This window comes from Equus quagga, chromosome 2, assembly GCF_021613505.1.
Source record: "Equus quagga isolate Etosha38 chromosome 2, UCLA_HA_Equagga_1.0, whole genome shotgun sequence".
Classification (NCBI taxonomy): domain Eukaryota; kingdom Metazoa; phylum Chordata; class Mammalia; order Perissodactyla; family Equidae; genus Equus; species Equus quagga.
In genome coordinates, this window is record NC_060268.1 from 93,062,337 (window position 1) to 93,206,515 (window position 144,179).

At 42.8% G+C, this 144,179-nt stretch overlaps 2 protein-coding genes and 1 non-coding gene across 3 annotated transcripts; all 3 read right to left on the minus strand.

The window, feature by feature from the left end:
• Positions 1-9,195: 9,195 nt before the first annotated feature.
• On the minus strand, positions 9,196-103,271 carry IQGAP1 (IQ motif containing GTPase activating protein 1). Its single transcript, XM_046654524.1, has 38 exons — positions 103,117-103,271; positions 101,069-101,168; positions 72,601-72,757; positions 71,070-71,147; positions 66,750-66,826; positions 62,059-62,126; positions 60,835-60,948; positions 60,077-60,255; positions 59,279-59,363; positions 54,907-55,070; positions 54,025-54,109; positions 53,072-53,235; positions 52,705-52,865; positions 50,988-51,112; positions 49,224-49,387; positions 40,140-40,230; positions 39,788-39,955; positions 38,920-39,062; positions 36,929-37,099; positions 36,156-36,239; positions 35,987-36,058; positions 35,822-35,891; positions 35,251-35,459; positions 34,382-34,537; positions 33,981-34,144; positions 33,292-33,516; positions 29,196-29,336; positions 29,018-29,102; positions 27,683-27,915; positions 26,959-27,091; positions 25,809-25,911; positions 24,925-25,060; positions 24,450-24,537; positions 21,839-22,051; positions 20,929-21,095; positions 18,353-18,475; positions 13,919-14,027; positions 9,196-11,467 (listed from the first exon to the last, which is right to left on the minus strand). The coding sequence occupies exons 1-38, from the start codon at positions 103,169-103,171 to the stop codon at positions 11,354-11,356; spliced, it is 4,974 nt and encodes a 1,657-aa protein (XP_046510480.1). The 5' UTR covers positions 103,172-103,271; the 3' UTR covers positions 9,196-11,353.
• Positions 103,272-123,712: 20,441 nt separating this feature from the next.
• On the minus strand, positions 123,713-128,865 carry ZNF774 (zinc finger protein 774). Its single transcript, XM_046654087.1, has 4 exons — positions 128,744-128,865; positions 127,118-127,240; positions 125,525-125,631; positions 123,713-125,051 (listed from the first exon to the last, which is right to left on the minus strand). Exons 2-4 carry the CDS (start codon positions 127,222-127,224, stop codon positions 123,811-123,813), a joined length of 1,455 nt encoding a protein of 484 aa, XP_046510043.1. The 5' UTR covers positions 127,225-127,240; positions 128,744-128,865; the 3' UTR covers positions 123,713-123,810.
• Positions 128,866-139,275: 10,410 nt separating this feature from the next.
• Positions 139,276-139,382, minus strand: LOC124236560 (U6 spliceosomal RNA). Its single transcript, XR_006887791.1, has one exon. It is a non-coding gene; the product is annotated as a U6 spliceosomal RNA (small nuclear RNA).
• Between the last annotated feature and the right edge of the window lie 4,797 nt (positions 139,383-144,179).

Below are 144,179 nucleotides of genomic sequence, written 5' to 3' on the forward strand. Positions count from 1 at the left end.
TAAACCTAGATAGAGCCAAGTTTTTCATTTCTCCAGGAGCTTTCTTCCCCCTCCTTAGATCCAGCCAGAAATAGCCGAGCTTCTCTGCTAACTTTTCCAGTGGGTAGACTTCACCCTTTCTGGGTGGGATTCTACCCTACTTACAAGCTCGTACTTTACCATGTTACTGTTTCACAGATGCTGGCAGGAGGTGTGAGATTCCTCCGTCAGAAACATTGCACAGCAAGCAGCATGAACATTGTTTTTGTGTCAGTTCCCCTTACCCACCAAGTCCCACAGGGGTGGTTCAGAAGGCTGCCTACACATGCAGTGGGTTCTGTTACAGGAAAGGAACAAACCTGCTGTTTGCCCCCGAAAGAAGGCATTACCTCGTCCCTGAAAGTTTTTCACTGCCAACTCAACCCTGAGAAGTGGCCCAGTAAAGAATGATCAGAGCTTTGCATTTGTGGCATAACCAACCAGAGCATCCAGGAATGCTCGGAGCCCATAGAGGGTTGCCTCTCCCAACACACCCTAGGGGGCAGCCTTTGAGGGTCCTGGCTTCAGTTCCAGGTCTAACGCCCTGGCTTGTGAAACTCCATCATCTCCTTTTACCAGTGGGCATTAAAAACTAAACTCCAACTGTCACAGCCAAGAGGGGCCTAAGGTGACCTGATGACTAAATATAATGTGACATCCTGGAACTGAAAAAGGATAATAGGTAAACACTGGGGAAATCTGAATAAAGTATGGATTTTAGTTAATTAAAAAAAACAAGCTTGAAACTCCTAGATTACCGGGATTACTGGGATAAATAAGCAAGTGTTTAGTATCTAATTTTTAGTCACTTGAGGATTTTTCTCATGAGCTCAACTATGCATTACAGTTTTTGTTGTTTTAGCCAGGATTTCTAGGTGTTTTACTAAGTTTTCCATTTACTTTTGTCTATGACTTTGTTGGAACCCAAACATTTGTTTAAAATCTACATTCCTGGATCCCACCCCGAGAGATTATGATTTATGCAAACTGGGCTGCGAACCAGGATTCTGCCTTTATAACAAATGATTCTAATATAGGTGGTCTATGATCAAACCTTAAGAAATACTACCATTAAGAATGGAATCAGGGGCTAGCCTGGTGGCGTAGAGGTTGGCAACGGATGTTAGCTCAGGGCTAATCTTCCTCACCTGAAAAAAAAAAGAATGGGATCATAGAATGGGTCAAAGAATTAATATGGCCTGTATTTTTCAAATTAAGAGCAGCTAATGTCTTAGAATGGTCAACACTCCCTCCAGTCTTCTAGTGCAGAAATCAGAGAGGCATGTGGCACTTCCCGGCTTCGCTCACAAATGGGGTTGGCCATGTGACCCATGTGGTTACTGAGACATAAGGGAAAGCCTGTTGGAAAGCTTTTAGGAAAACTTTTGTTTTTCAAATCAAAGGGACATATTCAGGGGCACAGGGGTTAAGTTCATGTGCTCGACTTTGGTGGCCTGGGGTTCACAGGTTTGGATCCTGGGTATGGACCTACACACCACTCATCAAGCTATGCTGTGGCTGTGACCCACATACAAAATAGAAGAAGATTGGCACAGAGGTTAGCTCAGGGCCAATCTTCCTCCCCCCGAAAAGAAGAAAAAAAACCCCAAAACAAAGAGACATATTCAGCTGCAGCAAGCCCCTTTCTCCTTTATGCTTTGAATAGAGAAGTGATGCCTGGAGCTATGGAGCCATCTTGCAACCATGAAAAGAGAAAGCATAAAAACAAATTCAGGAGCCAGCCCTGATGGCCTAGTGGTGAAAGTTTGGTGCGCTCTGCTTCAGCGGCCCGGGTTTGGTTCCCCGGTACAGAACCACACCACTTGTCTGTCAGTAGCCATGCTGTAGCAGCAACTCACATAGAACTAGAAGGATCTACAACTAGAATATAGAACTATGTACTGGGGCTATGGGAAGGGAAAAAAAGGAGAGGAAGATTGGCACCAGATATTAGCTCAGGGCGAATCTTTTCCAGAAAAAAACAAAAAAACAAATTCAGGATTCAGAAAGATAGAAAACCTTGCTCAGGTCCGCATTGTCGAGCAGTTAAACCAACACCTGCAACTGCTTTCCTCTAGACTGATGTGAAATAAAGCTAACCCGATGTGTTTAAAGCACTGGAAGTCAGTTTTCCATCTCTTGCAGCCCACATCATTCCTGGTGCACTTAAGTAAAGACCCTTAATTCTTTTTTTTTTAACTTAATTTTTACATAATTTTAGACTTGCAGAAAACTTGCAGTATTATAAAGAATTCCCATATATTCTTTATCTAGATTCCCCAAGTGTTAAGAGTTACTGTACTTGCTTTATCATTTCTCTGTGTATATTCATTTCTTCTAAACTATTTGAGAGCAAGTTGATATGATGTCTCTTTACGTGTAATCACTTCAGTGTTTATTTCATAAAAACAAAGATATTCTCTTACATAAATAATCCCAGTAAAATTATCAAAATCTGCAAATTAACATGGGTATAGTACTATTCTCTAATCTACAGATATTATTAAAAATTTTACCAACCGTCCCAATATAATACTATGGCAAAAAGAAAATCCAAGATCGCTCATTATATTCAGCTGTCATGTCTCTTTAGTATCCCTCAATTTGGAACAGTTATTCAGTTTTTGTCTTTCATGATTGAAAATTTTTGAAGTGACAGGCCAGTTATTTTGTAGAATGTGCCTTAATTAGAGTTTGTCTCATATGTTCTCATGATTGGTTTCGGATTTTGCATTTTGGGCAGGATTGGAACAGACGCAATGTCGCATTCTTCCCAGTTTGTCAATCCGGAGGTGTATGGTGTCAAGTTGTCCATTACCGACGTTAAGCTTGATCCCTTGCTGAAGATGACATCTGCCAGGTTTCTCCATGGTAAAGTTTCTGGGTTTTTCCCTTTGTAATTAATAAGACTCTTGAAGAGAGATACTCTGAGGCTATATAAATATCTTGTTGTTCAACAAACTTGCACTCACTGGTTTCAGCATCTATTGATGATTCTTGCCCTTTCTCTATTCACTTGTTTATATCAGAATGGGCTCATGAATTCTTATTTTATCCAATAGGTTATCCATTACTGTTATTATTTTCATACTTAAATTACCCCAGATTTGACCTTCAAGCTGGCTTCTGTGTCCTTTTAACATGTTCCCATCTACTTTTTAGTATTTTTTTTTCTTCTAGGCACAAAAGATGTTCTAGGCTCATCTTATACTTTTTCTACCCAACCCTGGAATCAGCCAAGCGGTCCTGGGTTCTTCTCATGGAGAGGGGTGTTTGAGCTGCTCCTTATTTTCAGAAGCTAGTTCTTTCTGAGTTGGCTTTTTATGAGAGGAGTTATCCTTTAACTTCTATCACATCATCCTTTCTATCATGTGCCTGTTCAACTCCCACCTCCAGATTCTTCCTCCATCCTCCAGACCTCTGGGCCTCTGAACCTACAGGAACGGGGAATGGGTTTCTCCAGAGACAAAAGCCAGTGGCTATGAGCAAGTACAGTGAGTTTATCAAGTATCCATTCCTACATATTCAGATCAAAATCATTTCCTCGACAAGTAGGTGCAGAATGCAGAATAAATATCTGCAATTTAAGGCCAAAAGTGTTCAACAAGTAATTTTGCCAAACTCGAATTGTGGAATGGAATCCAGAATTCTTTAGGGAATGTGAAATACAAGTGCACATTTTTGCTTTTTTGTTCCCTCAGTGATATTTACCAGCTATAAAAAGCTTCAAGTTGTGTTCTAGCCTCCTCTTTCTCCAGCCGTTCAGAGTGCATTCCATGAACGTGAGTTTCATAGGTGGCCAAAGGAGCTTCCTGAAAAGAGGGGTGAGATGGTACTGTCAGATCCATTTGGGGAGAGCTAGGTTACATGAAGTTAAGCAAGTTTCTTGACTGCGGGACTTCTCAGAGCTTTTAAATATGCTGATGTGTGTTGTGACCTGCAGGTAGAATGACGGAATACAGCACTTCTAAAATTTTCTTGATCGTAGAATACTTCCTGAGGGGCACTTGCTGGCGCAGTGTCCCACTGTCCCCCCAACGGCCAGTACATCGACTCTGTTTCCTAACTCTCTCTAGAATTCACCCACCTTTTTCCATCCTAACAACCACTATCCAATTCAGGCCACCAAATCTCTCACTAACTGAGAACTTAATTGGTACACTTGTGTGTCAGTCAGGGTCCCAGCAGGAAACAGATGGCACACTCAAACCGGTAATTTGGAGAAAAGCTAATAAAGAGACAGGGCAGGGTTTGGGGCTAGCGCAGGGCCCCTGGGGCTAGTTACAGCAGGAATCATTAGCACTCTGGGCCTGGAGGGTGGGGAGGAGGGGCTGCTTACTGCGATGCTCCACAGAGGTGGGTGTCTGACAGGAGCTCTGGCCTTTGGCAGGGAGAGGCAGCCAGTTCAGTGACCTGGAAGAATAAATCCTAACCTCGCTGTCTTCCAGACCTCCAGTCTCCTTGTGATGCCTGCCATTGGCCAAGCCCAACAGGAAGCTGGAGGAATACAGTGATGCAGTCCTTGTGGCCATCTTCCCAGGCCACAGAGGCGAGTGAAGGGTAGAGAGCGGGTCTGGAGGGCCAAATAGAAGCTATCTACACAACCTGTCTTGAGTCTTGCCTCCGCATCCCCCTCCATCCTCCACAGTTCTAAGGCCCAAATTGGATCATTTCTTGCTCTTCTTCTTAAAATCCATCAATCGCTCCCTATTATTCCCGGAATAAAACAGTAGTTGACTACTAGCTCATGAGAGCCGACTGTTAGCACCTCTTCCCAACTCCACATTCAGTGACCAGTGACATCAAGCTTGAAATCAGCTATGGGCAAGTATTTATACCGGGGAATTGGCAAATGCTACTAATCAGGGCTTTTTTATTTTTTTTCTTTCATAGACCTGCATATATTAAAAGTATTTTATTAAAAAATTTGTTTTGTTATGAACTCAGGAAATGTTCTCTTTAAAAAAAATACTGCCTGAGGCCGGCCCCGTGGCCGAGTGGTTAAGTTCGTGCGCTCCACTGTGGCGTCCCAGGGTTTCGCTGGTTTAGATTCTGGGCACGGACATGGCACTGCTCATCAGACCATTCTGAGGTGGCATCCCACATGCTACAACTAGAAGAACGCACAACTAAAAATATACAACTATGTACCAGGGGGCTTTGGGGAGAAAAAGGAAAACATAAAATCTTTAAAAAAAAAAAACTATTTCCGTTCAAAAAGCTAAGAAAAAATGACCAACCTAATAGTGACGAGGACCCCTAGCACCCAGACTGTATTCTCTAAATACCATTTCCCACTAAAAGGAACCAGCACTGCTTGGAAAAATGGTTGATTCCAGGTGTGGGGTGAGAAAAGTAACAAGACAGGGCTGGAACATCTTATGCCAGAAAGCAAGGAAGCTATCAAAGACTACTGGGGTCATGTCAAAGGACTCGAGAGTCACCACAAAGGTACTTCTATTAGCCAAAAAGGGGACAATTTGAGGATGGGGGAAAAAATCTGCATTGGATTGAAAGACATCAAATATATTAAAAATTCAGGAGTCATAGTGATTTTGAAAGACAAAATTTCATTGGTCGCCTTTAGATGTTAGGGAACCAGCTCATTCTGAAAACTGGTAAGTAATGGGAGTGAAACAAGCATTCATCATCTTTTCCTGTATAAATACTGTTCAAGGTAACGAAATAGTTGATGGTAAGAAATTCTTTTTAGAAGAATTCTAACTGATACATGAAGAGGGAATGATTGGCTTAAAATATCACCATTCTGCAACCCCTAATGAAATAAGAAATCTAGGCAGTCATGGTCAGCAGCTGCTGGATCCACATGTGATGAGACGCTCATGGGAAGCTTTGTAATTAACGGGTCAAGTCGGCAGCATTTGAACCCAGTGACCAGTCTTTATTTTCATCGTAAAAAGATAAGCCCCTGATGTAATAGGAATTCTGAAATATTTTTGCCAAAACGTTGAAACTGAGTCTAATCCACAAGGATGTAATAAGAAACCCAGAATGTAAAACTTCTACAGGATCAACATCAAGTAAATTGCAAGACTAACAGAAAAAAAAAGAGGGAGGTAGAATTTATAGATTGAGGGATATAAGAGACCTATTGACTCAAAGTAATGGGTGGACCTTGTTTGGGACCTGATTCAAGTGTACGAACTGGTTAAACAGTTATAAGATGACCGGGGAAATGCAAACACTGCATGTTTGATATTTTAAAATTATTTTTTAGGTGATAATAGTTTGGGGATTTTTTAAAAAGTCCTTGCCTATAAAGAGTGGGATTTCTCAACCCAGTACCGTTGACGTTTTTGGACTGGAGAATTCTTTGCTAAGGGAGGCTGTCCTGTGCGCTGTTAAGATGTTTAGCAGCATCTCTGGCCTCTACCCACTAGATGCCAGTAGCACCCCCATAGTTGGGCCAACAAAAAGTATCTCCAGACATTGTCACATGTCTCCTGGTGGCACAATTGCTCCCTATTGAGAAACAGTATGTTAGAGATACACACTGAAGTATTTACAGTTGAAATGATACTGTATCTGGGATTTGTCAAAATAACTCAAGGCAGTGTGGGTGGAGGTGGAGCTGAAACAGTGTGATGATGTGTTGATAACTTGAGTGTGGATGGTGGGCACATGGAAGTTCATTATGTTAATCTCTCTGTTTATGTTAGAAGTTTTCCAAAATAAAAAAAGGATGTTAAAAAATTGTAGTGCCAACGGAGTATTAAAATATTTCTATTTTTCCAAAGCATCTTTAGCATATTGGGTTAAACAAGTTGTCTCTAAGTCAAAAGGTTATGAGTGTAATTCATAATCATTTGATAAGTCTTAGTAAAGCTCCTTGTCTAATTCCCAAGTCCTGACAAAGTGGATGATCTAATGACTGGATGATAAATTCTTTTCCAAACTAGGTAATCCCCCCCTCTTTTTTTTTGGCTTTCAACAAAATTGGAGGACATAATCATAATTTTTTTTATGTTCTTTTTTTTCCTGAGGAAGATCCACCCTGAGCTAACATCTGTGCCAACCTTTCTCCACTTTATACGTGGGTCGCCGCTACAGCATGGCTGACAAGTGGTGTAGGTCTACACCCGGGATCCAAACCTGTGAACCCAGGCCACTGAAGCAGAGCATGCCTAACTTAACCACGGGCCAGCCCCAGATTATAATTTTTTATTATAAATCATTGAGTTTTTGGATAAAACTTAGGAGTCCTATGAAATGTGTGACATTGCTATCAACAAAACACCTTCCGTTTCCATTGCTTATTATGACAGCAAGGCTTCTCAGAGCTTACATTTCTAAAAGTGAAAAATAGGAAGAGAACTGGTCATGAGCCCTATCTCGCTCTAGCAAGTAGTAATAGTTACCCATAAGTTCTTTAAACATTCATTTTAAAAACCTTCAGGGCCGGCCTGGTGGTGCAGCGGTTAAGTGTGCACATTCTGCTTCTCAGTGGCCTAGGGTTTGCTGGTTCAGATCCCAGGTGCGGACATGGCACCGCTTGGCAAAAGCCATGCTGTGGCAGGCGTCCCACGTATAAAGTAGAGGAAGATGGGCAAGGATGTTAACTCAGAGCCAGTCTTCCTCAGCAAGAAGAGGAGGATTGGCAGTAGTTAGCTCAGAGCTAATCTTCCTCAAAAAAAAAAAAGAAAGAAAAACCTTCATTTATCTCATTAAAAAATGGACTTCAAATATGTGACTTTCAGAATTGTTTGTCAAGACAATATATTACATTACTTTGATCAAATGTGCACCAACTATAATTATGATGATGCAAAATACTTTTGTGGATTAACAGCCTTATGGTACAGGAAAAAATAATCAAAACTAAGACATGCTTAAAAATACTACATTTGGATAAAATTCTGAGGGAAGTGGAATAGAAACGAGTTTAAAGAGAAAAAAATGTCAAGTTTCCAACCGACAAAGAGCTTTGTTCATGTACCTTTAAAATGGATGGGGTTCCACTGGACACCTTTACCTGGGATGATTTTTGGGGTGACTTTTACCTGGGAATTCACAATATGTTGGCAATTAAACATTTTAAAATTTAAACATAAAAAAAATTTAGGTGTCAAAACGGTGGAGGAACGTAGTCTTCCCGAATTCTTTCCGGGTTTACACAGGCGTAACAATGGGAGCAGGACTGCTGTGGCGGGTGGCAGGTGGCGGCTCCCGGCTCCCTTTCCATGTGGCTGCACTGCCTGGCCTTCACGGTCTACCAGCATCACGGCAGGCTCCGTGTCACCTTCCTCCTCCTAGTTCCCCTTTGTTCTGGTTTCCTCACTGAACATCGTCATACCTTGATAAGCACCTTCCTAACTCACTTGACTTCTTTGTGGGCCAACGTGGAGCATGCTGTTAGAACAGACTTTGTTTCAATAACACACCTACCGGAGCATCCTCCGTTCCAGAATGAGAAAGCTGCGGCTCGGGGGGCACCTCCCACAAGGGACCACGGCCAGGAAAAGCCCGTGTTCTTACCACATCACGCGTCCTCACACGGGGTCATCTCAGCCACCCACATAAACCATCGCTTCCAATTTTTCACTTATGTTTACTTTAGAATTATTCCGTTTTTCCCCTTATTTCTTCTTGTCACTGATTTTCCAACCGAGTCTGGCCACAGTTTATAAACACAAAGGATACTTATATACATATTTGTGTTTTGAAGGTCTGCCCCCCAGGACCTTACTTAGAAGGAAACCGCTTTTTTTCCCTTTTGCTGCTGTTTCCTTTTTCCATATCCAACTTCCCTAGTCTTTTCTGGTGACTTGTGTGTAACACAGTATGTCCCTCAGGGAGCTTCTATGACTGTGTGCTCAACACATAGCGTGCTGCTGTTCATAAAATAATATTAAATGCTGCCGCAATTTTAAGCTTTCAGCCATTAGCCAGTCAGAACTAAGTGATGTATTTGTCCTCCCCACTCACTGTCTTTTTATGTCGAGCTACTTCAAGCATATTACATTTACAAAGGCTAAACTCACGTTAAAAAATCACTTTGAGATACTTCACTGATCTGATAGCTGACTTGCGCTCACTCCTTCAAAGACTAGAAAGAGGTTGTTTCCTGTGGTGGTTTTCAGTTATTAAATCTCATTCTCGTCAACACTGTTTAGCAGGAACTGCTAACAATGAAACTGAGAAAAATAAACAGAAACATGAACAAATGACCTTTTATTTCAGAGATACAAAGGCGACTGTGTGCAGCAGCAGTCTGACGGGCAGGCCAAATTCTCGGGAGGAGGTAAATTCATGGTAACTGTCATGATGGCTGGCGGAAGAGAAGGTCAAGGAAGCAGAGAGATGAGACAGGGAAGGCTACAGCTAATAAATAAAAGTAGTAAGAGCTACATGGTTTCAATGTCATGACTTAAGTTTGTCCGGACATTCTCAATGGTATTAAAACCATAATTCTGTATAGTTACCATCAAAATTCTTGAAGTGCATTTTGTGCTCTTTTGCATTAGAAGTTGTCTCAAGGGATGTATAATCCTTACAAATAATTGAAACACCCTGTTTTATTGAAGGAGTTGTAAACTTTGCTCAGTTTGTCATGGGGCCCGACAAGCCTTTGGGATGGGTATCCTCTTTTAAGGTAAAAAGGTTGACGCTTTGGTTGGTACTAGCTTTTGAGGCAATGCTACTTGTTAACAGCATCTTCTTTTAATCCGGGGAAAATATTTACTAAAAATTTGTCTTCCAAAAAACAAGATCGGGTAGCAGCGGCTCCTTCCGCGGCGCTCCACGCCTGTCTCGTCGCCTGCTGCGGGCCGCCTGGGTGTGGAAAGACCCACACAGCTTACATCTGCACCTGCGGCCCTGCCGAGCCCACCATCTACCATGAGAAACATGTCTCCAATACTCACACTTGTAACAGGGACACTGCACATGATTTGTTATTAATGAAACAGTTTATTGGCTTTAAATATACATCAGTAAATTTTTAAATGTTAGTTTATGTTCTATCATAAAAGAAAACTGAACCAACACATCAGAGAAAGTGGAGGCTCAGCAGCATGATTTCAATATATTTTCCTGGATAAACAGATTTTTAAAAAAATGTATATGACTTTTTATCTAAGAAAAAAAGCTTCCTAAATTCAATGTTGAGAACTGAATTGTTTCTGACTAAACCCATAAAACTGGAGCTCATAAAAATAAAGGCACCATGTGGGCAGCAAGAGAAAAGAGAAAGAAATGAGGGAAAACAGATTTTAATATCAAGTGTAACAGCGTCGGCTGGTTTTGTTTGGTTTTGTTTCAGTCTATTTCAGGCAGGATTCTCTCTCTGCAACCCTGCAGATAAATCCTAGTGTTTCAGCTATAAGAAAGTTCTAAGAGTTCAGATATACAGATAAGCCAATTTTTAAAAAACCCTTTTCTTACAGTATTCTAAAGGCTTTTGAAGCATTATATAAATCTTTAAATTCCTATCATCCACATTTTAAGAAGTAAATCTACACTTTAATAAGGCACTCTTAAGATATAAAACAGTTTTGAAAACAATTCCCTTCTCCACTAGGGCTAACCCGTTCCTCTGCTACAGGGGCGGGGCGCATGTCCTCCCGGACCTAGTCAGTCTCTGGGCACCAACACAAGGCGTGGGCGCCTCAGACTGTCCTGAATTTACCTAAATAGCCGAATTCTATCAATGGGACTCTCCCATTCACTGATGAGACAGCTACACTAACAGAATTGTCCAAGTTTAATGGCAAATTTAAAACCAGTATCTTGCCTTTTCTGGAAATGCTTCCTTTGAACACAGAGCAGTGACTTCTATTAGCCCAGAGAGAACAGAATGAAGAGAACCCATGATGCCCATATCCTTCAGTCTTCCTCATGGGAGAGAGTCATAAAGGAACTCCACTTTCAATGACAACCTAAGGAATCATAGATAACCTGACACTGTAACTGTGTCTTAAATGTATGTATGTTATTGATGCTCATATCTTCCTCTTCTAAACAAAGAATTCAAATCCCACCATCCCTGTTGCTAATTAAAACAAACACCAAAGCTTACAACATAGTCATGCAACAACACAGAAAGCGTCTAGTGGAGCCGCCACTCTTTCCTAAGTGACAGAAAACGAAGGCACAAAAAGGGTCAGACTAAGCCTGAAATACAATTTCCCTATGAAAAAAGGGCAACAACTGTCCCGTCAGAGCAGGAGGAGTTAGAAATGTGGCAGTGGGAGTGTATCAAATTGAGGCATTGTTCTGGGCTGGGTCTTTGCTTCCGATGAGTAAAGAAGGACCTAAAAAGGAGGCTGTGAGGCGCTTCTTCCTTCATCCTTCTGGGGTGGCAGCACACGGTCAACTACTTCCCATAGAACTTTTTGTTGAGAAGGAAGATCAGAAGGTTGACGTTTACTTTAGCTCTATCGAATAATTTCATGACTGCAACTCCTTCATACTGTAGCTGCAGCAGGTCCTGTTCAAAAAAACATTTTGACAGTTAAGTCTGTGCCAGAAGAAAAGAGAGGACGCAATGTAGGCAGGGGTCCAGCAGGAACGAGGCATGCCTGGTGTGCCAGATGTGAAATGGGGTGAGAAAAAGTTCCCAACTATGGAACTGCCCACTGCCCAAGCACCCGGCGAGCTCGAGGAATAGGGCTTGTTGGTCAATTGAATTTTCTAGTACGTTTGGAGTTAAGAAGTCAAGAGGTTCATATCAAAGTACGCCGAACATGAAAAAGCCACATATTCAGGCATCACACACATTCATACTTTGTGTTTCAGAAGCTACAGTGATGCGCCTCCAGTTTGTGTGAGTGATGGCTCACTGGAGAAGGTGAAGGCATTTCGATCTGTGATGAGACACGCTAATCACTGAAAACAAGACACGGCCAGTAATGCTGTCTCAACAACGGGCCAAGTTCTATTTCACATGAGACAGCTTTTATATTCTAAAGGCAAGAGAAAACAAGAGGACAAGATGTTTCTTAGGAGCCTACTATGTGCTTGTCGTTGTAGAAGCACATTATACAGTGTCCTCTAAGTCCTGACAGAAGTCCTATGAGGTGTCATTATCCCAAGTTTAAAGATGAGGCTGCTGACAAGACATGGAAGCAACCTAAGTGCCCAGCAACAGACGAATGGATAAAGAAGATGTGGTACATATATACAATGGAATACTACTCAGCTGCAAAACAACAAAATCATTCCATTTGCAACAACATGGATGGACCTTGAGGGAATTATGTTAAGTGAAATAAGCCAGCTAGAGAAGGATAATCTGTGTATGACTCCACTCATATGAGGAATTTAAAAATGTGGACTAAGAACAGTTTAGTGGCTACCAGGAGAAACGTGGGGTGGGGGGGTGGGCACAAAGGGTGAAGTAGTGCACCTACAACACGAATGACAAACATTAATGTACAGCTGAAATTTCATAAGATTGTAACCTATCATTAACTCAATTAAAAATAAATAAATAAATAAATAAAAGGAGAGAGAAAAAAAAAAGATGAGGCTGCTGAGGCCCTGGGACAGCAGCGCGGAGTGGCCATTGGGAATCTGCATCTGACTCTTCCCACTGCCCTCCACCGTCCAGAACAAACTTAGGAAATCTAAGTGGCTCACCCCTAAATTTCAGAAGAGCAGTGATGAGAAAGCAAGAGGCAAAGGGCTTGAAGGGACCTCAGAAGTTCAACCAATTCATCTTTTGTAAAAATCCTAGCAGCTCCATGAGGACGAGGACCCTGGTGTGTCACCTGTGCCGAACATAATACCTCGCACCTGGCAGTCATTCCACGTTCCATCAATCTATGCATGGCTGAATACATTACCTGAGGCAGACTGGGCGGCCTACGTGAATTTGGTGAAACTGAGGGACCAAAAGAATCTTTTTTTGTATAAGTACGTTAGTTAGCCGTGTGCATCACAAAATCATTTCACATTTGTTCAGCCAACATGTTTTGAGGGTCGACTAGTCATCAAGAAGGAAACACAGAAATATGACTTGTCCTTAAAGAGTTCACAGTTTGGGAGGATGAGAGAGAGAGAAGTCAACATTACTGTTAGCAGAGGCCATCTCTAAAGGTGATGGAAGCACAGGAGAAAACGACTGTGGCTGGGCTGGTCGGGGAGGCTCCAGCGGCGGGAACACCCGTGTGAGTACTCAATAAATGACAGAGGAAAAGAAGAGAAGGAGAGGGGAAGGAGGGCCCCCAATTAAGGGGGAGCAGAATGTGCAAAAGCCCAAATGCACGTTCAGAGAAAGGCACCTGCCCAGCCTGATGGGCTGCAGCTGTGCGAAGCAGTGAAGGAAAGAGTCGGACTGACGAGGAAGCACTCAATACACAAAGCTAAAGGAGTCTGGACCTTACCTAGGCATCCCTCAAGGCCCAGAGAGGTTTAATGCATAAAAATTAGAGATATGTCAGAATAAAAACTAGGAATAACTATGTTACAAAATGATTCACAGCAGAGTTCTTTTTGAATTTAAAATGACATTCAATTTACAGAGATGCAATCTACACACACCTTGTCAGAAATACACCTTTAAGCACCTACATCAAGTCAAAATGAGAAGAAAAACCCCACGAGATTTCAAGCTACTGAGAGGGCTTATAATTTTGTACTGTCGAGATTCATACTTAAGCATTTGTTCAAGTCCCCGGGATCAGCTCACTTCAGCGGCAACACTAAGTGGAAGCTTCAGACAAAGGCTTCCTGAAGACACACACATCTGCACACGCACTCTGGCATGGACCAGATGAGACCCACACAGACCCCTGCCTCCTCCCCCCGGTGTGGAGCCCAGCTCAGTGCTGACTGTGGACAGCTTTCCCCAGATGGGTCTCCTTTCTAAGGACTCTCGCAGCTTACAAGATCGGCGCTGCCTCCGACAGAGCACTTGGCCCTCCCTGGGGGAACCCACCTGATAATGTAACATAAACGTCTCCATCTGAACTCCCATGAATTTGGCTTTCACTTCAAAGTCGCCAACTTCTTCTGTTGGACTGATTTCAAAGATAACGTTTTTAAACCTGTTGGAACACAACATCATTAGGGTGTGATTTTCATGTTCTCTTATAAACATAGTCTGTGAGAAGTGGCGAGGAGATGAACAATGTCTCCAAGAGGGAAAGGAGTACAAAATAAAGGTGCAAAGGACTTCTGCGGGTGCGGGGCTGCTACTCTGAGTACCAAGCGCTCTGGGACTCGGGGAGGACGGCAGCCTCTCCCCGGAGTGCCTGCAGTCCACAGATGGAGCACCACTGAGGGAGGCCACAAACGGTCTCTAAGCAAGGCTGTCAGAGTTCTCCCAGCCTCCCATGGGGCCATTGCTGAGACCTGACGATAAAAGGAGAATCAAGAGGAAACTGGGCTGGAAGGAGAGGGAGGAAAGGGTGTGTGTGTGAATGCACACGTTTGAGGACTGGAAGAAGTGAGTAAATAAACAAAATGGGGTCGGAACAAAAGAACCAAGAGAGGAGGTTTTCTGGAAAGAGTAGGTGCTATAGATATAAATCGCTATTACTGAAAATGTTTGAGGTATCACTCGTTTTCAACATGTTAACATGCCGGCAAATTATATGGCACCAGAAGAGGGTGGGAATGTGCTGTCCCCAGGTGCTCAAAGTATATCACCCCAGATTTCCAGACTCAGCTGTGGAGCACCCGCGTCTGCTGTGAACAGAGCTGAGAACCAGGAAGGATGCAGAAGAGGCCACTGAGAAGCTAAAGGAGAGTCACAATGTCCATGCACTAAAACACACGCATTTTACTCAACAGGAAATCCTCACAGGTTATCCCTTAAAGATATTTATTTCATGTATAAATAATTTTACTTTAACTAGTTTGGTTTGTTATCTGGTTTCTAAGCCCATAGTAGCAAATTAAAAAGTAAGAGAGGCAGAGGCTGGCCCCGTGGCCGAGTGGTTAAGTTCCCACGCTCTGCTTCGGCAGCCCAGGGTTTCACCGGTTTGAATCCTGGGCGCGGACATGGCACCACTCATCAAGCCATGCTGAAGTGGCGTCCCACATGCCACGACTAGAAGGACCCACAACTAAAAATACACAACTATGTACCGGGGAGCTTTGGGGAGAAAAAGGAAAAATAAAATCTTTGGAAAAAACAAAACAAAAAGCCAGAGTTCTTTGTATATTTAAAAAAAAAAAAAAGTAAGAGAGGCAAATAATGGTAGGCCCTTAACAGTAGGGAAAATAATGACAAAAAGAAGGGAAGACTCAATCATAAGTAGAAGATAAAAACAACCACAAAAAAAACACATAGCATTGGAGATTGGACTGGTGGTTACCATTGGGGGAGGGGGAAGGGCAAAAGGGGTGATTAGGCTCACATGTGAGGGGATAGACTATAATTAGTGTTTGGGCGATGAACATGATGTAATGTACACAGAATTCGAAATATGATGTACATCTGAAAAAAATTAAAAAAAAAAAGAAGTGAAGGGATAATAAATATTATGTTATGGGACAGATTTGAAAAATGCACCAAGTGCTCAATCAAAAAATCCCCCAGGGGCTGGCCCAGTGGCACAGTGGTTAAGTTTGCACGCTCCACTTTGGCAGCCCAGGGTTCGCTGGTTTGGATCCCAGGTGTGGACCTACACACCACTTACCAAGCCATGCTGTGGTGGTGTCCCACATATAAAACAGAGGAAGAGGGCACAGATGTTAGCTCAGGGCTAGTCTTCCTCAAAAAGAAGAAAAAAAAAATCCCTCAAAAGACCAAGGTCCCCAATCGAAAAAAATGACCAGAGAAAATATAAGCCATAATTAAAAAAATAAGTCATGATTAAAAACACACACATACACAAACTCAATCAGAACTCTAAGAAAAGCAAAATTTAAAAATGAGATACTACTTTTTAACTACTGAATTCAAAAACATCAAAAATTATTTTATTACTCAATGATGGCAAGGAACTATGAGATAATTAAGCACTTCATACACATTTCAGACACTACTGGACACATTTCAGACACTACTGGAAAGTACCCTGACAATATATATGAGCTAAAAATTCTTCTTCAGGGGCTGGCCCTGTGGCTGAGCGGTTAAGTTCGTGTGCTCCGCTTAGGTGGCCCAGGGTTTTGCCATGGGCACGGACATGGCACCACTCATCAAGCCATGCTGAGGCGGTGGTCCACATGCCACAGCTAGAAGGACCCACAACTATGTACCTTTGGGAGAAAAAGGAAAAAATTTTTTTTAATTCTTCTTCAACTGCTATGGAAAACAGTATGGCAGTTTCTCAAAAAATTAAAAACAGAACTCTCATATGATCCAGCAACCCCACTTCTGGGTATACATCCAAAAGTACTGAAAGCAGGGTCTTAAAGAGATGTTTACAATTCCATATTCATAGCAGCATCGTTCACAACAGCAAAGAGGTGGAAGCAACCCAAATGTCCATCAACAGATGAATGGATAAACAAAATGTGGTCTATCCATATAATGGAATACTACTCAGCCTTAAAAAGGAAGGAAATCGGTCACATGTTACAACATGGATGAACCATGAGGACATCACGCTCAGTGAAATGAGCCAAGTAACAAAAAGACAAGTACTGTATGATTCCACTTATATGAGGCACCTAGAGCAGTCAAACTCAGAGAGACAGAAAAGAGAACGGTGGCTGCCCAGGGCTGGTGGGGAGGGGAAGTGGGAGTTGTTTAATAAGTATAGTTTCAGTTTTGTAAGACGAAAAGGTTCTGGAGATCAGTTGCACAACAATGTGAATATACTTAACACTACCGAACGGTACACTTAAAATAGTTAAGATGCTAAGTTTCATGTTTTGTGTTTTTTGAATAAAAAAGAATTTTTGGGGGCTGGCCCCGTGGCCGAGTGGTTAAGTTCCCGCGCTCTGCTGCAGGCAGCCCAGTGTTTCGTCGGTTTGGGTCCTGGGTGTGGATGTGATACTGCTCATTGAACCATGCTGGGGCGGCGTCCCACATGCCACAGCTGGAGGGACCCACAACGAAGAATATACAACTGTGTACCAGGGGCGTTTGGGGAGAAAAAGGAAGAAAAATAAAATCTTTAACAAAAAAAAAAAAAAAAAGAATTTCTGACCAGAAATTCCATCTTTAGGCATCTATCATAAAAAAATAATCAGAAGTAGGATCAAAGATTTACATAAAAAGGCATGATCACAAGTATAATAATGTAAAAAGTAAGATCACCTTAAATGTACAATAGATGAATGGTTGAATTAGAACTACATATGAAATATTATGTGGCCATTAAAAAGGATGCTTTCAAAGAATGTGAAAAATGCTCACAATATGTTATAAGAAAAAAGTTGGATACATGACTATAAACAGTATTATCCCAATTTATGTTAAAAAAAATACTAAGTATGTAGACAAGTAAGTGGGTTGTTGGATAATCTTTATGTGAATAGAGGCACAGAAGAAAATATACTAAAATGAGGCTGGCCCGGTGGCACAGCAGTTAAGTGCGCACATTCTGCTTTGGCGGCCCAGGGTTTGCCAGTTCGCATCCCGGGTGCAGACATGGCATCGCTAGGCACGCCATGCTGTGGTAGGTGTCCCAGATATAAAGTAGAGGAAGATGGGCATGGATGTTAGCTCAGGGCCAGCCTTTCTCACCAAAAAGAGGAGGATTGGTAGCAGTTAGCTCAGGGCTAATCTTCCTCAAAAAAAAGAAAGAAAAAGAAAATATACTAAAATGATTTCAGTGGTTATCTTTGGCTTGCAGGATTATAGTTGCTTTTTCTTTATGCTTTTCCATATTTTCAAAGTTCAATAATCAATACATATTATTTTAGAATCAGAAAAACATAAAAATTTCCTTTTAAACAAAGTTTTTTGACTTTTTACACAGACACAGGAACAGAAAGCTCAGCTGCCTGAGATCACAGGGCTGACTGAGATGGTGCTTAATAAATGCTCGCTAATGACAGCTGGGCCAGGACCGGAGGGAGGACGGAAAGGTCAGCCTGCGTGTCACGTGCAAAGCAAGCCACAAGTGGAGTAAACTCATCTTCTTGTTATTCTTGTTTATTCTTGGCTTAGACATAGAAGAAAAGGCTTCCTTCTTAAAGAGGAAAAATTAGGACGGGGCCCACACGGGCAGGTGTAAACCTGTCCTGAGACAAGCGTTCCACAAACAAGGAAAATAAGTACTTTCCTTCTATGACAGACAAATCAAGTCTATTAGGCCAAATTCTGCACATAAAGATATATATATAAATAGACAGAAAATACCAAAATGACCACTCCAGATAAGAAAAATAAAGGCAATAAGATAAAGATGTGATAAACCCAGAAATAAAAAATCAAGGCATAAAACAAAGTGAAAAAGTAAACACTCACTGGTTCACTTGCAGGTCCTCAATTTCCAGAAGAACTCCTTTTTCATGCAGTCTTGCTGCTGTGTATTTCAGAGAAATCTTTTTGCTTTTCTTTCCTTTCATTTCCCTAGGCTTCTTGGAGACCCTGTAAAAATTGCATCATGTTACTTTCTATAAGTAACTATCCACCATAAGTCTGTTGGTAATTCAACGATATGAGATCAAAAAGCAAACTTCTGGGGCCAGCCCAACAGTGTAGTGGTTAAGTTTGCACACTTCGCTTTGGCAGCCCAGGGTTCATGGGTTTGGGTCCCAGGTGCAGCCATACACACCACTCCTCAAGCCACACTGTGGTGGAGTCCCACATACAAAACAGAGGAAGACTGGCACGGATGTTAGCTCAGCGACAATCTTCCTCAAGCAGAAAGAGAAAGACTGGCAACGGATGTTAGCTCAGGGCCAATCTTCCTCACACAAAAAAAGAGCAAACTTCCCATACACAAGCATAAACAACATACCAATTCTAAAATGGCAAATAAATGTTGGGATTAGCCTAAGAAACATCTCTGCAAAACTGGGCAAACATTACTAAATTGCTTTTGTCTTTAATTTATATCTGAGCACACCATGAATCTGACTGTGTCTTAATCCTGCTATGCCCCTCTTGGAACCTAAGCTCCTACGAGTCAGTGTGAAGGCTTCTCATGCCAGCCTGAGGGAACCGTCCTGCATCCCAGAGGAGTTGCTCTAAGCCCCTCAGCTGTGGAGGAAAAAATAAAAATATCTCATAATAAAAGAATTGAAGCCAGCATAGCAATTACAGACAAATGGGAGCAAAGAAAAAGAAACAGATGTTAGGAGGCTACTGGGATAATCAAATTGAGAAGCGATAAGAAAAGCAAGCAACGGGGGCTGGCCCCGTGGCTGAGTGGTTAAGTTCGTGCGCTCCGCTGCAGGCGGCCCAGTGATTCGTCAGTTCGAATCCTGGGCGCGGACATGGCACTGCTCATCAAACCACGCTGAGGCGGCATCCCACATGCCACAACTAGGAGGACCCACAACGAAGAATATGCAACTATGTACCAGGGGGCTTTGGGGGAAAAAAAAATCTAAAAAAAAAAAATTATCAAAATCACAATTGTACAAAACTTCTGACCTAGCAATTCCACTTTTGGGAATTTACCTTAAAAAATATGCCCACATTTGCAAAATGACAAATATGTACAAGAGGTTATTTGTTGCAGAGTCTTTTCTAATAAGTAACTGGAAACAATGCAAATGTCTATCAACAGAGGACCTTGATTAAACCAATTGTTATACCTATCCAGACAATGGAGTACCATGCAGCCATTAAAAAGAAATGAGAACCTAGCTCTGTCTGCTGAGAAGGCCTAGAAGCAATGACGATTCCACGGGAAGGAGCACACCTCGTGCCTAGATCTTGGTTTCCAAATACCATTCCTCATTAGAAGGAACCAGGGATGCTTGGAGAAATAGCTCATTCCAAGTCTGGGGAGGGGACAGTACAAGTTGAACCAGAAACATCTTGTGCCATAAAGTCCACAAGTGCTCAAAGAACGATGGAGACATGTGAAAAGGACACAGGAGCCAGCTCTGCAGGCAGGGTTGGGTGGACCTGATTTTTATCCCTTCACATGAGCCCTGCCTCACTTCAGCAAGTCTTTCAAGGAGGGAGAGAAAGAGAGAGAGAGAGAGTGGAGGCAGAAGAGTAAGTGAGCCAGAGAGAGGGGAAGCTGATGGGGCAAAATGTTAAAAACAGGTGAATCCGGGTGAAGGGTACGTGGGTGTTTATTTTTTATTCACTCAACCTTTCTGAGGTTTGAAAATTCTTAAAATGAAAGGTTAGGAGTAAAAAATAAACTAAGCCTACAAGTAGCACCTGCACTTTGCAACTCAGCTCTCTGGGTTTTCAGTTCACTCCCTGTAAAATGGGCACGCGGATGGTCTGTGGCTGCATCCGACTTTCCTCGGCAGCTGGGAAAATGTCAGGTCTGGGATCTCGTCCCCAGGACGTATAGAGAAGGCCAGGGAATCGAAATGTTTATAACACTGCTAACGTGATTCTGAGGCACATCCAGGTTTGGGGACCACTAGATTATCTCCTTCCATGATTCTTTAATTTCTAGGGCCAAGAAGATATTTTGGAACAAAGGATGCTTAGCAATAAGCATGTTTGAAATCCTCCACACATTATTTATTTACATCCTACAATAACAAGTGGAACCAGGAAATTCTGCAAATGCCAGAAGCAAAATAAAGAACTGATGCAATAAGTAGATCCAGTGTGTTTTAACTAAAAGTTGCCAATGTCACTTCAGTTGCCTCTACTTCTTTTTCCTCTGACATTTTTTTTTTTTTTTTGAGGAAGATTAGCCCTGAGCTAACATCTGTGCCCATCTTCCTCCACTTTATATGTGGGACGCCTACCACAGCATGGCTTGCCAAGCGGTGCCATGTCCACACCTGTGATCCGAACCTGTGAACCCCGGGCCGCCGAAGCGGAACGTGCGCACTTAACCACTGCGCCACTGGGCTGGCCCCAAACCTCTGACGTTGCTTCTTTAAAAAAACACTCACTTGCCCTTGCTGGCTAAGTTGTCCAAGCAGGTTTTGATGTAGCTTTTATAGTAATCCACTTGCTCGCCATAAAAGGTGGCCTTAGAGTTCAGAGCAGCATACGTTTGTTGCAATTTCACCAGCTCAGCCTTTCTCCTCTGTCGGTATCTCCGCTGATTCCGAATGTCCTGAGACATAATTATTAAAATTAGGAAAATAGTGCCAGATACCATATGTTTCTTGAATCATTAACACTAGAACCCAGCAGCGCTTAACTTTGCCTTGCATGACCACACATTCTTAATAGGCAGCAATTTATGTTCAAAAATAAAGAAATTCAGATCTCATCAGTTTTTTTCCCCATTTGTATTTTCTAAAGGTAGGGAACTGTGTTACTTTTACAGACTTCTACATTCTTAGAATTTACTTGCAAAGCTGGTTTAAACCTCTTAAATATGTTGTCAGGAGAGGGAGAAAAAGATAATTTTACTCTCTCAGTGACGAAGCTCCCAGGTGTGCACGGCACTGTCTCAGTGCAACAGCAGAGGACACGTAAACCCTCAGCCCACCCCAGAGGCCCTTTCTTGAGAAGATTCACACAAATCAAGGACTTGATGACCAACTGATGTGAACTTATATTTCATGGTAATCATTAAAAAGATCTGGAAGAAGTCTTTAAGGCCAAAGACAAACTGAACGCAGGCAGCACTAACGCGGGGCCTCTCCCTATTAATTTAGGCAGTGGATTAAGTCATCAAGGGGCGGGCAAGGTCCTTGTGCTGCAAATCAGAAACAATTCTGCAGGAGAGGACACTAATTTGCCCATGAACTGAAGGCGGCTTGCTGTCATCTGAACAGCCATTGTCTCTTTACGAGCCTCTGAGACAGCCTTAAACTCAGCCAGGCCATCAACGTGCCCCACATGCAGTACCCTGGCAATGTCGTTGATCAGTTCCTGGTATCTGTTCTTTGGGTCCACGGTCCCAAGCTCTGTCAGCTTCTTCAAGCCCGACTGGATCTTCTCCTTCTTCTCCTGAAGAGTGAGGTTGTTGTCTTCCTTTACAAATTTTGACTTTTTCATCTTGTCAGGAGTTTTGGCGTCACGAATAGCACGTCTCTGCATGGCCCTCTGATGTTCTGCTTCCTACAGATAAGAAGAAGAAGTTCCTGGCAAATTCACCACACTCATCTGAAACCTGAATTTATATAGCGTATCCACACCTGAATTTATATAGCTCTCAAACTCCATTCTGGAAACAGAGGGGAACAAACTGACCGCTGACAAGTGACAGACAGAGAAACTGCACAGAGCAGAGGAGATAGATGCATCAATGAGACCACATGGCTTCCTCCTGGACTCAGGGATGGTCAGGAGATTGGGCTCTACTGGCTACAAAATCCCTTTTTTTCCCTACCACATTTGGGACATGGAAGCCGTTGAATTTTATCTGAAACTCAGCTCAACGAATGTTGTAGCGTCACCAGTGCTCAGTAAATCCCTGCTAACTCTTTTCGCTGCTTTGTCCAGGCTGAATCACGCTCAAGCCTTCCGTCTGCTTTCAAACATGCTGCAAACACCAGTATCTTGAAAATAAAAAGACCTTGCCTTGGTCCTGCTATCTTTCCTAGTCAACACGCAACATTCGTCCATTATGTCCCTGCCCAACATATGATTCACACTTGCTATTCCATTCTTCCAGCACCTTCTCCTTTAATTCCTAGCAATCTGGCTTCTGCATCTACTGCTGTCATTACCAATTACCATTCTCCCCAGCCCAAATCTAGTGCCTTTTCTTAGTTGTCGCCTTGCTCATCACCTCTGCATTTTCTCCTTGCCCTAAGCATGCGTTTGGTACCTCCAAGTGACCCATGGTCATTTTGCTGCAACTGTTCACTCTCAACGCTTCAAAGATCACCTCTGTGCTGACAGATCCCAAAACTACCGAAGGTTCTGGTACCGTATCTGGAACTATTTGTGCTGGGATGTTTACATTTGGAACAGCTTGTGGTTCCTCCCACGCTGGAGCGATTCCCTCTTCCTCTAACGTCAAGACTACTCTGCATCACGTAACGCGAAGAGCAGGAACTCTGGACTCAGGCAGAACTGGATCCAAGTCTGGTTCTGCCACTACCGGCACGTGATCTCGGGCCAGTTGTTTAACCTCTAAGGGCCTTGGTCTCCTCCTCTGTAAAATCAGGAGGCCAGGACTCCCCGCACAGGGATAGTGTGAGGATTAAATGAAACAACATCGGTGAAAGCGCCCAACCAACAGGGGGTTCTCAACAAAGACTGGTTCCTCCTTCTCTCCTTCCATCTTCCTTCTGGGTTAAACAGGCGGCAGTTACTGGCTTTGCCTCTCTTCTGCCCCTCACACAAATGTATTCAGTAATCAAACACAGCATCTGAAAGCTGGGAATTCATTTAACACAGTGGTTTTCAAATAGTCCTCTGTGCAGCCTGAAGGGTTTCCCAGAGGGACCACAGGGTCCTAGAGGGCGAGGTTCCGAGACCTCTATTCCTGGTGCCACCAGAGCAGCTCCAATTTTACCTGTTTATTGGGGTCCAAGTAACTGCCGTTTCATGAAAAGGACTCCTCTGCCCGAAATTTGAAAACGAATGACTTGATCTACTTTTCTCATTTTATAAATGCGAAATGGGAGTCTTAAACATGAAGTGACTCAACCATCCCTTCCCACTGCCATCCACCCCCAACCAACTGGGCCGGGGACCTTATCACACACCTGGATGACTCAACTACCATCTGCTCTGACAGCGCTGCCAACTCATCAGTACTCAGGGCTTCCCAAGGTGACAAAGGCTCTTTACTCCCCTCTCTCTGGTGCCCAATTCCTGTCCAGGTTTTGGGTTCTATACAATTTGTTCTCCTGTTTTATTTCTCTCTGCTCACCTTCACCCTCGTCTTCAGCCTAGAGAAGGAAGTCTGGTCACGACACGCCCGTCCCTCCTCTGTGCCTCTGTTCCCGTGGACTGCCCTGCCTGGGCTCTCTCATCTCAGGTGCACGCCAAACCCCATCTGCTCTTTCTAAGGCTCGCTCAGGTCCCACTGCTTCCTGATGCTTCGCTCCTCACTGACCTCTTTCCTGAACTTCCAGCATTTTTATAGCAAACACTACAGTTAATTTTTAATGGTTTTCTAATTGTTTCAGATATATATATCACATTTCCCCAACTGAATCATGAGTTCACTGAATTTAGGAGCCACATCCTGTGCTTTTCTTCTCTCTACCAAGGCACTTAAAAGTCTAACTACATGGCATTCAATATATCACTGGGCAGACTCACTGATTCTGCCTCAGGTTAAATTAAAACACACATGCTGCAGTGAGTGCCGTGCCCTAGGGACGTCTGCCTCTGGATCTAAGAACCAACAGCTTTCTCAGCAAGTCCCAACCACCACCATCCTCCAGGCCACCCCAGTTACCACCTCTTGTTGTCGGCATCCCACTCAACTCTGGCACGTGCCTATCGCGGGAGCACCTAGGTACCTTGTTACAGTATATGTTAAACCCCTAAATTTTACCTGTTCACTGGTAGCTGGTGTCTCCAGGATTTCAGTCAAGGTCTCTCCGGGCTGGAACCGGATGACATCCACAATTAAACGCTTTGTGCTGAAGGGAGAGGGGGAAAGCATTTAAACATTACCAGCTGTTCTACTTCCTCTCAAATGGACCCTGGAAGCAGCAGTACAAACACCACCTCACAGAGGTCCCTCTGGGCAGCTGCTAACACAAGGTGTTCAAGGCCCCAGGCTCATTTATGCACCATCACAGAGTGGCTTCTAAGGTTAGGATTTCCAGGATGTAAATTTCACTTTGGCATCTTATTAGTAAAGAAGGCAGGATAAGGCCTCTGCCAAGTGCAATGTGTGAGTGACCAGAACTATGACAGGCTTAAAAGGCCAAGACGATCATTTCAGGTATGAATACACTGACCGTTCACAAGGCCGAGGGACCGCTGCTCTACACTCGCTCCACTGTGCGACTTGCAGCACTCACTTCAACAAGATGGTCCGAGCGTCCATTTCTGCATTCTCATCGCCAGGCACGTCAAACTTGTTGGTCAATGTGAGAGAGACTTCTGTCTTAGCCAGCGCCTCCTTATTTGAGTCATTTAAATTGCCAGAGCTTTCTCCTGAAGTTTTGGAAGGGTAGAAAGAATCAGAATAAAGAACAGCAATATTGGAGAGGAGATATTAATACAAGTAAAAGGTAACGCGAGTCTAAGAAGATACTTGAAGAAGCCAACAGGTACACTGTGGCCAGGACACCTTTTACTGAGAAAAAAAGGAAAATATGTGCCAAATGATAAAGGCAAAGGATCCATAATAAAATCATCTCATAAATGCTTAACAAAATCATTTCAAAACTGTAATATTATGATTCTGTCTCAAAATACTCTGGTCAGGGGCCAGCCCGGTGGCGCAGCCGTTAAGTTCGCACGTTCCGCTTCTCGGCGGCCCGGGGTTTGCCAGTTCAGATCCTGGGTGCGGACGTGGCACTGCTCAGCAAGCCATTCTGTGGCAGGCGTCCCACATATAAAGTAGAGGAAGATGGGCATGGATGTTAGCTCAGGGCCAGTCTTCCTCAGCAAAAAGAGGAGGATTGGCAGATGTTAGCTCAGGGCTGATCTTCCTTAAAAAAAAAATACTCTGTTCATTTCTTTTGCAGGACTTATAATTTCTAATTATATGATTTTGTGCATATATACATTTAAAATGATCTCTTCCACTAGACGTCAGTTCCTTACGGCTGGGGCCACATCTGTTTTCTCCCCAGTGCATATTCAGAGCTTGCACAGTGCAGAAACAGAGGGGGTGACAACTATCCCCTCCTCTGTCACGCTCCCCCTCGCCTCCTGGGCAGTTACGTCAGAGCTTTACCTATCAGGGACTCGATGGTGGGCACCTCGCCCAGGTCGTCCAGCAGCTCATGGATTGGGTCGTTGTGCTCAGGAGCAATGGCGTCCTGGTGATCTAACAGGAGCTGCATCAGACAGCCAGGGATCAGTTTCCACTTGCACACTCAACCCATTAGCCCTCGTCCCTGCCCACAGTGTCTAACAGCACAAAAGTAGTTAAATAACAAAGCCCCTACGTTCAAAGAACTGATAAGGCAATCCTCAGCAAACTAACCCAAACAAACAATACAATACATAAAGCATCACAGTGGCCTCTGTTGAATGACTTATGTTATGATGTATGGAGAGTAAACACTGGTACTCTCTCACCCTCACAGATACGAGGGATTTAAATGTACCTACATAAGAAAGAACAAAACCTGCAGACCTTAATATCCAAAGTCATCAATGTACCTTACAACCAGTTACAAATAACTCTCATTCATACTTTTACTTAATGTTTTCAGTATACAGTATCTTTTAATTCAGAGAAAAGTGCGCCGGATCAATGTTATCATTATCTTAGGGGCACTCAAGCAAAGCCTTTAAGATGCTCTTATCCCAGGTGATGTCTTCAGAAATGACAACACCTGGAATTTCATTTACATTTTATGTATTTCCTCATTCCCTGTTCTGTATGCTCCTCAAGGGGAAAGGAATGAGTTATAAAAATTTGGAGGGGAAAAAAGAGCAGCCAAGGGACAATCACTCTAAGGTGACAAAGAGGGAAAAGCTGGCATTCTAGATCGTGTTAGGAAAATAACACCGAAGGCCGGCGTAAAAAGAAGGAACAGTAAAAACAGTATTTCCTCAAGGCCCTGTATCAGTGGCCACAATGGAGAGCGTGGAGCCCCGCCTTGGGATTCTGATGCAGCAGGTCTGTGGCAGAGCTCAGGAACTCCATTTTTAATGAGCCCAGACGATTCTGATGCAGGTGGCCTGGGATCACTTTGAGAAACTCAGCAGACGTCGTTAAGAATAATAAGCAAAGGGAGAGAAACAATGAGGCAGATGTGATGTCAGTAAGATCAGAGGAAGGTGAGCTGTCTACCTTCCAGACACGGGGAGCAGCAGCCAGGGGAGGCAATTAAGGACAGAGCAAGGAAATTAAGCAATTAAAGAAAAATACTTACAGTGTGGGTGTTGATGATCTCACCAATGGAAATGTAGATGACTGGTTTTGTGAGGGTCACCAAGTCAGAGTACTCGTCCACATTAAATTTATCCTGAAGCTCTGGGACATCACAAGCAGTCTGGAAAAACCGTCTGGAAATAAACACAAGAGTCAGACCCCAGCAAGTGACATGTGTGTGAGAAGTTGGCATGAGGACATGCCACAAACCTCTGGAGCAATGAGTTCAAACAGAAGACAGTTAATCCTAGAGAAACTGCGGCATGTTCGCTGTGCCTGATGGCCCTGGGACGCTAGTTCTAACTCTCTCCACCTAGTTTTAGTTCTACCCACAAGAACCGCTCAACCATAATTTAAAACAGTTTTCAAACACCTGTATCGTCAGGAGGACCAACTTTCTCTCTAAGACAATGGCCTGAACTCACAACTGAATGTTTAACTTACAGATATTAAAAGCACCCTCCAGTTCTTCTCTGATTACAGAGAAACATGCGCCTAAATGCAGAACCATTGTTTGTATGTTAAGTACTGTCTATTCCATAAGAATACATTTTAATAGCTCAAGAGTCCGCTTCACCATCTCCTGGAGCTCTGAGCACATCAAACAAGCATCCTACAATACGACTGTCCAGGCAGAGCTAGGTGTGGGATTTAATCTTGTCTTTACCCGCAGAGATAGACACACACACACAGAATCTTTCGAGTACTTGTCCCTTCCCCCTTACCTGAATTTCTGGTAGGACTGGGAAAGATACTCATTAATGATGCTTAAGTGAGCATTATCTCCCAGAAACATCTTATTGGAAGCTGCATGCTGGAGCATCTTTGCAATGGAGCCAAGATTTCGGCGTTGGTCTGTGGTAAGCTGGCCTCCTGCCGACAGGTCAATGATGTCAAAGGCATCAGGAGCAACAATGGCGGGGTTCATGTATCGGTAGTAAAGCAAGTTACCAATGATCTGGGAACAGATGGAAAAGAAAGATGGGTGTTAATAATCAGCCCACCAAGTAGGCCACAAATGACTTTGCTAGCAACGAAAACCAGAAAATGCATTCCTGTGAGGAAAAAATGAAGGCTACACAAACACACACACGCATGCATGCATGCACGCATGCACACACACTTTCTCTCAAGGCCTGAAACTAAAAGGACCAAACATCCCTTGGTTGGATGCAGAAAAATAAGAAAATGAGAACAGAACTCAAAATCACTACACTGAAAGAGCAAATTCAGAAGGTAAAAATGATGGACTTTAAGCCTATTATTGAGCGTTTTAGGGCATCCTTTATTCACATATCGTAGCAGCAAATAAGGTTGCTGTCACCCACATGCACTTTCCGTTTTCAAGTAGATGGGCTTTCATTCTAAGAAGCTAATGAATATGGCTAAAACAATCCTTAAACATGACTAATTAGCACAGTGTAATTGGTCCAACCCCCTTTATCCTCATGCTGCAGACGTCAAAGATGGACAAGTTCATGCCTCTGAAATTAAAGTCACTCAGCACACATCTCTGCCACAGAATTCAAGGATAGTCACAGCATTTCCCCTAGAGTTTCATTCAGAAAAAAGTAAAATTAATTCACCTGAACAGAAAGTCTAGAATCGAGGCCTCACTGTAGGAAAGCACAGAACTAGGAGAGAGAAGAAAAAAGCGTTCAGATTAAAAAAAAAAAAAAGGAAGGAGCATAGCCGAGTAAAAAGGAGTTAGCAGCAGCAGCCTTAGCAGAAACACTTGTGCTTGATAGAATTCACCTGCCACCAACAGAGGGAGCAATTCTTCAGCAAAAAGACAGGGCTCAAAGACATCATCTCAAGACAGGAGAATCCATCGTCTCTGCTTGTTTGATCTCTGGGTGCCATTCGAACAATACAGGAACTAGGAGAGGTGTCATTTACTATTTAAAAGCACTTTCAAAAGCTCACAATCAATGGCGAGCTACTGCCAGAATCTACCCTTTGGCCCTTATTAAAGGTCTAAGGTCATTAGGCCTAGTTTGACAACTTTTTCCTCAGAGGGCATTGGAAAGGCAAGAACGTGCCAGCTTTCAGATTCTTACCTTCAGCAGCTCATCCTCACCAGCATCGGGGAACTTCTCATGCAATGAATCCTTCAGCACTTTGGCAATGAAGCGCATCCCATAACTGTGGGAGGGACGAAACTTAAGTGAGAAGGGCCCGGGAACAGAAGGGCACTAATGCTGGGCTCTATCTGGGGTCACAGCTGATGGCACTCACGGGATTTTGTCCACAGAGCTGATGATGGCTGCGAGGAACTTGTCTGTCACAGTCCGCATGTTCCTGATGGAGTTGTCTAGCCGTGTCTTGACTTCTTCGTGAGCCAGAGCCTGCTCAGGGGTCACGTCATAGGGTAGTTTGCTGGGAAAGCAAAAATTATCCCCAACTGTGTTAGATCAAGAACAGGAACAGGCTGAGGCAGGGCTGTGTCCCTCACAAACAGAAAGACCCAGAGAGATTAGGGAACTTGCTCATGCTCACAGAGCTGGTAAACGGAGGGGCCAGAATTGGAACTCAGGTTTTCAACTGTGAATTGGGTGCCTTGAACTACGTGCCAGGCACTATGACAGGCACTTGGGATAAAAGCTATTTGAGACATGATAGCTTCTCGAGTCTCTTACAATCTGGTGGGAGACAGACACAAACAGGTATTTGTTTAAATATATTGTCCTGTAAATAAGGAGGTTGACCAGAAGTGCTACAGGGCCATAGAGAAGAGGCCTCTACTCAGACTGGAGCAATCAAGGAAGACTTCCATAAGGAAGGGACATAAACTTAGGAAAAAGAAAGAAGAGGCTTGTAGGAAGATCAAATGCAAAAGGAAGAAGAAGGAGAAATGAGAGTGGAAAAGTAAACAGGGCCAGGTCGTGGAGACCCCTGTTAGAATGCTAAGAAGTCTGGACTTTCCTAGAAGCCCGGGAGAGCCATTAAAAAACAAGAGCTCTTGGGCCGGCCCTGTGGCCGAGTGGTTAAGTTCATGTGCTCCGCTGCGGCGGCTCAGGGCTTCACTGGTTCAGATCCTGGGCGTGGACATGGCACCACTCATCAGGCCATGCTGAGGAGGCGTCCCACATGCCACAACTAGAAGGACCCACAACTAAAAATGCACAGCTATGTACTGGGGGTCTTTGGGGAGAAAAAGGAAAAATAAAATCTTAAAGAAAAAATTTAAATTAAAATTAAAAAAAAAAACAGGAGCTCTGAATTTTGAGGAAGATTGCTCTGGCCCACATGAGGAATGAAGTAAAGATGGACAGAGATGGACAATGACAGACTAAAGAGATAGGAGACTAGTGCCACAGTCTGTTCAAGAAATGATGACGGCATGAACAAGGATGCAGCAGTGGGGAGCAGAGATAGATCCGAGAGATGCTAAGGAGACACAATCAATGGGACCTGGTGACCCTTTGGAACTGGTGAGGGAAGTTACAGTTATATACAGGAATTGAAGTAAGAGGAGCTGACAAGATCAGTCAAGGAGAGGACACTAAGTCAGAAGAAACTGACAAGAGATAGTAGATGTGCCAGAACATAGAGCCTATGTTAACTGGGAAGAAAATAAGGGTAAGAGGGAGGTGCAAGACAAAAATGAAATGAGGGGTCAAGGTTCTGGTGCTTTCAATGAGGCCAAAAAGTAGTAGTGATTCTCTTGGGTTATCTGAGGGGCCCAAACCCATCACAAGTGCCCTAATGAGAGAGGCAGAGGGAGCTTTGGGACACACAGAAGAGGAGCCAGTGTGACTCTGGAGGCAGAGACTGGAGTGACACGGCCACAAATCAAGGAATCTCAACAGCCAGAGGGAGCACGGCCCTGCCCACACCTTGATTTCAGCCCAATGATATGGGTTTTGGATTTCTGGCCTCCAGAACTGGGAGAGAGTAAATTCCTGTTGTTTCAAGCCACCGAGTTTGTGGTCATTTGTCATGGGAGCAACAGGAAACTGATATAAGCAGATAGAGATACAACTCCATTTGTCGTACCGGAATTACAAATATAGTAAGACTGCCAACAAGAATTCAGCAAAAATCAACAAAAGCAGTCTGTGAAAAACTGGCTGCATGAAATTTATAAGAAGGAATGTTGTATATTTTATTACTTGTAAGTTATGTGCTATATACATCTTTCATATCAGTAGCATTTATAACTTTATGTGTATGACATTTTTTAAAAAGCAGTAATGAGCAAAGGGAATAAAAGTGCTCAACTCAATGGCTGAGTCAGAGAACAGAATATTATTTCTAAGATTTCAGAGGTGACCATTCCCAGAGGTGACAAGGCCCCAGTTTGTCATGTGTTTGGTGGCTGAAGCTCAAGGATCTGTGATACTTACACGCAGGATGGTTTCACCACACCAGCACACCTCCCAGTTATCAGTATCAAAAAAATGTATTAAAATCAATTCCTACTTTATGAAGAACAAAATAAGATAGTTTGTGATAGACACCCAGTATAAAAAAAGCGTAAAATGTCTATGGGAATTTTGATCTAAAAATGACTGACTCGACAGAGAAAGACAAATACTATCTGATTTCACCCAAGTGGAAGATAAAACACCACCACCACACAAACACGTAGATACAGAGAACAGACTGGTGGTCACCAGAAGGGAAGAGGGGTGGGGAGGGTAAAAGGGGTAAAGAGGGACATTTTTACAGTGACAGGTGGAAAGTAGACTTTTGGTGGTAAACACGATAGAGCCCATACACAAGTTGAAACATCATGATGTACACCTGAAATTTATATAATGTTGTAAACCAATGTTACCACAATTAAATAAATAAATAAAATAAAAATGACTGACCCATAGACCATCAGAAGAAATATCTTAGCGCCCTTGAGCCAATGTCCACGGGGCTGTCATCCATGCCCCGATTTGCATGCAAAACTTCCTAGTCAAGAACTGCAGCTGACAGACTGCCTTCCTGGATTTGAGCCTCAGGTGTGCAGGTCAATGTAAAAATGGACTTTTCATCACATCCAGCAACGATCTAAGTCCTGGCGACAGACTACTACATTACTGAGAACAAAATCAGGTGCCAAATGATTCCCGAGAGGGGATAAGCCCTCTCTAAGAGTCAGCAGACTGCTCTGCGCCCTGTCTGGGTACACCTCTCCCTTTGCCTCGTGTCCAGGTACCCGAAAGCAGAATGACGTAGAGCAGCACAACTCCAAGTGTGGACCAGTGCCAGTCTATGGATCAGCCCAAGATGGGGTAAGGAACTTGAGCCAGAATGTAATCAGCACACTGCTTCCTTCATTGACAAAGTCTTGCTATGAAAAAAACATCAGCTGAACTAAACAGTGTGCTTGGTGACCCAGGGGATTATCAGTCACTGGTCCACAGACCCCACGTGGAGCAGCAACGGTACAGAGAGCTACTCCTCCTCAGCTCCACGGAACTTCCTGCGTGCCCTGGCCCTGCTCCACAACAGCAAGAAAACCCACCAGAGGTTAAGCTGCTCACACCGCCACTCCTCACGCAAGCTGGATAAAACCAGAAACATTCCGGCTCTCTGAACTACATTTTCTGGGCATCACCCATATTCTATTGACACACTTTTGCTTCAGATGAGTTAATGGCGGTGGTTAAACTACGGTCCTGGCACAGAAATCTGAACTACGTTAATTCAGTTAGTTCAATTCTCAGTATCCCGGGCAGCTCACGGGATTCCAGGGCTCCTCATTCGCCCCACACCACCTCCTCCTTCCTTTAACAAAACCCAGCCATCCTTTTCAGGGCTGTGCGAGTCTTCCCCCCCAAGCGCACTCCAGAGATGCCAGTGCCTTCCAGGGCCTGGACTCTCCCACGCCGCTTCCCCTCAGAGCGTTCAGACGTGAATACTCTGCGCCGAGCTCTTGGTGACGCTGGCCCCACCTCACCCTTCAGGCCTCGGCCAGGTGAAATTCCGCCTGCTCAGAGAGGCTTTCCCTCACCACTCCATCCAAGCGAGCTCCCTCTTGTATTCTCCAATACAGTTCCCCACAGAAAACTCTCCTCAGGGTAATTTTATTTTTAGGCACCTGTTTGTTGTCTCTCCCACACAATACACTATGAACAGAGGGTACGGAGCAAGTCGATTCCATTCATTATTGTATGTTTCATTCATTACCGTATTATTAAATGTGCATCTAACACAGTGCCTGGCACATAGGAAGTACTCAATAAATATTTGCTAAATAAGTGAATAAATTACCAGGTCAAAAATTTAAAGAAGTGGTTTCTAAGGAAAAACTATTTGAACAATTATTAGTTTATAAACCAAAAGTTAACTGCTTAAAAAAGAGAGAAATAAAAAGGTGTTGTGGTTATCATACCTTGCCTCTCCTGTCTGAGACTCCATCTGATTGACCCAAGACTTGTAAATATCCACAGGGTCAGTCTTGATGTTGAGAGATTTGTCATCCATAATTTCTTTCACGACTGGGGCCAAGATCTGTCTCAGGGCATTCTGGCCCCGGGCACCACGGTTGAAACTTACAACCATCTTAATGACTGTAGGATTTCCTGTCACAATCTCTTGAATCTGATCTACTTTTGACCTATAAAACATCAGATACAAAATCAATTAAACTAATCACAGACTCTATCAACTTAAAGATCCATCTTACTTAAAAACCCCATTTCCTAGAACCATAAATAGTTGGCAGAAAGGGCTATATGCTCTCTTTCTAGAAACATCTCCCAACACTCATCTGCCCACAGGACCTTCCTGCTGTTGCAAACTCGACCATGGGAACACGATCGGGTCCTTTATTAGACAGAAACGTGGAATCTTCACGTTTGGATCAGCTTTGTAAAAACTGTATCTTAATATAGAATGCTCCTAAAATTAATTTAGCAAATCTCTTATCCCATCACCTCCCCAGAAGAAGCAATACTTCATATTAATTAGAAAAGCAGACGCTTCTTCAAATCCTTCAAATTCTGACAGGCCGAAATTTCAATCTGCGAGCATGTCTGATAGGGGGAAGGGGCCCCATGCCCTGCAGAAATCTGTTCCTACTTGATCTCCTCCTGGAGCGCGGTCTTAAAGAGCCGGAGGAGCAGGTACTCCTCACGCTGGTTGGATGCGTAGTTGTAGAGCGTGAAGATTACCGAGTCCATGAACTTGGTGGACTTGTTCTGGGGCATTTGAAAAATCAGCTTCGCCAGGTAGGTGGGGTTGGTCTGAAATAAAACCAAAGGATAAGTAATTTCTAGATAAATATTTGTGCCAGCCTTTATTAAGTTTTTTTTTTAATTGAAGGATTAGAATACACACAAGCAATAAAGAAAAATAAGACAGCCCTTTGCTAACCCTTCAGCGGAAATCAGAAATACTTCCATAGAGATCTACGGGTAAGGTTTTCTTGTGGAAAAGTAAATCAGCTAAGGTTTACAATGCCCCTTCGAGGTGCCACTCACCTGCAACAAATAAAACAAGTGTTGATAAGCTTCCAGTTTCTCTCTCTTCTCCTTGCTCAAAGCCTTCAGACCTCCCTTCTGTTTGTTTAGCATCATCATGTCAGACAACTGCTCCTTATTTTTTTTGGTAAGTTTTTTACTGTGGGAAACCACATCCTGTAAACAAAAACATATACATAATCAAAAAGTTTTCAAACACGAAACTCTGGGCACTGTGGAAAGGTCTTTTGGCACCTAAAACCTGCATGAAGATCCATCGCACCGGAAGGTCCCCATTAAACATTCTAGAATCACCACATTGTCTCCTATTTTCAGAACACAAATCAAATCCTTTCCTTACTTCCATCCTCCTATAAAGAACCCGAACCATAAAAATGTCCACTGACTCAGGAAACCAACTTCTAGGAATCTATCTTAAAAACAAAGTCTTAAATACAATAAAAACTACTTGTACATTAAGACATTAACTGCAATGTTATTTCTAATAATAAAAACTTGGAAAACAAACTAAATGGCAAACAGTTGGAAAAAAGAAGTAAATCACAGAATTTTTTCTAATGAATTATGCTGCCATTAAAAATAATATTTATGCCTACTTATTATAGGAAAGCACCTTATCCTCTATTATTAATTTAAATGTAGGACAGAGAATGATTGCGGAGTGGTAAAATTACGGGATGATTTTTATCTTCTTTTCTCTATTTAAAATTCTGCTAGTAAATTATTTCATTTCTTATATAACTTTTAAAATATTTATGGCATTGATGAGAAAAAAGTCAGCCTCTACCCTCCCTGCAAGTCAGGAAAGGTGAGCTGGGCGTCCCAAGCAGGACAAATGCCCCAAGTCCTATGCTGGCACTGGACCATACCTGCAGTGTAATTTTATTTTTCACCAGCAGTCCAATTTTGATATCCATGAGATTGAGGTCATTCTCCAGCTGTTGATTAGAACGAATAAGCGTGATGACCTCTTCTCGCATCTTCATAAGATCAAGCTCCTCTTGAAAATCCTGGTCACTTTGGTCGAGCAGGTGAACAAATTTTCGGACCACAACCATAGGAGGATCCTCAGCATTAACTGACGGAGGGAAAAGTATGTGTCAGACAAAGAGCAGAATTCCCAGAAAAAGTTCTACGTCTCATGAAATATCAGCGTTGTCTTGAAAAAACAGCTCTATTCACACATAAGACATTTGCTTATTTTTTGAGATGTGCAAAGACAACCACCAAGTGCAACCCTCTCGGTCACGCCATTGCCACGAATGACAGTGGCCAACACAGCAAGCAACAAGACACCTAGCCACAGGTGAGCAAAGGGGCTTAAGTCACGAGCAGCAGCCCACCCCCAAGCCTTGCCTTCAGGACAAGAAAAGAGCTCCGTGAAGAATACCCAGAACCCGATGGCTCTCAACTCTTCTCTGCTGAGCCACAGTTACTCACTGAGAGTCTTGTAGTCGTCACGAGCTTTGTTTGCCCGAATAAAAGCCTGGATTTTGATAATGTCATTTATCTGAGGAATAAAGAAGAAGAAATTTCTTTGTTCATTGGTCCACCAAAAATTAGCAAAACTGACTCTACTGGTCCTGACTAGCCAAGGGTGCTTACGTGGTCTCGGAAATACTGCAGGCGATCTCGATAGCGCTTTCTGGCTTGATGCATCCTCGCCAGGGACTGGATCTGTGGAAAAGGGATCCTGCAAATCAGAAGAGTCCTCCATCCCAACACACGTCACACTCACGCCCCACACGGAGAAACCCTGCTCACGCCAGCATACCTTGACAACTTCGTCTTTATGGGAACGCAGGTAAGCTAAACGGTCTTGATAAGCCTTCTTCTGCTTGTACCCTCTCCACTGCGACTGAAACCATCAAACGTTACAGTTGACACATTATTTCCCAAGGATCAGAAGAAGTTAAAAAATCCCATCTCGATACATTATCCAAGTACAATTCAGGATGAAGCTTGAGAAACGACCCTGTCCACCAGTGACAGGGGAATGGGGGCAGGGTGCTCCTCCACCGGGAGAGCACAGCGGCTAACTCTCCTGACGTTAGCACAGCACTTCCTACCATTGAAAGCACACACATGAATTCTCTTATTGGCTCCTTACAACAAATCAGGTGAGGAAGAGAAAGATTAGTGTCCCCATTTACAGATGAGGAAACCAACTTAGGGAGGTTCACCACTATTTCACAGTGGTGGAGCCATAACTCCTAACTCAGAATTCCTTTCCGTGACATTGTGCTACCCTGTCGGTGAAGCAAAACCACAGCTGTTTCCCTCAATGTTCAAATCTGACACAAAGGAACAGTCTTAGAAGACAGTGAAGTGCTCAGGAACTGCCACTGAGCAAGACAACTCACCACTAAACACCATTAGGCACACTCTGGTGACGAGTTAGTAAAGAGGAAGAGTTTGTCAGAAAAAGGACGAGACTAAGAGGTCAGAAGGCAAAAAACACACACAGACGGTTAATCCCCAGAGCTGACTTTTATTAGCCCCGCTCTAGAAGCCCACCTGCTGTCTGAATAACGGACTCTGAGATACCTGAATGCAGGTGATGGCAGGGATCTGCTTCTTCAGGAAATTCATCCTGGATCGGAATTCCTGTCGGACTAAGTATCCACGGCAGCAAGCCTGCAGCTTGGTGATCAAGCCTTCGTTGGCCAGCCACAGCTGTTCTCGGTTATACGCAGCAGTCACCCCAGAGATGGAACTCTGGAAAAGCATTTGATCACATTAGAAGACAGACACTGGTGGGAATCATCCACAGTGCACAAACCAACCCTCCCTGCTTTCTAACTCCGTACACACCAGATCTTTGGCTAAGCAATGGGAATGAAGACCTCAGGTCTATTTTTCAGGGCCAAGTTGTTCTCACATCCAAAAGAAAAGGTCATAAACAAAAACCTGATCTTCTTTTACATCCTATGTTATCTCCCTTACCCATTCACCTACCCAGCACTGACTGTGCCACCAACTGTGCTTGCTGACCTGGAGTCACTGTTGATGAGAAGACAGCGCGACACGTGCCAACACAGCGCTGGGTACCAAGCCCCAGAAACCCCTAGAATGCCACAGAGGAGGACAGTGCAGGGGAATGGCCAGATTGCAAATGGTCTGGAAAAACAGCCTAGAGTGTCTGGACTGTTACTATAGGCACTGGGAACCAGGAACTTTCAAACGGAGGAATAAAACCAGCAGATTTATTTTAGAAAAGCAGCACTATGAGCAGAACAGCTGACAGATTAGCATGAGTGGGTGAATCAGAATTGAAACAAGCAGGTCAGTGGGAATGCTGTTACTGTAATCCAAGTGGGAGATGACCTGGGCCTGAGGGCGGGCAGCGGTGGTGAGAAGGGTCGGTGAGAACGCCTGGTTACCCACCTAATATCCACGTCCCCCCTTTTCCTTGGTATCAGGGCCTTGATTTTTCTTCTGGGCAACAATGTGTGCAGTTAAAAGACAACATGAGCTAGGGCAAGCTCACACAATGTAAGCAGAAGTCGTCTTGTAAGACCTTTGGGAAGGCTCCTAGAGAGAGACAGGCAGCACCGTGCCTTTTTGGCTCTTCTTCCCTTCTTCCTGCTTCCTGCCTGAACTGCTAACTTAATGGCTTGAGTTCCAAGCTGTCAATTCTGGATGAGAAGGTGACCTTGAGAACAGAAGCCACATGCTAAGAACGGCAGAGCAGAAAGACAGGACCCTTGGAGAGATGATATCATGGAGCCACCACACCTTCCCTTAACGGCCCAACTCTAGAATTATACATGAGAAGAGACATATACGCTTATAGACTATTTCAGCCTCTGTTTTTCCGTCAAACTGTGTTTGAGGCGTCTGCTGGACTTCTAGACTGTAAATGAAAAGGCAAATCTGGTGGTGAGGAGAGGGACTCAAGTCTGGAGGTACATGATTTGGGATTCACCAGCACCAAGGTGAGGGCTGGAGCCACAGCCTTGAATGAGATCACTGAGGAAGAACGTGTAGAGGAAGAGAAGGGGCAGGGGAATCCTGATAGAATTCGAGTGGACGCAGAGAAAAGGCGGGTAGTGAGAGAGATTAAGGAGGAGGAGGGCCAGAAGAGAACTGCACTCAAGAAGCCAAGAGTTGAGGGTTTAAGGAAGACGACACATTGAGAAGTCAAATACGATGAGAGCTCTTAACTGATTTTGGCAATTAAAAGGTGTTTTGGAATAGTTAGAAAAGAGACTGAAAATGTAAATTGGGAGAGATTAACAGTAGTTGCATGTAGTGAGGAGTCAGAGCAATTGTTCGTTTTTCCTTTTTTCTAGATCATCCAAATTTTCTTTATTAAGCACATAAGTTATCTGACTTAATTCTACAATCCAGCTGTGTTATGAATTTAGGCCTTAGTTGCTCTCCCAACCGCTAGAAAAAAAATGACTCAAAAATAGTTAATCATATAGCCTTAATTTTAGTCTAGGGCTTCTGACCACAGGCCCTGTTCCTCCTGACTCTTATTAGCTCTAAAACACTCTCTCTTAGCTGCTTGTTATGTGAAGAATGTGACTGACCTGGATCTCCTCCCGCGAAAGCTGCATGGAATTCTGCACGAAGTCTGCGGGTTCATCCCATCCTCCGCCTTTGGTCTCCAGGTTGTGGTAATAATAATAGCCGCCTTTCACCCAGTGCTTCACCCACTTGCTCTTATTATCTCCTAGCAGAAAAGAGAGGGAAGATAAAGAAACCCAGAGCCACACACCCCACACTCATCTGGCTAATACTCCGGGATCATTCTGGTCAGGGTTAGCAGTCTAAATGAGGACCATTCCAAAAACCTGTTCCTTGGATCTGAGGGTGAGGGGGCATCTGAAGTCCCTCTTAAATTACGGCTTTGTAACGTCCCACTTAGCTCACTTATATGTATGTTATAAAAAAAAAAAATACCTACGAAGTCCAGCTGTGGAATTAAACTTGACTACCTTTGCTCCTCCCAAAGTCCACATCTAAGACTGCGTGTGTCAGCAAACTGGTCCGATAAAGATTTGCAAGCATTCAGCTGCTCCAGTTAAATAAAAAGGCCATGAAATGGGATGAAAAATCTTACCTTTATTTCCTTCTTTTTGCAGATAAACTACTTTTAACTATCTATGGGCTTAGATAGTCAGAACTACTGACATCCCATGAAGGATCAACAGTCAGATATTTTGATCTTTCCTGAATTTTCAGAAAATTGACCTTTTTAACATAGCTGCCCTCATGGGGGAAAAAAAAGAATATTTTCAACAACAGGGATATTCTCTCCTTAGGGTCTTTAAACTAAGCCTACATACTGGACTTCTATACTAAAGTCTGTCCCTTTCCTCTACACCTGTCCGCTCATATATTCATATATCCAAGTTCTTATTTTCAGGGCACATATTTACTTTCCCACTAACCCACCTGCTGCCAGTTTTTTCTTCTTGGCTTCGGCGAGGTCACTCTGGTAGGTTTCCCCACACTCGGGGATGACTCCATACAAGCCGACGTCAGGGGAACGAAGGGCACTCAGTGTTTTCCCAACGTCGCCGCTCTCAACTGCCTCATTAATGGCAAAGATTCCTAAGGCAACTATCCCAGAAGAGAGTTGTTACCAGAAGAGTTTAGAAAGTGTCTAAATTCACACACTAGTTCACCTACTATACCTACTGGCAAACTGTTCCCACATATCTATCTTGGTCAAGCTGAGGAGTGACATGGAGCCCCTCGCCACCCCCACCCTCCAGCAAAATAGAAATAAACCCGTCGCACGTACACCTCTGTGCTTCCTGGGAGTCTTTGTTGGACTGCCAGATTCCACCTTGAATCTCATCCAACCACAGCACTGCCGACTCATCCTGGGTCTCCTACACACATCAAAAGCAAAACGGCGGAAGAGTCACAAAATCAGGGTACGTGTGATGCAGGGGGCTTCTGAGACTCAGTCAGATATGAAGGAAAAAGCTTCAAACATATCAGACATGTGGAACAGTAAACTGGAAGAAGTCAGGCATCAAAAAACTGGTAAAACATTACAAGAGAAATGCCTCAGATGTAGGTGATGGATACATGAAGATGAATTCAAGTGGTTCAGGTCAAGAGCAGCTAGAAGGGGCAGAAGGAGCAAATGGGGAAGGGGCCCAGGGACGTTAATAGTGTGGCAAGGGCCATGATGCGTACATGAATTTGCAGTACTTTTTAGAAAGCTTCCTTTGCCAATGTATACAGAGGAAGTTAATATTCTCTGTTTTTAAGACTATCAAGACTTTACCACGTGTAAAGCCAGGAGTCGCCACAGGCAAGCTAAACTTATCACCAGCTTATATTCTAAAACCTGAATGTTAAGTCAGTTCTTGGGAATTTAAAAACACATTTGCACACAGAAACATGACAAATGGTGATTAACTTCCTCAGCATGATCAAGAAAAGTCTCTCTAGTTCATAGTGTAGTTTGAGGTGAATACTGGAGACAGAGTGAAATAGAAATGGTGGCTTATTTCCCTCTTCTAAATATGGTCTTAGACGATTTTTTAAAAAGCAACTTATTGGTGATCATTTGCTCTGAAAGGCATTCTAAACAGATTTGGATTAGCAGAAATATCTTTCTCTAGCATCTTCCAATTTCCAAGAAACTGGCTACCACCCTCTGAGCCAGGGACATGGCTTATGGATTGGCCCCGGGTCGTCACTAATGTTAGGGCTAGGCAGCACAGTTCTCCTAAAAGTCAGAGCTGGAAACCACTCTGACACCAACTTAGATTTCAGTGGTCAAACTGAGGTTATATAAACGTCGACTATCTCAAAGAGCGAGAGTCCTTTGTTTGTTAAGGTGTCTCCAAGGTCTTTACAGAAAGCATCAGTTCAGTAGACTAGTGTGGCAGTCTTCTCCAGAAAAGGTGAAGCACCTCAGGTCTTAAAGTGGCCAGGTCGACGAGAGGCAATCTTGGCAAACCCAACAAAATTAATTGCTCCTGAGGCTTATGCTAATAGCGATTGGGATAAACAGCAGCTCAAAAGTTCATTTAGACACTGCCTGATGTAAATATAATTTGCCAGGGCACCAATGAGGCAACTGGGATCAGTCACTCTAGCTGTCGTGCCAGACAAGGCAGGGTCTGGGCTTCGGGGCCAAGTGGAAAGTTTCCTTGCCGTCAGCAGGCCCAACAGTTGAGTCGCAAAACCTCAGAGGAGCTTGGCTTTCCTCCCACATCATAGTGGAGAGGGACACAATATTTCACTCAGCAGAGCCAAGCAGCCACAAATGCCTGCAATTTATAAAGCGCCCTGATGACAGGCTAAGGCCAAAGGAAGGCATCTAAAATTGAAAGCAATGATTTCTCTCAAACGCAGAGTTTTAGAAAGAAAGATCATTTAAGCAAATTATGGTAAGTGCTGGGCTTACAATCATTAAGAGGCACTGTCCCAATTTTAAGGAGCTCACAGTCTTGCGAAAGGAAAAGAGTAAAGACATAAATAGAATGCAAGAGTAAATCACCCAATGGCTGCAGAACTTAGCATGTTCCTGCCACTAGTCACTTTCTGTTACTGAAAATAGAAAATGGCCAAACAGAATCCCCCAGAGTCACACGAATAAACACTGGAAATGCTAAGCAATAGTTCTAACGTGAGACAATACAATGAGTCAGCCACAGATGTGCAACAACTTAAACTGAGAAGTCATAAGCTGGAGGGCTGAAGGTACAGTCTCCAAGAAAAGGAGCACAAAAATCCTTGCATCAGAAAAACAGAAATATTTCCACAGAACCTGACCATTTTGGGTTCACTTTTAAGCTAATCACACATCAGAATCTCTGAGAAGAATCTACTGTAAGCAAAACTGGGAGGTTTAGCACAAGCTTCCTTGCTTTCAGAGAAAGGCATAGCTTATCAAGAATTCTGACCATTCAGAGTTCTCTCTTCTCTGTCCCATGCAGACTACAGTAAATAGATTAAAATTAAAACGTTCACACACAGTCCCCTAAGAAACAAGTGACGGAGCTATAGTATGAAAGGCAAGAAAAAGAGAATGGATCAGTGTCCTAGGTGTGTCATGGAAAAATGATACAGAAATACCCCTCACCAGACTGAAGGAGGAGACAGATGACATGTATCACCTCATCCCACTGCAAGGGAAGAACAGGTCCTCTCTGCTCCAAATAGACTGAATAAGACGACAAACCAAAATCCTCCTGTTAACGTTTGCTCTGAAGGGATCACCCAAGATTAACTCAAATCATGAGCAGAGTTAAAACCCTAGGCTAGATATTGTGGAGAATATTGAGACAAAACAGACTGAATATGAAAATATTATATAAAATATAGTGAAATACTGTCCACTAATAACTCTCACTGACACTTAGAAGCACACTGACTGCATTTCAGAAGAGGTGAAGAAATAGGGACCAGAAATAGCAACCAAAAAAGGAGTGGGCAGTGCTTGGAGGTAAAAGAGGTGAAGGAGCCACAAAATACAGGGAAAGGAAAGGAGAAGGGGTGAAAGAATGGCCATGATATGTGTATGGGGGTGTGTGTGTGTATATTATATATATTAATGACAGGGATACGTTCTGAGAAATGTGTCATTAGGTGACTTTGTGTTTTGCAAACATCATAGAGTATACTCTCACAAACCTAGATAGTATAGCCCACTACACACCTAACCTATATGGTACTAATCTTATAGGACCACTATCATATACACAGTCCATCATTGGCCGAAATGTTGTTATGCGGTGCACGACTCTGTGCGTGTGTGTGTGTTAGCCCTATATTTCCACAGGTGCCACACCCACAGATTCGACCAACTGTGGACTGTGCACTATGTTTACAATCTGAGGTTAGCTGAACCCTCCAATGGTCCTGGAAGTGATCTCCAGCGGATCCCAAGGGGTGACTGCATACGGAAAGCACAAACACACAAGCCTCTAAAGGACACTTTTCACCCCTTAAAACTTCCTTTAAAAAGTCTCTCCTGTTGGGGCTGGCCCCGTGGCCGAGTGGCTAAGTTCGTGCGCTCCGCTGCAGGCGGCCCGGTGTTCCGTCAGTTTGAATCCTGGGTGCGGACATGGCACTGCTCATCAAGCCACGCTGAGGCAGCGTCCCACATACCACAACTAGAAGGACCCACAATGAAGAATATACAACTATGTACCGAGGGGCTTTGGGGAGGAAAAGGGAAAAAAATAAATTAAAAAAAAAAAAAGTCTCTCCTGTTATATGTGGCATGGTTTGTGTGTGTGATGATACATATAAATGTTACATATATATATACACACACATATTACATATGTATATGAGATATTTTTCTATCATCACACACAAACTGTGCCACATATATATAAACCATGCCATAGATACACATAAAAACACATATATTTACATGTACTGTATATATAAACCATGCCATACGTACCATATACACATGTGAACACACACATCCCTGAATCTATACAACATATTTATCAACTCCCAACATAAGCCCTGACCAATCAGAACAGACCAGAGTCCTTATGGCCCCTGCTAGTTTAGATATTAATCCTTTAGATGCTGCACAGCGAAAGCTCAGGAAAAGAACTAGAAGTGAGAGTGGCACAGATTTGGGAAGGTTGGGACAGTAGCGATGTACCAAACAAAAGTATTTCAATATTCTAATAACTGGTACAGGTGTGCTGGTGCATACCGGCTGACTTTAAGCTACACATAAGCATGCATATCTCTGTACACACACTGCAGGGTAGGCACAAGACAGATTTAAAAGTCATTCATATTTGTAATTATAAAATGGGCTCCTTGAGCATCTCTGATATCTGTGCCTTGGCATTCAGACATTACTACCCAGTGACTAGTAATCTACTTTTAGCAAGTATTCCAAAGGCACTAAATTTAAATGAAGAGAGAAGTGACATCAGCGAAAATGGTAGAGGAAGGACCTCGGAAAACCCCCTCCTACATAAAACCAACAAAAACACCAGCAAAAATCATCAGAATCAACTTTCTCAAAACTATGGAAATTAACCAAAAGCTCACAGCAATTGGAGACAGTTTATTCAAGAAAAAGAGTTGAATCTCAGTAGGAACAGTGAGCTTTGCAGCACTTTAAAGTGCCCTACTCCCATTTGTGCTCCCTCCTGCCACCCAACACACACACACCTCTTTCAAAGCCCTGTGTATTCCCAGAGAACTGTCATTAGTTGACATGTTAGGTAGTTTCCTGGAAGACCACTGACCTGACTTAGAGCTTGCCCAGTGCCAACAACCTTTTCTCCAGGGGAATTTGTCAAAAACAGTAAGAGGTATCTGTTTAACATCACAGATGTCTGGGGCAGTGGATGAAAATTTAGACAAACAATAGGCAACCAGAAAAAGCTTAAAAGGAAAAGCTGGGGAATGAGACATCCATAGAGAGCTTTGAAAAGCTCTGACATTCCTGGGATGGCAATCTAGAAGGCCATGCTGCATGTGCAGGCTGTGCACATGCTCAGAAACAATCTGATAAGGCTATAAACTCTCACCTCTGGCTGACATAGAGGCTCTGGGCGAGCACAAAGTGAAGGCTAAGGCAGAACTGTAAACTGCCTGGCTGAGTGTTGAAGGCATGCCCCAACATGCACATAGGCCCTCAGCAAAGGCTGGGAGCTTTACTGGTTCTAGGCATTTAGAGAAATTTCTATCTAATCATTAGCTGACCACTAGGTAACCAAGCAGAGACACACATGAAAAAGAATACAAACTTAACAGAATCAAAAGTCACTAAACAAACAACAATAATAACAAACAAGGACAACGATAAACCCTGAGGAGGGGTTAGAATCTGATTTCCAGAGTTGCCCCATTATATTATTAAAATGTCCAGTTTTCAACAAAAAATTACAAGACATGCAAAGAAACAAGAAAGCATGGTCCAAACAGGAAAAAAGCAGATAAGAGAAATTGTCCAAATTGAACTTGGTAGACAAAGACTTCAATAAGCTATTTTAAACATGTTCAAAGAACTTAAAGGAAACCATGTCCAAAGAACTAAAAGAAAGTATGAGAACAATGTCTCACCAGATAGAGAATATCAACAGAGAAATTATTTTTAAAAGAAAAGGAAATTCTTTATTGCAGCACTGTTTACAATAGCCAAGACGTGGAAGCAACCTAAGTGCCCATCAACAGACGAATGGATAAAGAAGATGTGGTACATATATACAATGGAATACTACTCAGCTGCAAAACAGAACAAAATCATTCCATTTGCAATAACATGGATGGACCTTGAGAGAATTATGTTAAGTGAAATAAGCCAGCGAGAGAAGGATAATCTGTGCATGACTCCACTCATATGAGGAATTTAAAACTATGGACTAAGAACAGTTTAGTGGATACCGGGGAAAGGTGGGGTGGGGGGTGGGCACAAAGGGTGAAGTGGTGCACCTACAACATGACTGACACACATTAATGTACAATTGAAATTTCACAAGATTGTAACCTATCAATAACTCAATAAAAAAAAATGAGAAATATAAAATAAATAAATAAATAAATAAATAAATTCTGGTGTTGAAAAGTACAATAACTGCAGTAAAAAATTCACCAGAGGGACACAGCATATTTGAGCAAGCAGAAAAAAGCATCAGCAAACTTGAAGACAGGCCAACTGAAATTATCCACTCTGAGGAACGGTGAAAAAAAGAATGAAGAAAAAAGGACAAAGCCTCAGAGACCTGTGGACACCATCAATAATATCAACATACGCATAACGGAATTCCCAGAAGGCAAGGAGAAAGAGAAAGAATACTTAAAGAAAATCTAAATAGACCTATAACAAATATAGAGATGAAATTAGTAATCAAAACACATCTTACCAAAAAACACAAAACCAAAACCCAAAAACCCGTGACTTCACAAACTCTTCTAAAACATAGAAGAGGAAGGAACACTTCCCAATTCATCCTAAGAGGTCAGTATTCACACAATACCAAAACCAGACGCAAAGAAAACTACAGACCAAATTTAAATTAAGATCTTTCGCTTGCTAAATTTGGAACTCAGATGATTTTTTTTTTCTCTTTTTGTTTTTTTTTTTTGAGGAAGATTAGCCCTGAGCTAACTACTGCCAATCCTCCTCTTTTTGCTGAGGAAGACTGGCCCTGAGCTAACATCCATGCCCATCTTTCTCTACCTTATACGTGGGACGCCTACCACAGCATGGCTTTTGCCAAGCGGTGCCATGTCCGCACCCGGGATCCAAACCGGCGAACCCTGGGCCGCCGAGAAGTGGAACGTGTGAACTTAACTGCTGCTCCACCAGGCCGGCCCTCAGATGATTATTTTTAAAACCACTCCCAAGATGGCTCAGAGAAACTTAGAAGCAGAGCTGAGGCCTAAAAAAAGACAATTTTACCTAATGTATAGTTTACGTAGCCAGGCCTGGCAGTCAGCCTCAAGCAAATTTTTCTCTAACTCTCCCTTCCCTTCACCTTTGATGAACTCTCAAAAGTTATTCCACAGCAAAAGGAAATGCTTCAAACTCTAGTCACATCCTCTAAAAGTTTAACTCCCATGACCCAAACAACAGGTCAGGCTCACAGCATGAGCGAGAGCAGGTACAAGTTACATCCTCAATCTCCTTTCCTTTTTTAGACGTGGAACCCAACCTAGCTCATCCTCTCAAAGCCCACTCCTCTGTCAGTCAGATATAAAACTCCTTCTGGACTTACATGGCAACAAAAACAAACACCACTGTCACTGGCCTACACAGAGTCACTGCAGTCAGGCTCCAGGTTAGAGATTTGGAATCAGGAGAAACAGAGCTAAAGTTTAGGAGTCTGTATTTTGAAAATGACTTTTCAAGTGTTCTAATGATCAGCCAAGCTTGGGAAGCTCTGATCCAATAAATTGATATCAAAGACAGACCTCCTCTCACACTTCCCTACGGCCAGCTGCTTCTCATCTGAGTAAGTAGAATCATTTGATCCTTTGTCTCAATTTCCTGGCTACAAAACAGAGGAGCTGTGATTCAGCCCACAGCACAAGATCAACTGACATCCTGCACAATGATGTACTTCTTAAACGAAACCTGGTACTTGCTACATTTACATGATTAGGACATGGCAACGTCAACTACTCTCATGACAACGGAATCAAGGGCGATCTGTCAACATTATATTACCCACAACTCCTCCATCCCTAACCCAAATGTACTGAGCTCATCTGGGTGTCAGTGCACAAAAGCTCCAGTAACACAAAGCCCTGGTCTGGCTTCCCAGAAAGAATCCGATGCCCTGATGAAAGAATTCCCCTTAGCTCTTCTGTTTGCAGCAACAACCTCACTGTAGGGATCTTCTAAGTCAGAAAAGAAAGCCGTGACCCTCTCTACCCAATTGTTGTTAGTTAAGAACTTTAAAGGAGATCAATTTTAATTACAAAAACAGGTGTCATGATGCTTAATCACAAAACTAATATCTGAGGGCCTACGACATACAAGGCAATCCCTACTCAGGACCAAAAGAAAAGGGGATAAATCTTGTCCATTTCCCCAACAAACTAGCTGAGGGCAAGACAAACTTTTTAAAAGATGCGTCTCTGTTACCATTACTTTAGGAAACTTTCATGTTCACAGCAGCATTATTCCTCAGCCATAAAGTAGAAACAACCTGTGTGCCCACCAAGTCATGAATGGACAAATAAGATGTGACACAGCCACACAATGGAATATTATTCAACAGTAGAAAGAAGTGAAGTACTAATACACCCTACAACTGGGATGAACCAAGTTAAGTGAAAGAAGTCCGTCAGTCATAAAAGACCACATATTGTATGATTCCGTTTATATGAAGCGTCCACAGCAGGCAAATCTGTAGACAGAAAAAGTAGACTGATGGTTGCCGAGGGCTGGGGAGATGGAGGGAAAATGAGGGGTGACTACCAATGGGCACCAGCTTTTTTCGAGGATGATGAAAATGTTCTAAGATTAATAGTGGTGATAGCTGCACAATTCTGTAAATAGACTAAAACCATTGAATCGTACATTTCCAAATGATGAGTCGTATGGTATATGAATTTTATCTCAGTAAAGCTGTTATAAAAAAAAACTTCATGGCATTATTCCCTAAAGCTTAACATGTATGTAGTCTCTATGACCCACAAAGTCCACTTCTAAATGTATAGCTAGTAGCAATGTATACAGATATTTACTAAAAGACATATACTAGAATGTTCAATGTTCATAGAAGCACTATTTGCAATAGCCATAAAGTGAGAAACAATAAAAAATTCACCAATAATAGAATATACAACCACACAACAGAATAGTACACAGCAATGAGAATGAACAAACTATTGTACACGCAACCACATGGATGAATGTCACTAACATTACGTCAGGCAGAAGAGTACCTAATGTATGAGCTCACTTAAACACAGTTCAAAACCAGGCAAAACCAACTGTGGGGTCAGAAATCAGGAGAGTGGTTACCACCGGATTGGGTGGGTGGGTAAGGATGGAAGGGGAAATAAGGGGGGTTCCATCAACGCTTTTTATAATCGGAGCACCAGTTACACAGGTATGCTCACTTTGGAAAACATATACAACCGTATACTGACATAATGTATGCACTTTTCTGGATCTTATATTTCAATACAGAATTTATTTAAAGAGACATAAGACATATTTCTACAACAAAAACAACGAAGAATAACAAAAAAGCCTAATGTGTAAAACAGCACGAGCTTCTGGAACTGTGTCCCTCCTGCTCTCTGAATCTACGGGTGCCCAGGAGACAGTCAATGGGTGAACTGAGACAGGTCCCTCCCTCTGTCTTGCTTCTAGGAGGGATGAAGTTCTCAGAACAGAAAGGAACAACTGCGCGCCGCTCACCTGGGCCTTCTCTCTCTTTGCTCTGATGAGCGTGTCTTGGTAATGCTGGGCCACTTCTGCCAGGACGCCCTCGAGCTTCGCCGCAGGAATCTGCAGCGCCTGTAGCGTCTTTTGGGCATCACCTTCATCCAGGGCTTCGTTGATTAAACCAATGGCTAAAATCCCTAAATAAGAGGGACAAAGGTTGTTTTCTTAATTAAGACATTACATAAACAAATCAATCTTTAGGCATGCTAAGCAGTCATAAATCCACCCAAGGGTCACCATGATTCAAACTACAATCTGTCACCCATAATATCAAGCAGCATAAAATTTTCTTTTAATTTATTGTTTGTTTCATCTAAACTCCCTTGTATCTATATTCCCACTGAACCCTCAAGTCCTTTTGTTTTATTTTTCATTGCTCTAACCTAAAAGTGACAAGGATTTTGATGAAGCTGGCTTTTTGATGAAGTATAGCTTTCAGGTACATTCTAATGTATAATCAAAACCATGCTTGATTCACAAAAAGTCAGAGTTCAAGGGATCTTCAAAAGTCACCTAAGTCAACGTCTTCATAAGAGAAAAGACGAGGCTTAGGGATCTCTTCAAGACCACACAGCCAACAAGCGGCAGATGAGGACCGAAGCCCAGGGCTCCCCGTTCCAGGGTAAGGCTCTTCCCACTCCATCAACTAACTAACTCAGGAGATACAGACTAAAACTAGAAACGCTCACACCTCAGGGTCTTAGGCAATGAGGCCACTTCTGTACAGACTCTGTTGTATAATAATAAATTTAGCTGGCCTTAGTCCCTGGTTCCTGGAAAGGAGCCTCTGAACCCTTGGAATTTCCCAAGTGACAGGAGTACCCCTGTTATTCATGGTGGGCCCCTAGGACCACACCTGAGTTTACACTAACCAGGTGACTCCTGGTAGGCCCCTGGGTAGTTTCAGGATGGGGGCTGGCTATGGTGGAAGGACCAACCACAGGATTAGAAGACAGGGGCTTTGAGCCATGTGATATCAGCCCAGCCTCCCTATCCAGGGAGAGGGGGCAGACAGGAAATTGAGTCCAACTACACAGGCAGTAATCCAGTCAATCATTCATATAAAATGAAGCCCCAATAAAAACTCTGCATATGCAGAGCTCAGGTGAGCTTCCCTGGTTGTGATATGCATCAATGTGCCAGGAGGGCAAAACATCCTGAGGACACATAACTTAGCATTTGGGACCCTACTAGACATTGTCCTATGGGTCTCCTCTTTTGACTGGTCCTGATTTGTATCCTTTATAATAAAACTATAATCACAAGCATAGCACTTTCCTGAGTTCTGTGAGTCATTCTAGCAAATTATTGAACCTGAGGAGGTAGAAGGAACCCCAGAATTTATAGTCAGTTTTCCAGAAGTGTGGTAACCTGGGACGTCTGGAGCTTACGGCTGGTGCCTGAAGTAAGAGGAGTCTTGTGGAGGACTGTGCCCTCAACTCACGTAACATGATCTAACTAGGTAGTTAACGTCAGAACTAGTTGTTATAACACCATTTAAAATAACAGATAATGTTCAATTCACCTCCTGAAAAATTTAGTTCTTATTACATACAGATCTAATTATAGCAGTTGCCTGGTGTTTTAAAAACAATATCCAACATTAGCTTTTTGAGTTATATATATTTTTTTCAATTTCCAAAAATCCTTCCAGGAGTAGTGTTTAGCACCAGTTCATGGAATCACACTATCGTTAATTGTGACATTATTTGAGGGGATGAGAAGTAGATTACTCACTCTCATGTTCCTCCTGCACCACCAGATTCACGTGGTCCACACAAGCCTGGATGTCATTCCACGTAATAAACTTATTATTCTCTGCATGTGCCTGAGCTTTCAGTTTCATCAACTCGTCAAGATACCTGCTCCATTCCAACAAAAAAGAAAATGAAGTGTAACGTGAGAAAAGGGACCTGCAGGATTGCTATGGATGACAGGAATGAGAAGACCTGGGGCAGAGCATCCAAGGATCAAAGATGCTAAGGCACTCTGACAGTTTGATACATTCGAGAGGCCAGCTTCGGGACTGAGGAGTCACCTTAAACAAAGTGTAAAAATGCAAAGATATCACTTATTCTTAACAGCCTATCACATGTTGTAAATTCCAGGTAAGACTAACTCTAGAATCAGGGGCAGCAGCTCAAGCAATCCCGCTAAAGACAAGAAAACAAGGCATATACCACTAATAAACACAGACAGAATGACAGATCAACAAGTCATCATTCAGTAACTCTTCCGGAAAGTATTCATTTAGGCTAGGCTTATTAATTGGGGTTAGAAATATTAGGAGAATGGTTAATGGGGAACTGGACATTTTGATAGTGCAAAAGGCGTAAGAAGAGATTGTGTTCAGGGCCAGCGCCGTGGCACAGTGGTTAAGTTTAGCGCGCTCTGCTTCGGGGGCTGGGTTTGCGGGTTTGGATCCCAGGCGCAGTCCTACACTACTTGTCAGCCATGTTGTGGCAACGATGCACATAATAAAGTGGAGGAGGACTGGCACAGATAGTAGCTTGGGGCGAATGTTTCACAAGAAAAAAAGAGGAAGGTTGGCAACAGAGGTTAGTTCAGGGCTAATCTTCTTCAGCAAAAAACACAAAACAAACAGCAAAAAAGAAACAGTAGCAGTAGCTCACACAGAAGAACTAGAATGACTGATGACGAGAACATACAACTATGTGCTGGGGCTTTGGGGAGGGAAAAGAGATCATGCTCTACTGATAAGGGAAAACATAAACACACAACGGAGGGATCAGCTGTCTCCAGAACCCAAGGATCAATCTTAGTATCTCTACTGGTGGGACAAGGAGATTTTAGATACCTCTTGATATGAGAAAATAGGAAATACACATCACCAAAAATATTTAATTGAATCTTCACAAGTCTTTAGACCTCATTTCCAATTTACAAGACTAAGCCAAATGTTAAGAAGCAACTAGAACCAGAAGATGGGAGATTTTCTAGGACAACTGGCCCCGTCTCTTTAACATGTCAGTGTCATGAGGAAAGGGACAATGCTAGAATAATAGAAACCTAAGGGACACAACAGCCTGATGTAACATATGGTCCTGGCTTGGATTCTGGTTTGAACAAACCCGATGAAAAGGACAGTTTTGGAACAATTGAGGAAGTATAAAAACAGACCAGGCTTAGAGGATAGTAAAGAGCAGTATTGATTTTTGTCAGGGTATAAGACAGTGTTATTTTGGCTATACAACAAAGATCCTCATTGTTTTAGATAAGCAGATTTATCGATTTAGGAGTGGAATCTCATGATATCTGTAATTTACTATAAATCTTTCGGCATAATAAAGAATAAAATGAATCAAAATAGGAAAAAAAAAAAAGATGGTTACACTAAAGTCACGAGGCCTACAAAGAAAATATAAGTGTTGACACACACAAGACAGAGGAAACAGCTTTCGAATGGACTCAATCCGCCCCGCTGGGCACGCACCTCTGGCAGTTTTCTTCTTCGATGTTGGTCAGGCCTGTCACTGAACTGCTCAGCTGTTTCCACACTGTGTTCATGTCTCCTGATTCCAGCGCCCGGTTGATCAGGGCCACCGAGGACAACATCTCCACCGCAACAGAGAGCTCGGGATGGGTGAGGCTGTGCTGTACGGACAGGGAGAGCGGGAGAGGGTGAGGAAGGACATCCTCGGATACCAAGAAAGTCGGACGTTTAACAAAACTGTAAAGAGTCTAGGTTTCTGGTAAAAAAGCTTTTCCTAACCACACTAAGAAAAAAAGCCAAAGAAGTGGGTATAAAGTTCCCTTCCACTCCATTTTGCTCACCGACAGCACAGGCTCAGTTAACTCACCTCAGGACTCTGCTGCTGCAGGGTCGCCAGCTCCTTCTGATAAAGATCGGCAGCAAACGGATACACCTGAGGCAGCTGGGCTTCGGGATTCATGAGTTCCAGAACAGTCTTCTCAGCAACACCCTTCTGGATTGCAGCATTAATTGCTGCCACCGCTGCCAATCCTGAGTAGAAAACAGGGCAGAAATGCAGTTGGTGTAGAGAGCCCTGAGGGGGAAGAGATGCCAACTGTCACAGAAGAAAGTCACATTCTGTGGATAAACTATCAGCCGTGATGTCTGAAGTGGAACTTGCATCTTTCAAAAGCAGCCTCCTTTGTAAGAGGATCAACTGCATGGTACATGAACCATAGCTCAATCAAGTTGTTTAAAAAAGCAGTCTCCTCCTCTCCGCACCCATACTTTCTTTCCAGCTCATCCTGCATGCCACCACTACTCTCCACCAAGAACATCTCGTCCTTCCCCGGTAACCCAATAAATCAAGTGCCGCCTTCTTGAGCTGCCATTCAAAGCTCTCCACCCGCTATCTTATATAACCCAGCCCCAAGCAGCCACAAAAACTCCATTCTTGCCAATGTTCCTTAAATACATCTTTCACCTTCTGCACCTCTGCTCGCACTTCCTTTTACTCTATTGCCCCACAGTAGGAACAGCCTTCTCTCTCCTCTTTCACCTTCCAGATACTACCAAGCAAGACCCTAAGTGTCGCCTCCTCGAGATGTTTTCCTAACCAAGCTTGAAGGACTTACTAGCCAAAGTGAGCCTAGGGCGACTCCAGTTCTCCTTCTAAAACTAGAGGAACCCTACAGCCAAAGGCACCTGGTAGTCAACTGTGGCTCGTTGAGGGGAGGGGGATAGAGGGGTGACAGAATCTAACCTTGGACCCCCAGTGACATAAAGCCACTTTCCTCTCTGACTCAGTATTTCAGCGGACACCCAGCTGAGAGGACTTACTTCTCTGGTACTGCTGGGCGGCGCTGTTCGCGGCATCCACTCCAGACTGAAGCTCCTCCTTCTGCAGGGGGCCAGCCTGACCGCCCTGAGGAAAGCAAAGGACATTGATGTAAAGGTCACTGCTGCCTGTGCCCAGACCTTGCTGTGAACATGTCTCAACAGCAGTCATGAGGGACAGAGAGCCACAGGCCTAAGTGACAGCTTCTGGACACGGGCATCAAAGTGGCAGCCGTGGAGCCAAGGGCCCTTGCCAAATCAGGGGCAGAGTGACTTTCCAGATACCAGTACAGTGAAAGAAGCATTTTGTGAGAAGCATCAACATGTCCTGAGATCAATGTTGATAGAATCCTTACCACATTAATGCTGCTTATTCCGGCCAGACATGCTGGGAATTTGTGAAATGTATACTTGTCCTTATTTAGACAAAAAAGAAAGCCCCTCATATTTGCCCTAAAAAACCCACAAAGCACCATCCCACACAGTTTATTCTTATTGCACATTAAGTACTTTCCCAGTGGTGGCCAGAGTAAACAAGGGAGGTATGGCTTTTTTTAAGTGGAAATTTCTGAAGTAAGAATGTAAAAAAATGCATGTTTTCCCCAATGGCTTTTAGTTGGCTGATTAAGGGGCATGCTTCAAGTGAAAGAGGTTAGATTCAGAGGGTGGGAATTGCTTATTTTAAAAGAGGATTTATAACTCTAAAAGCAAAAGAGAGCTGAAGACAATGTGTTCTTTACCTGAGGATATTTTAAAAACCTAATTTATACGCGGGAGAAAAAGTTCTACTAGGAAAAAAAGGCCCCATAAATACCGTTCAACAATAGCACAGGATTCAAAGAGATGTACAGACACCCCCACAGGTTCGACCCAGGATGCTGTCACCTGTCTCTTCTGCTGTCTGTCACTCTGGAGCTGCTTGAGGTACCAGTCACTGTTCTGCGGCTGCAGTCCGCGAAGGCCCAGGGCCGGCGACTGCAGCACCTTGAACAAGGGCAGTGCGGCCCCCTGCTCCAAAGCCAGGTCTACATTTGCTAATGCAGAAAGCGCTGAGGGGGGAAAAGGCAAAAGCTTAAGGAAAAACCATGTTAATGTTTTAGCCTAGAATACTGTTCCTTCCCCAAAACCAATCTCAGTTCCAGATTAGGGAAATATAATTCAGACAGCCTTTATTCTGGTGTATCATAGAAGGATAAGATCTTGGGACCGGAAGAGAATCTTAAACTCATCAAGTCCAGGAGTTCCCAGCCAGGGCATTCATCAGATTAACAGACTCCTGGACCACGCCCCAGGCCTTCTTAAAAGCTCCCAGCTGTAGACGGCTTGGCACCAATGAGTGGTAACATAAGAGGTGCCAATCCAGACCAACACGTGCCTAAATTCGCTCTGAGATGCCCAGTCATTGTCCACATTAAACTTCGAAACAGAAGAAAGCATCTCCCCCAGCAATTTACTACATTTTAGGAGAATTTGGTTTCAAAAAAAATTGTTAAACCTCTCACCCTAGAGTTGACACTTGGAAACATCCAGTCCCCTCTTCTCTGTGACAGTCTACTTCTGACTAAAGAGACTTAGTTCCTTCAACCATTTCTTACAGAGCATCATTCTGAATCCCCTCGTTATCCCAGTATCTCCTGAACACACTCCACCCAGAGCAGTCAGTGCCCAGACACAGGGGTGGGCTGGACCACGTGGAGCCGAAGGGGCTGTCTACATCCTCTTGATATCCTCCACTTCTAGTCACAGAACCTGAGGTCACACAAGGTCTTTGATATACTATCTGACAGATGTCCTTTCATGTGAAAGTGACAATAAAGATACCTTCTTCATAGAGTTACTGTTGAGGTTAAATGAAAGCATACACATGAAAGCACACACATGAGAGCACTTTGTATGCTGCAGAATATATGGTATTATCAGGTTGGAGGTCAGAATAGGATATTCTCTATTTCAGAAATGACAGCCAACGGAAAATCATAATTACTGTATTATTTTCAGTTTTCCTATATTTAGAAGACTTCTCCCTCCCATGCCCCACCCAGGGACGAACATCTGATTTTATCAACAAAGTAGCAAAGCAAATCAATAATAAGATAATACTAAATATCAAAATATTTGAGGCATAACTGTACTTATCGATTTTAAATGTTTTCATTAGTAAAAAAAAAAAACAAAAAAAAAAAGAAGGAAAATATAAGGACTTAGAAAGAAAACAAAACAGTTCAAGGAAAAATAAAGTCTCAAACTAGAAAACGGAGGATGAGGGCAGTGGAGAAGAGCAGAACTAGTAAATACAACCAAGAGGGAAAAGGATGAGGGACCAGCTCGGTGGTGTGGTTGTTAAATTCGCGTGCTCCACTTCAGCAGCCCAGGGTTTGTGGGTTCAGATCCCGGGCACTGCCCTACACACTTCTAATCAAGCCATGCTGTGGTGGCGTCCCACATACAAAACAGAGGAAGACTGCCACAGATGTTAGCTCAGCAACAATCTTCCTCAAGCAAAAAGAGGAAGATTGGCAACAGATGTTAGCTCAAGGGCAGTCTTCCTCATCAAGAAAAGAGAAAAGAAAGAAAAAAAGAGGTAAAAGGATGAGAAGGTTAAAAACTTCTATGGATTTGTGGTTTCACTGTAGACTCCTGAGAGACTGCTCACTTCCCAGTGATCACTCCTGCAATTCAGCTAAATGATCGCCACACCAAGGTGCTGGCTCCTTGCATGTGGCCAAACAAGGATCCATCCCTTCACCACTTACCGAGCTCCTGCTGTATGCCGCAGACACACCATGAACAAGACAGACAAATATCTCTGTCCTTGTGGAGCATTTGGAGTAGTGGGAAGCAAAAAGTAAAACCAAAATGGGTAATAACCAGGCTTTCTCTAGGGACGCAATGCAGAACCTCAGACTATCTATCTACAAAAGCAGCTAGTCAATCACGCTTTTACTAGAAACACAAACCTACTACTTAAATAAGCATGTAAATATTTAAACGAACATTTACCAACATTTATACTATAAAGATGATAAAGTTTAGAACATTAAATACTTCCTCCCACTCAGCTTTAATTAGCACACTCTAATTTTCCTTATTCTAATTAACAAAAAATAAAAACCCTTCCTCATTTTTAACTCTTTGGCCCGCAGCTTTCTTCTGGGGTAGTGTCAATGGCTTCACTGCTGTCCTCACACTCCAAGGAAAGCATCTTATCTATAATTACATTAAGATAATTCCTGGGACCTAAAGTCCCTTATCTTCCTAGGATACAACTTTCCCTTGCCTCAGACTTTCTCCACAATTAGGAAAAGATTGCGCCCTCCCAGGGAATTCTGCCTTATCTTCACCTTCTTATCCACCCTAAGAATTTCAGTGAAGGTTCACAGACAAACTCCAAGAAGTCATCATTCCCTTCATTATGCTGCGACTGCCACTCATGCACCTCGGGTGCCCTGAAATTATTCCTTTGCATGTCTGCCTTCCTCACTATGCTGAAAGCTAAAACTATTTTGCTCCTCTAACCACATGAGAACAGTATGAATGGAACACTTGAAAAACATATATATATGGTTCTCTCCTTACATGTTTACAACTGACTCTCATATAATTAGCCAGGTAAAGCTGTAAGGTTATAAAAATCCCAAACAACATAGTGGGGGAAAATCCCTTAGTAAAACAAAGAGTATTTCACACCCTGTATGCGTGCTCAACTTCCTTCTCACACGGACAGCTAAGGATAAGGACACTCCAGCTTATATCTGCTCACTTAAGGACTCATACAGACACAGCACAACACATCACCCATACTTTAATGGAACCACTACTCTCTTCAGAAAGCCATTTTCCTGAATGAACCAGAATGGAACAGAACACAGACTCCTGGTCAGAATTTAGAACTCCAGATCATATGGCGTTGGTAAAATCTCATAAATTCTCTCTAGCTATTCAGAGTATTAGAATCAAGTGAGAAATTAGGATCTCCAAATGAACAAAGAAGACACTGATTACTGTTACTGTTGTTATTTTTATCTTGAGCAAAACAAGATCAAGCCTGGTTGAATTAAATAAATTTTTTTTAGTTCTTTTGGTGAGTCTAACCCTTTGCTAAGAATTGCGAGGATTTCAAAATAAGCAGAACTCATAATTAATCTCTCCTTTAAGGAGTTTATAAGCTGACAGAAACAAAGAGCAAGCAATACAAGACAACACATAATTAAGTACAAAATTGTGTGGTTTAGGCTATAAATGCTGTAGAAGATTTGAAAGGCAAGTATATTGTGAGCTGAGATAGGCACTCGGGTGAGAACTGAGCTGGATCTTGAATGCTGGGTACGATTTGGATTAGGTAAGAGATGAGGCATGAAGGCATTATGGCAGGGAGGTAATATGATTAACAAAAGCCATAATAATACTGTCTACTGAGTGCTTGCAAAATACCAGGCAATTTACATACATTATCTCATCACTCACATAAAGATTCTGTGCCACAGGTGCCCAGTGTCACACAGCTATTAATCAGAGGGCAAGAGATCAAATCCCAGAGTCATGGAATGAACAGAATGAATACTGAAGACAGTTAGGCAAATGAGTTTCTATAGAGAGTTGTACGCATAAAATATTGCATAAAGAACTCCACTAGGCTAGGGATCTGCATTTTGTCTGGCCAAGTAATACGGAACCAATGCAGGTTCTTTAGCAGAAGAGTGACAAAAATGAAGATGATACTTTCAAGAAATTAATTTCTCAAAAAAATGTAACACATACACAAAAATCAATATGAATAGTATAATCTCATTTTTGTTTAAATATATATTTTGAAGGATATGCATAAAAATATCAATAGTGGTTATTCCTAGGTGATGGGGCTGTAATTTTTGGTTTGTCATTTGTTTCTGGATAACCTGTATTACTCTTTAAAAGAAAAACAAACTATAATGTTACTTTAAAAATAGGATAGAATCCCTCTTCAGATTTTCTTTTTAAAGTGCATCACACAGGGCAAAAGAGTGAGACTATAGCCAAAAAGACCAGTCCGGAAGCCATAACAGGAGCAGATGGAGGAGTGAGGGCCTGCCTGAGGACAAACGGTAGCTGAAACAGGAGACATATGAACACCAAACACAGTGATAAGGAACAGTTTGTAAACAAATCCACTAATGTCTGAAATAAATAAACTTAAACATCACAAGTCCAAGAACAGATCAACACTCACATTATTCTCTAACACCCCTTTACTTAGGTGCCTGACCAGGGACATACTTACTATTGACTTTGTTTATATTGCCTTGAATTTCAGCTTGAGTGAGCAGCTCCTCATAAACGTCCCTTTCTCTCTCAGAATTTTCTGTCTGAAGATGAGTAAAAAAGTGTAATTAAGTTAGGTCAGGTCTCTAAGAAGACCACAGAAATACACCTGTGCTCCTCCCCCACCGTAACAGAACCAAGAGCAAGTAAGGTTGTGGCTTAAAATCCTTAATAAAGAAAAAAGCAGAATGCTACACAACTGTAACAAAAACACAAAAAGCGGCTCCACTTGCGAACGACAAGCCCGGGGTTCTTCCCGAGTTGGGCAGGAGAAGGGAGCACTGGTGCATCCTGCCCTGCTCACTTGTGAGCCTGCATCCCTGCCTCAGACCTGAGCAGACTGGGCACATCCAGGGACCAGATCTCACAGTCCCTCATTTGGTTTGCACAAAATTCAAGAAGAAAGTAGAAGTCAAAAGGGAATCTAATACCGAAAAACCACATAGTGCATAATTCCATTTCATTTATATGAAATTCTGGAAAAGGTAAACCATAGTGATAAAAAAGAGACCGGTAGCTGCCTGGGGGCACGGGCAAGGAGTGGGGGAGTAGAGATTGACTGCAAAGGGGGACCGGGAACTTTTGGAGTGAAGATTACACAACAATATACATTTGTCAAAACTCATCAAACTGTACAGTTAAAATGAGTGAATTTTATGTAAAATTATACCTCAATAACATTGATTTTAAAAATGGAGTCATATCAAATGACAAAAGAATATAAATCAATTAGAAAGAAGAGATGTTCCATTTTTACCCTGTTTTTAGCATTTGTCATTTTATCCTGCTTGGCCTGGTAAAGTACATCCTGGTAAGTGGAAGCCAAGGGCTCTTCGAGGTTAACAAGCATGGCATTGGGGTTTTTCAAAGCTGCAAACGTGTCAGCTGGAATTCTCCGGTCAACAGCTTCATTAATAGCAATAACAGCAGCATGTACTAAAAAAAAATTCAAAACAGAACACTGAGGTCATATAAAGTATAGGATGTACATTACACAGACAAAACGACACTGCCACGCCCCGTTACAGAAAAAGGCTCCTTTTCACACATAGAGAAACGCCGTGTGGGGTTGGAGGAGGGGCTCCCTGCGTCCTGGAAGCCTGGTCTCTTCCTTAGGGGGCACAAAGCCACAGCTCTGCCTGGGACCCATGTTTGGGATGCCCATTTGGAATCTCATAGGGGAATATTCACAAGACAGCCTTCCAAGGAGCATTTGTTATCTCAATGTTCACCCTTAATCATCATGTAAATACCATAAAAAAAGAAAAGGAAAGAAACTCAAAAAGGCACTGAAATGTAGAACTCACTTTTAAAGGCTTTTTATTTTAATCAAAATCAATCATTTCTTTGCAAATAACAGTAGCATACAAGACTACATAGCAGTGTTTAAAAGTCCATCTACTGACCTAAACTTGCTAGCAAAATCCCTAACGTCCAAGATCATCATTATAGTATTCATTATTGAAAGTAGTAGCAATAATCCCATTTGAACCCACAAAATTTCTCTCTTCTTACATGCGGCTTCATCCACTGACAGTTCATTGGCCAGGATGCCCCCGATCTTGCTGAAGGCGGGCATCTGGATCCCATACTTCTCCAGTTCGATTTTCATGTTGTTGATTTCCTCTTCTGCGGGAAAGAATTAAGACCCAATCAAGCAAGTTAAGCACCTTTCCTTAACTCAGAGAAGGAAAGAGTTTCCTCATCCACAAAATGGAACAAAATGGCATCAACCTCTTAGGGTTGTTAAAAGGATTTAATGAGATAATATATGGAAAGCACTTCACACAATACCTGGTACAGAACATGCATTCACTAGACATTATTATTACTCTTATCAAGAGTATCAAAAATAACTGCAACATGAGAATGGCCCTAGAGAAAATAGTTTTTCAAAATTGCTACTCATGGCATTTCCTGCAACGAACTTACCAATGGACCAGCTTCAAAAGGAGCTCAACAAGAGGCGAGTCACAAGCCAGTCAGTTATCTCCGTCTCTACGATCCACACCACTAGCTACTATTAAATAATTTCATTTCTAAGGCAGGAAGTCAAGTGATAAAGAGAACAACACGTAAAGCTTGGCCCTTGCCCAAGGTCTAGTGAACGACTCCCTTGGACGGAAAAATATCATAGATAAGAATTTTATTACCAATTTTTAAAACTCCTAGGCCTACAAGACAATCACCCGTTCAAAAGATTTGAATCTACCCTACCCTTAACCAATATTACCACTGTTCTTCTTCTCCCCAAGCCCTCATCTCTTCGAGTAGCTAACGATAGCAGTACACACAGAAACATCCGCCCAAATAAGCTCAAGTTTTAAAATTACTAAATTGTCATCTTGCACCATCTCACTCCCCTTGCTTTGCCCACAACAGGGGCTCGCTGGAAGGGAAACGGAAGACTGGTGTAAAGTTTCTCACCATACATGAACATTTAATGTTAGATGTTAATATCTTGTGTTTTACATATTATACGTTAATATTATTTCCAATTTACATATAAGAAAACTGAGACTTACCAATCATACCCACTTCCTAACTGAGAGAACAGAACCTGAAGTCCCAAGTTTAGTGTTCTTTCTAGCACACCAGGAGAAGCAAGTTATTCAGACTTGTTTCATCTCTGTTGCCAGAGTACTTTTCAGGCCCTACGTCTTTAAGATTGGTATGGTTGACTCTCCAGGCTATTTCCACATAAATTAAGCATTTCCTGCCAAGTTTGTAACTCCTTACCTGTGAAGTCAACCTTTCCATATAGGTCTTGAATCTGAGGAGCCAGGCCTAGTTTGAACAGGTACAAACTGGAAGACACAATATGCAAAAGAGTCAGGCCTCCCAGCTGTACCTATGCCGCTCTTGGTTAAAGGTGAAAATCAGCATAAAGAACAGAAATATTCAAAACACACAGACTCCTAGTACTCTACCATATTCCCCTTTGCAGTTACAATACTTTACTTCAGAGCGTTTTTTTTTTTTAATTTTACATAACGCTGACCTAAAAAGTCATATAATGTGATGCAAAAAGCACTAGACTAAGAATGAGCAGACACTGTTCAAGTCCCAGTTCTGGCACAAATCCAGTGTGTTAGCATTAGATGTCAATATAAACGTTAATACGATTCATGTAAGTGGAGTCTGTTCCCTTCTGTTTACCTTCCTGTAGTCAATAAGATTTAAGTAACAAGACATTTTAGGAAAGTCTCTTGAAAATGATTCAGATAGCAAATCTTATTTAAGCTGAATTCAAATTATTGATGGAAAAGTTTAATTCAGGTAATTTAAGAGTTTTAAATAAAAGACATATTATATATCTCTACTCTTCAAATAAAAAAAAGAAATCTCCTAGACTCTAAGCTCCATGAAGACATGGGGGAATGTCACCTTCACAGCCCTAAGAGTGAGTTAGCTTCACTGTCTTTTCACCAGTAAATTAAAGGTGTTACAACCATGTCACTAGCTGCTATAAAAAGGAGAGAAGGAAAGTGGAAAGCAGATGGGCACCATCTTTCTTTTATCTCATTTTAATTATTTGGAGTATTTTAAGGAGATGCTGGATCTATAAATGGAATCACAATGGCCACTTAGATCCTCTTACTCAGAATTAAAAGTACTTAAACCTCAAAGCCGAAACTTAAAAATCCTAAAAGTAAACATCACTTTTCAATCTTTGTTCCTGCTCCTGTCCCATGCCTGCTTTTACAAATAAGCTGTTAGGTTCCTGTAACGGTCAGCCTGTAACTGAGCTCAGATTTCTTCTTCTTCTCTTGTTCTCCCAGTTAAGCTGCACTTTATAGCAAAGGAGAGAAGGAAGTTGTGTTAGCCTATGTGGATTCCAATTATCTTTGCTGACTGAGGAGTAACCTAAAAGAAATCACTATGCCAATCTCAAAGATTATCAGTGAAGGCTCTTAAACACAGCAGTTGATTAGCAAACAGAATCTAGTTCAGGCCCACAGTCCCTTATCTAAATTCCTTGGGCCAGATAGGAATTTAAGATTTCTCAGATATTAGAGAGGTTTTACAGTATATACAGTATTATAAAACACCCCCAGCAAGTCTTGGGGCAGCACCCCTAATCAAATACATTACTTTTCTGCAGAGAAACATATGAATGATCATATTAAGTAGGTAAATATTCTAAATAACCTCCATTAATTCTCACCAGATCTTGCCAACAAATGAATTTGAACCAAATTTAAACTCAATCTTCAGGGCTTCTAGGGTTTTTTAAAAATTTAAGATAGAAGATTATGGGCCTATTTAATCCCCAAATCAGTTCTCAGAAAGATAAAACGTCAGGGCAAATGGAAAAGAAGGATGCCAACATATTTGGAATAATGGGGAATTGGGGTCTTATCTGAGAGGGAAATGTAATCTACAAGAGCAACTTAGTTTGCCTAAAGCACGGTGACTGTCTCTGGAAGAACGCCAGTCAAGACTTTAAGCAGGAAGGGAGAAAACAAGGAGATAATGCCCCTCTGTCACTGTTGATCCAAAAAGGAGACAGGGCCTCGCCCAACACAGTGAAGTAAGGAACCTGCTGTGAACACTGCTGTGTTTTACAGCAAAGAAGAGGTTCAGGCACCTACAAATACTTCCTACTTACCATCAAGTGTTGCCAACCCACTCTTCAGGAAAAACAAGATAAGGAAGGAAAGAAATCATAAATCACCAACCAGAACCCACTGCTCTGTGTGTACTCTCTAGGCACGCACTGCATATCGAAGAGAAATGGAAAACAATAGTAGGCTTCCCCCTGTGTCTTTCTGACTCCATCAGTAGAAAGGCACAGTTAAATCTTCGTCTCTATTTCAGAGAATTTGAGGGCCTCAGGACCCAGGTTACATCGCAAAAGAGCAGCGGCTACAGAACTAGCCGAGAGGAATTCTGCCAGCTTAGCCGCTGTGCCTGCCAAATTCAGATGTCCACTGTAGGTACAGCTCCACAGGTTATCACACAGACAGACCTCACGCAATGCTAAGCCAATCACAATACTTGGAATTAATCTGATTTTGGCTCAGGTACAGACATCTGAAACTGCTACCTTCTGAAAATTCCCTGATATATCACCTATTTTTAAACATTTTTAAAAAATTCTCATGTACCATTGTTTGTCCAACATTATGTTATGTACCTAGGAGAGAAAAAAAGATGTAAAGCATGACTTCCCTCCCCAAGATACTAATAATGTAACAGGGAGAAAAGATTAAACATATGAAAGAAGCAATATATAACTAAAAAAAAAACACCCCAAAACCAACCAAAAAATCCCAGGAGTTTAGACAAGGGAATGAGCTGGAGTCATTGGAGAAAACTTCACAAAGAAAGTGAAATTGAGCTAAAACTTGACCAAAGAGCTGTCTGATAAAGATCAAGTACCATTTCCTTTTTTCATTTATAGGACACAAAATATCCCCTTGAGCTGGAGGAGGAGGAGGAGGAAGATTTGTTACAATGCATGATTTTGACACATTTATTGATTACCTTACTATATGCTAGGCATCTAAGTACTAGAGACATAAAGATAAAGAAGAAAGGAAATAGTTCTTGCCCCGAAGGAGTCTACAAAAAGCAAGCTATAAGAACAAGTAACCAGAGTTCAATGTAACAAGCACTGCGCCTGAAGTAAGAGGTCTGCACAAAACAGCAAGGAGCACAAAGAGGGGGAGCAGCTAATTCTGCCCGAGAGGGAAAAAGAAAGAAGAGACCAACGAAGAGGCAGCATTCTCAGGTGGCACCTGGAGAAGAGCATACGCTAAACTGGGGAGGAAAAGGGCATTTCACGCAGAGGAAACAGCATAACCAAAGGCCAAAGGCACGAGAGTACATGGCATGTTTGGTGAAAATACTAGAGCATAGGTACACAGGACGGAATGGCTGAGGTGAGACTGGAAAAGAAACTTCAAAATATTGTACAGAGGGTCCCATATGATCAGGGCTGTTTTGGAAGGACAGCTCTGACAGCAGCATGGCAGATGGACCAGAAGGGAGAGAGCCCAGGGAGAGAAACTCCTAAGAGGTTAATGCATGAGTCCACACAAGCGCTCCATTAGTCCTCAGTTATATTCATTCTTTGGAGGGTTTCACATGGATTCCAGTGATGCCAAGGATCTGGCACACGTTTGACCAAGAAACTGAAGACAACAGGCTTCTTATGGGTCAATATTATACATACGTTCATATTTATAATTAACATTTATTAGGTACACATACTACAAGATGCTATATAAAAAATGGCAGCCCAAGCAAAGAAATCTCATACTCATGTCCCACTCACTTCTACTGTCTTCCCCTTTAACCCTGTGGGCCATCGAGTAAATACACACCACTCTGAAATTTGTACCTTCCCTCCAGACATATCACCTCCTCCCTCCAATCTAGTACTTTGTTGATTCTAGGAGCTGGGGACCTGAAATTAAGTCATCTTCCAAATTTACTATGAAATTGTGAAAATATTAAACTTTGTTTCAGGTCCTATTTATCATGTGCGTGTTGGCATAAAAATTTAATCAACACATGGCTTGGCGAGGACCCAGATAACTAAATAAATTATAAATCAACCATTTGATATTTGCTGGTATTTGAAGACGTTGCCAAAATTTGTACTACTAAAGAGTATCAGGACACAGTGAATTTTGTGATTCAGTTTATCAGCTTGAAACAAAATGGTAAACAATAAAAGTTTTCAAATGTGTAGTTTTCATAATTTTTAAGAGATTTTAATTAAAAAGATAGGGAGTGCATCCCAAGTGAAACACACAGTTCACAGAAACACTAGCTCAATAATGAAAGATTAGACTACGTTTTTAGAGCATAATTATCTGCTATTATGGAAATAAATAAATCCCTTCTCCCTACTCCCTAGAAAAACACAGCTGTTTCTCACCACCTTGTTAAGATAATAGTACTCTATTCTATGAGAAAATTCCGAAGCAAATGGAAAAACTTTTTCATTACACTATGGACAAAAAGCTACATACTCAATCCAGATGTCATTCCTAAACTGCTTTTTTTAACTGAGATATAATTGACATAAGATTATATTAGTTTCAGGTGTATAACATAATGATTCTATACATATATATAGAGAGAGAATACTTCACTATATATATATAGTGAAAAGATAACCAAAATAAGTCTAGTTAACATCTAACACCACATATGGTCACAAATTTTTTTTCTTGTGATGAGAATTTTTAAGATCTACTCTCTTAGCAACTTTCAGATATACAGTACAGTATTATCAACTATAGTCTCCAAGCTGTACATTACATCCCCAGGACTGAGTTATTTTATAACTGGAAGTTTGTACCTTTTGACCACCTTCACCCATTTCATCCACCCCCAAAACTCCACCTCTGCCAACTACCAATCTGTTCTCTGTATCTATATAAACTGCTATTTTACCAAGAAAATCTGATTACCTGAGTGCATGGATACAGTAGATACATCTTGGCATGTTCTTTCGATCATAGATATCTGTAGTTTCTGGGTAAAAAATCTAAGGAGAAATAAAAGAAGTAGAGTAAAGTATCCATCCACTGGGGTTTATTTGATCATTCATTAATCATCAGTAATACAAACAAAGCTTTGGACAGTTAGAAAACACTGTTGGCATTCAGCAAACAACCTCATTAGGGTGAACAAACATTTCATCATAAGTTACACAAGGAATAAAATGCTACAGTACAGAATGAAAAGCACTACTTGGAACATCCTTATTCGGTCAACTCATTGAATTTCACCAGGTATGTGAAAGTGATTTCTTACCACAGACATACACACAGGTAATTGAAACCCAAGTTCTAGTCCAGTTTAAATCGCTGGCAAGAGTGATGAGGTTTTGACGGATCGCGATCTGCCTAGTTACTTTCTACCATGCCTAGACAGAGTAAGAACTCAACAGCGAACATTTACTAAGTGCTTTAGTTTGTGCAGACCACTACTCAATGTTGGAAAAACTACAAAATATTAAAATGTGTTATAATGCTTGGGAGAAGTGGAAAGATACACAGATGAAGTAGGTGGAACAGAGGATGGGTCCTGGGATGTGGGAGATAATTTTCCTTAGTAGCACTTAGCATAATTAATCAATCCTGTGAGTTATTATCTGTTCGACGACTCCAACAGACTATGAGCCACGTGACGGCAAGGACCAGTCTACGCTGTTCCCTGCTGTATCTTCAATGCCAAGTCCAAGCCAAGGTCACGGACGGAGGGCTGTATTTGATGAATGAATGAATGAGGGAGGCTAGGAACACAGTAGGTCTACATTGGGGATAGCCTGGAATTTTAAGACCTAGTCTCATGGTAATGTGGCACCACACAACTCAGTCTGTAATTTAGGCGAAAAAGGGGGTAGGAGTGGATTGGAGAAGTGCAAGGCTGAATGACGACGTAATCAGAAGAATATCGATGAGCCACAGAAGCCTGAAGTAAGGCTGTGGGAAGAGCACTGCAGCACTTTGCACCTAATTCTGACAGCACCTAACACGTCTGCATCTAACTCTCTGACAGCACCTAACACGTCGTGTTGATTATTTGTATTTATGCTTGTTTCCCCACAACACCTGTGGCTCTTGACTAGCAAGAAGTGCCCCCCACCAGAGAAATGGGATGTACTAGAATCATCTTTTTTGATAATTTTTCAAACCTTCTCCTGAAAGGTGAAAAATCAGTCACCACGAGCCAGGCTTCCCAAAACAGTACAGAATACACTTTAGAAAGTGATAGAAGAATAAGGGTGGGGAGGTAGGATGGAATCAGACTATGAGAACCCCGAAAGTTGAACAAGTTTGAACTTGATATGCAGGCCAGAGAGGTCCTAGCTTTGGAGGCAAGGATAAACACAGAGCCTCAGGCAGATGTGCCTGGAGACAGGACACGGGATATACTGAACAGTGAAGAGACTGAAGCTGAGGAGGCAGGCTGGGAGGCTGTTTCAACAGATAATAGAGATATTTCAAATAAATGAGCAGGGCTTGGGGAACGACTGCATTTAGGAGGCCAAGGTAACTCCACAGTTGTGAGACTGGATGACTGGGAAAATGACGACATGGTACCATTTATCATAGAGGAGGGAAAGTTCACTTGGGGGAAAAAGGTAGGTTTAGTTTTAGATATGACAAATTCTAGGAGACAGAAAGCTATCCAAGGAGAAATGTCCAGCAGCCAACTAAAGATACTGTGTTTATCTTATAGTAAAGAGTCTTCAATATAACTGAGACCATGAGAACGAGAGAACGTAGCGACAATAAGGACTGTATCTTAAGGAATGTCCACCTTAAGGATATGGAAGGTAGAACAGTTGAAAAAAACAGGACTATTTGGGCAGTCCTCTGCCCAAATTAGTTTTAAAAAACTAATTGTTTTTTAAAAACAATTTAAAAAATCAAAATAGCAAAATATTTCATGGAGGAGTTGGTCAATAGTACCAATTATAAAAAGAGTCAAAAAGGATAAGAACCTGAAAATTATCATATTAAGTTTCTATGACTAGCCTGTACATATCATATAAAGAGATTAGGAAAGACATCCCGATAAATGATATATATGTAACGTCAATTATAGATCTTACATTATACTATGGGCAACAAGACACTTTTGGGCTAACTGTATTTAGTCTACATTATTCTAAAATCTGCTGGACCTAAATCATGTAAGGGTGGACATTTCACAACTGATAGCATGATAACCCTGTTGTTCCTAAAAGCCTTTAGGAATTCTATGTCTGCTGCACCTGTGGTCCAGGGCAATCCATTACGTTAGTAAACAAAAAAGGTAATAAAATTAAATCATTAAAAAAGCATTTTGTAGTAACAATACTACTGGCAACAGCAAACATTAACAAAGCTCTTAGTACCATTCAAAAGAGGTTAAATCATCATTGCCCATTGGGCGTACTATATAAAACGGGAACAGGAAGTTACAGGTGCACAGAAAGACCAGTAGCTGTAACAACTTGACGTATTGCATTTCCTGACATTTGTGGGGCTTAATTCTCAAACATACCAGTGCAAGGAAGAGAACTTCAGCACTCTGCTCTGAAAAAAAGAGGACAAAAGCTAGGCTTCTGCAAAGACTGAGCTCTGGATTTAACTCAATTCAGTAGGCACGTCTGCAGCAACACACTCAGCACTGTGCTAAACACTAAATATTCATTTCCAAGTGGCTTCAGCCACATTCTGAAACTCCACATCTCACTTTTTTTTTAAACTTTTTATTAAGATTATGATGGTTTACAACCTTGTGAAATTTCAGTTGTACATTATTGTTAGTCATGTTGTAGGTGCACCACTTCACCCTTTGTGCCCTCCCCCCACCCCACCCCCTTTCCCCTGGTAACCACCAATCAGTTCTCTTTGTCTACATGTTTAACTTTCACCTCTGAGTGGAGTCATACAGGGTTTGTCTTTCTCTATGTGGCTTATTTCACTTAACATAATACCCTCAAGGTCCATTCATGTTGTTATGAATGGGACGATTTTATCCTTTTTTATGGCTGAGAAGTATTCCATTGTATATCACATCTCACTTTTTTAAAAAAAATCTTTCTTTGGTTACAAAAATTTAAGACTCCACAGGAAAGTATAAAGAAAATAAAAACCACCCCTTAATCTCATCACGCAGAAATGAAAACTGTATCTTCTTACTGATTTTTCCCAAGAATACTACTTGATTTTTACACAAAAATAGTGATCTCAGCTGGAACACAAACTCTTATAACTTTAGCCTGTTGTTTCGTGGTCACTTAATACATCAGACAACTTCCTTTGTCACTATAGATTGACATCATCCTTTCTAATGGCAGCACCAGTATTTGACTGGCTGTCACACAGTTAATACCCTTAGTGAAGGAATGTGTAGTTTGCCATCAATTTTTTCTATCATAAGCAATGCTGAAAAATCCTTACATAGACATTTTTTTGTGCTTGTCTGATTTGGGGGGTTGGGGGACAGGGGGAATAAATTTCTAGAAGTAGAATTCTTTGGTCAAAGGATATTTTAAAAAAAAGCTGTCCATGCCTCTAAGAGTGACAATACAGCATGGCTTCTACAGGTTCAAGGCAGGACGGGGAAGTTAGCGATGGCAATTTCACTAAGAGCAGCACTAAAACTCCTGAGCAAAATGCTTGAGGATGCGCATTCCCACATCAAAACCGCGGCCATTATTCCAAACTCATCAAGTTGTACACATTAAAGATGTGCGGTTTTTCTGTATATCGATTATACCTCAATAAAGCTGTTAAAAAAAACCTACAGCCTTCACCAAAACCAGAAATAAGAAGTATATGTCATTATATTGCCTCTACAATGTGAAATACAAAATGACCCTTCATAAGCCCTACAGATTTGGTTATTCTGAAGCCAGGAGATAACGTTTCTAAAATATTCCCTTATATTTCCTAAAGTCAAAGTTGAATGCAACAACTTCGTGAATAAATAAAAACCACTGAATTGGAGAGTTTAAAATGGTGAATTTCACAGTATGTGAATTCTAATGTAAGTCTACAGTTTGGTGTACTAAAAGTAAATGAAAGCAAAGAGAATTTCTCTAGGGTGAGGTGAAGCAGGGATGAAGAATACAAAAGAAAAGAAATAAAACTATTTCCTAAAACAAACAGAAAAGAGCCTTTAGTATTTAAAAAACTAAATCACCAAAGATTCAATTGAGAATAATTTTACTGGTAGAATTAGAATTGTTATGCCAAAACAGCCAGAACGAGGAACATCACACAAATTACCTTAGGCAGGCCAATCTCATCCATGGCATTCAACCACTGAATCACATTATCAGTGTGTCTAAAGTGGAGGCCAGTTGCCTAGAACAAAGAAGAGACCATTAGGCACTGGTGGCAATAGCGAAGGAAACACTAAATTAAAACTCTCCTTGCAAAAGTTTCCCTGTGAGACTTTACAAGGTCCCCTTAAATTTAAGTTCTGTCTATAGCATCACGTTCACATTCCAATCCCAAGAAGCCAAATGCTCCTCTCAGCTCTTCTCACTTAAGAACCATCTGGAGAACCATCCTGTGTATAGTGCACTTGACAGAACACAGTCTTTGGGATTCATCTATCTGGGATTCAATTCCTGGCAACACTGGGCAAGTCACTCCACCCTTTGGAGTCTGAGATTCCTCATCTGTAACACTTACTTTATATGTTTGTTGTGAAGATTAAATGAGAAAATGTACATATAGCACTCAATGTGGTGTCTGGCGGGTAGAAGATACAAAACGACAGATATTTTTAAATCTATCAGTTAGGGTTTTCATACTACACACACAAATATCCCCCTCTCAACCTCTAAGTCTCATTTTTCAGCAACATTTCCTCTAAAGAGGGCTGGAGGGGTGGACTGTTGTTTTCGTTGTTGCTGCAGTCTCCACTCTTCCTTTTAGTCTGGCTATTCTGTCAGGCATTTTGGAGACTCAGCACAGCAGCTCAGAGTCGTCTCCAGAATAACTGCTTATTTAAAACAATATATAAATCTTTGCTTTTTGATTAAGAAAAGTTCCTCTTTGAGATGTTAATTTTGGCTTAGAACCTACATCATCTTTGTTTTCCTTTGAATTTAAACATAAAACAGAAAAATCTCCTTTGACTGTCTCATCTTTGCTTCAATTCTTCTGGCCCAATTCTTACAGCTGATCATTCTTACATTTGCTCTTGGTTTTGCAATCTTCCAGTATCTTTTATACTCTCCTTTTTCAAATAAGAGTTATAGGAAAGCTCCTCACAGAAGCTCTGTAGACAATAGGATCTGGTCCTTGTCAACATCCCAACTCAATCAAGCCGTCTTCTTTTGTAGGGCCGTGGGCCACAACAATCAAATCCTTTCACTTCTCTCTCAATTTTCTGAAATTGGATTGCTTTCCCATTTTACCTTGAACTGTAACATCACAGGGTGATCTTTTCTCCTAAAGTTGCTATTGCTTTCAATTTGCCAACAAATCTCGGTGCTTGGTTAACATTAAAGCAGTAATTCCTCTAGTTACTTCCTCTACCTTCTAAGAAATAAAAAATTCATCAAAAACCATGAAAATTTCTAGAAAACACATCATCATAAGAATTGTACCAGAAACATAGACCGCTACAGTTCTTTTACTACTATATCTTGACTCTGCACTATTTCCTCTACTCTGCCAGGTATTTTATTTTGTAGGAACACACATACTTACACATATTTCTCAATTACTCTTACGCAGGATAAAGTAGGCTAACCTTCTCTCTCAAGTTCACAGAAATGTAAGCACCAAGCAAGGACGGGCTCACCTTGTATCTGGTCTGCTCTCGGTCGTAGATTTTCTTCAGGGACACCACTTTGGGAGAGAAGAAGTTGCCCAGCTTGGCAAGGTAGACCCCGTTCCTAAGCCCCTCCTCCAGCTCTGTGGTGGGTGGCAGCTCCTCCCCGAGGCATGCTTCCATCCACCTGCACAAAAGGAGAGAGGACGTGAGAACGGAGAGCGAAGGTCTGGACGCTCTCTTCCTGAGAGATTTTAAACTTAATTTCCATTTTCCCTGGAGTTTAAGTGAAACTCAGCAACGCTCTTTTAAGATTCAATTTCACACACCCCCGTCCTGGCCCAGTCGGGTCTCAGGGAGAGGGAACTTAAAATTCCTTAGCATAAATGCCACCTTCTTCTCTACCCTACTTTCCTCTCCTGCAGCCACAGAGCTGGCTGGCTCCCCAGATCCTTACTGCCCGTGAACCTCAGGCTCCTTTCCTTACTCCTTAAATTACTCCTTAAGAACTCCTAGGAAAAATCATCTGTAACTAAAGCCACCGCCTCAACTGTTCAGAAACTTAAATTTGTTGCTGAAGTTCTCTGCTGGTTTCAGAATCCACAGTGAATTTCTAGGTTCAGGTTTTAAGGTTGTCTTGGGATTACCAAAATAGTCAGTATCTCAGCTAAAACACTGAAGGAAACACCAGTGAAAAGAGTGAAAACAAATTCTGACGCGCTTTTTGGAGCAAGTGGGGAGCAGGATCTAAAGGGGAGAGGAAAACTCTATTTCCCCCTCGAACACCTCGCATGAGGCTTCAGGAAAGCCCAAGAGAAAACCAAGTTTATTTTCTACCAACAGAAATGTAGGTAGCTAAAAATCACTTAGGGCAATGGTTTTAAACCATTTTTTGAGTCACAGAAACCTTTGAATATCTAAAGAAAGACAGAGATCCTTCCCCAGAAAAAAAATGTATGTATAGTTAAATTTAATATATAATTTCAGAAATTTCATTGACCTCACATCAAAAACCCCTAATTTAAAATTATTCTACTCAAATTTTACAAGGCTGATGTTATCCCCACATTCTTCACCATACTGGGGGAAAAAATTCCCAAAATACTAGATGCTGCCTGGTCTTTTTCACTAGTGATCTTTGAAAAGCCAAATGAAAACAAAAAATCCAAAGATACAGAAGACTGAAGTAAAAACTAGATTTACTGCAAAACAGGACAACATAAAAATGAAACATTTATAATGTTCATTGATATACAGAAGTAAATTAAAAGGTAAATAACACTGGAAGAAACATTTAAAAACTATATTTTATACACACACACACACATCTCCATGAAAATTTATATGAAAATACTAACATACCAATAGAAAAACAGGCCAAATGTAAACACAGTTACGATCCTATTTATGTGTGTTTTTATAAAATTCTTTACATTAATAAAATTGCATGAAAGATATACAAGAGTTTGAATTTACCATACTTTTATAAATCAGAATAAAATTTCTTGTATTAATTCTGTTTTCAAATTGAGATTACTGCTCAGAATCATTAAAAAAAAATAAGAAGGGAAAGTAAGTACTGAATAAAAACTAGCTGGATATATAAATGGGCCAGAGAATGACCTCCTGTACCCAATAAGTTTCCTCCTCTGGCTTTTCCTTCAGGTAGCAGAACTTAAACGTCGGGGGGGGGGGGGGGACGAACACAATGAGTTTTCCAGAAGAGTTGCTGTAGTAACTAAATTAGATACCAATTTCTAACAGCTCCAAAATCCAAGCTCTACCTTTGCAAGGGCCTAAAGACCAGAAGGGTCATGTGGAAAAGAACGCAGGTGGCTGGTTTGGAAAGAGCTGTAGTCCAAGTACACATCTCACACAATGGTCCCTCCAATACTTTACTGCTGAAAAAGACACGCAAACAGCTCCTGGCAACCCCAGCCCTCAGGGGACAGTCTAACCTGTGCTCTCAGTAACAGGCACAAACCTAGAACAGCTCTAGTCTAAGCCCAAACCAGCCCTTTACCACATAATAGGATGAAGGAAAATCACTTATTTTCTTCTCAAAATGAGAACTCACAGGGGAGACTGGCCACGCAGCAGGGAGGTGCTCTTCCTTCCATCAGAGCCAGTGACCAGAGGTGCGAGCTTCTCCTCCTCTCTGAGATTACCAGATGAAACCCAGGCAAAAGGAAGGACCGCGGCAAGAACCCAGCAATCCTTCACCTCTGCTTTTCCCCGTCTAACTCTACACAACAGTCTACAGTGGAGTAAAACACCCTGACATCATACAGGTGTCAGGCCAAGAGAAGAGCCCATTGTGATCTGGTGCAAAGGGGTAAGCAGAGAGGGAGAGCTGGAATAATTGGGCAAAACACAGCAGTGTCTCTAAACAACTCTCCCAAACCCAGAGCAGCCCTCCAAGCGACCACACGTGGGGCTCACCCTCTAGTCTAAGCGCTGTTTCGCAACTCTGGTTTGTTTATAAGAATGAAATAAGTTAAATCAGGACCAAATTGCTTCGAAAAATTAAGAGCATTAAGTACGGTGCTATGTTACTAAAATTTATTATATTAGCAGAAGTTCAGATTCTACTAGAATTCCAAGAAGAGATAACAAACTCCCCCTTCTGTCCTTTTCTATTGCCCATCTGAGATGTCCCCCCGTCACTAAATCACAGAATCACAGAACGTGAGAGGCCAGGAACTGAAGGCACTCCTAAGGCAAATCCCTTTGGTTTTTTCCCCCAATATAATACATATCCATTAAAGAAAATTATTAAACATTTCTCAATATTTTATGAATATTTCCCATGTTATTATATAGTTTCCGAAGACTTTAAGTTACATAAAAATTCCATCAAGTGCTTAATCAGTCACCTATGTTGGACACTCATGTCATTTCTAAACGTTTTCAACCATTTAAATAATACCGCAAGGAACAACTTTGTGCACAGTGTTTTTCTGTATTTGGAATTCCTAAAGAGAGGTCTTTAGAAGTATAACGCAAAAATTTCAAATTATGAACATTAAAAGAAAATTTTATTGCCCAAAAACTCACCCAAAGACAGTAACTACTCGCACAACCCCCTCATTTTACGAATCAGAACAAGGTCTATCCAAGGTCACCTGCTGCCTAGTGCAAAGGTGCAATACCAGGACCCTGAGGCCCAGTGCAGAATCCTCACCATACCACTCTTGCCCTTACCACATCACCCCAAAGCCTAACAGGGCCCAGCTCCACAAGGCAAAGTTTCAGATGTCCCACGCAGGGTAAAAGGCTGATATCTTTCGACATCCCGTCCACTTAATAGAGGATTTTAGTTCAACTGTAAGTCCACCAGTGACTATCAACTCAGACACAAACCTTTCTTACAAAACTCAAGCATTTAATTTAATTAGCTTTATATAAATACATTTTAAAATAAATCTAAGCATGGATCCCTACCTTACACTATACACAAAAACCAGATCAAAATGGGTTAAAGACTTGAAGCTGAGACCGGAAACCATCAACTCCTACAAGAAAACATAGGCGGTAAGCTCCTTGACACAGGTCTTGGCTATGATCTTTCGAATCTGACCTCGGAAGCAAAGGCAAAAACAAACAAGTGGGACTACATCAAGCTAAAAAGCTTCTGCACAGCAAAGGAAAACATCAACAAAATGAAAAGGTGGCCTACTGAATGGGACAAAATATTTGCAAATCATATGTCTGATAAAGGGTTAATATCCAAAATACATAAAGAACTCATACAACTCAGTAGCAAAGAAACAAACAATCCAAATAAAAAATGGACAGAGGGGCCGGCCCGGTGGCACATGGTTAAGTTCATGCACTACGCTCTGGCAGCCCAGGGTTCAGAGGTTCAGATCCTGGGCATGGACCTAGCACCGCTCGTCAAGCCACACTGTGGTGGCATCCCACGTGAAACAGAGGAAGATCGGCACAGATGTTAGCTCAGGGCCAATCTTCCTCACAAAAAAAGGGGGGGGGGGGGCACAGAGGAAATGAATAGACATTTTTCCAAAGAAGACATACAAATGGCCCACAGGTACATGAAAAGGCTCAACATCAGTAATCAGCAGGGAAATTCAAATCAAAACCACAATGAGATATCACCTCATATCCGTTAGAATAGCTTTTCTCAAAAAGATAAGAGGTAAGTGCTGGAAGACCCTTGTGCACTAGGGTGGGACTGTAAATTGGTGCGGCCAATACGGAGGCAATACTGAAGTTCCTCAAAAAACCAAAAAGAGAACTGCCATATGGTCCAGCAATCCCGCTTCTGAGTATTTAGTCAAAGGAAATGAAAACAGGATCTCGAAGATATATTTGTACTTCCATGTTCAGCACAGCATTATTCACAAAAGCCAAGATATGGAAACAACCTAAGTGTCCATCACAGCTGAATGGATAAAGAAGATGTGGTATATGTGTGTGTGTACACACACACACACACACACACAGGAATATCATTCAACCATGAGAAAGAAGGAAATCCTGCCATTTGTGACGACACAGATGGACACTGAGGGCATTATGCTAAGTGAAATAAGTCAGACAGAGAAAGATAAATACTACATGGTGTCACTTATATGTGGAAACAAAAAAAAGTCCTAACTCACAAAAACAGAATAGAAAGTGGTTTCCAGGGGGTAAGAGGTAAGGAAAATAAGGAGAGGTTGGTAAAAGTGTACAAACTTTCAGCGATACGATGAATCAGGTCCGAGGATCTGAAGTAAAGCATGGTAACTAGAGTTGACAACACTGTATTATACAACTGAAATCTGCTAAGAGTAGAAATTAAATGTTCTCACCAAAACAAAAGAAAGAAAAAAAGGGAAAGAAATATATAAGTTGATGGATGTGTTCATTAACTAGATGAGGGAACCCTTTCACAATGTGTACACATAGCAAATTACCACGATGCATACTTTAAATATTTTACAATTCTCTATGTTAATTACACCTCAATAAAGCTGAAATAAAAAATAAAATAAATCTATGCGCAAAAGAAAACTCTTTGGCCAACACAAGTTTTTATCAATTCTCACCTTTAACAATATTCTGTCTCAACAATATTCACAGACTCTCACAGTTGGAAGGCTCATTAAAGATCTTCTACTAGTCTACCCCAACATTTCCACCCTCCTCTTACTTCCCATTCTCACTTTCTCTCCCACTTTAATGCTTGAATGCTCCCAAAACATCTCAGCCAAATCATGACACAGGCTGAGCCTGAACACTGCTGCTGACGTGGAATCAAACACTCAAGTCAACTCATTTCATTTCTGGATTCTAGTAGCCAAAAGTTTTCAAGCCGGAATCAGTTCCCATTGGCACCTAAGCTGCCTTCTGGAGCAAGACAACATATGGAGTTAAAATATAATGTGACCAGTGCTGGCCAGAGACTTTAAAAGATCTGGATTTATATCCTGTCTCTGTCATTTATCAAGACAGCAAGTCACTTAACCAGTTTCTTCATTTGTTGCATAGGAATAACAATACTTTCCAAACAGGTCTGTTGCCGAGGATTAAGTAAGACTGCATGTGAAGTGCAGAGCTAGCACAGTGCTTGGCTGGATATTAAAAAATATTTGTGGGGCTGGCCCCGTGGCCAAGTGGTTAAGTTCGCGCACTCCACTGCAGGCGGCCCAGTGTTTCATTGGTTCGAATCCTGGGCGTGGACATGGCACTGCTCATCGAGCCATGCTGGGGCAGCGGCCAACATGCCACAGCTAGAAGGACCCACAACGAAGAATATACAACTATGTACTGGGGGGCTTTGAGGAGAAAAAGGAAATAAATAAAATATTTAAAAATATATATATATATTTGTGCTGTGGCCAGCCTGGCAGCATAGCGGTTAAGTTCGCACGTTCTGCTTCGGTGGCCCGGGGTTTGCCAGTTCAGATCCTGGGTGCGGACCTGCGCACTGCTTGACAAGCCATGCTGTGGGAGGCATCCCGCAAATAAAGTAGAGGAAGATGGGCACAGATGTTAGCTCAGGGCCAGACTTTCTCAGCAAAAAGAGGAGGATTGGCAGCAGACGTTAGCTCAGGGCTAATCTTCCTCAAAAAATATATATATATTTGTGCTTTTCCTCCTCTCCCCTCCTATGATGAGTCACATGCTGACACCTCTGTAAGTAAAATGATTCTGGTTCCTTCAAGCATTCTCTGTAAAAAGGGAATGATCATAGCATCTACCTCTTGAGATGGCTGTGAGGATTAAGAGATAACACATATAATGTGTTAAGAACAGTAACTGGAATCCAGTAAGCACTCACAGTGTCAGCTGGTATTACCAGCAGTGTTAGACTTAACTCTCTGGCCCCTCGCATCTTTCTCACTCACCCCTAACATTCTCCAACCGAACACAAAGTTCCAGGTATGGTCTGACCAAAATGGAACAGGATGATCACCTTCCTTCTTCTGAAGACTCCATAACCACAAACCAAGCCTCAGATCAAATTATTTTGTTACGCTTTTCCAACCAACTGAAACTCTTGGTACTTTTTTCCCCAAATATGCAGCTGCTAAACCCTCTCTCTCTAATTCCATATTAGAACCATTACTTGCACTCACCTCTAGTTATATTTCATGCTCGATTCAGCCCATTGTCCCTAATGTCAGCATCTTTGGGGATCCGAATTCTGTTACCCAAAATATAAACTTCTCTTCCAGCTTCACATCATCCACAAATATCAATGGGTTTTAAAGAACGAGGAGGAGCTTACCTAGCGGGCCAGGCAAAGAAGGCCTCCAAGGAGAAGAAATACTGTGAACAAAGGCGGGGAGGCGTGACAAAACCAGGTGGGTTACAAAATAGCTCAGCACTGCCATTGCTGGAAGGGAGAGCGGAGGGAACAGTGGAAGGTGAGGGAGAAACACGAGCAGGCTGGATCACGCAAGGTTTGCAGTCAAGCTAAGAAAGCTGCCCCTCATCCTAGTCGAGAGGGACGCCGAAGGATTTTAAGAGGAACGCCCTGTGTTTTGGAAAATCACGTTAGCAAGAATGCATGCTTTTTCAAATCTTTTTTCATTAGCAAACAAGTACAAATGTTTCAACAAATGAGTCACTTTTAAAAAAAGTTCTGAGAACACCAGACCAGGTGGTGACATCAGCACCCCCACCTGTGATCAGGACTCAGCCACGGCCACAAGTACAGCTCGGCGACAAAACTCATTCTCACAAGAGGTGAAGAAAGTGGACAGGAGAGTTCTTAGTCCTGCCCCTCACAACAAGGGACATAAACTTCAACATTTTCTCCTCCTCAACTTTAACCCCAGAACTGCTTTAGCAAATCTAACTCAAATGAAAATTATTAAAAAAAGAAAAGAAAAAGGTGATATCAGAGCTGAAACACAACTACTAAATAGGAAAACAGTAACATCTGAATGGTTCATTTTCAATATAAATAACACTCAAAAATAATCTCTAAGCTCACACAGCAGATATTAAGCTAAACACTCTGCCTGTGTTATCTCACCTGATCCTTGCAACAACCACACAAGTAAGCAGGATTGTTCTGACTTCACAGATAAGGACGCCATGGGCTTTAAAAGTAAAACTAACCTGTCCAAGGTCACCCAGCTGGTAAGTGGCTGAGCTCCCACGTGAACCCAAGTTGGTGTGATTCTAAAACTCACACTCCACTGCTCCAATGTTTTGCCTCCTTCAAAAATAATACCAGCTGCCAGCTCCCGACCGCTCACTAGCAAAGCCTCAAAGTCCTGAAGCGCCCACACCACAGCACACAGTCTCACTAACACTTGCTCCGTCGAGTGCCAAGGAGAGGGGAGTATTAAGTATTAAACACTGGTGACGTTGACACAATTGGCGTGAAAAATTAGTGCTTATATGAATGCCTGTCTTCAATATAATTACATAATAATTCTTGTAATTCGTACCTTTCATATTCACCTATTTTTATAAAGCTTTGTTTTATTCATATTTTAAATCAATTTTCCAAAAAACTATCTACTTCGACAGCCACGTATCCATTCAGGAAACAGTGCTAATGGACCACTCTGTGCAACCTTATCAGTGGCACAGCATGTGCTGAATACCACCAGTCCCCACCTTCAAGACCACCCTGTGGGAAAGAGATGTCTAAACAACGAGCTATAACGAGGAGATGATATTTGAAGCAGGCTTTTGTAAGACAAATTGTGTTTAAAGAGGTGAAAAATGGGAAAAGAAGACATTTAAGATACAGGAAACAGTGTAAACAAAGGGCCCATGAAAACAAATGGCATACTTAGGGAATGACAAATCACTGTGGTAGAAGAGATGGACATGCATCTAGAACATGAGCACTTTCTCTTTTTTTGCTGAGGAAGATTCGCCCTGAGCTAACATCCACTACCAATCTTCCTGTTTTTGTATGTGAGCCACTGCAACAGCATGGCCACTGACAGACGAGTGGTGTAGGTCTAAACTGCGGAACCAAACCAGGGCCACTGAGGCAGGGCGAGCCGAACTTACCACCAGGCCACTGGGGCTGGCCCCGGAACAGCAGTATTTTAATCTGGAGGTAATGGGAACCATGGAAGTTTTCAAGTAGAAGAATGGCTTGGTTGGCTCTGAGACAGAATGGTAATGAGGGCGATACTGTGGAAGACAGACTGCAGGGAGAAATATTAAGAACTATACCCGAAATCCAGGTGAGAGATAACAAGGTCTTTAACTAGGGCAATGGCAGAAACAGAAAGAAAAATGAAGAATAATTACAAAGGAAGCACTGACCCCATTTGACAGTCTATTAGATGGGCTGAAGAGGGGTTAGAAGGGCACTGGGGAAGACGAAGGCTTTACAGACAACTGGAAAAGAGACAGAAAGCACAGCTAACTCCTCACCTGATATTTTCCTACCGACAATAAACACCAAACAGATTAGGGATTTTAAAAAATAAAAAAATAAAAGGAAGAAGAAATATAAACGAATGGCTGTACTTGAAATGGTAAAGGCCTTTCCAAACAAGACTATAAAGGCAGAAATCAGAAAGGAAAAGATAAATTGGCTACATAAAACATATTTAAACCTCTATCAGGCAATTAAAAAAAACAACTTGAAAGAAATTGGAGGGGAAATTTACAACACACAACAACGAGCTAATATTGTCCTATAATCTTTATATATATGTACATTCTTAGACACGAATTAAATGACAACTATTTCCTTACAAAAATGGGCTAGAAACACAAATAGGCAACTGACAAAACAATACAAATGGCGAGTAATTATACGAAAAATTTTTAATCTCACTCCTAATCAAAGAAGTGCAAATTAAAGTAACAGTATCACCATTTCAGCTATCAGACTGGCAAAGATTTAAAAAAAAAAAAAGTAACATTATTGTCCGGTATCTGGGGAAACTCCACATTCTTACACTGTTCCAGAAGAAAATGTGGCAACACATACCATCTATAGTAAACTTGCAGAAACTTCTATAAAAGGAAAACAGTCTTTTATTTTTAAAAGATGACTTGGTGACTTGCGACATGGATGACTAAATAAAAGATGATGCCATTAAACAAGACTGGGGACACCAGGAGAAGCAGGCCAGAATGATGAATTCATGCCTGCAACATGTTCAGCTTGACATGTCAATGGGACATCCAGGTAGGGACATCCTGCAGGCTGTTGGAAAGACAGGTCTGAAAAATTCAGGAGAGACACCAGGTTGGAGACCCAGATGTGAAAAGTGGCACCAGAGGAGTGGATGAGCTCCCCAGAGACACAGATTGTACAGAAAAATAAAAAACGTCAAGGAGTGTGCCTCAGAGAACACCAACATTTAAGAGGTGAATATTCCAGAGAAAGAATGGTCACCATGGTAAATGAGAACCATGAGAGAATCACAGGACAGTAATCAAGGAAGAAAAAATTTTCAGGAAGCTGGGAGGTCACCAACTCAAATGCTGCAGAGATGTGCGGCAAACAGAAAAGGATAAGGCAAATGAGGAAGAAGGTCATCTGTGACCCCAGCTGGCGGGATCTCAGTGGAGTGGTGAGGCAGGAGAAGTCAGATCACTCTAACCAGGAAAGTAACTAGAAGTGGGGAACTAGAACACCAAATGTAGACCTTTTCCAAGAGGCTTAAGAAGGGAAGAAGAGAACTTGGGGAAATGGAGAGAGGGTGAGTCTGAGGTGGTGGCATGTTCAGGGAAGGCGTCTCTCTCTCTCCATCTCCTTTTTTTTATTGAGAAGAGGCACTTACTTGCGGCCTGCAAAATAACAAGTGAAGGAGGGACTAAAGATACGAGAAATAAAGAACAAAAGGGGGCTGGCCCCATGGCCGAGTGGTTAAGTTCTCATACTCCACTTCAGCGGCCCAGGGTCTCTGGTTCAGATCCTGAGTGCGGACATGGCCCCACTCATCAGGCCATGCTGAGGTGGCGTCCCACATGCCACAGCTAGAGAGGGACCCACAACTAAAAATATACAACTATGTACTAGGGGGATCTGGGGAAGAAAAAGCAGAAAACAAAAACAAAAGCAAGGTTCTGAAGGATACAGGGAGCAGCTAGCTATGGAAAGCCACATACCCACTTCTTCCTTGAGAAAAGAGGGAAGGAAATAAGAATGAGCAAGAATGACCATGTTGTCTAACTAACCTCTCTCAGCTTCAGTTTCCTGTCTGTAAAAGAATTAAGAACAATACCCGGGCTGGCCTGGTGGCCAAGTTAAGCTCACATATTCTGCTTCAGCAGCCCAGGGTTTCACCGGTTCAGATCCTGGGTGAGGATATGGCACGGCTCATCAGGCCATGCTGAGGTGGCGTCCTACACAGCAGAGCCAGAAGGACATACAACTAGACCATACAACTATGTACCGGGGCGCTTTGGGGAGAAGAAGAAAAAGAAAAGACTGGCAACAGTTGTTAGCTCAGGTGCCAAACTTAAAAAAAATAAAAAATAGTACCTATTCTCATAAGATTGTTGTGGAGATTAACTGAGATAACATATACAAACACTAGCAGGCTCTAAAAAATGGTAGCGGGGCTGGCCCCGTGGCCGAGTGGTTAAGTTTGCGCGCTCCGCTTTGGCGGCCCAGGGTCTCTCTGGTTCGGATCCCGGGCACGGACATGGCACCGCTCATCAGGTCATGTTGAGGTGGCGTCCCATATGCCACAACCAGAAGGACCCACAACTAAAATATACAACTATGTACTGGGGGGATTTGGGGAGGGAAAAAAAAAAAGGTAGTGATGTATTTGTGTATGCATACATAGGATGTGTGTGAAATAGCTAGATCCCAGAAACAAATCTGCTTCTAGAGTCTGACACTCAGTGACTTGTGTAATACCTTCTAACTCGTCCTACTGACAACGTTTGTCAAAAGGAGCATGTACTTGGCCCTACCCATTCCACCACTCAGTAAGACAAAGAAGTGACTATTCAGAGAACTCCACTGCGGTAAGCCTTCAAACAAGCCCAGACCAAAAGCAGATGGAGAAAAGAATCAAGGTGAGAATCTGACTTAGGGGTCTGTGAAGAGGAAACCAGTTGAACCAGTTCTGCAGAGCACATGACCTCAGCGGTTTCCCAGCTCTGTGCAATACAGAAGGGGAACAGACCAATGCCGGAACTGACTACTCCAAACCATTGAGATTCAGTTCCTCCAGGAGCAGCCCCTCCAGCACCACACCCAGCTTGCAGTGCAAATGCCCCCAAGCGCCGGGGTTACTGGCTGCTAATACCCTCCCAAGCTGGGCCGTCTGTCCTCCCAGTTAGGATTCTGCTGGGCCACTAACGCAACTGAGCACCATCTAGGCACTGGAAACAGCCTAGCAATTTCAATATAACGTGGCAAGCAAGAACAAGCCTGAGAGGAAGAAATGTAGAGTAGTCGATAAAGCATTCCTCACCATGTGAAGAGGAGGGAATGGGGCTGGCTTCTCGGAGAAAATGGCAGTTAGGTCTTGAAGGACTCTCTGCGTGTGCGTGCGCATTTGTGCGTGTGTTTTGATGAAGGAGAACATGTCAGGCCAAGGGAAGAGAATGCACAGACCCTTTGAAGGATGTGAAACAGGAATGAAATGATCAGATCTGATCTAAAACACACTCTAAACAGCATGGATGAGGAGGAGGGACCAGGAAGGCGTGAGGAAGTGCTAAGAAAGTACTACAGTAATCTAGGCCAGAAACGCTAAAAGCTTGTTTTCTAAGCCATGCAAGAAAAATGAGAAATCTTGATAGTGTCTGGCTTAAGAAACTTCTGAGTATAAATTAAACCAATCTACGAGCTACAGGAATAAGCAAGAAATGGAAAGGAAACTTTTTTCTTTTTCTTAAGTAACTTATTTAACCTCTGTGTTTCTTGATACCTAATACAGACCCATCCCTGAGCAAACGATTTCACTCTTTGCTGAACTGGACAAGGTATGTCAAGTCTACTTGCCAAAATTAAATGTCTAATTGTTATCACATGGTCTGACTGGTCTTACTGGGGTGATGGAAACTAGACTATGGTGACAGTTGCACCATTCGGTAAATTTACTAAAAATCATTAAGTTGTACATTAAAAACAGGAGAATTTTATAGCATGTAAAATATACTTCAATAAAAAAAAAGTCCCTAGGATAACAGGATTCATTACTTACTCCCAGACCAAGACTTCAGACACAGAGCTTGGTGAAACATTACCACGTTTGATGGATCTATCCATCCATCTCTACTTTCCCATATATCACGAAGCATGAAAACCCTTTTAACCTTAAATGAAAAAATCTTCAAACTGAGTTAAACCTAGATGATAGCAAAGTCTCAGCAGCCACAGCCCAGTCGTTGCTGGTTGTGAGCAGCTCCTGAGAAAGAAACAAGTGAAAGATAGGTACACACTTCTTTGCAAAAGCAATTCCGTTGAGTCACTGCCTACTGCAGCAACTGCTAGAGCCCCAGGGTGAACAGGAGAGCCTGCAGAGCGAGCACATGTCAAAAATTTAATTTCCAGATCTAGTACTTAGTGAGAACAGATCAGGAGGAGTGGTTAACCACTACTCATGAAGGACACAGTCCTTGCGCTCTCAGGCTCACAATATATTAGGGAAGAGAAAAGTCTCAGGCACTTACAATACATTGTGAAAAGTTATAATAAAGATGCAGGGGTGGGGGGTTGTCTATAGAAACACAAGAGAAGAGCATCTAACTCAAACCTGGGGTAAGGGTGGTGGATATCCAGATAAGCCTCCTGGAGGAGGTGCTACCTGAATTTATTTTCTTAGACAGGCAACATATTTACACAGGTCAAAATTCAAAAAGTATAAAAAGCTACCCAGTTAAAAGGAAGAAAATTTCATGAAGTGAACAGACAAGAGTATCAATATGTTGCAGAGATTAAGAATAAATGCTGAAAATTGTCCAATGGACACAGCAGTTAGGTCATCAGTGATCTGAGTAAGAGACATCTCAGTGAGGGAAAGGAACATGCATGAATCACACCCACAGGAGTTAAGATAAAGAAGTGTGGACACAGTGGGTACAGACAAGACTTCCTTGAAGGAAAAAAGAAGAGCCAATGATCAGAGTAGGGTCTGAGATTAAGGCAGTCTATCTTGAATAAGTGAAGATGTTTACGTGCTAAGGAGCAAGAATCAGCAGAAACAAGTATGAGTTACAGTTAAGAAAATAAAACTGGAAGAGGGACCCTAGAGGACAAGAAGGGACAAGATCCAGACCACAGATAGAAGACCGAGTCTTAGGAAGAAAGAAAAGACACTTCGCCCATTGCTACAGGGAAGGAGGTCAAGACGCATGTTAAATGGGACGGGGTGGCTCAGTTAGGGCTGGGAAAATTGAGAGAGTTGGTAGAGAAAATAGAGGTCACCAAGCTGTGAGACGGGGAGCTGGGATGGAGATGCCTTCTAAGAATAAAGATTGGTAAAACTTCATCAGCCTCACCCATCTCTGAAAACTCAAACGCTACTTTCAAAAGTCACCTCCTCCGTGAGCTCTTCCATGATCTACCACTGGAAATAATCTCTTTTTCCTCCAAACTTCCTCTAAACTTTCCTATGGCACTTTCCATCCCTTCACCTCTTAAGGCAGTTATTTCAGTACATAATGGTGGACTCCTTTTCTGAAGGAAGCATGGTGCTCAATAAACAACTGCTGAATGACACAAACTCTTCTTTCTCTCTTGCTTGAGGACCCTAGTCCTGGTCTCAGTTATAACCAAATAATAAAAGAAAAAGAAATTACCCTAGGATCTCATCACCACAAGACTCAAATTCTCTTAACCGCCCAACCCCCACATTCCACACAACTATGCACCAATTCAACTGAATGCTATTCCTGAGCATCTACTCTGCGGAAAAGCGCTGTGGAAGGAGGTGCTGTTGGATACCAAGAAGTAGAAAAAGACAGTCTCAACTCTAAAGGAACACAAAAGAATAAGACAAATACACATAGAGTTAGGCTTTCCCTTCTGCCCCATACAATCTCCGTTTATCTTGCAAAACTCAGTCGTAAAATAATCCTCTCATCTAAACTCTCACACATTAACTGCATCATTTCCTTGGCAATCATACACTGCCTGGTGACATTAGTTAGAGCTTTCGTCCTTTGATGTTGAGCAACTTTGCAAATGGCTATGCCCTTTCGGTCCAATTAATCTGTAAGCCGCGGAAGGGCAAGACTGGGCCTTACTTCCCCATCTTCTCCAGTTCTGCCAGAGGGTCCTAAACAAAGGAGGAGCTAAAAAATGTTTTTGACCTGTCTTATTTTTATTTTTTTTTGAGGAAGATTAGTCCTGAGCTAACATCTGCTGCCAATCCTCCTCTTTTTGCTGAGGAAGACTTGCCCTGAGCTAACATCCGTGCCCATCTTCCTCTACTTTATATGTGGGACGCCTACCACAGCATGGCTTGCCAAGCGGTGCCATGTCCGCACCAGGGATCCAAACCGGCAAACCCCGGGCTGCCAAAGCAGAACATGAACACTTAACCGCTGCACCACCAGGCCGGGCCCCCCGTGACCTGTTCTATTTTATTGGAAGTGTTTTCCCCGACTATTTTAGCCATGTCAGAAAAAAATGAGCAAGGGAACGTTATCAAATCATTCAAAATAAAAATACCTTTTAATAACAGAGGAAATGAAAGTAAAAATTGTTTTAAGTAACTTGAGAAAGTACTTAGGTTAGATCATAATCTTCCATTAACGGCCATACAGTCTATGCTTGAAAATCTTCTGCAACATGGGTTTTTCCAAAGCAGTTTTTTTGGGGGAATTTTTTTAGCAATTTCTTATTGTTATAAACTTCTTCCTCATATTAAGCAGATTTCTATTGCCTAGTTCTGTTCCTCTGGTACCTCACATAAGAAATTGAACTCCTCTTCCATTTTTCAGGAATTTTTTAATAATTAGGCTGAATGAATTCCCATACTGGATGACACACTGAACTTCTGAGAGTCTGTTTCTATATTCCCTCTAAATCTTGTGTCCATATTAAATAATCTCAGTCCTTTCAACTATTCTTCACATATCATAATTTATGGACCCTTTGTCATCCTAGTCATGCTCATCCAACATGCTCTAATCCTGGAGCAAGAACCAAGTCTCAATTAGTGGACTAACACCCACTGACTGGGAACGGTTCCTCGGGTTCTCAGGTTCAGGAAAAGGATTACGATCTATCCGCCGTGCTTGCTGCAGGTGTGAAAGAATCCCACCACTATCGAGCCTCCCTGCTCCAGACCACCACGGCCCCTCTTAAAGTACGGCCTCCAGGACTGAAGACCAACTTCAGGTAGCCTTGCACCAGTACAGAGGACAACGGAACCATCTCCTCCTTTGCTGTGTATACCATATTTCTATTAATGAGTTAATGAACATCTCAGGTTTGTTTCATTTTGTTTTCCCACTAATGCTACTTCTCCATCCTGTACTTAGACGCTCCATTTTTTCAACACCAATGTAGGATGTCACATTTATCACTATTAAATCTCATCACTAGATTCAAGGTATTTTGAAAGCAGCACTTATCATGTAGGATATTAACCATCCCTCCGGCAACAAGCCAAACTCAAGTTTGATTGCTACATCACTGACGCCTTCATAAGTCCCAGTAAAAATGTTTTACATGTGACACGCCCTAAAGAGCTTTCTTTGAATTAAACACCTAGCAGTTCTCTTTTTTATTGAGATAAAATTCACCTTTTTGAAACTATGTTTAAAAATGCAATTCAGTGGTTTTTGGTATATCCAGTTGTGCAACCACCCTGACTACCTTAATTCCAGAAATTTTCCACCACCCAAAAAGAAACCCCACACCCATTCAGCAGTCACTCCCCACTAGCAGCTCTTTTTGGATATGGTTTATTCACCTGGCTACAAATGTTAGTTACATTACAATCTGGTCCACATTTATCCAACTTGTCTGCAAAAATATCACAAGACACACTTTCAAACGCTGTACTGATCTAGACCTTACTGTGCTTCTCTGATTCACCAATCTGGTAGCCCTGTCCAAAAGGAAATGACGTTAGTGTGACAGGGCTTTCCTCAGGGAGTCCTGGCTGACTCCTAAGCACCACTTCCATCTCCCTAGGTGCTCATGGGCCATCCATTTGACAACATGTTATGGGATTCTGCCAGAGGCTGGTTCACTAGACTAGAACTTGGGGTATCTTCTTTTGCTTTTTAATAGTACATTGGCACTCCCCTACTTGTAAAAACCAGTCTCCTGTTCTTCACAGTGCCTTAAAGAGCAGTGACAATAGTTCAACAATTATACCTACCCATTAGTACAAGAAATAATGGCTTTAATTTAAGCTTTATAAGCCAATAACATGAGAACTCAATGGAGAATGAAAAGAAACTACAGATAAAACAGCTGAGAATTGACTATGACCATGTCCCAAATCCCTACTTGAAACAGTCCCTCAAATTCTTCATTCTGACAGAGAACAGTATTTCTCAAACCAGTATTCCCTGGAACGTTAGTCCTAAGAAAGATGATCTGTGAGAAAAGAGTCTGACAGTAAACTCGGTGTGAGGAATGATCCTCACACTATCCTCTCCCTTGGAGATTCAGAATTTACAGCCCGTGACAAAGAGTATAAGTAATCTACCAGTTAAATAATCTGTTTCACTTTGTTCAATCCAGTATTTCTAAAATTTATTTGACCACTAAACTCTTTCTTCCTTAATGTCACAGCACTCACTAACAGAATACATCTCAAAACACAGTGACACAGAAAATCAGCGACACAAATCCCAAATCCCAGACTGTACTCTCCTTTACCACAAAGAATAAATTATGTTAATTTGGCAAGTCTATTCATCTCTTCACAGTATATATGTCAGAGCTCTTAATTCAAAACCTGTTTCCTCAATGCCGACTTCATTACACACTATTAATCTTTTTAACATCACAACACAACTTGCTTGAAAGCACTCTGGAAAATTCCAGCAAGTTTCCCTAAACGGATATTTAAGCCACACATTTCCAAAATCTCAACAGATGAAGCTGCTTTGTTCTGAAAAAAATTAAGATCTCAACTCATAGACTAGAGGGTATGGCCAACTCCAGAGCATATGCCATAAGAGAGCCATTGCTGAGACTCAATATTTAAGATATTATCCAAATCTCACCCAGAGAAAAGAATAAAGCAGGATCTCCACCTCGTTCCTCACACAAAAATAAATTCCAAATGGATCAAAGGGTTAAATGGCAAAACTCTTCACATTCTAAAAATACTAGAAGAAACCATGGGGAAATGTTTTTGTATGATCTCATTATAGATACGGACTCTCTAAAAATGACATAAAACCCAAAAGCTAAAAATAAAAGATTAATACAATCAAATACGTTTTAAAATTCTAAATTGTTTTAAACACTTTAAAGTCAAAAGCTAAAGGACAAACTGGAATATTTACCAGACATATGGCGTCCAAAGAGTCAATCTCTTCAATTTATAAAGAGCTCTTACAAATCAATAAGAAAAGATCAATAACCCACTTGAAAAATGAGCAAAGGATTCTGCCACAACAGTTGACAGAATAGGAAATACAAATGGCTCTTAAACATATGTAAAGCTGCTTAGCTTCACTCAGAATTAGATAATCTGAAAATGAAATACAATGAAATACCATTTCCACCTATAAAATTTACAAATATTAAAAAAAATTATGATACTCCACGTTGGTGAAACTATGGGGAAAGCAGCCCTCTCATATACTATTGATGGACATGTAAACTGGTACAACTTCCAGAGAGGACAAACTGACAATATTTATCACTCTTTTTTTTTTTTTTTTTTTAAGATTGGCACCTGAGCTAACATCTGTTGCCAATCTTCTTTTTCTTCTTCGTCTTCTTCTTCTTCTTCTTCTTCTTCTTCTCCCCAAAGCCCTCCAGTACATAGTGGAATATTCTAGTTGTGAGTACCTCTGGTTGTGCAATGTGGGACACCACCTCAGCATGGCCTGATGAGCAGTGCCATGTCCGTGCCCGGGATCCGAACCAGTGAAACCCTGGGCTGCCGAAGCGGAGTGTGAGAACTTAACCACGCAGCCATGAGGCCGGCCCCCTGACAATATTTATCAAAACTAAATGTACATATTCCTTTTGACTCCGAAATTCCACTTTTAGAAATTTAACCTGCAAGAATACTCACAAGTGCAAGATGGCATCCAAAGTTGCTAACCACGACACTATTTATAACAGCAAAAGCTGAAGGGAAAAGCCCACTGACAGGTAAAATCCACACACTGAAAAACTGTGCAACTGTCAAGAAAAAAAAAATGAGGCACTCTAATGTATTCATATAGAATGAGCTACAAGACGCAAAGCAAAATGTATAGTGTGCGATCACTTCTAAACAAGGAAATAAAAGTTTTTACAATTTTTTAATATGCATACAATACTCTGAAGATACACAATCAGTGGTTCCATCTGGGGAAAAGTGGGGGCCTGAGAAACAGGACTAAGGAGACAATTTTTTTCAGTGTATATCCTAGCACAGCCTCTGAATTAAATATCACGTCTGTGTATTATAAATTTTTTAAGGATTTTTAAAACATTTCAATTAAAAAAATTAAGACCAAATCTGCCTAAAAAATATTTTTGTGGAAATTCTCAAGTTTTTAAAGGAAAACTCCCAAAGTCAAGTCACTCACTGTCAAGCACTACTTTTTCAAACTTTCTATGATTAAGAAGCATCGTCCAAACTAATGACACAGCATTGTCTTCAGGACAGAAAAACATCTTGTTATAAAAGTCACGTAAGTAATAACTTCTGTTTCCTTTTAACTGCTTTAAAGGTCATCTGAGACGTATACGTTATTTGTAATAAAATGATCTGCTATACTGTGAGATTTTTCTATTTAAATTTTGTTTTCATATCATTTTCTATCTTTAATGATCACCAGTTTTTTCTTCTTTTCAATTCCTTTTCTAATTTTGCCCCATTCCCTCTTCTTATACTTCAGCTCCTTCTGCTTCAGTTTTTAGGAACGCTAGTTAATCCTATTCCAGAAACTATTTTTAGTTTTTTATGTTGCTGATTGATGATCCCTAGAACAGGCTGATACTTTCTACCTTATGGATAAATCCCTATCACAATAGTATTTCCTTGAACTACAAAAGTCTCACAATTTTTCCTAAAGCCAGCGTTCTCTCAGTCCCCAAACATCGGCCCTGGCAGAAGCCAGGAGCTGGGCTGGCAGCTGCCTCTCCAAGCTCCTTCTGCTTTTCGTTACGTTTTCCAGTGAGTCAACAGGAAGGTATTCTGAGAAAAGAAATAGAGGCCTTGAGACAGGCCTTTCCTCCACCCACAACACCAAAAAATACAGTTCTTGCCAAACGATCCAAGGCAATTTCCAATGCAATTCGCCACTCCCGTCTGCATGAGGTCACTATTCAAAAAACAAGCAAGTGGAGGAAGAAATGCCTTTCTAAACAGAATGAGAAGCAGATACCAGGTTACGAAGAAGACAACCAATCGGGACGGGAACTCTCCAGCCTCCCCAGCCACTGTACGTAACTCTACAACCCCTACTGCACGCGCTTCCGCTTCCAGCGAAACCATCTTCGCGAGCAGGAATTAGGTCAAAAAAGTCAAATCTACACATTTATCACAGAACAGTTATCACGTTTCTGGACATCTATAAAGATCACTTAACTTAGATTTTATGTTTTCTATATTTCTTGTAAGCATGTATGCACAAATCTTCCACGAGTCAACAGTTAACAGCTACCCGTGATCGTCTATCACTATCTCAGCTCTGCAGTGACTAAGGAAAGTCTAAGACCGAGTCCAACAAGCTAGTTAGACACAAAAGTACGTGAGACGATTCGGAGAACTGCCCTCATTTATCGGAGGGGCAGGTGAGAGAGGCTCTGCGACAGAGGTAGGGAAGAGCTCCCATTCCCTCGCCCATTTGACGGCTAGGAAATTACTTTCTTAACGTCTCTAGGAACAAGCTGAGGTTGCATTGGCCCTCAATGCTGCCCTTTCAGCGCCTGTCGAGGCTGAAGCACTAGCACTGGTGAGACCCGGGCCTGAATTCCACAGACAGCTACATGACCTTGAGACAGGTGATACTAACTCATTTTTCCCCTGTTTAAAATAAAAAAATAAATAAAATGCGTGTTACACTGTAATGTCCTATGGAAAGTACATCATCATTCTGCTTAATTACCACTGGCAGTTACTGTCGCTGCCATCACTTTTAGAAGCAGATGTCGTACTGCAGTGGCAGACCGACCCTGCGGGCGAGAGCAAAGGCCTGGGAGCCCTCGGCAAACTCGAACACTGGATCTACCCCTCACTGGAACGGCGAGTCAATCTTGCTCAGCTTTGCTTTCTTTCCTGTTAAATGTAGATGAGAACAAGCAACTCATGGGACTTCAAGAATAGCTATGTAAACAATGCATATAAAGTGCTCAGCACAGTGCCTAGCACATAATAAGTGCTCGATAAATGGTACTGAGGATGACAATGACGAGGAGGGTGAGAAGGAGGAGGACACTGACCTTGGGGCAGATAGGAAATATTTTATATCATGATGTCCTTGCAAATTGCAGGATTGGGTTTTGTTGTTGTTGTTGCTGCTGCTTCCTTTTAGCTGTTGTAAAGGTATCTGAAGTAATGAAGTTTCTATACCAAAATGCCTTATTGAAAAACAACACACTAATTCTTCCCAGCATATAATTATAAGAACACTTTTTTAAGAAAAACATTCAAACTTAAGCAAGTAAACTTCCTCTTCAAAATAAACCATTAACCAGACCTAAGATTTTTTTGACTCACACAGTGTCAAAACATTGGGATCAATCAGATTACCAGGAGGCTCTTTCACAGAAGAAAAATCAAGTGGCAGAGTCCTGCTTTGATCAGGTCGGCAATGAGACCTCTGCGTTCAAGTGGCCCTTCACTTGGCCTGCTCAAACATACGGTCTCTAGGCAACCAAGTTCCAAATTAACAAACAGCCCCAGTGGCATGAATCACTTCCGGACGGTCTCACTTTGCCTACCAGCACTTTCTTACGCGAATACTTCCTGTGAAGTTTACTTAGCAACCCCAATTGGAAATAATCACAAGTCCATCAAATACCACACGGCTTAAAATGTTCAATACAGGTCCTGCTACCAACGGGTATCCCCGAATTGCTCAACTGTGAAGCAGAAGGAACTACACAGAAATCAAATAGGTCACCACGCAAAGCCAGGAAATTAAATTCCTAGAACATGCCAACTTAGGCCCTCAAATACATTTTTACTATTTTTTCACTGGGAACATTAAATATATAAACACCATTGTTGCTCTGACCTCTAAGACCAGAAGAAACATACGCCAAATTAGGTCAAACAATGGCCCACTTAGCCCAATCAGACTTTCCCAGCCTTGACTGGTGGACAACCCGTGCACTCAGCTGGCCAAGTTAACACTAGTTTCCTGTGGCCACATCCACTCCAAGACTTATTAAAAATAAGAGGAATTGGTAAAGTATTTAACCCAACTCTTTTGACTACAAGCTCCTTTTTTCCACCTGAAAAAGATCCTATGTGTCACACTATTCTTCATTAACTAATTAGAGACCTTTAATCTATTAACAAGACTAGAGAAGGAAAAGGAGTTAATAGACCAAAATGAAAACTGCAATAGGACAAAGCAACTACCATTAACAGAACCTAGGAAAAAAATCAAGACTAGAAAATCAAGTCAGTGAAACAGAAGATATATGTGAGACACATACCTAGAATGTCAACCTAATATTAACAAAGTGAAGAATAGCCATAAAACAGACCGTGCAGATTTAACATTTAACCTACCAAGAGGCACTCCTAAGACAGAACTAATGAATCAGAACAATTATTAAAGGTCTAGTAATTTCCTAGAGCTAAAATAAATAAACGAAAAAGGTACTATAAATCAAGAAAAGTTTCCACATTACAGGCAAAATTACTAAGCCAACATCAACTCTAATATATAACTTAAGGAAACTTCAAGAAACAAATTTTACAAGTTTCAAATCCTGAAAAAGTGTAAAAAAAAAAAAAAGTTACTTGTCACGGAGCTAAAATCAGGCTAGCTTCAGAGGTTGTCACTCAATAAGTAGAAGAAGGTGAAGTCACATACCTTTTCTCAAGAAAAATGAAATACAGTTCACCATAACAGAATAAAAAGTCTAGAAACAGAACTATATGTAATTTAATACTTGACAAAGTAGGTATCAGTCGCTAATAGGTAGTCAAAAGATTGTTTTTAAATGATATCAGAATAATTTAGAAACACTATGAGATTTAAAGACTTAGATTCTTAAAAAAATCTAAATCATTAAATCAGAAAAGCCAACAGAATATAAAACTTCAAATTTTAGCAAAGCTTTAGAGAAATTAAACTATCTAGGCTTTGAACTGATAGAAGTTACAAAGAGAAAGATTAACATAAACTAAATAAAATGTTAAACTTCTGTTCAGTGAAAAAACAAATAAAGTGGAAAATACTTGTAGCAAATACAACAGAAAGTTGTCCATATTAAGAGAACTCACAAAAGTTAACATCATGACCCTAGGAGATAGACAAACAGCATCAACAATTTGCATAATAAAATAAAATTGGTAAACAAATAGACGAGAAAACATTTAACCTTTCTGTCGATCAAAGCAATATAACTTTAAACTGGAATAAGTCTCAATAAATTATGAACATTATGCAACCACTGAAAATAGTAATTAAGACAACACAGCAATTTAAAAATCTACATTTGTGATTACAACCATCTAAAAATTATGTCCTTAGTTTTTCGTTTCTCTTAATCCCTTTTCTCTTTATTATAAAATTCATGATCATTGTAAAAAGCATACTAAATATACAGAAGGGCATTAAACACAAAGGAAAAGTCTTCTCACATCCTCCACCCCCATTCCATTCTCTAGGGGTATCCTCTGTTTCTGGTGTTTCCTTTCAGACAAAAGCTGAAATCTGAAGTGAAAAAACTAAGGCTACCAACCTTTAGCACCTTGAAAGTGCCCAGAAAATTCCCCAGAAAAGTTTATTAACACCTCATCATCTTCATATTGAATCTGCTTTTGCCCCAAGGACCAGGATCAAGAATACATTTACTGAGCGTCTACTGTATTTCAGACACGGCCCCAAGCACTTAACCCCCACAGCAGCTCTGTAAGACGCAGGGTCTCTCCACTCTGCAGATTCAGGCTCACCCCCTGAGGTGAAGCGACGTGCAAAACCAGAATCAGAACTCACACCTGCAAAACTGAAAGTCCTCATTCTTTTCACTTCACGTATCTCAACAGTCAAGATTTTCAAAGACGTTTAAGGCAGACTTTTTAAATTTCTATTTTACTTAATTACAAGTATCATGAGATTATAGTTACATGATTTTTCTTAGTAATAATGACAGCTACTAACTAGTTGACTGCCTAATATTACCAGACTACTCTCCACATTTCTTAACTGTAAATTTTGGTAAGCGTCTCTGCTGCACAGTAGGGTAAAAAGCTTTTTGTGGCCACAAGAGGAACTAACCCTCCCGTTTGTAACATTGTTACTATGTGAAAAAAAAACACTCAGTTTGAAACACTGTAACAAATATGCTTTTAAAAGAAACCCACTTGTTACACTGGAGTCTGTCCAAGGCAGTTGCATTAGGGTAAATTTCAGAAAACAGAACAGTCCAGGTTTTCATCTATGTCATCATTTTAAGAGTTAAGAATAAATCCCACCCTACAGTTCCCCTTGATAATTATGAATATGTGAATGCATCCAGCTTGTAGTCCCAACGTGCCATTCTATGTGTGCCCTTAATCATACTGGGTCTCATGAGGCAATTAAATTAGCTTTCTCATTTGTACAAGGAGAGTGCTTGGATCAACCTCCTAAAAATGATCCCCCTCAATCTTAAGTGATATCCCTCCATTCGAGAACTCTAGAAGCTGGGGAGCAAGCTGTTCTTCCTAGTCACCTCACTGTCGGCTTTATTTTCTTGCCTCTAAATGTCTTTAACTTCTGTGTTCGTGATCACAGTGTGCCAGCCTGGATATAACCAAGTGTTGCTGGAATTCTGATCCCTCTTATAAGAGAGGAGATCTGAATGGCCCATCCTGGAAAATGCCAACAACAAAGACACTACACAAATGAGAATTTGTTCTCAAGAACTGATTTCTTTCCAAGATACTTTTTCAATTCCCCTAAATTACAAAAGGTAAAGTGCGTCCACTTAGTGCTAAGCTCTTGTTAACACCATGTAGTTTCTGACAGTCTCCAACCAGCCACAGCCCTTACTTCCCCTCCCACAAGGGGGGTGTGCCCTGCCCCTTGAACTGGGGTATGGACACGAGCAGGAGGAAGGTGGCCTATGACAGGCTCAAAAGGGCATACCCACAAACCTCTGAAAGGAATCCTAAATTGTCAAACCTAGAGAGTGCTGGAATTAACCTTCTTCCTGTGACCTTTAACCTAACTGAATTTTCTCCAGTTTCTAATACTACTCCTACATTCTCCTCACCTGCAGGCTGCCCTACTCTGCCCTGCCCTTGTTATCTTCTTGCTTCTTTTCCCCTGAACCTTCTATCTCTGTTATCCCTCCTGTCCAAGACCTGAGTAACCCACCATATCTCACATATTGAAATCTCGCCTCCTTCGACAGACAGAAAATGCTATTCATGGCTACTATACAACTGCTCTTTAGCCAAAACAAATGTAAAGCCCAATCAGAACAGGAAAAAGGATAAACATAAACCCACATTTAAGCATAAATACATAATTTAAGATGTGTCCCTTTATAAATCCTTGGTCTGCTCTGCAGCCCTTAACAGAAAGCCCTGAGTCCTTAGATGATATTTCATTAGAACAATAACTTAATTCCCATATTGAAGCTACTCTCTAAACAACAGAGAAAAGCAGAATCTATTTTCTATTTCCCAACCACTCCCTGCACACTTTATGGAATCACTGCTAAATTTTCCCGCTTAACCTTCTGGGGACACACAAACCCACGCCGGGAACACACTGTCATTTCTCTACACGCACTCTTCCTTACACTCACTGTCTCCACACATTCATACTCCCTCTCTACACATTCTCCTCTTCCCACGAAAGAGCTGTACCAGGTACAGGAGAAAATGGAGAGCCCTAGGATACACAATGGGGCCACTGTGCTATAAGGTGGAGCTCTCAACGGGAGGAGCGGCGGTAGCATAAATAGAAGCAAAGAGGGGAAACCTTTCTCCCTCGGATCTCTCTGATCTTTCTTCCTGGCCTTGGAGTGGGTGTAAATTCCAGAACTTGGGGCTCCTCCAACTTGGGAGGGGTGGAGTTTATAGAGGAAACAGGATGGGACCAATCCAAAAAGGTAAACTGGGCATGTGCTAGAGGGGAAAGAGAGGCCCCAGCAGCATATGAGGCACAGACCAGCTCCCGGGGTAGGAGACACAAACGGGAGCTGAAGCCCCAGCTAACGGGGAAGAGCTTGTGATTTGTCTGTGGTGTGCCCTGAACACTTTTTAGGGGCGTCAGCAGCCACGTTAGCTGGCCAGGAGGAATCCCAGTCTTCTTCTCTCAGCATGACATTCCCAGGCTTCTTTTCCTGGCTCTCACTAGTTGTAAAAGCTCAACAGATGCTTCCAAAGTTGATATTCTAATCAAAGCTTCAAATAAAAAAGTCACCGCATCCAGATTTTATATGATTGCCTCCATAAAATAAACCAGGCACAGTTCCACAATGCCAGGCCAACAGGCAGAGTGTACAGGGCAATATGCCACCATTATGCCCTCCTTTATAACCCAAAGCATAAAAAATAAAGACGATCACAAATGTCTCGCTGCCTTAGTCACGTCCCCAAGCGCGTAGAAGCACCCAACAAAAACACCCCAGGGGATCACGGCCCCCTGGATGGGTTCTAAAGGAAATAGGCTACTTTTCTATTCTGGAAAAAACACCTGACGGAAAGGAACATGCTCCGGAGCAGACGGAAATGAACAGTGTTGCTAGTGCAGCTCTGAAAGGAGCCGTGCTAAGAGCACCATTCTATTCGGGCTCTCAAAACCCAGCAAAAGGCAGGGTCTAAAACTGCTTTAAACCTTGTTTCTCAACTAGGAGGGCCATCAGAGCCACCAGAAGCATTTTAAATACAGACGTATCCGGACCTTCCAGCCCTGATCGACTGAACCAGCAGCTCTGTGGAAAGGCATCTGTACTTTTTTTTTAAGTTCCCCAGGTGATTCTAATGCACACACCTGGTTAAGAACCAGCGTATAAAATGATGAAAACTCTTCTTCCATCAAAAAAACTACAAGTAAACCACGAAAAGTCAGGCCTCAGTTTCCTCACTGAAGTGAGATGGTTGAACCACATGAGTGGTAACAAGAGGGTGTTAGCCAAGACATCCTCTGCGAAAAGGGAATTCTACTACAGAAACCCAATACTAAAACAAAGCAGAACCGCTTTAGATGGGGGCAGGATGGCGAGCTGGGGCTCTTCCCGCTCATCCCAAGGTCACCTCAGCAGAGACACCAAGGCTTCACAGAGCACAAGATGGTCTCTCATACCAGCTGCAGCTTGCAAAGTCTATCACCTTCCAAAACTAGATCTACTCCACAATTCAAGTAGGAGAGGACCTAAGATTTTTATACAAGTGGTCCTTACAAACTGTGTATGAGAAACATCCCCTTTTCTAATAACATATTCACCTCCTGCTGTCTAACCTTCCATTTACAAAAATGTTATTATCATTCTCCCCACCTAAACCATCACTAATCCTCCCCTAGTCTAATGGAAGGGCTTTAAGCTCAGAAAAGCAGCCTGGAATCAAGAAGACACACCAAATGCACGTTAATGGTAGCCCCAGGGATGGGAAGGAAGACAATGGGACCAAAGACAGGCACAAAGGGACTCCAGGTCTTTTGAGAGGAAGGGGAAAGATCTGAAGGGCTAACATATGTTAGTTCTGGAATACTTGGATGTTTGCTGTTTTGTTCTCTGGACCTTCCTGTAGCATTTTAGGATTTTTGGAATTACAAAAACAAAACAAAACAAAACCACTCTTGTTTATTAGCACCATTTGAAACAGCCTTGATTTTCATTAGACTGTGATCACAAATACCTTTTTTTACGCTTGCTGGCTTTTTTCACCAAAGCTCACTTATAGGATACATGATCTGTAATTATATCTATCTATCCTGGGACTTTGCAAAGGAACACAAGCACCAGAACAAAACAAATGAACCACTGACAGCAAATAGACTCTAACAATAAGACCACAAGGTCTGGGAGCATCTGAAAAAGGAAAACAGAAGTCGTACATTCACTTCACAAAGAATGCAGAAGATGTTGCCTTTGCTAAACTGCCTTTTAATATTGCCAAATGGAGGCTCTATACCCAGAGCACTAGCAAGAGGAGAATGGACCCAATTCATATACAAATCAAAACCAGTGAGAAACCAGTGAAACATTAAGGCCAAGAGCTTCAAACCCTAAAAACGCTATTTCTTCTTGCAGCTGGTAGTGCCCAAAACATGCACCATAAGCATAAAACTGAACAACACAAATCTGGAAATTTTTCAGTAAACGTAAGTGTCCATCAGAGTGTTTCGTGATAAACTGCTATCAAGGCTACTTGCTGGGGCCGGCCCGGTGGCGCAGTGGTTAAGTTCCCATATTCCACTTTGGCAGCCCAGGGTTCGCTGGTTCGGATCCCGGATGCGGACATGGCACCACTTGTCAAAGCTATACTGTGGCAGGTATCCCACATACAAAGTAGAGGAAGATGGGCATGGATGTTAGCTCAGGGCCAGTCTTCCTCAGCAAAAAAGAGGAGGACTGGCAGCAGATGTTAGCTCAGGGGTAATCTTCCTCAAAAAAAAAGGCCACCTGCTCCCATGAATAAATACCCTACCTGTATTTAGTCCTTCAAACTACCAGCTTCCCACAGCCTCAGCTACAACATACTCAAAGAGATCTTTATGTGTTCACACCATATCAACTCCCTCCTCTCAACCTTCTCTTCAGCCAGCCAATCTTTACCTCTTTGCTTCTTCCAAATGACAAAGGTATTCATAAGCCACATTCTGCCGTCTCCTTTCATCCATCTCCTCTGCAGTGAGTCTCTCATTATCCAGGACAGCTAAAATGTAAAAGAAAGAATGCAAACATAAGAATCTGTAACCTTCCCAGGTGATAAAATGCCACAGGGGCTGGCCCAGTGGCACAGCAGTTAAGTTCTCACGTTTCACTTCTTGGGGGCCCGGGGTTCACCAGTTCGGATCCCGCGTGTGGACATGGCACTGAGTGGCAAAAGCCATGCTGTGGTAGGTGTCCCAGGTATAAAGTAGAGGAAGATGGGCATGGATGTTAGCTCAGGGCCAGTCTTCCTCCGCAAAAAGAGGAGGATTGGCAGTAGTCAGCTCAGGGCTAATCTTCCTCAAAAAAAAAAAGAATGCCACAGCTAAGGTCTTGCTAGAGAACTTGAACTAGGTGTTAGAAGTCACCTGGAGAGTGAGGGTAACCTGTGGATGTGTGGCTAGCCAGGTGTAGTACAATGACTTTCCTAAAACAGGAATTATGGGGTTTCAACTATATTCATCTTTTTTTTTTAAGTATGATAATATGAACACGTACTAAGTTTTAGTGTAACCTAAAAAATACTGACTTGAGATTTTTGGCCCAAATTTGTCCTGGTCTATCTGCCAGATTCTAAGTACAGAGCTGATCATGTTATCTTCCTCTTTTATTAATAACCAAAGCCAGCAGCCATTGAGAACTAAGTGGCAGTAACTATGCTAAGCAATTTACATGCATTCTCTCACTGAAGCGCCCAGCAACCCTGTGATTATCACTCTCATTTTACAGATGAGGAAATTGAGGCTGGGTGATCTTAGCCCCACGGCTAATAAATGGTGGGGCCTCGATTCCAACCTAGGCAGTGTGTCTCAAGCCTGTGAGCTTAGCCTCTGCAATCTGCCTCCTTCGTGGGCACCAAGGTATGGAATAAATTCGTTAACTCCTTGGGACGGCAGACAAGACCTTTCCCAATTTAGCCCCAACTACTTTTGGAAACTCTCCTCCCTCTCCTTCCCTTCCTCCCACCACTGTGCACTCCACACCGCTCAGTTCCCAGCACACACAGCGCCCCTCCACTCTCCAATGCCTTAGTTTATGCTCTTCCCTCTTCAAGCCACGTCCCGTGGCCCACCCTGCCCCGTCAAACTTCACACAGCTTCCTTCAAGGCTCTGTTCCAATGTCACTCCCTGTGTTCCTCCTGCCTTCCCCACGCTCCTCCTCCTCACGCAGAGCACTGTTTACGCCTGGTCAGTTCACTGCATCCTTTATCTTCACCACACCTTATTATCATTAGGTTGTACACCTGTCTGTGTCTCCGATGAAAACGTTCTTTAAAGGCGGGGCCTACGCTTACTCATCTTTAATTTCACAAACGTGACGCAAGACCTCACAAATAACTGTTGAGTGAAATTATCCTAAAAACAGGGCATTATTCGCAGAATATAAAAGAACATCGGAAACCTCGAGACTCCAAAGGACTCTCCTTTGGCCAGTGGTAACCATCCTGCCTGGCGCAATGATGTCCCAGGGACGGCTACAGAAAATGAGGAAGTCAGAGGTGTTTTTTTACTTTTGAAATCCGGACAAGGGAACTAAGCCCACGAAAGCGAAGCGACCCGCCCAGGATCACACCTCTCAGCTAGCCCGGGGCCGGGCAGGTCTGGACGCTCGGTCCACCGCGCAGGCAGCGCCTTCGCACGCGGCCAAGCGGAGCCCCGGTCCCCGTTCCCGGTCCCGGGACACGCCCTGCGGCGTCCTCTGCCACCTCCCGCGAGGCGTCTCCCCAATCTCGGCCGAGCCGCAGCGGGAGCAGCGGGGTGCGGCCCTCCAGCCGCCGCGGAGCCCGGGGGCGCGGGCCAGGGGCCTCGCCGCCCCCCGCCGCGCTGGCTCTTCCGGGTCCGCGCGGCCCGCAGCCGCCCTGCCCCACCCGCCCGGCCGCGTCCCGGGGAAAGGGCACCCCGGAGGCAGCGAGCCGGCCCGAAACCCCCGCGCCCCGGCGCCCCGCACTCACAGCCATAGTGCGGCCGGGCCATGCCGAGCCCGTCAACCTCGTCCGTGGCGGACATGGCGGCCAAGCCCGGTCTCTGCGGAGGAAGCGGAGAGACCTCGGAGGCGCGGGCGGTGGCGGCAGCAGCTCCTGCACAGTGCGCGGGCTGCACTCCACCCGAGGCCCCGCCCCGCGCCGCCGCCCGCCTGCCCGCAGGCCCCGCCCCGGGACCCCACCCTGCTGCGCCGCAAGAGCGGGAGGAAGGGGGCGGGCACGAGCCGCCGGCCTCGCCTCAAGCCACGCCCCCGGTGACGCCCCGCGCGCCCCACCCTGCTGCGCCTACCCGAGAGGGCGGGAGGGGGCGGGCACGAGCCGCCAGCCACGCCTCAAGCCACGCCCCCGGCCACGCCCAGCACCCTACCCTGTAGCCCCGAACGGAGCGGGCGGAAGGGGGCGGGGGAGCGCGAGTCGCCGGCCACGCCCCTATCCACGCCCCTGGCCACGCCCCGCGCGCCCCACCCTGCTGCGCCTACCGGAGCGGACGGAAGGGGGCGGGGCGCGAGCCGCCGGCCACGCCCCCCCAGCCACGCCCCGCGCGCTGCGCCCGCGAGAGGCAGAAGGAAGGAGGCGGAGCCTGGCTGCCAGGGCGGCTGCGAGGAGCTCCGCTGGGCTGGCAGGATCTGTACCCACCCTGGAGCCTTGCCTTCTCTGGCCGCCGCCCCATCCGCACCTCGGACAGAAAGGCCGCCAGTGTTGGCGGCTTGAAATATAAAACGTGGGCCTTCCCCTTCCTCTGCCTGCCACGATGAACTCCACTGCACCAAAGCGCCTAAGGAAGGCGTCTGTTGAAGTGGCCTAGAGTGTTCTTGCTGGACACAGGCAGGACCCAAACTGCCGTAAGGGACGGCGCAGTCTGGCCTTCTGGCCTCAGTCCTCTCTAGATTCCCCAGCAGTGGCCAGATTTGAACTGCTCCACTGCCTAGTATTTGAGAAGTGGATGCTAAAGCAAAAGAACTCTGCCCAAACTTCCCGCCCTTAGATTCTCATGCCACTGTTCTGGGCAAGTTCTTCTTTTTTGCCCCTTTTAAGGATGCCTCTTCCCCTTGCACTTTGTGGCCTGCCCTTAAAATATTGGTATTCAAAGCAATTCTGTCCTCAGCCCTCTTCCATTTTTTCTTTGCCACTGTTTCTGAGTAATTTTATCCGCGCTCCCCTTAAACTCCTGAAGAGCCCTAAATATATGTAGCTCCGGACCAGACTCTCTAGAAGCCCTAACTCAATATTTTCAGCTGCGTAATGGACATTTTCACGGGTGAATCCCGCAGACACTTCGAATTTAACGTGCGAAACGCTGACCGGCTCCTGCTCTCTTCTCTTCTAATAGAAGTGCTCGGTTCGCAGTCGGGAGAGGCCAGGCTCCCTGCCTCACGCCCTCTATCCAATCCGTATTACTTCTGAAGTGTCTTGCTTTTGTCTCTATCTCCACTGTGATTAGACTGTTTAGATTGTCATTATCTCTATTCTCCCTTCTGCCAGCTAACTCCTCACAGTCACCAGCACGTTCTTTCTAAGGTGCAAACGTGGTTATGTTCCTCCTTTTTATATTTTTTTCCTATTACTCCCTTCAGGATGAGGTCCAAGTTCCTTGACATACCAAATAAGCCCCTTCACACCTGACTCCAGGCTTTTTGCGCTAGCCATTTTCAATTTGTTCGCTCTTCTTTCAAAGTATTAAAGTAAGATATGTGAAAACCTATAAGAACAGAACATCCCCATTAAAAAACAGGCAAAGATTTAATTCATTACAAATTCAAAAGTTAGTTCCTTCTTAAGATTTTAAGTTCAGCTTACAAATTTTATTATTCTCATTACAGGTCTAGTATATTTTACCAATCACTTTTCAGAAACTTTGAATAATTTTTGGTCCCATTCACAAAGTTAGTTAATTCAACATCTTCAAACGTTTAAAATTATGTCTATGAACTTAATATATTAGATTTTCTTTTTAATTTCTCCAATTGCCTAAACTAGGCCTTTTCAAAGCTTAGTAATCCTTATAAATCAAACTTACAAGTATAATGAATCTAAAGTTCTCTTAGATGGCCCAGTTCCAGGTAGACAGTAAGATTTCAGCTCAAAATCTTAAGTCTAAAACTAACTCAATTATACATTTAAAGTGAGTTATAATGCTATCACTTTAATAAGACAAATTTTCTTAAATATTGCAAATGCATGAAATGTGAAATATACACATATTTCTTCTTAATGCCAACATATTAATCTCATAGTTTTTACCCATTAAGCCTTTCTGTACTTAATTCTCTTTTTTTTTAAAGATTTTATTTTTCCTTTTCCTCCCCAAAGCCACGCATTACATAATTGTGAATTTTTAGTTATGGGTCCTTCTAGTTGTGTCATGTGGGATGCCACCTCAACATGGCCTGATGAGCGGTGCCATGTCCGCACCCAGGATTTGAACCGGGGAAACTCTGGGCTGCCGAAGTGGAGCGCAGGAACTTAACCACTTGGCCATGGGGCCAGCCCCTCTGTACTTAATTCTAAAGCTTCTCTGAATTGAAAGACACAGAGCTGCCAAGGAAGACAGTTTCCAACCTAGTTAACTAAGATTACTTTTGATCAGACATTTCTACCAGACATAAGTCTTGGAGCTACAGACTTTTAGAGCCATTCTTCTCACTGTGTCAACTGTCATTTTGAGCCTCTTTTTATGTTATGTCATGGACTTCAAAACTCATTACCTCATCCTCTGACTACTCTGAGAAATCTGCAAGTCCTCTCAAGTTTATATTTTGATTTTATTTTATATTTCTTGGCTTTTAAGACATATGCACGTTTTGGGGCCGGCCCGGAGGTGCAGCGGTTAAGTTCGCACGTTCTGCTTCTTGGCAGCCCGGGGTTCGCTGGTTTAGATCCCAGTACGGACATGGTACTGCTTGGCAAAAAGCCATGCTGTGGTAGGCGTCCCACATATAAAGTAGAGGAAGATGGGCACCGAGGTTAGCTCAGGGCCAGTCTTCCTGAGCAAAAAGAGGAGGATTGGCAGTAGTTATCTCAGGGCTAATCTTCCTGAAAAAAAAAAAAAAAGACTGAAATTTAAAAAAAAGTATGTGCATGTTTTAATTTAATTCTAAAGATCTGTGCAATGGATGGTATCTAAATATGTAAATGTATTGTCTCTCTAATGATAAAGATTATGAACCTAATGGCCTCTTGAATTCTTTCTCATTCCTAGGACCATACAATTCTAACCAGTATTTAAATCAATATCCCATCGAGTTTCAGATAGCTCACATCACTTTATCTGATGGTCACAAATTAAGTCATACTTCAGAACCGTAATAATTGAAATGTACTGAGGCTTTACTGGACCAAGTGTTTTGTATTTATTTTCTCATCTGAGCCTAATAATAATCCTACAAAGTAAGAACTATTATTATCTCCAATTTACAGAGGAGAAAATGGAGAACTAAGTAACTCAACTGAAGCCGCACAGCAAGAGGCACACCTGGAACTCACACCCAGGTCTGTCTAATCACAAAGCCCACATGCCTGGTCAACAAACACAAGATTCAGAGAAACGCACATTAAGATCATAACTGGCCACTTACCACTTCTTGCCTATCAGAGTAGCAATGTTTTGTTTTGCTTTTTTTAATTGATACTATCAGCAAAGGAGTGAAAAAGCAACCACTCTCATGTACTGCTGGTTGGGCTGTAAGTTGATACAATCTTTCTGCTTTCTGAAGTCCAACTTGGCATTATGTAGCAATCTTTCAAAGAATTCCACTTCTTTGAAAGAATATATCATAACGAAATTATTTTCTAATGTACAAAAATTAGTGATGAAGATGCACATTGGAAATGTCTCAAATGCCCATCACTAGGTTGTTAAATCAGTGATGGCACCTCCACACAATGGGATGCTATACAGTCATGATAGTGATGATTTGTGGTTCCAGTCAGGCTTACCTGGCTACAAGGAATAGAGACCCACTTGTTTTACCTCTAGAAGAAAAAAGTCTGGAAGGGAGGCATTTCTAATAAAGATATATATATGGATTGGAATTAGAGGAAGAAAAAACAGGACTAGTGGAAGCTTGAAGGCAAGGCTTCTGCTTCTCCATAAGTCTGCTCTTAACCTCCTCTCTTTAACAACCAGCTTTCTCCATTCTAATATTTTCTGCTCCCTCACGACTCTGGCTTCTATTTGGCTGGCCATGGCCCTGGGCCATGGCATCCTGACACCATCAGTTCCATTGAGAATAATCTCAGTTGCCCATTTCCATAACCCAGTGGCATGTGATTTGCCCAGCTCAGCTTTTCACGCCATGGGTATGTCTCTGACCGCCCATAGGTGGGCTGCCCTTGGATCAGATGCCAACCCTTTCATTTAATTAGCTGTGGTCAGGAGACACAGCCAATTAAAGATAGAAAACTATGAGCTGGGCATTATTTCCTTCAACAGGAGACTGGGTAGGTAAACAATGATCAATATTCCTAATATGATGGTTAAGTGAAAAAAACAAATTACAAACTAATAAATATTTTATGATAGTATTTTTGCTTTAAAAATATAGAGAGATAGAGATGTGCATATGAATTTTAAAAAGCCTTGAAGCATATACACCGATATATTAACAGTAGTTTCTCCAGGGTTGGAATTACAGTGGATTTGTGTGGGATTTGTTTGTTTATTTGCTTCTTTGCACTTACCGAGTTTTCTGAAATGAGCTACTAGAAATACTGTTTTGTCAGTATGTATAAATACGGGTAACATTAGTAAATATGAAATGAATAAATAAAAATTAAATGGCAAAATAATGAGCTAAATGGTCATTTGGGGAAATAGAATTGGTTCGTGACCTCAAGGAGTACACAGACTCTGGGGAGTGAAGCAATATTAACAGGATAGCTTCTGATAAGGACCATGATAAAGGTTTCTGTTGGCCTGGAATACCTTTTAGCATCTTATCTGCTTGGGAAACTCCTACTCAACTTCCCAGACCCAATTCAAATGTCACCTCCTCTCCCAGGTAAAATTAACCACTTCTTCATTTATTTCCCAGTAGCACTTTAGAAACCACACGTCTTCAAAAATAAGTCCCAAGTTTTCTCACATTTTAACTTCTGAAATCAGGATAGGTCTTATAATAAGTATTAAAAGAAACTAGCCAGCTCCCAGGTAGAGAAGTAGACGGACAAGTAACATAATTGTCATTGCTTGCCGATGTGTGAATTTAACTAATTTCTCAGAAAAGTTCAGAGAACTTTCAGAGCTAGAATTGATGACAGGTTCACACTTTAGGAATCGCTAAGTGGATCCAGATAGAGTTAGACTCTTCACAAAAAGCTTGGTTCACACTTTGATTTAGAGAAGAGGCTAGTAAGTAATTCTAGGGATAAATGTATGCTATTGTCCATCGTTTTTTTTTAAACATATACATTTGATAGGTATTCTTTTTTTATTTTTCCTTTTTCTCCCCAAAGCCCCCTGGTACATAGTTGTATATTTTTAGCTGTGGTTCCTTCTAGTTGTGGCATGTGGGAGGCCGCCTCAGTATGGCTGGATGTGCGGTGCCGTGTCTGCACCCAGGATCCGAACCGGCAAAACCCCGGGCCGCCAAAGCAGAGCGCGTGAACTTAACCACTCGGCCACAAGGCTGGCCCTGATACAACATTCTTAATGGGCCCCAAAGATGTTGAAATATTTATGGTACATCCCACAGTCAAAGGTGTCTTCAATTCTAGGAAGTGTGTAACCTTATGTGACTCTATTATAACACTTAATTACTCACTGAATTATAATTAGTTATTTACATGTCCACCTTCCCAGACAGATCATTAACTCCTCAAAGACAGAAATCTGGGTAAATAAACTCAGTGTGAATAGTTAACAAATGTAGCATTCTTATGGTTGGAATTTTAATATTAGCTTTTTATGTAGTTTATATAGAAATTTTCCAGAAGGATGGATTCCCTGGGACAGATAGTAATATTTTGACTGATTTAGTCCCTTGTTTTGTGTGAGAACATGTAAGGCTTTGGATACCAACATCTTGTGAGAGAGGCTGGGAAATCTGAGCCTATGGCTTCTCCACATTCTTAAAGATCAGGTGTCAAGGACCTCAAGGGATAGATTTTCAGGGGGTTGTAGCCATGCTACAGTTAGCAGAAATCTAGGATGGCTGCCCAAGATTCCCAATCCTTGGTTATTTAATCAAACACTAATCTAGGTACTGTTCTGAAGGGATTTTTCAGACATAATCAAGGCTACCAATAAATTTATCTTAAGATAGGGAGATTATCCTGGTAATCACAAGAGCCCTTTAAAAGCAGAGAGTTTTCTCCAGATGGCAGCAGAAGTCAAAAAGACTCAAAGCAGGGGAAGGATTTGATGGGCCATGGCCAGTTTCAAAGATGGAGGGGGCCACATAGAGAGGGCCTGAGAGCAGCCTTGAGGAGCTGGGTGTGACCCCTGGCTCACAGCCATCCAGGAAATAGGGACCTCAGATCTACAACTACAAGGAACTTGATTCCACCAACGACCTACATGAGTCTGGATGTGGGTTCTTTCCCAGATCCTCAAGATAAGAGCCCAGCTCAGTGAACATTTTGACTTTTGCCTTATAAGACCTTGAGCAAAGAATCCAGTCAAGTTTGCCTAGTCTTCAATAGAAAACTAATACCTATGCCCTAGGATATTTGGGCGTATAGGGAGGGGAATGAGGTGATTCACAGGCCGTGTTGCCAAATTTGCTGATGAAAAAATTTTGCAAAAAGAGGACTGTGAGCTAGCTGGGCACGCTGCTCCTTTCTGACAGGACTGACTCCATAAATTCAATGAGGCTTCTGAGCAGATGTAGCCAGTAATAAAGTGAGTACTCCATTTGGTCTATGCAATCTCGGATCTGATTTCTCTGTCTTCCGATAGGCTGAACACCTTGGGTAAACTAAGGCCAGAGATAGAACAAAGGGGAAAACATACAGCACATTACAGAATCCCATCAAATGGCCCTCTATTATGAGCCAGTTTTCATCGTCATTAAACTTTGTTGTCTATTACTGTTTAACTCTCCTTTCCCTCTTCATTTGAAGAAAACCCATTTTGCCTTGTACTTCAGGTGCTCAGATATTCTGGATCTTGTGTCTGAGCATAGCTCCTGCCAAGTATTCTGACTTTAGACACTTCAACTTCATGGTTTTTCAGAAAGGAGCAAAAGTTTTTAACTACCTGTTTATAATTGCAGCCATTTACCAACTGCCTACCATGTTCCAGAATGCACTAGGTGCTTTTAATTCTCATTTAATCCTCACAATAACCCTATGAGGAAGATGTAATTATCCTCGTTTTATAAATTAGGAAACAGGTACAAAGAAGTTAGGTATTTTGCTCAAGGTCATAAGATTCAGAGTTAGGAATCAAGCCTAGGTCTTTCTGATTCTAAAATCTCTGACAAATCACCATTCAATACCACCTCCCAGGTTATAGACAGGATATCACTGAGAAGGTGTTCATTTACTTCCTGAACATCCCTAACTCCCTCTAGAAACCCTTCAGCAAACATTTATGATCATCCAAGTCCTGATCTAGGGACATCTGACAACAATAGCAACCAGGAAGTTGTGGGAGGAAACCAGGAAGTCAGCCCAGAATGGAGTTGGGGCATTGGTTTCCGGGCTGGGGTTAGAATTGGCCACAAGACCCTACTGCAGTCTCAAGACAAAAGACAATATAAGGAGCCATCAAGAGATATAGTTAGGAACCGTGAGCTCAGGAGGTAGCCAGATCAAAGTAGGAGAAAAGAGAGGGAGATGAGACAAGGAACACCAGATGCCTTCACAGGACTGGCCCCTGAGACAAGCCTGCATGAGCAGGGTTCCCTCATGGCATGCTTTTAAACATCTACAGGATGACAAAGGGTTACTACTAACAATAGCTAACTTGTAATGAGTGCCCTCCAGGTCCAGTTCTAAATGTTTGATATGCATCATCTTATTTGATCTTCACAACAGGTCTATGAGGCAGAAACTACTACAGTTCTCGAATTTATGGATGAGGAAACAGACTCAACAATGTTAACTAATTCTCCAAAGATTACACACCTAATTAGTGACATAGCTAGGATTCAAACTGCACCTGACCCAAAGCCCACATATGTGAACACTATTGTCTGCCGATGTGCCAACCGTCATCCATGGTAGTGGCTACCTAGAGAGCAGAGTTGAAAGATTTGTGAAACCACATCCACCAAAGAATGTGATGGATACAGACATAGCAAAGCACCCTCAAGTAGCTTTCAGATGTCAAGAGAGAGTTCGGGGATCACAGATCAGAGAACTGTAGATTTTTACTAGATGATATAAGAAAGTTTCCTAGAAGAGATGTTATTTATGTAAGGCTTCCAAGGAAGACGAGTGGAAAGGGTGAGAAAGAGCACAGGCTGGGGAAACAGTGTAAGCAAAGCCAGGAAATTGTGAAAATGAATTGTGTATAGACGTGTGCATGTGTGAATGTGCCTGGCCTACTTCCTAGCTCACTTCACTCTTCTCAAAGAGCAGAAGCCACACAATGCTTCAAGAAGTCCAAGTGGAACCTCTTGGGAAAGATGTCCCATCCTTGCAGAAGGTGTGACCTCCTCTTTCCTTGGGTGCCATGGGTTGCTGGTTGGGGAAGGGGTGGATGTTTTTGGTGGGAGGGGTTATAAATATCCTCTCCCTTTGTTACTCCTCATTCCCGTTAAGATTGGTATTCAGACAGCACGATGCTCACATCCTTTGCAGAATGCCACTTTCCTAGGGGTTCCTCCAGAGGGGAGTGCGGAAAATCTTATGGGGCCTTTCATGAGATTACAGACAAACTGGGGACATTTCTACCATCACTTGTATCACCAGAACAGGACAAGGTAGAATACGGTGAGACTTCAAAGGTATGTAAAGATTATCACAGAAAAAAGTGCGAGAAACATACATATGCAGCCGTGTTCCTCCCTAAGACACTAGTCTGTCAACTGACTCACGATCCGTCTGGCAGGAAAATGGCCAAGTTCTACCTACCTCCTCATAGTACAGAGATGGGCTCTCTGAACCATAAGCACCAATCATGTTGTTCAATTCAGTGGAATCACTGGCAACACCCCCATGTATCAGAGTGTCTTCCGAGGCAGAATTCATAGGTAAAGCTCAATTTCAAGATCATGCCTTGTATTCACCTACTCATTTATACACCAACTGCCCTAAGTGACCTCCCCTCCAGGGAGCCTTCCTTGACTCTCAAAATAGCCCTTCTCTGGCTCCCATACTCCTCTTCATATTGAAACGATATGTCTGTACAGCTGTCTTCCCCAACTACTCTGTGTGCTTCTCGAGACAATTGCCATGTTTATAGCTGTGTCCTCAGCACCTTGGACTGGGCCTGGATGTAATAGGTGCATAATGAATGTTTACTGATTTAAAGTGAATCAGTTGGAAAGATACAATATGGGGTTGGGCGTGTACTCATATATTCTGTTTGTGATATGCCTCTGATTCTGAAGAGGTAGGATAGGCTGTGTCCAGGCCTAGACTCAAGGTCAAGGTGCTGAAGTTAAGTGCTTTAGGTTTCCTTCAGTGGAATCCAAGGCCCCCGGGTAAAGAAATTTATGTATTCTTAGGACACAAATGACAGATTCAGTGCAAAAGTCCTACACGGTACTAAAAGTAAGCTTCTGGCTTCAGGATCCCTAGATTTTCTCTTAAATAATCTGATGGGCAGCTAAAACAGGTGGGATTGACCTGCCATCCTGGCTGCAGGGAGAGAAGCCAAACATTTGCAGACTGGGACCTCATTGCGGACAAAGAATCTAGTATCTGGGGCAGAAGGCAGGGTCATACCAGGAGAAGAGGCAGGAAAGTTGATGCCAGACCCCATGTAAGGGTCTTAAATTCTACATTAAGGAGATTCAGATCTCTCCTGTAGACAATAGGAAGCTATTTAGGATTTTATAAGCAGGGGAGGAGTATGATTTGATTCAACAAAGATTTATGAAATGTTTACTTTGCACCAGGTACTAACAAAGACATAAAGCTGAGTTAAACTTAGTACCTGCCCTTTAGACGAGTACACAAATGACAGTAAAGATGAAATAAAAAGTAAATGAAACCCAAGATGTAGATAGGGTTCTAGAGATCCAAAGGAGATCCCATTTGCTTCATGGAGGGGATGTGGGAATACGGCATGAAGAGGGAGTGTTCTCAAGACTTCACTGAAGATGCAACATGAAAAGCTAATAAATTTGTAAAAGTTGTTCAACTTCCCTCCTAATCAGGGAGATGCATGTTGAAAACCAGAATGAGAGTCATTTCACACCCATCAGGTTGGAAAAATTAAAAAGTCTGACAAAACTAAGGGTTGACAAGAAAGAATAGTGAAGGGAATATTGATACACTACTGGTGAGAACAGAAATTCGTACAACCACTTTGGAGAATAATTTGGCAATATCTAGCTAAAGATGCACTTATCCTATGACCTCAGAATTCCACTCAGAGAAACTCCTAACGTGTCCACAAGGAGATGTACCAAAACATTCATCATAGAAATGCATGTGGCAGCAAAAAACAGAAGTGACCTAAATGGCTATCATCAGGAAAACAGATAAATTGTGGAGTGATTATATACTGAATATTAAAGCAAAGAAATAAATTAAGTACAGCTACATGTACCAACACGGATGAATCTCACAAACATAATTTTGAGGGGGGAACGTACAGAATCCTTACCTTGATACCCATTCACATGCAGTTTAAAAAAGATTTTGCAAACCAATATTATACATGGCTTAGGGATCTATGTTAATATCTCCATGTAAATATATATAAAGAGAAGAGAGAGAGCACAAATATAAAGGCACAGGAGTCAAAAATATGAAATTCGGGAGAGTAGAGTATGGGTTGGGGAAGGGCTATAATTAGGGAGGGGGTCACAGGAACCTTTAAGTGTATTGGTAAAATTTCCTTTCTTTCTTTTCTTTTTTTCTTCTGAGGAAGACTGGCCCTGAGCTAACATCTGTGCCCATCTTCCTCTACTTTATATGTGGGACACCTACCACAGCATGGCTTGCCCCGCGGTGCCACGTCCCCCCCTGGGATCCGAACTGGCGAACCCCAGGCCGCTGAAGCGGAACGTGCACACTTAACCGCTGCGCCACCAAGCCAGCGCCTCTTTTTTTTTTTTTTAAAGAAATTTTATTTCTTAAGCTGCATGGTAGGTACATAGTTGTTCTTTGCACTATCATTTATAACTTTTGTATACCTTACATATTGAATTTTTAAAAATAGAGTGGCTACTTATTTAGCTCGAAGAATTGAGGCAGGAATCAGTTTAGAAAGAAGAAACTGCACCAGTGAGGGCAGACTATGTTCGGGGAATAAAGTGTCATCGTTCTGTTTGGCAGAGTAAAGGGTATTTTATGTCGTAAGAACAGCAACTTGCGTTTATCTAACATCCTGCACTTTAGAAATCACTTTCGCGTACACCAGCTCATTTAACTCTCAACTTGAGGGACAAGCGTTGCCATTTTATAGACGAGGAAATAGGATCAGAAAGGTTAGGTGATATACTTGTGAATATTTTTCCTAGAGAAAAACTTTAAAAGGATATACAATAAACAGTGGTGGTTATCTCTGGAAGGTGGGATTTCACTTTTTTTCTTTGCTTAACTGTGTTTTCTGATATTTGCAAAATGAACATGTATTGCTTATGAAGTAAAAAAGTAATAAAGCAGGGAGGGGAAGGGGAGGGAACCGGAGAAAAAGCAAGCAACTTCCGCAAAGTCAAACAGTCAAGGGTTTTGATTCTGATCCTATGCTCTAAGTACACAAATGACAAACAACAGAAGAAAAAATGTGCGAACATACGAAAAAATGTACAACTTCACTGGTAATCAAAGAAATGCAAATTAAAACAATATGTAAGAATCGTGTCTATTAAACTAGCAGAACTGTTTTTCAAGGATGAGGGTGTGGTGAAACTGGTAGTCATTTATTGCCGGTAGCATTGCAAATTGGTGCAATTTGCTCAGAAAATGATTTGGCAGCAAAGTGACGGAGCTGTAAAAACATTCACGCCCCTGTGGAAATAATGTAAAATGTGGAAATATTTTTTTCAGGGCAAAAAAAGATGTTCTCAAGAGCATTATTAATGTGGCAGGGCATCCTCCATTCAGACAGGACATCCAAGTTTGGCAATTCTTAGCAGGGTGGGCCTATGATCTTCTGGATATTTATTTGCACTAATTGATACACATAAGGGGAGGGTTTATTTATTTATTTATTTATTTTTAAAGATTTTATTATTTCCTTTTTCTCCCCAAAGCCCCCCGGTACATAGTTGTATATTCTTCGTTGTGGGTTCTTCTAGTTGTGGCATGTGGGACGCTGCCTCAGCGTGGTCCGACGAGCAGTGCCATGTCCACGCCCAGGATTCAAACCAACGAAACACTGGGCTGCCTGCAGCAGAGCGCGCGAACTTAACCACTCAGCCACGGGGCCAGCCCCAGGGGAGGGTTTATTTTTGAAAGAATGGAGGGGATTGGCCTAGCGTCTGTCCTGGTTCAGGCACTTAGATTGTCTTTTTTTTTTTTCTTAGTATAACTCAACCTTTATGAATGGAAAAAGTAAGTCTCTGGAGGAGTATTCTGTTTTCCTATTTGCTTTTTTGTGTTTTTTTTTTCCTTGTGAAATATCTTGTAAATAAAAAGTAGGTAAGTAATTCATATTAATTTAAAGAATTATAATAAAAAGAAAACTTGTGTGCTCCAACACTCAGCTTAAGAAATAGAAACTTATGGGGGCCAGCCCCAGTGGTGTAGTGGTTAAGTTTGTGCTCTCCACTTCAGCAGCCTGGGGTTCGCAGGTTCGGATCCCAGGCATAGACCTATGCACCACTCATCAAGCTGTGCTGTGGTGGTATCCCACATACCCAACTAGAGGAAGATTGCCATGGATGTTAGCTGAGAGACAATCTTCCTCAAGCAAAAAGAGGAAGATTGCAACAACAGATGTTAGCTCAGGGCCAATCTTCCTCACCAAAAAAAAAGAAAAAAGAAACTTACCATTCTTCTTCCCCATTCCAGTTAACCTCTCCCCTGCATTTTGTATTAATAAACCCTCTGCTTTTTATTACAGTTTGTAATGAAACTGTAACTTGCGTCCTTACTGCTCAAGCAATATAGTATTTAGTTTTGCCTGATTCTATCTTTATTGCATTTTGACCCTTACTATTTGTATTTTTCTTATTTTTTATACTCAATATTGAGTTTTTGAGGCTTATCTGAGTTGATGCGTATAACTGAAGTTTGATAATTTTCATTGATGAATATTATTCCAGTGTGTGAATTTACCAACCTGGTCAGAAGTGGGGCCACTAAATCTGCATTTTGAACAAGCACCCCGGGTGAGATTAATGCAGCTGGTCCTGGGCTCACAATCTGAGACACATTCATAGAGGACAAAGTCCAAGTTCTTACCACTCAGTCTCCCAACTCTCTACTTCAACCTTTTAATTTCAGTTAAACTGCTTCTCTCCCTTTTTCCAGAAATATTTTCCCATCTTTCTTCACCTAGATGACACCTATTCGACAACTGTCCCTATTAAACTACAAATCCCTCCAAGGCAAAGATTATCATCATTGTCATTGTTGTCATTGACATTTATGGAGCAGATACAATCTACCAAGTACTATACAAAGGGTTTTACATGTGTCATCTCATTAATCCTCAGCCAACCCCATGAAGAAGGTTCTGGGATTACAGCACCTTACAGATAAGGAAATAAGGGTTAAAGAGAGGAACTTGCCGGAAGTCCAACAGCAATTAAATGTGGGCCTCTTTCACTGTCTTATTTGTCTTTGCACCTCCAGGGTGTAGTGTAGGACTTGGTATGTAGTAGGCACTCAATAAATGTTTGCAGAGTTGAACTAAAAGAAAAAGTCATGGGGACCAGATGGAAACCATCCTTTCAGTTCAGATGATGGCAGTGGAGATGGAAAAAGGGGAGCTAAAAACAAAGATGTAGCACGCCAGGCTATTACAGAGCTGAAATCCGCGGAGTAAGACTGGGGGAAGGAATGAGGAGGAGACGAGGCATTTCCATTTTTTTTGCTTTGGGCACTCCTGCATTTTTTTGAAAATTTTACAGAAAGCACATGGTGCTTTTACAATTTAAAAAGAGAAAGAGTGTGTAGAGGCAGAGGCCACGTGACTTGGCACCAGAAAAATACAGGAAACGAGGGAGAAAGAGAAATCTAAGCTGACCAGGAGGTTTCAGGTAAGGGTATATAGGAGACTTTGGGGTCATTTGTAGAAAGAGGAATGTCAGGAGGGGTGCTTTGGGAGGAGATGCTGACTATAATTTGGAGATTCTGGGTTTGGGAAGCAGTACGTCATCCTTGGGGAGGGTCCACCAAGCAGCTGGACTTGTAGGTGTGAAATTCAGGAGAGAGGTTGACCTAGACCCATGTTCTGAGAGATGATGGTTGAAGTCATAAGATTAGTGTGCAGAACAGGAAAGAAAGATATGAAAGAGGGTCAAAGGTCAGAATGTTGAGGGGCTAAGGCATATCTAATGGGAAGAAGAAGAGGAACCAGGGAGGGAACTTGAAAAGGAGTAGCCAGAAATGTAGGAGAACCATCTCACAGCCACCAAGGGAAAAGAGAATTTCAAGAAGCAGCATATGTAAGTGGTATCAAAAAGTAAACAGTTCTTGAGTGGGAAGAAGATAAACAGGAGGCCTTCAGCTGTGGACATCAAGAGACTTTTGCGAGGCAGGCTGGGGGTGGCCAGCCCTATTAAAATAGCCAATATATGATAGCTTTGAGGGTAACTACATGTTAGTGGAAGCTTGACAAAAAAGAGAAGGGAAGGAATGTGACAATGATCTTGCCTTTTTGTCTGGTATTTCACAGCGCCTGCCATGGTGCTTGGATAACAATTACTTATTGGAGACTTACTACCGGCCGGGCACTGTGCTCAGCCCTTTAGATCATAAATTGTCTCAATGTCTTCAGTTTTCCTCTCTGTAATGTGACTTACACAAAGCTGCCAAATCAAACTTCCTCAAGTGCTGATCCTCCCTCTCCTCTACTGGAAAACCATTGGCGACACCCCATTCCCCAGGGAATAATATCCAAACTCCTCAGTTTGGCAACTCAGAGCCTCCTTGGTGTGGTCCTTGCTCACCCAGACAGCTTCATCTCACACTGCTGCTTTTCCAGCACAAGTTCCTTGTCTGTGAGCATGTATTCATTCACTCATTCAACGCGCCCTGCACTGTTTTAGGTGCCGAGGAAAGAATGGTAAACAAGAGAAATGGCTCCCTCCTCTCATGGAGTTTACCAAAACAAATAAGTAAACAAGAACATAGCAGACAGCTGTAAGGACTTGGATGAAAATAAAAGAGGCTAATGTGATAGACAGTGACTGTTAGGGGGAGGGGGACTAATTTAGATGAGATGATAAGAGAAAGTCTCTGTAAGAAGGTGAGTTTTAGGCTGAAACTTGGTTGCCAAATAGGAGCCTAAGCAAAGATTTGGGCAAGGAACATTCTGGGAAGAGAGAACAGTTAGTACCAAGACTCTAAAGTGTGCCCAACCTGCTGTGATCAAGGAACAGAGAGAACACAGTGGGCCGAAGCTCAGCGAACGAGAGGGAAGGTGATATTGGAAGAAGCGGGGGACGGGCTGGTGTCTAACTGTGGGGGGCCTTGTAGGCTGAGTTAAAGATTTGGGTCTTTATCCTAAAAGCGATGGGAAGCTGCCACTTTTAAGCACAGAAGTGGTGTGATTAGATTTAGGACTTTAGAAGATCCCTCTGGCTTCCATGAGAAGACGTTAGAGCAAAAACAAACTCTGGGCTATCAGGAGGCTACTGCAGGAATTCAGGCAAGAGATGGTGGTCATTTGGGACTGGAGAGCAGCAGTGGAGACAGACAGGTTGATAGACAGGTTTGAGAGGAATCTGAGAGGTAAAATTGGTAGGGCTTGTTGATGTGGATTTGGAAATGAGAGAGAGAGGAGGTGTGGAGCATGTGCAAGAAGCTAATAGCCCGGTCACAGGGTAGACACAAAGGGAAAATATGGAAAGTCAGTTACCTCCACACTCACCAACACCATTTAAGCATTCCCTGCTCATGGCTGGGAGGGGTGGCGGGGAGATGTGGCAGAGCCATAAAGCAAGTCACGCATTGCCCTTCAAGAGCTCACATCTTATAGGACAGACACATCTGTAGATATGCAACATGAAAAACAAGGTGACAGAAAAAGACTCAACTGACGTTACAAACAGTGACCTGTGTCTGTACTTACACCGTTTGGAAGTCAGGATAGGAGGGGCTGGAACCTGGGGAGTCTTTGGTTTGGAGGCAATGTGCTAACTCTGCTGGCGGCTATGAGCTTTAGCTTCTCCTCCGAGAACCTGGAGAGGGCGGAGGAGTGGGGGATGGAGAGGGAGACAGGCTCTAAACCACTTGGTTTTATCTTCTCAGGGCACGCAGGTGCACATGTCTAAGAGCCTGCTCACCACATCGGACAAGCCTGGGGTCTGAGAGAGCCCACATTTGTAAAGTGATAGAGACAGAGGGATCTTTTTCTGACTTAACAGATAGACTGAAGCCTAGAGTGATTAAGTGACCTGTCCAAAGACAGCGGGCTAGTAAATAACTGCACCAAAACTAGAAGCTGGGTCTTCTGACCTCTGATTCTGTGCTGCTTCCACATCCTGTCTCCTAAATTTAGGGTCAATCACAGCCAAATAAGCGACACATCACATTCCCAGCTGGGTTTAGGGTTATGCCTGCTTGTGCTAACACGTAGCTTTTGTGTCCCCTGTGTCTTCTAACTGATTTCCTCTCGTGGGACACTCTGCCAGGTCATTTTACATTAATCCAGTGCAAAATTCTCAGAATGTCATTTCTGAGGGGCATCATACTGAACTCTGCCACTTTCTCATTCTGCACCCTCCCTCTGGCCAAAACACTTCCATACCCGGAGAGATGGTACTCCTGGATTTTACATAAATTACCCCTCACCTCTGCCTGCCAGGCTTTTCCCCTACCTTCTCATCTGATTTTTACGAATTATGGTTGTTGTTTAACATACTGAACATATTTGGCTTAGAGCAATACTTAGGTAGATCAGATAAATGGAGGTGGGATACTCTCATAGGAATGTAAAATCATTCCCAGCTAATAGGGATGTAGTTTCCTCTCCTGTTTTCAGGTCTGGATAATATTGAGAAATATTAATCAGCAAGTTAGAGAGTCCATCCCTGACAAAGGAACCACTCAAGAATTTATTGAGCTCTTTAGCACACTGCTTTCTGGGGAACCTAGACAAACTGGAGAGGAGTAAGGCAGGAGAAAAACAACAGAATACATTGGACAAGTTATTACGAGGTTTATGCATTTATAAATATCCTGTCACAACAGAGTCTCTCAGTGGAAGGGGCTTAGAAATCTAGGGCATGGAGGCCGAAACTTAGATAGTGATAGTAAAAAATCTAAGGAGTTCTAATCAAGCAGCTATTGTGCTGTTCCTACACAAATTGTACCTCAGGGGACCCAAATAACTGATAAGGGGGAATTCTCTTTATAGAAGTATTCCAGCTAATAAATGAAGAAGGAATGATAGAAATAAAATACCACCGTTTGGCAAACCCACGTGAAGTAAGGGCTTATCGATGGCTACTAACATCATAAGAAAAGAGACAAAATAACACTCTGTACCTTCTGATAGAAGTAGGTAAGATCACTATAGCGTATTCTTGCCAAAAAAATCTGAATCTGATCATGTTTACAGATCCAACTGCCAATATTGGGAAAGGAGGGGATAGGAGAGGATGGAATTGGCAAAATACAGATCTGATGGAGACACTACAGGACAATGAGGTTTCTTCAACAAATGAGATACAAGAAAAGGAGAGAGAGAGAGAAAGAGAGAGAGAGAGCAAAAGGAGGGAGGACTTTAGATCCAGACTTGTAAGGAACGTATCAACCAAATGAATGTAGAGATCTCATTTGGATTTTGATTCAAATAAACTAAAAAGCAAAAACAAAAAACATAAGATAATTGGGGGAATGTGAACAGTGACTGGACTATTTGATGATATTACAAAATCACTGTTAATTTTTTTCAGGAGTAAAATAGCATTGTGGCAGTTTGGTAGAAGAGATGCCTTTTAAAGCAGTGGTTCTCAAACTTGAGCATGCATCATGATTATCTGGAGGGCTTATTAAAACACAGACTGCTGGGGCCCGCCCAGTGGCATAGTGGTTAAGTTTGCCGGCTCTGCTTTGGCAGCCAGGGGTTTGCGGGTTCAGATCCTGGGTGTGGACCTGCACAGCACGCTCATCAAGCCATGCTGTGGTGACATCCCACATACAAAATAGAGGAAGATTGGCACAGGTGTTAGCTCAGCGACAATCTTCTTCACCAAAAAAAACCCAAAAAGGGGCTGGCCCCGTGGCCGAGTGGTTAAGTTCGCGCGCTCCGCTGCAGGCGGCCCAGTGTTTCATCAGTTCGAATCCTGGGCATGGACATGGCACTGCTCATTAAGCCACGCTGAGGCGGCATCCCACATGCCACAACTAGAAGGACCCACAACGAAGAATATACAACTATGTAGCGGGGGGCTTTGGGGAGAAAAAGGAAAAACATAAAATCTTAAAAAAAAAAAAAAACCCAAAACAAACCACAGATTGCTGAGCCCCACCCTAGAGTTTCTGATTCAGCGGGTCTGGGGTGGGGACTTATAACTTGCATTTCCAACAAGTTCCCAGGTGATGCTACTGCTCACATTTTGAGAACCACTGCACTGGATCAACCAGATTTTTTTGTTCTGGTCAATTATCTAATTACCCTTTCAAAGAAAGAGCTTAGATTATCAGTTGAGCTCTATCCCCCATGAGTTCCAGCACTCAGATGGCATTCCAGAGAATGAACTGGTGTTCCAAGGCTGACGTAATAATTTACGTGGTATTGACGTAGAAAGGCTTGAAAGAAAAAACCTTCCATCCACCACTTTTCTCTCTAGAATGTTAAACACCCTACTCCTTCCTCAGCCCCTTGCATCTGCCCTTGCCCCTCCACTCTTACTCCACGAGCATCAAGGATCCCCAGCACAGAATCTTGTAAAGCTCTTGGGAACTCAGGCTACACCCCTCCATCATTTCCAAATTCAGGGTGGTTTGATGGATATAATATGGGTCCTCCAGTCCTACAGTGTCTCAGAGACACTCTTAACAAATCCCAGAGCTGGTCTGTTCCATGTTGTTGAAGAGAAGGCCTGCAGCCAAGTTCTGGCTCTTCTGTTAACTATGTGACCCACAATGAGTCCTTTAGCATTTGCAGCCCTTAGGTTTTCAACAGGTTAAAAAAGAAGTCCCTCTTTACGAGAAAAAATGGGACACCTGGAGAGATAATAGCCAGAGTTCCTTGGAAAAAAAGAGATTAGCAATAATACTGTAACATTAAACTTTAGAGATATTACACTTCATAGTGTAACAACAAAGTGCTGGCGTGTGTGTGTGTGTGTGTGTGTTAGATCCTAACAACAACCTTGTAAGGTAGGGCCTAAGAGGGTGGAAGTCTGGCCAATTTATGTGTCAGGACCAGGACTCAAACACCTCACCTCCTCAATGAAGGCAGTGTTCTTTCTAACACACTGCCTTCCTTCAATTTATTTCAATTAAACTCAGGAATGTACTAGTGCACAAAATGAATGACCCTAAAAGGATCAGAAAGTTGCCTTAACTTAAAACTAAAGGGCCAATGACCCAGAAAATTAGAAAGCAAGAGTGGTTTCCTTCAGCTAAATGCCAGGAAGGATCCCTGTAAAATCATTTAACATTCTCAGCAATTTTGCTTTCACAATTTTACCGTCCTCTTCCAGGTCCCTCTGGCTTGTGCATCACAGGATATTTTCTACGCCTCAGATGGCAGCAAACCTCCAGTGGGAAAACCTCACACGCTGCTCCACAAAGAGCTTCTGAGATTTTTCAGCCTCTAAGTCACAAGACCACAGCTTCTCTATGATAATTCTGCCTCATCATGGCAATGACACATCTGGTGACTAATGTCTGCATAGCACTGGATGGGAGAGTGTTTTCCATTTCATTCAGCCTGTGTTCACACCCCAAACCTTCTAGTTCCACTCTAATTTCTTGCAAATTCTGGGCTTGGGAGGCTGCACTAATAAATTCCTTATTGAGTAATAAGCCTGATAAAACCAACCAACCGTGTATTGAGCGTCTTTTAAGGGCGAGGCACTATATGGAGGGCTTTACAGAAGACCTCTAATCTTAACCATTAACAGTGACAACGTGCCCATTTAGTACTGAGCCCCCACTTTGTGCAGGGACTGCACTAGGTAGCTTACACGTGATCTCTTTGCCACATTTATCTCACTTCTCTTGTAAGAACCAGGCATGAACCATTAAACTCGCCTTTCCCTAAGAGTCAGTTAAAAACACTGAAGGAATGTGTTTTGTGGTCATAACATTACTTGGACCCTGTATGTTTATCCTCGCCATTCAAACATGGAAAAAAGAGAATAGATCAGGGCCCAACTTGAGCCGTTGACGCCCAGGTTCACTCTATTTGGGGTACTCGAAGACAGCGGCAATGGAAATTTGGAAGGGAGCATCAGAACCACTAAAGACTATATTCTAAATCAAATGGGTGTTTTGGTGACATAAAAGATGTGCTTTCTGACGGAAGCTCTTGTCACACTTACTACAGTGAAAAGGTTTTTCTCCTGTGTGTGTTCTCTGGTGGGTGAGAAAATGGGAGCGCTGATTGAAGGTTTTGCCACACTCAGGACACGGATAGGGTCTGTCTCCCAAGTGGATCCGTTGGTGGGTAATGAAGTGGGAGCTCTGATTGAAGCTCTTCCCACACTCGCCACATTTATAGGGTCTTTCCCCCGTGTGGATCCGTTGGTGCTTAACGAGGGCAGAGCTGTCGGTGAACCCTTTCCCACAGTCATCGCACTTAAAAGGCCTCTCGCCTGTGTGAGTTCTCTGGTGCGTGGCCAGATGTGAGCTCTGACTGAAACTCTTGTGGCAATGAGGACAGCTGAAGGGCCTCTCTCCCGAGTGGGTGCTCATGTGAGCTACGAAATGAGAGCTGTCTCTAAAGCCCTTCCCGCACTCTGGGCACTGAAAGGGCCGTTCTCCTGTGTGGGTTCGTTGGTGCTTAGTCAAATCTGAGCTCTGGCTAAAATTCTCCCCACAGTTATGACATCTGTACGGCTTCACTCCCGTGTGGGTCCTCTGGTGGGTGATGAAATTGGAGCTTCGACTAAAGCTTTTATGACATTCGAGGCACGTGTAGGGCTTCTCTCCCGTGTGGGTCCTTTGATGCATTATGAGGTGGGGCTTCCGCCCAAAAGTCTTCCCACACTCTGGGCACTCGTAGGGTCTCTCGCCCGTGTGGGTTCTCTGATGTTTGACGAGCGTCGAGCTGTCGCTGAATTTCCTCTCACACCCACTGCATTGGTAGGGCTTCTCTCCTGTGTGTGTTCTGCGATGGGTGACCAGGTCGGAACTCTGTTTGAAGCCTTTCCCACATTCAATGCATTTATAAGGCCTCTCACCAGTATGGGTTCTGAGGTGTCTCACGAGATAGGAACTCTGGTTAAAGCTTTTCCCACATTCTTCACACACAGGCTTCTTTCCTACATATCCAGCCAGGAGCTTGTTTAAATCCTTCTCCTGCGAAAAGGGACCCTGATGGCCCTCTCTTGGAAGAGTTCCATGTTGCCCTTCTAATTCAAGGCCCCTCTCCCAGTTTCCTCCCCAGCTAGGAGTCTGAGAAATATCTTTATTGGCCCTTGCTGAGGATGTTCCACATTGTTCTGCTGTTTCAGAAATGTCCCGATTGAGTTTTACCACCTGATTCTCAAAGTCTGAAAAGTTAACAGAAGTAACAGAATAAAGTTATCAGTTATCAGGAAAGAAAATCAGAAAGCAGCAAAATTAAAATCAGTGTTTTTGCAACAGACTACGCTTAATTTGACTAGTTTGGTTTTCACTTTGTGAAAAATTTATTGAAGTTCATTCAGCTTACAGAAAACGTGAATTCCTAACCCATTTTTATTTTAAGATGGCCAGATGAACCTTGAGATGACCTTATTATTCTCCAAGCATATACCACATATTGTCCAAACTGGGCAACCCCTTTCGAAGATGTTAAAGTCTGGACGAAAGTGAAATGCTTACTTAAAATGAAGACTTTCTTTAGTCAATTACTGACTGCCCAAGAAATCAAATTTAAACTTCTAATAGTAAGAACGAAAGTCTGGGGCAGCATTCCAATTTTTCATCTAAACAAGGAATGAAACGCTATGGTTCCTCCCACCAGGTAACACTCACATCTCACCTGTGTGACTTTCCCGTAGGATCTTCCTCACCTCAAAATTCGGGAGTGGCAGGACCCATGGCTCCTCTTTCTGCTCCAGCTGGGAGATCACACTTGGTCTAGAAATGCTATATAGGAGGATGAACATAGGAGGTTAATCTGAGCCAATCACACAAGGCCTGGCCAAAATCTAAACCCTCCTCCTTCCCTAAGTAGAAGAGAACACCCAGGGAAACTCAAATGTGTGTTTGGTCTCATTAAAAGGGCAGTCATTCTATCAATAATCCATTTTTCGAGTTTTCTCATTTTATTAGCAGGCAAACACAAGACAATGAAAAAAAAGGGCAGCCAAGATGAAGTGAGAAAAGAGGGTGATCTCCCCAAGAGACTGAGGAAAAAAAGCCTTTTTCCTCCCATTAAAAAAAAAATCAGGCACCAGCCCCGTGCCCAAGTGGTTAAGTTCATGCACTCCACTTTGGCGGCCCAGGTTTTCGCTGGTTCGGACACATTAGCTAATTATTAACTAACTATATTTCAATAAATGAGACTTTAAAAAAAGACAATTAGCATCTCACTCATATGTAGAAGATAAAAACAATGACAAACACATAGCTACGGTGATTGGATTGGTGGTTACCATGGGGAAGAGGGTAGGGTGGGAAAGGGGTGATTAGGCTCACATGTGAGGGGATGGACTATAGTTAGTTTTTGGGTGGTGAACATGATGTAATCTACACAGAATTCGAAATATATTACGATGTACATCTGAAAGCTATATAATGTTATAATCCAATGTTACTGCAATAAAAAAAAAGACAATTAGCTTTTTTAAAAAAGGACAAAGAGCTGTTCATCACAATACTGGTGACTATTTGGAAATGACCTAAACTTCCCACAAGAAAGGAATGATTATATTTGATTGAGCCGTATGAAACTGCCATTTTATAGGTAAAAAATGGTCAAATATATGATTCAATCTAATGTAAATTACTGTATTCCATACAACAAAATACTAAGTGGTTATTCTAAGTGATGTAGAGAAAGATAACAGTATTTATTGTTGTAGAAATATATTCACAAAACCATGTGTAAGAAAGTATGATGTACAACTGGAACTACAGTAGGATCCTAATTGTTCTGTTTTATTTTTCTAATCATATATATGCTTAGAAAAAAGGCTGGAAGGACAGCAGCTCTTCAGCGGTGGGATGGATGACTTTTATTTTCACTTTGCTTGTCTCCTTCTTCAATGAGCAGATATTACTTGTGTAGCAGGTATGAAGGAAAGCAGGGAGAAGGGGTAGCCATGGTATTTTAGAAAAAGCACTGGGCTGGACTCGTATCTCTGCCACTTAACTCTGAGTCTCAGCGTCCCGAGCTGGAAAAGGGGGATAATAACACACACATCAAAGGCTTATGCTGAGCCATCAACGAAGACACCTGCAAACCATAAAGTGCCATAGAAAAGGATGTTATTCTCTTTCTGCCAGGGAGGCTACCATGATTCCCACAGAGAGTCAGAGCTCTAGGAGACCAGCATCCCCAGAGACCACTCAGACCTGAGCGCTCTCAAGATATCTGAGTCTTAAATCCAAAGGAGAGTAGCATCCTTACCCGTTGAGAGCCCATTCTTCTACGTGTGCTGGGTGGTGTCCCTGAAGAGGATTCTGTAAGCAGGGTCCAGGTAACCCACTCTTCCCTGAAGTCCCCAGCCACATCATTGAGGGTCATCAGGTCCTACAGCAAGAGACCTCAACATGCATCAACAGCTCTCTACATGTTCTCCCCATTGTCTGAAAACCAAATGACAGCCGTCATGGCCACCAGTACACCCAAACGGAACGCCCTGACTAGAAAGGCTCTCAGGTAAATTCTCTCAACCACGGAAGGGTTGCTTTTCTTATTCTGTTTTTACATAATCCTTCCCTTGGCCAACTCTCCCATCACTGAGTGAGGCCTGGGCTTCCCAGACACATCTGCAGAACTTCTGTCTTTGAACACACTAACTTCTTGAGGAACAAATTGTCCATGACACACAAGATAAACAAAGGAGAGCGTGTGCAGGTATAACTTGATTTCTAGAAAGCTTTGGATTCTCTCCAACTACGTTTTCTTTAGCAAGCCAGGAAGTCGGGGGCTTAATTCTACTCATATTAGTTATGAGAACAGCTGACTTTTCGCGGCTTGTCGATTGGTGGCAACCTCATGGGACAGCCTATGCAGAACTCCAAAGGGAACTGTCCTGGGGACCATCTATTTCAGGGTTTAATGGAGTTAGAAATGAGACTTAAAAAGATATGGATTACAAGGGGAAAAAAAGGCATGGACAAGCTGTAAATTAAGCGAAATTCAATGGGGATAAGAACAAAACATGACCCTTGGGGGCTGAAGCAATCATTAACACATTAATAAAGTTGACAGCAGGATCACGAAAAAATTATTTTGAGGGAGATGGTCAGATTCCTGGATGGATCAGTGATTTATTCAGTAAGTAATATGTTGTAAGGTATTAGGGGTCACAAAGAAGTGTAAGATAACATGTCCCTGCCTTAAAGAGTTTCCAATGGAAACAAACACAGGTCAGCCAGCTGAGCCTGCTACAAAGAATCCTGGGTTTCAGTGCAGGATGGACCAGGTGCGGTGAGGGGGTTTTTCCCTTTCCCATCTTCCGTCTCACCATCAAAGCACCGGTCCTACTAGAACACACTCGCAAACACTTCTCGTGGAGACAGTTATGCATTTACAGACATTGCTCTGGGTCACTGACAAAGTAGCGAGTTTCTAAGGATCTAAAAACCCTAGGGATGCAATTCATCTGTCTGGCTTAAAACCTTCACAAGCAAAAATAATGTCAGTAGGAAGTGGACATTGGAAGGAGTTTTGAGCATACATTTTATTTCTGCATCCATTACAAAACACGACAGCAGGGCCGCCTGCAGGAGGCGAGTTCTCAGCCACTGTCCCAGAAACCCTGTTTCCCGCCCAGCCTCCTGTCCCCTGCACAGGTGACCTCGAAGGCCGTGCAGCGTCCAGGTGCTGTGACTAAGTGCCATTGTGAGGAGCAGCCCTCTGCTCACTGGGGTTATTAATAGGAACATGACCGCAGGGGCAGCGCCGACACCCATCTCCTCCCTCGTGGTGCTGCAGGCCCCAGTCGGGGGCCGGGGACCGCCATGAGGACCAAGAGCACGGATGGGGAGGATGAGCCATCCCGACGACGGCGCGGAAAACCGCAGCTACCTCAGCCCGCTCCTCAGCAGGACCTGCGGGCTCCGAAGGGCGGGCGCGGGGACCCGGCAGCGACACGTCGGGGCGGCGGGTGCGCCCTTCCACGCCCCTCTGTGGTGCCCGGGCGGCCGCCGCCGTCTGCTTCCCGGATCACTCACCGCCCCAGGGCCCAGCCCGGGGATGGAGCAGGAAGTGAGTCCTCCACCGCCGAGCCGCACCCGGCCCGCAGCGCCGAGGTGGTTCCTCCCAGAACCCGACTGTGATTCGTGCGTGACAGGACTGTGGGGACACAGGTGGGACTCCGAGCCCGACAGCCAGCCGCCGGAAAACACCGCCCCTGTCCTCTTGCCATTGGCTCCTCAGTTTCCATGACGAGATATCTTCCCCGTCCATAGGCTGATTGGGCTTTCAATCACCGCGGGGCCTTCTGGGAAATGTAGTCCAGAGCAAGATTTCCTCAAAAGACGAGCACCGGGACGCCCAGTTCTGAGCGGTGGCAAGTGCTAAACCCGATTCCCGCGCTACCTGACTGCGACGGGGGCTCTCCGGAGCTGACGGGGCCTCCAAAGACTGTACGCCCAGAGAGGGATCTGCAGGTGCGAGCCTCCTGGCCTCACCCAACTACCGCGGAGCAGCCTTGCACCACCGGCGGCGTCTCCCGGGATCTGGCGCCTCGCCCTTTCAGAGCGCCAAGCAGCACATTGCTCCTACCGTGCTGCGCATCCTCCTCTGCCCGGTCCCCTGCCCGAGCCCGGGGTGGCCAGAGCCTGGAATGGTGTCTGCCATCTCACACTGGGCTTAAGAAACCCCAAGCAGAAGGCGATAATGGAAAACAGATGTCTGCGTCCTTCCATTGGCATCACAGTTCCCAGGCATATCTCCTCCCCGTTGGTTAAGGCACTGTTAATAGCCCAATGTGGCAGGCGAGGGCGTCGAGTACTATTCTAGGAAGTGTGTATTGGGTTCCAAACTGTGGAGGCTCCTGGGTCTTGTGTGAGAGCCAGTGTTCCCTTGTGGGCGGGCCCCTACCTAAAAAATAATAGAGGCCTTACCTTACAATGAAGAAAATGGGCCTGTCTATCCTATTTGTTGGTTCAATACAATTTAAAAAAGAAAAGAACATTTTGTGATGCACTGTGAAATGCTTAGAATTACCAGCCAATGGGCTATTGTGGAAGAAGCCTTTGATGCTAATTCAACCATTCCTTCAACAAACATGTCTAGTGTGTCTTCCAACAAATATTCACTGGGAACGTGCTATACTCAAGACGGTTCTGGGCACTGTGGTGACCACAGGATCACACATGACCCTCGATTTCATGAAGCTAACAGTCCAACAGGGAAGATAAACCATAAAGATACTAAAATACTAAGTAATATTTTGTCTTTTCTTCTTTTTCTCATGTAGCTTATAGCTCAGTTATTTTGCTACATAGTTGTAATCATCTGCAAGATAACCACAATAGCATTTTGAGGAATTCTGTCCACTATAAACAAATGCCTGGTTTTGTTTAGCAGATGTATCTTAGTTATATGGAAATTATGAAAATGGAAATCTCATGGGAACAGCAAGGAACACCCAAGAAACCTAGGGAGTGCCAGGCGTCACGTGACTGGAACATAGTTCAGGACCTGGAGAATCAAGTCATCTCCAGGCCCCTCAGGAGTCTTTGTGGTGTTCTGCCATCTGAGAGATTCTGTGGCTCTTCAGCCAATCAGCAGGGAGTGGGGAGGGGAGATGAATGGAGAGTCACAGAATCTGGCTGATGGCTATCCCCGGCCGCCGTCTCTCTCTCTGGCTTCAGTTCCTTCTGCCCCTGCCTTGTTCTCTCAGCATTTTATTCACCTTTATAAGGTGTGTGAGGAGAAGGAGGGGAGGAGAAGCTTGGTCTCATAGCAAGAGAAGTCAGTAGAGGAAACAAGACCATACACCCCAGGTGGCCACCTGGAGACAGGACCACCACCTGTTGGGAGTTGGGTGCTTAAGAGTGTGGCTGAGGGGCCGGCCCGGTGGCGCAGCAGTTAAGTGCACACGTTCTGCTTCAGCGGCCTGTGGTTCGCTGGCCTGGATCCAGGGTGCGGACATGGCACCACTTGGCAAGCCATGCTGTGGTAGTCATCCCACATATAAAGTAGCAGAAGATGGGCACAGATGTTAGCTCAGGGCCAGTCTTCCTCAGCAAAAGGAGAAGGATTGGCAAGAGATGTTAGCTCAGGGCTGATCATCCTCAAAAAAAAAAAAAAAGAAGAAGAAGAAGAGTGTGGCAGAGAGGGGGAAGTTCAGGACAGAAGGGAAACTATGAACTTCATGGAGAATGAAAAGAGAAGAGAAAAAGATTTTTGGCAGGTACTATAACTGAAATTTTTAAGAGAGGGAGTATATTAGTTATCTATTGCTGTGTAACAAATTGCACCCAAACTTAGCAGTTTAAAAAAACAAACACTTATTATCTCGTAGTTTCTGTGGGTCAGGAACCTGGAACAGCTTCACCGAGTGTCTCTCACAAGGTTGCAGTCCGGGTGTTGGTTGGGGCTGCAGTTATCCAAAGGCTTGACTGGGGCTGGAGGATCTGCTTCCAACCTCACTTGTATGGCTATTTCCTCACATGAAGGCCTCTCCTTACAACGTGGCAGCTGGTTTCTCCGGAACGAGTGATCTAAACGTGAAAGAAGCAGAAACTAAACTGATCTTGGAAGTGATACACCACCCCTTCTACCAGATGCTCTCAGTCACACAGACCAACCCTGGTACAGTGTGGGAGGAGACTTCACAAGGATGTGAATACTAGGAGGCAGGAATCATTGTGGACCACTTTGGAGGCTGCCTACCTCACGTCTCAAGCAGATTTTAAGACATTTTCCTTGTGACATACGCTGTCAAACTCCTGTAAACCCTCTTTACAGAAACTTGTAGTAGAGATCTGTATGCATGGGGAAGCAGGAGGGACAGTCACAATTGTACACACTGTGACGCAGATGTACAAATTTTTTAAAAATATCTCTATAATCAAACTAAGATTCCTAAGGAGAGTTTCATTACTGGGCAGTTCTTCAGCTTACCAGTTAAAAATAGTAGTCTCTTCTGGGTTTAGAACAGCCTAATTTTGAGTAACTCTTAGTCAATTGAAAGTTCAAACTCCCTATGAGAGCTGTCTCTCTCCTCCAAAGGTCCCCCCTCCACTTAACTCCTTCCCAAGATGTTATCTAGGCGCAAGGGGAAGGGACCCTGGTTCTCCAGCTGACCTTTTCCTCCTGCTGGCTCCTGCTCTCTCCACTTGAATGCAGCTTGCCTCACCAGGTCTCTGCATCAGCCTTTGTCCTGGTCGCATCTCGTACTGACCCGTCCAAGCGTAGGGGCCTGTTCTCTCTGGTGCCTGCTTAGGCTGCTACTCAGAAGCCTTGGCCACAGGGAGGCTTCCTAGCTCTCAACTTCAGCTACTCCCATTGCCCTCACTGGGAGCACTTAGGGACTTCTGGAACCCTTCATGCTGCACAGCATCGAAGAAGTCTTGGGTACTACCTCTGACCCTCTTTCTGCTCAATTCCTCTATGGCTGCCATTTCTACCCTGCTGTAACTACCTCATGTTGACCCAAGGATGCTCCACAAATCAGTTTCCTTTAACGGTTAAAAAAATATAGGTTGCAGGCTGGCCGGTGGCGTAGCAGTTAAGTGCAAACGTTCCGCTTCAGCGGCCCAGGGTTCGCCGGTTCGGATCCCAGGTGCGGACATGGCACCATGTGGCAAGCCATGCTGTGGTAGGAGTCCCACATATAAACTAGAGGAAGATGGGCACGGATGTTAGCTCAGGGCCAGTCTTCCTCAGCAAAAAGAGGAGGATTGACAGCAGATGTTAGCTCAGGGCTAATCTTCCTCAAAAAAAAAAAAGGTTACAATTTGCTTTATTTCCACATCCCTGTCAACCTCTCTGGGGGTCTTATCCTCGCCCCCCTCTCTTCCCACTGATGATTAATTTCCTGGCCTACTTTCAGTGGAGGAAGTCTGCCTGGAAGTATATCTATAAGGAACTGCACTTGGCTGTATGTAAATCTGACCACTGTGGTTTAGCCAAATCAGGAAATATTTTTCTCATATATCAAGAAGTGTAGAGTAGGACTGTTACAGCAACTCTGGGATGCCATCAAAGACTCAGACATGCTCTGTCTTCCTGCTCTGCCAGTCTTCGTGTGTGGTTCTTGTCCTCATGGTCACTTCCAGTCATCATGTCTGCACTCCAGAACAGAATAGTGTTCAACCATTAAGTGCCGTTGTCACTGAAATTATGTTCTAGAACATGGAGAAATGACAGATGTAAAAAAGTGTGTGGCAAAACCATCATGTGAAATACGATCCTGTTTGTATGTGTTGAATATTTGTCATTTGTCTGCCAGCACACTATCCTTATATGGGAAATAGCACCTGAACTTTTTTTGGAAAACAGAACCCCCTGGTTCTGACGGGAGCCGCCATCTTCTTATATGACCTTCCCTCTGTCACAGGTTTTGGTTTAGAGGTGGGCACTTGACCCAAATTGAGCCAATCATAGAACCATGCCACTTTGCCCATGACTATTTGTCAGGGAGTGCAGAGGAATTTCAAGCTGAGCCTGTTAGGGACCTTTCCTGTGACTTCTTAAAGCTAAAACAAAAGAAAAAAGACCTGGAAAGGGAAGATGTGAGGCTGAGGGCTATTGGCAGCCATATTTCCTGCCAGCCAACCTGCAGCCTGCGAGTGAGACGAATGCAGAGAGAGGGAGGCAGAGGGCAGAGCCAAGAGGCAGTCCTGAGAACATTTCGGTCTCCGGTCACTGAGGCCAGAAATAACTCCAACTTATCTTTAGGTTTGTTTTATGAGACAATAAATATTCCTTTCTTGCCTAAGCTAGTTTGAGTGGTAAAGTTCAGGCACTCACCATTTAAAAGTTCCCTAGGAATGTACCATTTCTGTTTTTAAAACATCTGTGCATGTGTATACAAACACACACGCATTCATGCATATATGCACAAATACAGGAATACTTTTTCCTTGTCTGTATTTTAAATCTTCCTCAATGAACACATTAATTTTTTTGTTCTTTTTGTCTTTGTAAACACATTAATTTTTAATGTCATATTTTAGAATTACTCATTTAAATGTAGTCATTGTAAAGGGTTCAGATAATTCACAAAAAAGGGAATAAAATTAGAAACAAAATAAGCAACTTTCATCCTTGCTAATAAGAATAGCAAAAGTATTTTAACCTCTTTTAAGCTGATCTACTTCCAGGATAATTAACCAATTCAAGTCCTTTTTGGTAGAGATTCAGGACAAAGCATCTGTAGTCTGGGTCTAAGTGATAAAAATGATCTGTCAGGATTGTCACCAATTGGGGTAGTTCTCTTAAGAATCCGGTCTTTACAGAAGATAGAGCTCAGCGTGTCCTCATATGGAGAAGGGCCTCCGTACCACCTCCTGCCAAGATCTGGGAACCAACTTCGTTTCCTGTCTCTGGTAACCCGACATCCCTTATAAAAGGCTTTTCTGTCTCCTGTGAACCATATGAGGAAGCCTTTGTGACCTCTGCATGCTAATTTTTGCAAGACAGAAATTCTCTATTTAAAAATACATGTTGAAATCACGTTATTCCATCACCACGGGGAGTTTCTTGTTTCTTCTAACAAAACATTTCTATTTATTTTTAAGGTTATACAAGTAATATGCATTCATTTTTGAAAAACCAGAAATATAAATAAATAAAAAGAAGAGAAAAATCCTACCACCTACTAAAAAAAAACCACTGCTAATACTTTGCTACACATCTTACTATTGTGTGTAATAGAACATTTTGGCTGAGTGGAAGCTAGGGCTCAGATATCTTTGGGGAGACCAGGAGCCTCCTGCCTGTCTTTCCCTACTCAGTTTGGATCCTCTTATGTGTGTCAGCATCTGGTGTTTTTCCTTTTTTGTTTAAAGGAGGAAAAAGGAGATTTTTGATGCAGACTGATCTGGGGAGAAGAAGAAAGGAGGACAATTTTGGGAATGGTCCAGTGTCTGGCTTGTTTCTTCTGCCACCCCATGACCTCAGTCTGAGAAACGGAGAGAACCGTGTTGCACAGAGGCCCACCCAGGCCTGGGGGACGGGCAGTGCTCCTCCGGGAGCAGGCAACGCCTTGTCGCCCAGCAAGGCCCCTCCTCTGCTCTTCCGAGGGCAGAGGCGGCCGGGTGGGGCAGGGCTGCCATGCGAGGCGCTGTAACGCAGCGGGAGGAACCTAACAAGGGCAACCCTGCCACATCTGGGGATTCCCAGAAGAAAAGGATGAGGAAGGACACCGAGGTCTTGTAGTCAAAGAGATGGAATTTCGAGCAGCGCTTCTCAAACTTTAACACAAACGCCAATCTCCTGAGGAGCTTCCTTTTTTTTCTTAATTTTATTTTTAAATACCTTATATTATTTTGATCATTTTTACTTTTAAAGATGTTCGCGACAGCACTCTATTTACAGAGGATCTTTACATTACCCTCACATGGATGATCCAGAATAAATCCACGAGATTTTAAAAGCTGTGCTCCCTGGGGAACAACAAACATCAGATGACGTTTCTTACAAATGTAATGATCTAAGCAGCATTTTCTTTTGCTACCCAGGAACAAAAGGAACCAATACGCAAATTGTTAAAGGTTGCAGGCAATGAGCCATTGGCTTTATTTTTTAAAATTTTTTGAGACAATTCCAAATTCCAAATTTTTAAGTGTACAATTCAGTGTTTTTTTAGTATATTCACAACGTTGTGCCACCATCACCACTATCTAATTCCAGAACATCTCCATCACTCCACAAAGAAACCCCTTCCCCATTAGCACTGACCCCCAATGCCTCTCTTCTCCCATTCCCTAAGCAAACATTGATCTACTTTCTGTCTCTATGGATTCACATATCCTGGACATTTCACAGAAATGCGATCATACAATATGTGACCTTTTGTGTCTGACTTCTTTTACTTAGCATGTTTTCACTTATCCATGTCGTAGCACGTATCAGTACTTTGCTCCTTTTCATGGCTGAGTAATATTCCATTGTGTGGCTATCCCGTAGTTGGTTATCTACTCATCAGTGGATGTGGGAGCTTTCATTTTAAACACATATTCTGATTCAGCAGGTCTAGGATGGGGCGGGAGATTCTGCATTTCAAACAAGCTCCCATGTGTTGTCCAATACTGCTAGTCCAAAGACCTCCCTTTGAGTAATGAGGAGTAAGACTCTAAAGACTACATTTTAGAGCATCACCATTTAGGATATTAATATAGACGTGGACCTGGAACCTCCTGATTAAACACATACATATACAAGTTTTCAAAAATAAGAGTGGAATCACGTTGTTACACTTCTTTTATCAAGGCTAATGAGGTAGTAATCTTTAGCATGGAGTTCTGCCTTAATTAACAGCCATTACTCATCGTGAACACATGAAAGAACTTTTGTTTCACAGCCTGGACTTAACCTTAGCGAACATTTTCAGGCACTGATACCTATAAGCAACAAATGGTCATATTAATTATAATGAATGCTTTTGATTGACAGTGGAAATACCAGATCCATGATTTATGAATTTGCTAATTGCTCGTCCTTGTTATGGGTCTTTCCCATAGGAGATGGGAGTGCCTCTGTTGTGAGAACATTTCTGGGCCCAGGGTATCAAGAGACACGTTGATACACAGCAGCCTAAATAAATTACCATATCTCATCTAAAATGCCACTTATGTACCACCAAGAAAGGGAAGAAAACTGCCAATTAAACTGACATGTTGTCAACTGTAATATGCGTCCTGATTTCAATGATGCTAAAAGGTAATAAAATGTGCATCTTAGGATCAGTGAAATACGGCAATGTTCCCATCTGTACCAGACTCAGTTTTTATGCCATTACAAATCCTGCACGTGCCTGGCTGTCTGGCCAGAACCCTAGCAAAGACTTGCTCTCTGGTAGCTGCTCCAGCTTCCTCATGTCACATGAGGGCCTAAAACAATAGCACCTGGCCTTGTACCAGCATCTGTGCTTCTATCTTCCTGCCATGTTGGTTCCCTACTGCTGTTCATGTAAGAGACACTGTGGACTGCCTCAAAATCTGTGGATGCACACTGGCTCCCCCTGCACATTGACACTGGCCACAGAGCTGCCACTGCTTTCTTGGGCTCCACCTTTCTCTTTGGCTGCTAGAGGAGTAGGGCTGCTCAACTCATAGGAGAGGAGGAGTTGACACCCTGAGGGGCAAACTTTGACCACTGGGAGACTTTAGCAGCCTACAGATAAATTTATCCCTCCTCCTTGGCCCTCCTTGACACCATGCCCCCATGGACTGCTCAGAGATGCAGTAGCTTGATCTGGCTTCTCAAAGATGTCCTGTGAGACCAAGGAAGCAATTTCGCTTGCAAAAGCTGTGGTCAGCACAGTAATGCATGCTCTTATATTTGCCCTTCCCCTTTCCTTGGTTTACTGCCCTTTTCCCTCTGCTCCTGCTTCCCTGGGATTATATCCCTCACAAAATGCTAGCAAATAAATCTTGCCTCAGATTCTGTTCTCTAAGGAACTCAGGCTAAGACACCATCTCAACTGACACATTTTGTGGGAATGGAGCCATGGGCCAATGTGAGTAGGGAAAGAAGGAGGGATGTGAAAAGACAGAAGCAGCAGAGGCATTCTAGAATTTTCCAAGATGTCAGTACCAGGACTTAATCATTTCTTACAAAAAGCACTAGATATAGATCTCTTTATGCTCAGATGAACAGCTACTATTTGCCTTTAAAAGGCAACAGTGGATCTGATGTCTGACTTCTTAGAGATTAATAATGGTGATAATAATATTTAATGATAATAAATGCTCCATTTACCCAGCATTTCTACTTCTAGAAATTTGTCCTAGAGACGCACTTGTGAATGTGCACAAAGATGTGGATACAAAATAACATTATATTGCTTCTCATAATGTTTATAATAACAAAAGACTAGAAACAACCCAAATGTCAATCTCCCAAAAGAAACAGACTAAATGAATTATGATACTGTCAGGCCATGAAATACTATGCAGCCTTAAAAATAATGAGATGTATCTAAACGTTCTGATGTGGAATACCTTTCAAGATACAGTATTACATGAAAAAAGCTATCAGCAGAACAAAATGTGTAGTCTACTAACGTTTGTATAAAAAAGAAGATCTCTATGCATATCTATAATTTGCAGACTATATCTGGAAGGATACACAGGGAACTGCTAAAGAGTGGTTACTTCTGGCGAGGGGACCTGGGAGCCTGTGGCCTGAAGGACAAAGGTGGGAGTGAGACTTACTTTTCACTGTTCTTTTTATTTCTTTTTTTTAATCACGTGTCTTATTATCTAATTACCTAGTTTTGCTTTTGAGTGCTGACCAGGTGCTTCTCTCATTCTGTGAGGTAGGAACTATTATAACCTTCATTTCACAAGGAGGAAACTGTGTTGTAAGTGGTAAAGTGACTTGCCCGGGGTCGTGCAGCTATAGCGGCTGAGCCAAGATTCAAATCCAGAACTAACTCCAAAATCTAGGGGGGCCAACTCATCCTGATTTGCCTGGGATTCTCCTGGTTTTAGCAGTGAAGGTCCCACATCCTGAGAAACCCTTTCAAACTGTCCTGGTTTTAAAAGAGGAAGCCTGAATTCTGGAAACTGCCTCAGATCTGGACAAACCAGAATGGCGGTCCCACCAAAATCCCAGATCTTGGTCACTTGCTCTGCTGTGGCCCTGCTGAACTAACAGGTTCTAGCATCTACAAGATCTAGCATCTACAGGATCCAGCATCTACAGGATCCAGCATCTCCAAGTGCCTATAAACATGGGACTTGCAGTTGCCCTGTGGATTCCCAGGCCACACCCTCCATCTCTGGGAAATGCCCTCCCTGCTGGAGTGGATCCCTGGGACCCTACTTTGCCCTCGACAGGTGGTCTGATGGGAAGAGCACATTTGCTCTAGGTCACAAACTCCCTGGCCACAGTCCAGTTCTCTCTCCCAGGAACATGGACCTGGGACTTGAGAGACTCCTACCTGAGGCTGCAGGACCTGTAAGGTCACAGTAACCCTGGCCCAAGGGCACCACTGGGGCCATGTGTCGTGAGCTGAGGAAGTAGGCTTGCCAAGCAGAAGAATGAATCAAGTGTCAGATACAGCAGGTAGGGGAGGACAAGGAGGCCGGCTCTGGAGCCAGGCCATATGGCTTGTAGCCTTCGGTTCTGGTCCCCTGTGGGCCTGGTTTCATTGCTGCCCCTGGATGCTACCAGATGGCCCTGTGCCTTCCCACCAAATCCCCCTTTGGATCTGGAGCTGTTTTGAGTAGAGTTTCCTTCATTTCCTAAATAACTAAAGCAATGCTAATTTAACAAGCAGGTTAGAAATATATTCTTTGCTTCCCAAGGGCTGGTAATCCCAGGCAGAGAGCACTGACATTGCCTAACCTAGGGGGCCATAGGACTAATATTCTTTGGTCTTTCAATTCATAGGGTTCTTTTCTTCCTTTCTTTCCCTTTTTTTTTTTTTTTTGAAAAATATGGAACACTTCATGAATTTGCGTGCCATCCTTGCACAGGGGCCATGCTAATCTTCTCTGTATTGTTCCAATTTTAGTATATGTGCTGCCGAAGTGAGCACTTTTTTTCTTTCAAAGTAGATAATTAATACATAACCACATTTTCACGGTCAGGATCTCAAACAATACAGAAGAGATGAAGACCTACCCCCTGCCTTCAACAACCCTATTCATTTCCTCTACCTCAAGGGAAACACTGTTAATGGTCTGATGGTTGTGTGTCCTTCCAGATCTTTGTCTATGCATTTCTATTCATATGTGTACTTTTCTCATAATACTCCCGCACACTGGAGGCCACAATCTGGCAGCCTGAAGGCCAAATGTAGCCCATAATGGCTTTTATTTGACCCACATAATATTTTTTTTTTAAATCTGAATTTGTTGCCCACATTTTATTTTATTTATTTTATTTTTTTGAGGAAGATTAGCCCTGACCTAACTGCTGCCAGTCCTCCTCTTTTTTGCTGAGGAAGCCTGGCCCTGAGTTAAGATCCGTGCCCATCTTCCTCTACTTTATATGTGGGATGCCTACCACAGCATGGTGTGCCAAGCAGTGCCGTGTCCGCACCCGGGATCTGAACTGGTGAACCCCGGGCCGCCAAGAAGCGGAATGCGCTCACTTAACCACTGCGCCACCAGACTGGCCCCTGTTGCCCACATTTTAAATTGGGATATTTCATGAAAATCCTGAAAACTTGGAAGAGAAGGCATCACTGGGCCCACGCTTCTGCCTGGAAAGGAAGACTCGCACTGAGTGATGGGCAGCCCCCTGCAGGTGGGGTGAGCTCCTCTCCAGCCCCCACTATTCCCAGATGGCTTCCCCTGGCCCCGCACCCCACTGTTTTATGTTGTCTGTCTGGCCCTTATAAGCATTTGCTTTTTCAACCTTTGTACTGTATGGTTTTTTTATATATTGTTCTATAGCTCTCTTTTTTCACTAAAATACATATCACAGGCATCCTTCTGTGCAAATACATACTGACCTACTTTATTCCTTTTAACAGGTACAGTCCATCCTCATTATTTGAGGATTCCACGTTTGAGAGTTCGCCCACTCTCTAAAATTTATTTGTAACCCTAAAATCAACCCCTGTGGCCCTCCTGGGGTCATCGGCAGACGTGCGCACAGCCGCCAAAAATTTGAGTCACTTGATGTGTGTGTTCCCGGCTGAGGTTGAACAGGGTGACGCTCTGCCTTCTTGTTCCAGCTCTCCTGCTGCAAACAAGTAAGTGTTCTTTTTGCAGTCTATTTAATGCCGTATTTTTTGTACTTTTGTGCTTTTTGTTGTTGACTTCACTTTTTAAACGGCCCCCAAGGATAGTGCTGAACTGCTATCTAGTGTCCCCAGGATCGAGAAGGCTGTGATATGCCTTAGAGAGAAACTACGTGTGTTAGAGGAGCTGCATTTAGGCATGAGTCGTAGTGTCCTCGGCTGTGAGTTCTGTGTTAATGAACCTACAATACCACACACCTAGAAAAAGGAAGAGGAAATTAGCCGATCTGTACATGAGGCTGCTCCAGAAAGTGCTACAGAAACATTTATAGTGCGTGATGAAGCTATGGGAAAGGTTAAAAAAGTGGCTAAACTTGTGGATTCGTGAGATGACAACCAACGTAATAGCGCAGTTGACAGCATTGTTGTGAGGCTTGAGAGACAGAGAAATTTACGGTCACATTGGGTCAGGAAAAGGTTAAATCTTTTCGTCTAGTGCTGACTGGCTCAAACAATTCAGGAGGCCACACGGCATGAAAAATATCAAATTTGCAGCAAGGCGGGTTCTGCAGATCAGGAGGCTGTGGGAGAATTTCAAAAATACCTGCTATGTTATACAAGGAAAGAGTTATGTGGAAGAGCAGGTTTACCATGCTGATCAGACTGCCTTGTTTTACAAGGACGTTGGCAAGTGAACCTGTATGATGTAAGTAGCCTCCTGAGGTCCTGGCTTTAAATCATCGAAGGACTGTGCAATTGGTTATTTGTAAGAAATATGCATTAAGTGTCTTTAAACAGAAACACATATAGAACAAGGTCATATATTGATTAGTTGATGAAATGTGACCAGAGGCTCACAGGAACCTAACCCTGTGTTTCCTTTAGGTGCTTCTGGATTTGTCAGTTCAGCGTTTGCAGTGGTTTTATAGAACATAACTACCATAAATAATGAGAACCAACTGTACTTAGAATTAAACAATGTGGCTCTCCCATATTTTTTTTTTTTGGTGAAGAAGATTGGCCCTGAGCTAACATCTGTTGCCAATCTTCCTCTTTTTTTTTTTTCTCTCTCCTAAGCTCCAGTACATAGTTGCATATCCTAGGTGTACGTCCTTCTGGTTCTTCTATGTGGGATGCTGCCCCAGCATGGCTTGGTGAGTCGTGCTGGGTATATGCCCAGGATCCAAACCAGTGAATCCTGGGCCGCCAAAGTGGAGTACCTGAATTTAAACACGATGCCACCAGGCTGGCCGCTACCATAATCTATTTAACTACTCCATTATTTATCAACATTTAGGTTGATTCCAATTTTTTGTATTACCTCCAGTGTGTACTGTCTCTATATGCATATACATGAATATTTCTCTAGGATAGATATCCAAAAGTACAAAGCTGATTCAAAGAGTATACCCATTAAAAATATTGATAAATACTACTAATCACATTCCAAAAGTCTCCCTCAATTTACACGTCTACCAACAGTTTATGGAACGCTTGTTTTTCTGCATCTTCATCAAACTGGGTATTATCGACATTTTTTATTTTTGCCAATTTTGCCAATTGTCATATAATGATATCTTGTTTTAATGTGTACTTTTGGATTTTAGTGAAATTGCATATCTTTTCGTATGTTTAGTGACCAGTTCATAAGGTTTTAACTGAAAAACATAACATCCAGATTCTCATGTAATTTCCTGACATTACAGCTATCATAACAAACCTACCTATTCATTGAACCACACACACCAACTGCCCAGGCTGACGAGATCTTGCATTGGTCTTAGGGAAACTCCAGGTTCGGACCCATCCACTGATGGTCCCATCTTACTGATGTCAAGAGAAAGAAAGACCCAGGAGTCTTCTGTCTTTCTGCTGTGCCATCTGAGGCCAGCTCCCCTCTTGCCACAACATGGCTGCAACAGTTTCAGACATCACATCGGTTACAGAAAAGTCCCTAGAGAGAAAGAGACCACCCCTTCAGAATACGGACACCATTCCCAGGAGCCCCCAGGCAGGTCACCCTTCTCATCTCACAGGTCAGAATTGGGTCACTGTTGATCCCTTAAACCAATCCCTGGCGAGGAGAATAGGATCACCGTGATTAGCTTATAGACCTCAAAGAAGCCAGAGGGTCTGGCCTCAGCAAGGGATGGTCCCTCATCTTCTTCCGATCTTTTCTCGCTTCTCATCTTCTCAACAAGGCCTCTCTTGACCATCTTGTTCACGATTGCACCTCCAGCATTCTCCATTTCTCTTCTCTGCTTTAGTCTATTCTAACATATCATAGGTTTTACTTATTTATTTTCTTTATTGTCCATCCCTTTCAACCAGAATGTAAGCTCAGTGAGGGTAGGCATTTCGCTCTTTTATTCATCGCTAAATCATTAGCACATCCTGGCACATATTAATAGTACTCAATAAATATTTGTTGGATGAGTGAATAATCCATCTGAATGAATTCCATCTGAAGCCATCTCTCAATTCATTCTAAACCCAGAAGAGGAAAAGAGGGGAATTGCTTACTGAGCTCCCCCAAATCCAACAATAGTTATCAGCAGGACATCTACGTGGCCTCTCCATTGTCACCTACTGATCTTGGCCCCACACAAAGCACTGCCTTCTAGATTTGGGGTTGCAGCTGCTACGTGGATGGTGGCACGGTTCAGCTGAGGCACACTTCCTAGGGCTAGTTGTACTGCTCCAGCATCCCCTACAAGCGACCACACCCATCCACGAGTGTCACGCCTTGGCCAAGAACTACTCCAGGCCACTCTGCAGCCTCCTGTGATGGCTTTGGGACGTGGCTCCCAGGCTTCTCTCATCCCAGTGTCTTGCCCTCATCCTCAGTGACCTCAGCATAATGTTGATTACATTTCCACCCCCTGTGCTCATGGTCCCTTCACTGCCTCTACTCAATGACTGACACCTCCATCTACTCAACCTCCAAAGGTTCAGCCACATCAGGAAGCTTCTTCCACTTCAGGACCCCAACTCCAATCTCCTGGCTCCGTCTCTTCCTTTCCCTCGTGGTGACTGGGACTGCCCTTTATCTAGACCACAGCCTCTTCTGCTTCCTTGTTTACAATAGTTCCTTTTCTACCTCCCACTCAGTCTAGCCCTGGTGGTCGGCTCTTTAACCATACTCTTGCTAGTGCCCTGAATTCCCGTTCTTCAGCTTTCTAATATATCCAAGGTATCATTCCCCAAGCAGAGGATTCCCTGCTATCCACTTTTGCAACTCTCAGGCTGGGAGAAGCAGCTCCCACGCTGCCCAGCCAGAGAGGGGCCTCTCCACCCAGCACGGCTCCCACCCCAGTTCCATCTGCCACTCTCTTTCCTCCTGTCGTGCTGGGTTCTGCCGTCTGACTGGCCTGGGGAGCGGGAAGGAGGTGGGGACGATGGAGAGGGACAGGAATGTCTGGGCCTCAGTGCCCTGGGCTGCCCAGCCTGGGGGAGGTTCTCTCTCCTCTTCCTCCTTGAGGCCTGCCTGATTCCCTTCTACGCATAAAAACTTTCGCATCACTAAGAAATTGCTTAATTTTACAAAAGTTTTGAGTCAACTGGGAACCTGCTACTAGAAATGAATGAAAACAGTGCTTGCCCTCAGGGAACTCCCCACCAGCTTACTTCTCAGGTATTAGGGCC

Coding starts and splice junctions, on each gene's coding strand:
- IQGAP1 (XM_046654524.1), bottom strand. CDS start 103,171: ATGTCCGCCACGGACGAGGTTGACGGGCTCGGCATGGCCCGGCCGCAC. Junction 49,388..50,987: donor GGTGCAGGAGGAACATGAGA/GTGAGTAATCTA, acceptor CCTCTTATTTAG/GGATTTTAGCCATTGGTTTA. Junction 36,059..36,155: donor ATAAAGACGAAGTTGTCAAG/GTATGCTGGCGT, acceptor CCTTTTCCACAG/ATCCAGTCCCTGGCGAGGAT.
- ZNF774 (XM_046654087.1), bottom strand. CDS start 127,224: ATGATGTGGCTGGGGACTTCAGGGAAGAGTGGGTTACCTGGACCCTGC. Junction 125,632..127,117: donor GAAGAATGGGCTCTCAACGG/GTAAGGATGCTA, acceptor CCTCCTATATAG/CATTTCTAGACCAAGTGTGA. Junction 125,052..125,524: donor CCTACGGGAAAGTCACACAG/GTGAGATGTGAG, acceptor TTAACTTTTCAG/ACTTTGAGAATCAGGTGGTA.